The sequence below is a fragment of the Tyto alba genome, unplaced genomic scaffold (genome assembly GCF_018691265.1).
Source record: "Tyto alba isolate M040663 unplaced genomic scaffold, T.alba_DEE_v4.0 Super-Scaffold_7, whole genome shotgun sequence".
Taxonomy (NCBI): domain Eukaryota; kingdom Metazoa; phylum Chordata; class Aves; order Strigiformes; family Tytonidae; genus Tyto; species Tyto alba.
In genome coordinates, this window is record NW_024881328.1 from 20,806,365 (window position 1) to 20,933,304 (window position 126,940).

The following is a 126,940-nucleotide window of genomic DNA, read 5'->3' on the forward strand; positions in this document are numbered from 1 at the left end:
TGGGTAATATTAGCTTAGCAAATTAAATAAAGATACACTACCACAAATGATCATCACAAAAGTCAGGAGATTAGACAAGCTCATGATTTTGGACAAAAATTATTTTTGACTGATTTAGTCTGTCAATAAAGATTGTTTGAAAACCTGATGTGAGGTAGATCATCTTTTATTTGTATCCGTATGTTCCCCAATAATTAATGAAGAAAGTTTAGGAAGAAGAGTGTATATGAGTTTCTGGTTTGCTTTATTTTGCCAGAACCGGCATTGTCAAGCAGGAACTTGACTGTAACTTTTGTGGATGGCTAACTTCAAAACACACTTGCTTAGTCTGCTTTACAGTAGTCATTAACTTATTTCTCCAGCACTATAGTAACAAGGTAAAATTTTTAGTCACAACCACTCTAGTCATCTGTCAATATAAATGGCACATAGGTACTTCATTTACCAGGGTTGGTGCTGCGCAATAGGCCAATAATCAGGTAATCCTGTTTTTAGCTCTTGCCTACAATCTAGTCAGTCAAAATACACATACAAAGACATTAAAGTATCCATAATCTTTTGCATGCACTAATATACTCTGTACTCTCTTTTCTTGAAAATGCATTTGGCCTTATACACTTTGTCCACTGAAGCAGCAGCTCTACTTGAAAGCAGCAACAAAATCCATACCTACAATCTGCATTTTCTCTGATTATATTGGTACACCAGCTTCCAGCCATTAGCAATAACTGAGTTTAATAGTTTCTTTCTCTTCCTCTACTTTAGTTGGAAAAGAAAAAAAGGATTTTTCTCCTCCTCTAAAACCTATCTATTGATTCTAAAAGCATCTCCTCTTTACCATGTTTGTTCCAATAAACTGTTGTTTTCTTTACTCCACTATACACTCTACTCTCCTGTACAGCTATACTTTAAAGGAGCAGTTGCTGCCTTCTAAGTTTTATATGGACTTTTGTCTTCTACTTACGACAATGTTTTATACTTAATGAAGTGGTAGAATATACCATATTTTGCCTTATTTTCATATTTTCATTTTATAACTGCTCTTTTTCCTGAAAAGTGTCACCCTTCATAGCAATTTTTTAAACAAATGCATGAAATCCAGCAAAGTTCTAATTCATTAGCAAATGCAAGTGATAGATATATCACATTAACAGTTGTCTTATACCTGTATATCTGAAAAAAAAAAAATGTGTTCTGCTGTTAATAAAGAATCATTATTTAATGCTATCACACATAGGTGGAAAATTCTAAACAAACATTTTATTTAAGCATATTTAAGATGGCTGGACCTCTTTTAGCAACATAGCCATCTGTCTTCCATTGCACGTGTAGCTATGAAAAACAATCGCTCAGGACTTCAGTGGCCTTGCCCAGTGCACGAGTCAAACTGATTTTTGCTGAATCAGGGTCTTAGTTCTAAATGATACCAATTTTTCTTTTTACACTTCAGATTTCTTCTCTTTAAAAAAAAAAAAAAAACAAAAAAAAACAAAAAACAAACAAACAAAAAAAAAACACGGAGGGTTGGGGAAAGTAGGCAGGGAAGAAGTTTGTTTACCTGTTCAGAACTGGAAAGATAGAGCCTCTGCCAGTGAATTTTAAAAAAAAAAAATATATATATATATATAAGATCTACTTTTATCAGAAATTTCCAGTAGATTTATTCTGGTTAAAAGTCATTAGTCTTAAAAAATAAAATGGAAACACATCATTTCCATTATGAAGAATAATAAACCAACTATTAGATTAGCAGTATAGCTACTTCCATATGCTAGAAAATATTTACAGTATCATCCTGTACTGTTAGTTTTCACTGCTATGAAAATTATCTGTGGGCCACAATACAAAATAATTCATATTGGTTTTCACTTTGGAGAAAAGTACACACGAATAATACCATCAGACAAGTTAGAGTTTCTATAATGACAAATACAGTTTTGAAATATTCTGGACCACAGAAGCTGAGAATGGCAATTTTGAATGGTCTTTATTTTCTTATTAAATCCTAAATGACTCTTGGAGTTTGTATTTTTATCATGAAAAAAATAATATCTTGCTAAAGCAAATACTTGTAATGGTATTAGTCCATTTTAGAAACTTAACTTTACCCAATATGTTTTGTTACTAAAACAATATATTGACACAGAAGTAAATTGTTATTCTCTGAGTTCCTTTCAGGTGACACAACACTGTCATTAGAAATCTAGCTCACATGTTAATGTATCACTAGAGATACAGGTATCTCTTCATGCAAGTTTTATGTACAATTTTATCCATATATTTCCTTTAAACTATAACTAAAGATAAATACGTTTGTATTCTTGCCTTTTGTCCTTTTCATCCTCATTTTCCTCAGTAGTCCAAACAATCGAGAATTGTACATTTCATTTGTTGCCAATGCCTCAATAATTATGATGAAGCTATAAAGGAAATGATACACTGTGCGGATGATTAAATCAGCCTAAACATTCTACTCTCATGATTCATTGTGGCATGAATGAAGACACCATATTCTTAGCCTTATATCTGTCCTGCTAATTTTCCTTAGCTTCATTATTTTTTTTGCCTGGTATCTTTGACCCTTCTTTTGCTTCCCCCCATCATCTGTCTCTCCCTTTTTTCTTCTAATTAGGCCACTTCTTTTTTTCTGTCCTTCTTGCTCCAGGTATACTTCTGTCCCTGCTCTCACCTCTTTTCCACATTATCTCTTTCTAAGCACAATAACCAATGCCACATTTTTTTCCCCTTTCTGATTTGTGAGTCTTTCTTTCCTCTGTCCCTGCCCAGGCTTCCTACCCCCTGCCTAAGCTTTTCCTTTCTCCTCTATTATGAGGTATGGTCTCTCTTGTATTTCTAGTTCTAAAGTTCACTGAGCTTTTGGGAAGAGAAAACTACAGCTGTGGTGAAACAACATAGGTTTGTCCAAAACTATTGCTGCTAATTCAATTCAGTTATCAGCTTTGTTTGTTCTCAAGTAATAATATAATTACCCTAATTACCAAAAATTTGGAAATTAAATAAAATAAAAACACCAAGGGGGAAAAAAAAAAAAAAAAAACAACACAACACACACAAAGACAAATCTCTTGGGGAAATGCACTTGCAGAAATCCTTTTGCTGGGAGTTTCACAGACTGCCTACACTGTGTGGTTGCTATTTAGAGGTCTGTAACACAGAAAAGCTCAACAGAAATTGCTAGACTTAAGTGATGTAGATTGAAGCATCTTTAGCAACAGAACTGCACTAACATAATCCAGGTGTAGAGCTAGCTCTTAAAGTATATACTCGTATTGTTATAACCCTCATGTGCAATATACACCCTCCACACCTATTCACAGTTCAGCTTTTCTTATACCTAATATTTTAAATCAAGGAGAATTTTATTACATTATTTTGTTTGCAGTACTACGTGAAGTGTAAGTCAACTGAGGAAAGTGATGATCAATTGGCAGTCATTTGCAAAGACCTTAGATAAAAACACACCAATGAAGAAATGCCATAATAGTACATTCAGCCTCATGCTTTGTCTTGAATTATGTTGCACTGAGGCTGTTGTAACATTATCAGTGCTTAATTCTTTTGTAAACCAAAATTACACACCAGCACAATGCTCCTTACAAAACACCCTCTTTTTCAAGACAACTCTTGAAACTAAATTTAGGCACTTCTAGAATCTTTCCTGATTTGGGTTCTACATTTTAATTTCCTTGAAACCTTCTCATTTACATTTTATAAAGGTATTCCTATTTCTACTCCCATATTATCTTCTATCTATACATCTTTTAAGCAGGAAGACCCATTGCTACAATTATCCTCTACCACTATCTTGCTACAAAACAAAAAGACATAGAGATTTTTCTGGAAAATTAAGTAATCATAAATTACTATTAGATTAATGGATTATTTGAAATGTTACCTTTAGCTTTCTTTTTGTTTTGCTTAGGGAACAAGTCAGAAATAGGCCTTTCTGAAATAATCTGTAAAGTCAAAGTCAGAGTTTTGTTGGATTAATAGCTTCATAATTTACTGTATTTTCCTTCTTTTCTTGACCAAAAATATATTACTGGGCAATATTTCCAAAGCTTGGTATGCATATATCCAAACAGAAGTGGCCAGTTCTCAGATCTATTAAACACCTAAAGAAATCTTAATGATCACATGGAATACATAGAAAAGAGGCTCACCATTCCCAAGGCATAAAAGATTTATCTGGGCATCTAATAATAGGCATCCAATATTAGAAGTTTTGAGGTGTAGAAAATATGATAAACTTTACAAGGAAAACACACCTGTGCATAAATATATTAATGACTGCATAGAAATCATTACAGTCAATTTATGGTCTGCCACTCTTTACATTCAGTACAAACATACTTGAAAGCAATTCAAAACAGCTAAACTGCAAAATGTGAGAAAGAACAAAGAATGCAGCCTTTACTAAAAAATGCCGTATACCAGCATAGCATTAATGAAGAAAGATACATATTCTGGAAAGACTTTATTAAAGACTGAGAAGCAAACACATAGGATGTTTGACTGCTGCTGAATGCTATACAGTGGATGATGGTTTGCATTCACCCATAAATTAGAAGCAGAATTTGAAGTCATACATTGTAGTAGTCTAGTTGATGCAATTCTACATCCCACTTTAGGAAAACTGTAGCACAAGCTCTAAAAAAAATTATATTCCATTCACTGCCCCTGTATATTTTAGAGTCACTTTAAGATAAATAGTGCTGTGATAAGAGAAAAAAAAACATTAGCACTAGCATTTCAGCAAAACTATTTTTCTGAAGAGTTCTGCAGAAATTACACTATGCCAGTGATATTTAATTGTAACATAAAAATTAAACACCATTTACTTGATATAAAATTGGGATAGTATGTAAATTAAGTAAGTTTCAACTCATGTCGTCTTACTCACATCTGTTGGCAGTTTAAATAGTTTTAGTGTCATTAATTGTTATAAAAGTGCAAGATTTGCTGTATGCTTGCCACTTAGGACCAAAGGCACAAAAGTCTAATTGAACTAAGTAATTAGTAATTTGTCATTTCCTATTGTCAGCAATTACTTTCCATTAGAAATCCTCACTGAAAATTCTAATTTGAAGTGAGGTTTGCATTTTATTGCTGTCCATCCAAATTAGTTTAAAATTGACAGCTACATTTTCATTTAAAAATTTTAAGATATTAAATATGCTTGAAGACACTGAGGCATATTCTACCCCATGCGTAGCTGTGATAATGTATCTAGACTCAAAAGAATGAGAAGGAAAATCCAAAATACTTCTTTTCTCCAATTAAAAAGTATGTACCAGCATTACATAGTAGGACACATAACACTCTTGCTCATGTGAATAGTCCCCTTAATTGGCAATTTAAATGGGTAACACAAACAGAGTATGACACACAAAATTATATGAGGATTCAGTAGATTTCTTATTTACTTTTACACAGAGAACCAGAAATAGGTATTGAAATTTCAGGTGTAGCAGGAAAGTGTGTTTTCATGCCTTGTCCTAGAGGCTTTTCCTTGTGGTTTTACTGCAAGAACAATTTTTCTTTTGTTATTTTTCTGACTTGTTAAAGCAATCAGCACTGTCCAGTTGTGAATTCTCGGCGTGCAGCACGAGGAAGCACTTGGGAGGGCAGGAGTGCTACAGGTTCCTCAGAAATGCACAGGGCTGATTAGCCATGAGGAAGTAGAGATTTATAATTAAGCCATGTCAAACTGATATGTACCATCGTTTCAGGGCTCATAACATGGAACTGCCTAGCAAGCAGCAACTTGGTGCCTGGTAAAATGCTCATGCTGCGCAGTCCAACCCAGTCCTGAAACTAAGGGAGAAGTGAATATCCCAAGGGGCAAAGTGGTTCAACTTTATTCTGTTGGCAGAAAGGCAAAAATAATAAAGATATAAATTCACCACTGTCCCAGAGCTTTTTTGCAATCAAGTTACAAATCTGAAAGCAAAGAGCATGGGGTTTTTTTGTTTTTGTTTTTAAAGTAAAAAATGCTCAAATCCTGAAATAAGATCATGATTAGTGACAAGAGACAAAAGTTTCAACAGTAGAGCTAGAAGTTTAGCAGAAGTTCATAATAAATGTGTTCAAATGAATCAAGCTGGATATCAGTTGCTATCCACTTGCAAGTAAGCTTATCATAAAAACACATACAGAAGATAAAAATTTTATGGTAAGTTTCCACCATAAAATGGGAGGAGATAATTTGATGTATAAAGAGTTAGCCAAGTGTGTAGTGATATTTTAATGTATTAATTTACAGAATTAGAAAACTATTAAGACCAGAAGACAACATAATTTCACAACTGTATACCTAATAATGGAAGAGTTATTAGAAGTATTATCAAGCATATTTGCACTTCAACTGTAGTTCTATGGTATACTGCCATCTTTCTTTTTCTTAATTTATGTGATATGATAATTAACCTTTAAATCTAGCAGTCATGATGAATTTCCCTTAAATAGTTATTCTACATTCATATTTCCTAAAAGCACACATCTTTCACTGAAACTCTCTCTGATAACTAGATAATACACATCCAGATCACTAGCACTCTATATTAAGCACACATTAATTACTGTTAATTTAGAACATAATTAGTATGAAGAAATATATCCACATGCTTACAAAAAGCTTGTCATAATTAATGCTATGAAAAATAAAATTGAAGAATTCTAATTTTTCATTAGTAATAAATAACATGCACCGTCCATAGTACTTTCATAGCTGAAGTAGACTGTATCAGGAAATCTCTCAAAACAGACAGTATCACAGGCCTTTTTCCTTAAACTGATTATAGCACTATGTTCTCTAAGAAAAGATTTGTTACATCTTCAGGGGGGAAAATAATAATTAAAAAAAAAAAAAAAAAAAAGGTACAAAAGAAAACAGAAGGGGAAAAGGTCAACTGGACTCTTAAGACAAGTCCACTGCACTGGCAGAAACCTCACTCCAATACCCCTGCCACTTTCCACTGTAATCAGTTTTACTTCATGCTGTATTGGTAGGAGCTGATTATAATTAGATGTTTGATATGTATTAAAGAAAAAACTGATCTCCAAATGCATAGACTGTTTCCTAATTATGTGTTTCCTAATTCCATGGGGTGTTCAAAGCCAGGGTTTGGAGGTATTTTCAGAATAATAAAGATAACAGGTATATTGCAAACCATTATTCTGTCATTTCTGCAGCTGTGTTTAATTGCCAATAAGGCACTGAACAGAACAGAGAATTAAATTAAAAGTTCAATAAACACTGATCAATATTCTTGTAAATACCAAGTCTATAAAATGATCTTCTCTTTAAACATAGTTATACTACAGGTACCGTGTAGATGATCCACATTTGAATTTCATGTATTGTTTGAACATCTAGTTAAATTTCTTTCCAGTAAAAATATTTGGAATCTAGGAATGCTGTCAAAAAAGATTATAAACCTGCCTCAATTCTTAAACTGTTGCTGTCTTCTGATTTTGCATTAGCTCACGATCAGCTGAATAAAGAAGTCATCTTCTGTCTAACATGTAAATAAATCATCAGCTTCAGTTACTTTACCACTAGCTGTTTGTCATTCAGAAAAATAATGGTTAATCAATGACTAATCAATGAAGATGTGTAACGTATTAGTTTGCAGTCCTTCATCATCCTATTTTCCTCAATTGCCTGGGGGTTTGTGTTCAGTACTTACAGAATCGATTACAATTGTGAGTGATCATTCAGCTCATGTTGAGAGCTGTCAGCTGTGCTTTCTGCTAGGAGTTTTTACCCTCCTGTTTAATACAAGATGCTAATATTTAGCTGCATCTGACAAGCTAGATACTGTAGTAGACAATTTTATAAGAAGTGCTTAAGTAACTAATTGCAACACTACATGTCACTTGATGAAACTAAACTTTTCCTGACTTCACAATAATCATAAGCATTACTGGCTTGCTGTGGAAAATTAAAGGAAAATAGCTGTCTGCTTGAGTCTGATCATGCCTGCAGGGAAGGTCTAAGAAAGGCAACTGACAATGATGCCTTTGTGCGTAACTGCAGGGGGAAAACAGATAATTCTTCAATTTTCATATAAACTGACATTCTTCACCATATGACATTCATGTGTGCACTCAATTTCCTACCAGAGCCACTAGAAAAGTTGGACCCACAGACTTTTGATACACAACAACATAAATGAGTAACAAAGGTTTCTATAACAAAAGTAATGTTTCACTGCTTGACAAGACTGTTTGCTTTGAAGCAGATTTAAGCTTGTCACCAACATAAGGAGAAAAGATTGGCTGTTGTTCCCACACACACGCCAAGTATATTACTACCAATGTATAGGTTTATTCACTTTAATTATTGTTTTCATACTTCTTTTAGAGAATGCATGTCAGTGATAGTCATAGGGTGTGATGGTGGAAACTAATAATTGTTAATGTATTTCATTAAATATTTAGAACTGAGTATTGATTAAAACGGCAATGTGCAAGTGCACATTTCTAGTAGTTTTAGCTCCAACAGCTCCCTCTTGTGATTGAAATGTCAAGGCTCTCCTGCCTGAGCATCTACATTTGGATGTCATGCTAAGCTTAAATGCACTCTTTTCCATAACCAATATTAAGAAAAAGAGGAAGAGAGAAGATACCTTACCAGAATCATGCTCATATGTTTTTAACTTAAAAATGTGCAAGGTAATTCAGTAATCAAAAGTTAATATCCAAATTTAATCTAGAAAAAAAAGTAATTTATCCATTAATTTAAGGAATATAACTCACCTAAGAATTATTTTAATACTGTAGGGTTTTGTTCAGTTGCCTTATTTTTACCTGATGCAATAGACAGGGAAGATAGCAACAGATTTCAGGAAACAAGCACTTTCCTACCACAGACACTAAAAGCGGCACCAATACCCATGGTACTGAAAATAATCAGTGCCTGGTTTTTACATAGTGCATAGAAACAGTCCAAATACATCCCCTATTTTAAAACAATAAGTGACTCATTTAAAATAGCTACAAAGCAATATTATTATCTTGCTATAGAGAAGAGCATTCCCAGCATTAAATCTTATTTTATTTCTATGGTTTTGTCCCTCATCTGTATTGGAAATAAAATTACCTTTTACAAAAGAATAATTACTTAGAACTTTTTGGTTTTATACACAGACAGATTGATATAAACCTTGAATTTCCAATATGGTCAGAGAAAGTGCTAGTGTATTTAACATTACTACATACAGCAAAAATAAAACAAATTAGCTATTAGTTACAAGACTAGTACTAGGCAAATAAAAATATAAGGCCTACAAGTTGTAGCATGTGTAGCAATGATCTCCCTGCAGTCAAATAACAAGCAAATATTGTAAAGGAATAAATCTTCACGTAGCTATGTATTCACATTATCCACAACAGCTGTAAAAGCATGACAACATTCATTGTATTTAGCCTCCGTTTCGGAAGAAACTGTTGTTTTAATTTAAGATAATTTGGCTAAGCTGCCCTGAAGGATCCAAATAAAATTCCTACTGATAGTTTGGTTGTTTTCCTCCTAAAGCTTCCTATAGTACACAGAAGTATTTAGACATGGTCAATTCATCTTAACATCTTGAACACACATCCCAGTTCCCAGCCCTTCAGAATGACAACACAAATAATTGCTCTGAAATCACAAAGTAAAGAAAACAACACTTTTAAATCACAAATGGCATTTTTAATGCAAACTCCTATTGTTTCTCATTTCTTAAGTCCCTGCCAAAGACTCAAAGAACACAAACAGGCAAAAGAGATCCACTCCCCCTTAGTTATTCGGTTTCTACAGAATAGCCATATTTTGTTGGACCAGTTAAGAGGAGAACAAAGATACTTGCCTGCTTATATCATGTTCATACTCTGAATTACCTTGCTTTGTCACCTGACATTTTTTCTTTTGGTCTGGAAGGCCTCATCTCACGGTATTACTATTATCAATAACAGACAGAGTATGGTGACTATAATCTTCTCATCTATGACTTTGCAATCCAAACTGTGTTCTGACATTTCATGAAAATGCATTTCTAACATACTTTTCTTCAGTGAAATTGCTAAACTTTGTGTTTAAAATAAAACATTTCCACCAAAACATCTAAGAAAACATATTACATAAAAATTACAAAAGCGCTAATTTTATACAAATAATTGATAAGTCTTACGAACTATGATATGATTCTTGATGCACAGAACATTTTTCTTTTTTTTTTTTTTTTTTTTCTGTTTTTTAAAGATATAATCATCAAAACAATGACAAATGAAAGACTCAGAAAAGGTTATGACTTGACAAAGTAACATTTTTAAAACTTGGACACCAATCAAATTGATATAAGCATCAGTGATGCAACACTTTCTGACACTAAAGTCTTTACCACTGTCTAAAATATATAGAATACCCTATTGTGATTGCTTAATGTCAACTTTTGTTCATAAGCTCTTTCATAAAAGTGAAACAGGGAAAAATGATTTAAAGCAGTTCAATTTGTCTATTTACCTTAATCTTTAACTATTCCCATATGTCTTAGCTACATGATGTATGACTTGCCATAAACTAATTTTTCAAAGATATACAAGACAGAAAAAAGTCAGGCTCCTAACCTTTTATGCACTGAACTTTCATAGACAGCTGGCAAAACAAAACACTTCTAGGCTTCAGGAAAAGCTGAAAGGTTATTTTGCTTTCTTACTTTTACAAAACATTTATATCTGTTAAATAAGACAGTTTTCTATTTCATCATTACAAACAATCTCAGGGGAGAATGATCTTTTTAAAAATTTGAGTTAAAATGAAAAGTTGATGGCTGTTATTTTAATATAAAAATTAGACTTCTATTTGGGAAACAAACATCAGAGTTGTGCATTCTTTTCTGAAAACCAACCTGTGACACCATACGAATGTTGACATTAAAAACTGAAAGTGGTGCAATCTTACTTTATGGTCACATGTGTAACTCAAGTCTAATAACTGTCTTTCTAAGTATTTAGTAGTACCGCTCACTTTAATATGCATCAGTCTTGAAGCACAAGGCAATGCAATGCATACTTTTGCTTTCATTCAGCAAGACCTTCACTGGTAATTTAGAAAATAAGAAACACACTGCAGAATGAAAGTGTCTGACTTACCTAGAACAGTCGGTAGACTGGAGCAAGGTAGAGATGTGTTAATCAACAGGAAGTTTTTGTTCCATCCAAGAAGTCACAGCATAGGATCCATTTGGGCACTAGGTGTAAGCAGGGTACCAGATAGGATTACTCAGAAACTTATTACTCCAACTCTAAAAAAATAAAAACAAAAACCAAGAATAAAAATATGTATAGATGGAAACAGGTTTAGTATTCTTTTATACAATAAAAAACATTTTTAATTATGTATACTGTGGTAAACCAATTAAGAAATATAATCTTCAGTTTATATTTAAAAATGTGATTCATATTTTTGTTTCAGTTTGAAATATTTAAATAAACTTCTACATTAAAGGACAGAATTGTGAACTTCATAGCTCAAGACAGCTTCTCATATCAACAGGAGTTAAAGATTTTCCATAAGCCTAACAACATACATATTGTCTGTAATTTGGTATCACTATGCATTACAAGAACATTTGGTGTCAGACAGACCAGGTAGAGATATCTGACAACTGGGGGTGTGTGGGTGTGTGGGTGGGGGGTGTGTGTAAATTTTCTAAGACTGTATTTTCAGAAACCTCACTATCATAAAATCTGTTTCTGCTAAAACAAAACAACAAGAAGGTACAGATGTAGAAAGCGGAAATAAAAGCCCACCTCAAATTTACAACTTTAGAGAAAAAAAATAATTTTAATCCAGTTTATATATTTGTATATATATATACATATTTTGAATCCTAGAATTAAAATGGCTGGTTTTTAAACTTCAAGTAAGCTTGAGAAACTGACTGCAGATCATGTATACAATGTAGGGTCAATGCTGTATTGAATTTCTAGACCATTTTCAGACTACCTTCTGGCAATGGAAGCATTTTGACCACTGACACTCCCTATGGGTATATCTGACTATCCTGGTACAATGCACCATTCCCCATTATTGAATCTACAACAAACTGCTGTAGGTTATTCATTGATTGAGTGTTTAAGTGCATTCTTTGGGAGCAAATGGAGAATAAAATTTGTAAACAATCACGCACATAAAATCATCAGAATTCTTCATTCAGAGATGGTTTTCAGTTTCAACACTTAATTATCTGTATTCCTTGATAAAAACTCTGTCACTTTAAATAAAGATGTACAGGAATTTTGCTTTTAAGATACACCAAGCTACAACGTGGAACTGCACATTTTATCTCAAAGAAAAATTAAGCCATCATTGGCCAATATGACTACATAGGGACATAAGATTTTAAGCACATCTACCATACATCATGCCAACACCTTTATCTAGATCAATTACAGTATGCACTATCACAGTTAAATAACCAATATAGATGCAGACTGCAGCTCTATAATATTCCTAATGGAGGTTAGAACAGATATTAAGAGCTACATTTTCATAAGCTCAAGCAGTAATTGTGTGTGCTTGTACGTCTGTGCATATCTTCAATCAAGCTGCATTTTGAGATCACAAGAAAATGTTCCTTTTCCATCTTAACCAGTGCAAAAACCTCTTTCCTTCTCATATTTATATAGTTCATTTGTACAGTTTGCCACTATTTATAGCTATTGTCTGAATGAGTGGTTCATACAGTACTAGGGAGCTAAGGGAAAAAAAAAAAAAGACAGACATCTGAAGCTTACTTCATCATAATTTCCACCATTTAAGAAAGAATAAGAAAAGGGGTCATCATAAGAATGTATAAGTGATATGATTTCAGCTTGAGAAAACTGGATTTGTATGTCACTGCAGTACAAAAGCATAATAGAAAGTTTACATTTCTCATAGCTAAAATTTTAAGGTTAATTTTAACATAAATCTAAAATGCAGCTTGAGTATTCCCTCCCATTCTCACTGAAAAAGTGTAACTACAATATCATTACTTGCTATTTCAAAACAGAATCCAAATGCCAGGGAGACAGGAGTCTTCATCATGTTAAGTCCTTTCCATACACGTAGCAAAGATTTGACCGTGCTCTAAATAGCTCAAAGCTGAGTAGTTTGGAGCAAAACAAAAACAACATGCTGAAAATATTTTTTTTTGCTTTGTGAATGGAACTTCAAACTACAATAATATTCTCTTACACTGAAGTATTGAAGGAGGAGAACCTGCGTGCTCTATGCATGAAGACACTGCAATGTAAGTTGAGCACAGACGAGGTTAAAAAAAATAGGTGGTTTATAGATAGATCAGATGCTCTAGGTATGAATATTCACAGAAAAGAAAATACTAAGGTGCAGCACAGAAGGACTCCACAGGTTTAATTCAAACATTTTGGCTGCACATGCCCTGCAAGACAACACTCCTTTGTGCCTGCTAGCACCCAGATGCACATGTGGTTATGTTCAGTCTGCAGGTTGGAATAAAGTCTTCAGCAGTGTCGCCTTGGAAATGTCACCTCAGAGAGAACCTTAAATTCACAGTCAATCCAGAAGGATTCCGTTTAGGCAACCAGGGAATAAGACTGCAAGTTGCACCATGGAAAACATCTGTTCTGCAACTCAGACACTCCCAATAGGTGCTTTTGAGCAGACACTCAAATGTGTTATTAAATTGGGGTAAGGTATCAATTTCCTCTGCTGTCTGACAACGTTCAAATCCATACCTCCTACCTCCCCAGGGGGTCAGGTCAGCCATCTGCCCATAATCCCAGCCTATGCTTTCCCTTCCATTTTAATGGAATCATGCACACATACTCAATGAGCTATTGTGGAACTGGGCAGATTCATGTCTGGAAATCCAACAGTATCAGCCTCTAGATGCTTGCTTAATTCCATATATGTCCAAAGCTGTGCCCAGGAAAGGGATTCTGTTGCATCCCATTGCAAGTACTTTTGTAAAAATCCTCGAGTACTTTGTCTAGTCTCCAGCTGCCACTTCAGAAACATGCAGGTTTCCCATAGTACATCTTCTGGTCGTGTGCAGATATGTTGAGTGCTTCAAGACTGAAACAGAAAAATGTATCTGCATTTTGACACAACTACACTTAAGCCAGCAATAGCCCATAAGATTCCCAGGGCATCTCCAATACCAGAAGTTTAGCCATATTAGCTTTCTTGATATGTGACAATTAGTACAGCCAGGGTAACCACAGCTAATACAGTTTCATTTTTTTAGCCTGTAGTTGAGGTATCTCTTCACAACACTCATTGGACTATGGACACTTACTCTCTTGTTCTGCATCTAAATACGCCCAGAAGCATCTTATTCTTGAGCACTGAACAACCATGTATTCATACAGCCCACTGAGAAGCTGCTTTTATGAACAAGATTTCATGCACTTTGTATGAAACAGTTACTGAGTAAAACACAGTCACTGGAACAAGCAGCAGAGCACAGATTTCACATTCCTAGCAGAGTTCCCCAGACAGGAGTCCTGCTTGTTCCCTTCAGGCCAGCAAATCTTTTCTGCAAAGAAGGAGGGGAAGAGCAATCTACATATAAGACAGTGCAGCCTCTTTCTGAAAAAAGAGATATGGACTTGAACCTCATATAGGTTCAACTGTCCACCAGTCTGAGCAATGCTCCTTCTGCTGAAAACCTCACATCAGTGGACAGAAATTCTTTTCAGAAAAGGAATATCCTGTTTTGCTCTTTGTAAAGAAACAGCTCAAGGAAAAAACACCAAGAGATAACTTAAAGTTATCATATCATATAGAGGTAGATGTTTAAGCTCTGAAAAATTAATGCAGTGCTTTAATATTGCTTGTAATCATGATTTTTTTATTAACTAATTTAAACGGGCATCTTATAAGTGTGTTTGCATAAAAGAGTTCAGTAAATCTGGTGGTTTATGCTATCAGTAAATCTCTATCAGTCAGAGAAGCCAAAGTAGAGATTTCATGTCACAGATGAGGCCCCTAAATGTCAGGTATTGCTACATCCTGTGTCATAACAGCTGTACTGTGACCCTTCAAGGACATGTATACCTGCAATTCCAAACACACAACTAACTACGTAAGCTATTCAGAGGACTTGGAAGCACTTTAAACTCACCTTTAATTTCCTGTGGCTGACTAACTTCATGTTAATTATGTTATGTCATAGAGCTTCCTTTGGAAACAAGGGCTTATATAATCATAGGAATTTTCATACTTAAAAACAAGGAAATCACAAAAGCAGATATAGCAACAATTAAAAGTTGGGGGGGAGGGTTGTTTAGTTGAGTTTTTTTATAATCAGTAAAGTTCTATGGAACTGGTAACTACACTTTCCTTGTAAGCTCATCTTGTATTTTAATTGGTAAGTGAAGAAGAGAAAAAGCAATTTCTTCCTCTGCATACTAAATGCATACAACATAGCAAACTATCTTCATAAAAAAATTTTCTTTTGACACAGTCCTGTGTGCACACCTATCTTTATATTAATATGGAAAAACTAGGACATTCAGTGTCTTTCTGCACAAAAATCTATTATGTATTATTTCCCATCCTGAAGAAGACATGAAGACTGTATGTAATCACCTTGTCACTGATCCAACTTAAGTGTGGTCAGAACTTGTGTTGTAAACTCCCAAAAGTGGAGCTTAATCATTTGACAACAGACGTTTCACTCCCCAAGTCAAGTTTGTTGATTTGTTGAAAGAAATTGGCTCTGCTGCAATACTCATTTCGAAGTTGTTTTGTTTTAAACATAGGGATCACCTTATGTGTGATTACATCAAAAGACCATAGAAAAGAAGTCTGAGCCCATTTGGGTGAGCAAGTTGAAACCTGGCAGGAATGCAGCGCTTGCCATTAAGGTTGTGCCAAGAACAAGTCACAGTCAGGAAGTGACAAGGCTTGAAATTACACACACTATATTAGCTCTGCTCCCTGATGTGTATGTGTTATAACACAGTCTTGAATTATATGGTCACTTCCTTTTTTAGTCATAATGTGTACTTTCTATAGGTAAACACATGTAGCATCCTACGTTACGCATTCCAGACAGAGAAAGTCTTCTAGAACATCCACAATGTACATAATCAATAAGGAGTATCATTCTAGAATATAGCAAACCAAGTACAAACAATTGTTTTATGCTTTCATTCTGCCAAATGCCTAGTTGTCCACCTCCATCTTTTTTGTTGCACCTAAGGGAGTTCTCACTGATGGCTGAAAAGAAATTTGTACCATGGTTGCTACTTAAGTCCAGAAGGTTGCCACAGGGGAGAAAGACCTACACCTTTAGGGAGTACCACTGCTGGAAATATGATACTAGGACCATCCCAGGTTTTACCAAGCATGGGTTAGTAGCCACTGACTCAGGAACTATGAGGTAAAAGAAAAACATATTAAATTTGCTTTTCACAAATAGTCATAGTCAAGAGGAAAAATACCTCTTATTTTGCTTTCTTTTTGGGGGATGAGAAGAATGCATGATACACAGAAAACTCTCTGAAGATTATTTAGGCAGGGGTCCAGTTTGACTCCCTAGTACCTGGAATTTACCCACCACCTTCTCTTTCTCAAGGAAAGCTTCTTCAGTTCCCATTATCGTGACTCAGAATTTTATCTGTTCTGTAAAATTCTGTAGTAGAAAAGATTGGTGGAACAATTTTTTTTTTTTTTAATAATGTTTTATTACTGCTTCTACTATGAAACTTAAGGGCCAATGGCAGAAACAAGCAGGGAAACTTGCAAGAATCCTGATGAATCATAGACTCATTTAGGTTGGAAGAGACCCTTAAGATCATTGAGTCCAACTGTTAACACTGCCAAGTCCACCGCTGAAAATGTTGATACATGAATAGTCTGATTCTCTGCCTGGACAACAGTTAAAGTTTCACATTTGGGAGATAAGACCTGAGAAGTAAGTTAAAGTAAGAATAACCTCAAAAGTCCTACACCAGGAAATCTACAGAGCAAGCCACCTCAGAAACAGCCTTTTGAAATGGCTGAGCTCTGATCAACCCCAACCCCAATAAGAACAATTTCCTTCTTAGGAAATTATTTGAAGAGAAAAAAAAGTGACAGTTAGAAGATTTCTGTATTTTTGAAACTTTATTACTTGCAATTAGTAGATTTTCTGGGTAGAAGATAGTCTTTTAATAATCTAAGACACTTTTCTACATTAAAGGTTTGTTGGTCTTGCACCTTGACAGATTGAAAAGGCCCAAAGTAGAAGCAGTAGAAACATCTATCTTATGCCTTTAAGTATTCTATGATACCAAAGAATAAAAGTAATTTTAGAAACTAAACTATGATACTTGAATGCAATGAAGTGACTTCTGAAGGTGCTACACTTCATTTGTATAAATAAGGTGAGTGCCTTTTTTTTTTTTTTTAACATCACAGTTTAGAAAATAACTGTTGATCTAGAACAGCTGGAAAAAAAATAGTTATTGACACATCAGTTTAGAAAAGGCTTGGAGGGACAAGGAAAGGTTTGCATGTTTAACAGTTTAACATTAGCATAACAGAGTGACACTTATTGCAAATTTAATTACCTAATATACATATTTGAAAGTTGTCTGAAAATAGCCACTAATGACTTACTGTAGTTACTAAAAAATTAACAGCTCCAACTGCTAAGGATGTTAGAGGCTGGCAGAGGCAATGCTTGCTGCTGTCAGAACAAATGGAGAAGCTGGCAGGAATGTAGGCAGGTTTTGGTTAACTAAAGTATCTGGTACTAAATAGTTCTGATGGGGGATAACAGCTAGGAATAGTATTTGGTAGACCCTGAAGAACTCTGTCTTTTTCCTTCTAATAATTCTGCTACTTCCAAGTTAGAAAGAAAAAGCCAAGTATGTCTAACATGATGGGGAATCCAGAAGACAAATATAAGGTCACCTGACTGTTGCTTACAAAACTGACCTTTTACTAACCTATGAGAAAGTAGTCAAAATAAACAGACTTTGTCCATAGCCAATTGAATGCATGAGGCGAGCAGGGATACCTGTGACTGATGAAATGTACAACACCTGGAAGCCCAGGAGCAGAGACTAATTCATGAAATAAAAACCTGAAGAAGGAAAAAAAAAAATCCTCCTAGACCAGACTGCAAGCTCTACCCAAGGATGAGAACTGCATAAATTTTATCCTATGTTTTTTGATGAGAAAGGGCTCCAATGATGGCATATCTACATTGTTGTCACAGAAGAACCTGCCACATAAGCACTACCAGCCACCAAATTAGCTTGGTCAAGGCCAAAAGGCAATATAAAACTCAGCAAGAGCTATTTTAGTCTCCCCCCCAAAATACTTCTACATTGATGTCAGCTAAAAATCACTGGAAATTAAAGATAAATGTGAAATTATATACATGCTACTAAGAACACAAGTTTAATTATATTTGACCACTTGGTTCAAATATTGCTTCCAGACATCAGACAACACAATTCAGAAATCAAGAAGTTTAGACTGTGATTTTATTTACCCCATATAAAAAGCTACAAAGATTTCACCAGGACTATTTAAATAGAGGTGTAATTGCTGTTACAATAATTCATTCTTACCTATTGCTTTCACTACCTAAATAATCTCCAAATGCCAAGGCATAAGACAACACCCACAGTCATGTAACAGGGTTGTACTGCCCTCCTTTCCACTGACTAGAATATGCGTTTATCCATATTAGGATTACAGAAATGAACAAGGGTTGTGCCACACAATCTTACTTTGCCTTATTTTTTCAAATGTAGCATAAATAAGGACATTTCCCTTGTAACACAGAGACTGGGCATGGAGAACAGTACACTTAAGAGTTTTCTTTAATCCAGGAAATTAAATTTGGGCTCTTTCTCTCCAGCAAAAGGAAGCCCAGAAGGGAAGAATGATAAATTTTCAAATCAGATTAAAAGTTTGTTTGATTTCTTAGGGAGCTGAGCTAGACACTGTCACTTAGAAGGAAAAAAAAAAAAATGCTTACAAGTGATCTACTGCACAGCAGGACTTTGGTTGTGGTTACTTGCAACCTGCTACTCATCCATTCTATGTTCAGTGAGTCTCAGAGCAAAAAGAAACAGTCCTGAATGCTTGCTGTTAAACTGCTCTTAAAATGAGTGGACATCAACCATCCAGCCCTATTAAAATATACACAGGAGTCACTTGGCTTCTTTAAATGCTGTTTAAAGTACTGCTGATCAGAAATTCAGTGAAGATTGTTTTTCTTCATATAGGCACAACTGCAAAGGGAGTATTTATTTGAAATCGATCTCCCCAGTGCAAGTTTTAATGTGTTGTTAAACTTGGTTATTTAAACCAGAACCAGTAAAATAAAACTCTGATGACTCTTAAAGAATTTAAGATTAATGCAGGAAGAAATTACCTTGCCTAGTCATGCCTACTTTTATTAGTACCCTGCAGTTGTGTTTCATTTTAGATGTGGCAAAAGTATGATTTGAAAGTCAAGAAGGCAACTTCTTGCATTTTCTATTTAATTATTGAACACGGAACAATGCTAAAGCTGCATTTCCAAAGTTTACAGTGTTGTAACTTCGCAAGTTTTACTTAAGAAAACTGTAGTCCTGGCAGTAAGAAATTATGTCTTCCCATGATCATGCTGAGAAATGGTGTGTATTTTTGAATGCATATGTCCAGTAATCATTATACCAGCATTGCAGAATTTAACAATGTCTTCTGTTATTTTTAGACTGGATTTTTTTAAATACAGTGAAACAGATGCAGTCTTCAAACATTTCAGTAGGTCCCACTGATTACACACATAGAGTACAAACTTGGAGATTATTCCTGGTGTACTACTTCCAATTTGTATTGTAGTATGTGGTTTTAAGGATCTAGTTTCAGCTTATGGTAAAGTTGGTTTTATTTATAAGGCTACAGTGTACAGGGAATTCATTAGCAAAATGGCAAAACAAACTAGACCAACTGGGTTAGAGAAGTTCTAAAACATTTATCAAGTTCTTCAGATGAACTGTACTCTCCTTGGCACATCCTAGTACACCATGCAGACTTCTCCCCAACTCTCTGCTCATGAGAGCTACGTGGATATACCCTTGTGCAAATGTTTCAGTGCCTAATCATTAGGTACACAGCTCAAAAGATATTCAGTATATGAATTAATTTAATATTAAATTAATATAATCTGATATTTACTTAGGTCTCCCTTTAATTACAAAGCTGGACTGAATTAAGCAAATTTATCACCTCCCTTACACTCTTACCCTTTCCCTACACACAAAAGTAAGTCTCCAGAAAATGCCTTATCAAAATACACATATACTAAATAGCAACAGGCTGGTGGAAGTCAGTACACTGGTGAGAAACACCGAAGAACAAGCATTTTAGCATTGGTGAATAAAAGGACCATACAAGAATGACATTTGGTGGTTTGTGATTATGTTTTGATGGTGGTTCATGTGATCAAGAACTGGAGGAAACGGACCAGGTAGCAGTATTAGATTTCTAAATATTTCCTAAATATTCTTTTCTTCCTTTTCTGACCATAAGGAAAAAAAAAAAAAGGGGGGGGGGGTGGGGGTAGGGGGGAAGGAGAGAGAAGCTTTACAGAGAAGAGTAGCAAATATTCTTAAAAGTACTTTGAACTCTTCTAAAGAAACATGAGACAAATACTAAAAATCCTCTGAGGTATGAAATGCTTTCATCATGAAAGAAGCTATTACATGCTGAGATTCAAACTTCAACTATAAATTACTGAGAAATGCTTTTAGCTGTTTGCGTGCATGCAAGTGTTTAGCACAAGGTCGACAGCTCTACAGAGAGCTAAGCAAGTAGTGACTGTCTGAGTCTATGCTTAAACCCATCTGGTTCACACTGAAGGTCTTTATACCACTCAGCGTCACCAGGCAGTATTTTGGGGAAGAAAATGAAAAGTAGATTTTCCATTTGAAAGCAGCAAAGATATTTTTAGGAAAGCAAACATAATTACTGAAGCTGGAAATTGTCCAGGTCATTGGCTTTAAGCATCCTCCTGTTGCAAAAGGGTGTCATGAAGTCTTTCATGACTACAGGTGGTTGGGACCTTGAATCTGCAACTTGTCTGAAAGACCTGAAGTGTGTTATGCAAGTATGCATGGAAAAATAAATTCTTGAGCTGTCTAAAGCGTAATTCTTCTAGTTAAATTTAAATATCAAGAAAGACTTAAAAAAAAAAATCTAACACAATTTGATCTCTCAACTCGTAAATTCAGTGAGCAGTTTTCATTAAGTCACTAATAAAAGGAATAAACAAATTTTAAAAGTTTTTATTCTGTGTCCTAGAAATTTTACATACCTTCACCATAGATTGGACCTTCATCTGGATAAAGGAAACAAGAACACCAGCAATTTATTAAATCCAGAAAGAATGAAACAGAGAGCTAGAGGGAGAGAAAATACTGCAACATTTGAGCATATACCACGAGGACCAAAGAGGAAGGCAGTTGATCATACTGATAATAATTTATTTTTATATTCAGAGCAGAGCCATTCACCTGGAGGCATGGGGAGGGAAAAGCTGTGGGATTTTTCAGTTGCTTTATTCAACAAATCACAAGGTGTAACTGAGCATGACATCACTGCAATGCCCAGTCAACCTCTAAATGATAAACCAGTTGAACCTGTTGAGCAACAGACACTTGATTCAGGGTTAGAAGAGACTCAAACTCTTGAAAACAGATTTTGAAACAAGACCAAGACTGATCCTTAGCCTTTTTTTTTCCTGCCTCACCAGGAAGATGTATTCACCAATATTCATAATTTTCTAGTACAACAGAGGCCTGAACTGTGCTGGGTTTGTGTGAGTGGTGGGGCTTTTGGTAGCAGGGGAGGGGGATACAGAGGTGGATTTCTGATGAAATAGTGAGGGATGGATTCACATATCCTGGCAGGATGAAAGTAGAAAGAAGCCTGTTCACCCAACAACCACATCCATCTCAGCACCTCAGAACCAGCCCTTCTCCCTCTTTCCTCCTCAAAACCTGCCCCTACCATCACCAAAATTATATGAATTCTGCTTATACCACAAAGAAGTCTTATGTCAGCTGAACATCTAGTAGTATCAGTCTTCAACAGGACGTAAAAACTGTGTACAATTAAATATACATGTAACTTCAGATTTATTGTGGAACATTTTCAGAAACATTTGCTGCAATTCTCTATTTGCCAGATTTCAGTCTTTTGTTAATATTGAAGACTCCCCTTCCCTCTTGCTGTTTGCTCTTAAACCCTTGCCATGTCTAATATTTCATTTGCATAGCCAAACTATGTGTGACTACAATAGACTATTTTTTAACTCCTCTTTAAAAGTCAGTTCCTCCCACACACATATCCCCAACAAGATTTTTTTCTTTATCCAAACTCCTCTTGGTTTGTGTTACTGTAAGTGACTAGATTGGATGGCAAGAATGTCTAGATTTCATTACTAGTTTGGCCTAAGCGACTAGATAATTCATAGGTTCTTGAAGGTAACTTCTTTCCTTCTCTTTCTGAAGATTTCTGATCATATATTTTTCTTAGCAGCCATCAGGCTTATTACACAGAACACATTCCCATCTCTTTGAACACAGTAGGAAGAAATTACACAGGGGAAGTTTATTTCTGCAGAGTGGAAGACTTTTTAGTCACACCTAAACAAAAGAAATTATTCCTGTTTAGCTGATAGAAATTGGCTATGCTGTTGCGCATCTATTGGTTTGGGGTTTTTTTCCTCCTATATTTACACACTACTGCATATAGCAGCAATTAAACTGAATTTGGACTGCTTACCTATGGCATGAGAAAACCTCTCTACACCACAGTTCATCTGCAGCCCTGAACAGCAACTGATTTGCTTGGCCAGTAGTTATATCTCCATCCAGACATCATTAAACAAGCATTTAATCATTCCCTCCTGCAGCCTGTCAGAAAGCAGCTTGCACAACCAATAGCTCTGGGGAGATGTGATTGTACTGCCAAGGGTTGGGCAACACTCATTGATGTGAAACGCTAAACTTTGCAATGTTTCTGCTTATCTGTATGATATCTAAGTATTTCTAGGGTTCCTGCCATCACAACATGTAAGCCTACACTTAAAAGCTTCTCTCTGTACTCTGAAAAATTATGTTCACTCTACAAGCAGGAAACAGCCAAAAACACTGAAAGCACTGCAGGATAGGGTTGGGGACATCAAAGGAGCAACAGTTGTGTCACCAGTCAGGTTAGCAGAGACAGCAGGGAAGCTACACAGAGGATAGAGGACATTAGGTGTAATGAATTTCAAATTTTGAAAAGTGCTACATAAAAAACAAAATCAGACAGAAATAGTACCATTTGAGAAAAAGAAAGAAAAAAAAAAAAAAAACAAAAAACACACAAACCAGCCCCCCCTCCCCCAACCCTACAGAGTGGAGGGACAAGTATTTTAGAAGAAGAAAATAGGAAGAGTTAAACAGTGAAGGTTGTGGTGAACAAAAAACGACACACAACATTTCTCCAGGGATGCTAGTAGTATCACAGTATTACCAGTTACAGTCAGTATGTCCAGAATCAAAATTTCCCTGAGCTCATGCACAAGACTAAGCATCAGGAGAAGATCTGAGTCTCCAAATATACTTATGCACTGCTGTTCGCTAACAGTGGTTCTGTTGTACTCATGATGTTCTACATTTGTAAGTAAAAGAGATGACCCTTCCTCGGAAACTTAATTTTAATCAAACTACATAAAAATCATATTTTTAACAACAGTGAGAAGACAGACAAGTTTCCAGGCACATAAGTCCTTCTTCAGGTATTTTGACTTGTTTCTAAATTGAGACCTATCACTCCAAGTTTCATTTGATTAATTTGGAAGAGGAGATTATCTAATCTCTTTTAACAGTTTCCCTTCAATAACAGTTTCTGAAATAACAGCATCAAAAGCACAGTCTACTCAAGCTGCATAACATGTAAAAAAAACTGCAGACCTACTCCACAAAAGCTCCAGGCCTACAAACACATCAGAAAATGCCAGAAAGCAAAGACAGGCCATCAGACACTGCCTCGGTTGCTCTCAGAACATCTTGAGGCAATCCAAGGACACTTTGCTGATTATCCTTAACTCAGACTCTTGGGACTTTCCTAACACCTCTAGGAGGCATGTGGCTTCTTCGAAGATGTACTATATACATACTCAAGATAAAGAAGCACCCAGTACATCTATATCCTAGATTGTAATCTATCAGCCTTCCTTGAAGCCTCATTAAACCATTACAATTTATGCTAGGAGATCACACTTCAGAAGAAATTCATTCACAATGGAAGATTCTGCTTTCAGTTTTCAAACCCCATAAGTCTAAAGAAAAATCCATCACTGGAATCAAATACCCCACAAGTCATCCTTTACCTAATGGAAGCAAACAATCAGAGAGCAGTCAAGACAGACGATGGCCATTAATTGCCATAACTACACCATGCTAAAAAATTATTTATGCCTCTTAAAAAGCCATGCATGGTTTCAGCTAATTCCTAACAACCACTGTGAACCTGAATGTGAATAGAGAACTGATAAAAGGGTCAGAAATACTAATAATTACTGCAGAATATTTTTCACAAAAGAACCACTCCATATCTAACTTCTCAGCCCTTAAGTGAGGAAGAGCTGAAGAAACAAGTAAGAGACAAGACCAGAACTAACATTCATAGCTCTACAGTGACAACTGCAGTGACAAAACAAACCGACAATTTTTTTTGGAAGATTACAGTTTATTCACCAACCTTCTACCCCCAAATATTGCCTTAATGTTCCACAAATGATGATTATCTGTCTCTTTCTCTGTGCCAGAGAGGTTAGTGACCTTGTCACCCCTCTCCGTTTTAATACTTCCCCTTTGCTCCACAGGTCCAATCACCTTTTCTTTCAAATTGTCTAACTGATGAACATAATCAAGTTAAGCTCAGAGCAACTGTTCTCAACCTATACTTAATTTTGAAGGTTTTTTGCTTTTATTTCAGACACTAAGAATGGGTTTGTATTAAAAAGTTGTTTCTCCCTCCCCTCCAGCCCTGCAGCTATATCAATTGTTTTCAGTCTTCTCAAAGAGCTTGATACAGGGAATAAAATTTCTTCAAACTAACCAAAAAGCTGAAAACAATACTGTTATTACCTTACTTAAAACTTCAGATATGTGGAAACTTTACCTAAAGAGTCAATTTATATCTGCAACCTGAAGTTCTGAAAGAATAGGTAGGAGAGCACCACATAGTTTTCTGTAGTTACATTTCTAGATCAATAAAAAAAACAAGCTAAGAACAAGATGTACCTAATGCTATGATAATAACCCTAAGTCTGATGCAGAGTCCCATGTTAAGAAAATTCCCTCCCCCCTCAATCTCTAAAGCAAACTTATTACTGAAGCAGCAGGCTTTATGACAAACAAAACACTGAATTTTCCAAGTATCAGTGGCACACAGATATGGCGGGTTTTTTGTTGTTTTTTTTTTGTTTTGTTTTGTTTTTTTTTTTTGTTTTGTTTTGTTTTTAAAAAAAAAAAAAAAAAAGAAAAAAGAAAATCTTAAAACTTCTTCCACCTTATTTCCAACAAAACTTGGGCTCCTAAGGTATCTCAGCTGCTTTGCTTTGAAAATATTGATAAACTTTCTGTTGAAGTCATCAGACTCTGTTTTAAGTCAAACTGTCAGAGACACAAACCTTCCCTTCTGAGTACAGGGAACTGATGCCAACTAACATTAAAAGTCCCTCAACTGCTTATTTTTCCAATGTTGGGCCATCAGGCACATTGGGACAGGATTATTCAGTGATGGGGTCTAAAGAATCAAGATGAACTTTGCAAGTCCTAATACACATTACTTGTGCTGGAAGAATGAACGTGCTCTGTAATATCAGTGGCTCCTTGGTAGTAAAAACAACTGAAGACTTTAAGTACCATTTTGAATTGTATTAGCTTTTAATTTTGGAGCTTTACTTTTTCTTTCAGACTGGCACCAATATTTGAGATCTTTTCCCCATACAAATTGTCTCAAGTTATACATTTGTCTTACTTTACTATTATATACTTAAACAGCATACATTTTAGTAGTTACCCCAAAACTATCAACCACTCCAAATCACTTTTGCAGCTTTCAATTTTAAATGCCCTGGAAAGAAATATAATTATTTTGCAGCTGAGGCAACACTAATCTATTGCTTTCCTCCTCCCTCAATACTTTGGAGTTATTTTATTTCTGCTGGAAGCAACTATCGATTTATGTTTGCCAACTTGCTTGTCACTGAATAGGTATCTTCATGTAAGCACACCAAGCTATCTGAGAGCTGTAATATCCCTGCTTTTGAACTACCAACATGCTTGTAATTGAAGCTGCCAACAGTACTGAATTTTATAGTTTTAGGTGGCAGCTATATCAGCAACAAGAAAGAAACCACCAAACTCTGTTCAGCACCTGCAATATCAGTGAGATCCGAACTCAGGTCTCCTGAGGTGAAAGGAGAGTGTATCAAGCCCACCATACCACCTAGGCCTCAGCATATTAAGATATTAATTAGTCACTTTCCTTATTATTCGGTCAAAATATGCTGGATTGAAACAAATTAGATTTTTAGCACATATTTCATACATTGGATCAAGTCTTGCAAGGGTTTTCTTTTATTATTTATAAGATCATGTGCTGTCTTCCTGCTGAAAATGAGATGGTCTGCATGAAGAAAAAGGTAAAATAAAAGCAGAGAAATGAAAATCAGATATTCCCTAATGATATTTAAAAATAGAAATTTTGCTACTGTTACATACAGCATGTTCCATCTTTTGAGATTTAATGGCTCTCTTGTGGTTTAATGGAGAATTACTTTCAGTAATTGATTATTAAAATTTAAAATTGCTAACCATCTTCATTATTAGATGAGCGAACATGTTATCCTTGTAATTAAAAAAGCTTGAGATTCACTTTCATCCTGTTGACAGAATGAGCAGATAGGCTTAGCACTCCAGTGTGATGGTTTCAGGGTTCTTGTTTGACAAAAATAGCCAGCAAGTTATTTGATGATGAAAATACAGAACATCCACAAAGACTGAGAAAAAAATAATGAACAAAGATAAAATAATAATAAAAAGCCCTAAAAACTAATTAAAGTTTTTAGTTAAAACTAACATAGGCAAAATGCATAGAGTATTTTCCAATGACTTTCATTTGAGTTTGGGAGGGGGGAAAGAAAAACATATGCTTTTTTGTGTGTGTTACAAATACATATTGTGATATATTGGAATTTCTTTTCCTAGATGCAGGGCTATTTTCAACTTTTGGAATTCAGTGGTAGACTCTGAGATGAGTCTGAAGTATACCATCTTCCCCCTTAAGAAACCCTTAGAGCTCAATGAAGGGAAGCAGACCTGGCACCTTCAGTCATGCTAGTTCACAAAGAAGGAGAACCAATTTTAAGATAACTTCTTAAGTACAATACAAAGGACTGAGGGTTTGTGCAAGAAAACTAGTTCTTTGGCCTTTCTCTTGACACCACCACCACCGATATTTTAAGTCCTAATACCATAGGCAGAACATAAGAAAAATTGAAAAAATAAATATATTTAATACAAACTTTTCACGTTAAAAAGCATACCACCTTTCTGAAGCTATCCACATGATGCTGTCAGTTCCCACACTTTGCAAAAGGATAAAGGACTATCAAAAGTTCAAGACAGTTATACAGTAACAGAGCTTCAATCAGACTGAAAATTATCATTTCATCCCATATATTTAATAGTAGCTTCTTTGCCAAAGACCTTTCTTGCATGAGTCTGTTGGTATATTTTCTCCAATTTCTTCAGTGAGATGAGAAAATTACCACCTACATTGCTTATCCTGAAAAGTACAAAGAAGTTTCTAAAATATATTGCAAAGATGTTGAAGAACAATTTTCCCATCATAATTAGAGTAGGCAATATGTTCTTTTTACCGTTATATTGTGTGATCTTTCTAAACAAATGGTAATATCAATGTAAAATCTCTGTGAACCAAGTTAGGAACACAGTCCCTGCAGTATTTATAAACATATTCTCCTGGCTACTTCAGGTTCTGTTTTCTTCCACTCAGTTCTTTTCACCTCCTCCCAAAGCACAGGATTGCTACTTACCGCATGTATATGTCAGCATAGGTTGCATCACCTCAGCACAATGCAATAGCAGATCGAGAGTAATTAGCAGCAGGCATTGACACATCATTCACCAGAAACACCGTGGGATGTAATGTCAATAATACTTTCAAAATATGCCATGGAGGGAAATCCTAGAACCTTAGCAAAGTATGGTCCAATACTTAACGTATAAAGTAGTACCAGTTTTCCTCCATATAGCTACTAGCAAATGAAGAACAGCAAGTATATTAACTGTAAAATAGATGCTGTACTACTTTCCAGTGTTAAAAATATGTTCATGTTTGTTAGTGTATCTGGAGTGGCTTACCCAAAAGCAGACTTCCTAAGCACTATTGCTGCCTTTGCATTAGTGCTTAGAAGTGTACTATACCACATCCCTAGTCTAACGCTACAGGAATTATTCAAGAGGGGCATTAAACTATAACTTGAATGACAGAGTAGGACCAAATAAAACTAACTTCCATGCACCTACAGATCTCTATTAGCTAAAGTGTATTAGTAAAATACAAAAAAACAGAGCTGTCAGTATCTGGTAACAGACACCCCCTTTCTGATCCCATGTCTGTGGGACAAGAGAATTGTGCTTTAAGGATCCAGTCTTTTATTTACATTATTCCAGTGAGACAAAAGACTTTAAAGAATTTTCCTATTTGAAAGGAAAAATGTGTATGTTTTTCCTATCTAACAGGATGGAAGATGTATAGAGCCATTCAAAAAAACTATAGTTTCTTTTCAAACACAAACAAGTTGGAATTTAGTGTGATGGATTATGATTTCAGGTGGCTCCTGTTACATATATAGCTCTAAAAATTACCTACATTTTACATAGATCTGAGATTCTCTTCATCCTGCAAACAAAAATATTTCTCCAACAAAATATTTCCTCCAAGCAAAAATATTCCTATCAGAAATGACAGAATCACAGAACAAATTAGGGTGGATTACAACGAAGGAAGAGTTCACTATTTCACTTTCCTGCATTAATAATTTCACATTTTGACACATCCCTTATGTGAACACTAAACACCTTGAGACTCACTAGCAGATAACAAAATTCCAAAGTGAAATTATTTCTGAGAGTGAGCACTGTAGTGTTAGGATCAGGGAATTATAAATTGAGATTATGTGACGGTCCAGTGGAATTACAGCTAATGCCTCAAACATCTGATAGAGAACTTTGGTAAAGGAAACAGTCTCTATGGAAATGACGGGTCTGTCCTGTGTAATGATGGGAAGATGCAGTAAGAACAGGGGGTCCCATGGAGGTGGAACCACACTATTTTGAGACTGGACTTTCCTATCTTGAGCAACTCCATAAAGAGCCAATAAAGAAACTGCTTTCATGATCATGCCCCAAGAAGAAAGGTCAGACACTGCACATACCTGCAGGGAGGGGAAAGTAACTACCCAATGACCCGCAATCCCATCGGTCCATTTCCAGAAGATTCTGAAGTTACAAACTACGCATGCAGGAAAGCCAAGACAACTTTAGAAGCATACACTAATCATGATGCTTAATTAGCCTAATAAGTCCAAGTACCTGCCCAGAGGAGGGGCAAGGGATTATAAAAGGAAGCAAATCAAGGTCCCATGCAGGGGCACCCTCCAGAGGCTGGACCAACACTGGAACCAGGACTGGTAAAATCTTATCTTTTGGCCTCTCTCCCTTCCACTCTCACCCTCTTTTCCTCTTTCTCCTTCTTTTTCTCTCCCATTCTCTATCCCTGTATCCCTGCATATACAACAAGGCTTATCAGTGTATGTTTTACGGCTTGTCGGGACATGTTTATTTTTCAGTTTGTCAGTATATATTGCAATATTTGCGATTTATCGGTATAAATTGTGGGGTTTACTGCTTGTTGCAGAAGTTACAAGCCTTACTGACAAATTTTCATGCCAGTATCTGTTGTGAACAAATAAAAGTCGATAGTTTTGTATTGAAGAATCCCTGGTGTGGTTTCACCTTAATCCTGACCTGAAATCAGCAAATATGATTCATCATTCCAAGAAATTGGGACGTGACAGATGCCAATAGGATTATTTACAGGGATAGAATGAGAGGAACTGTATCTTTTATAGTAAAAATCAAGTTCTCCCTGTGGTTTCAAAAATTATGTGAAAGTTTTTTGCACATACCTGTGATATTCCACAACATTAACAACCCCGCTGTCCATTTTACTTCATTGTGTCTGCATTTCACACTAGGTATTTAATGCTTTAGCAGTTCAAGGATGAAGACCAGCTTTCCCTCTCTTTGGTCACAGGCAAATCCACATCACAGGGGTATATTAATGTTAAAGACACGGATAGAGTTAGGAACATTTGAAAGAAAATCTTGAATAGGTCTGTTTTCAGCTTCATCCTGTGAGGCACAGAGCAAGCAGAATATCGGTAAGCATCAGAAAGGTCTTCAGAGATACATCTATTTTGGCACACTCAAAACATCAGCAGATCATCTGTTAGTCTTAGATTACAGCTGAGATTAAAGTTAAACAGAAAGTTGTGAAAAATTAGAGTTGAGTCATTTGAGCAGGCTGTTATGGGTATCAGGAACTATTCTGGAGATATCCAATGGATTATGCTTCATTTTTATCCTGTACTGTTCAGTTATGAAGGCTTGGAGAGGCGGCTGTTGAATGGACTACATTGGGTAATCTCCAAATAGTCCCACAACTACAAGTACTTTGGGAGGGTAAAGGTCAGATGGAAGCAGGAAAGGGCCAGGTAGATCAAGTCTCAAAAGCTTTAGATAAATAGTAATCCCAATATGATCCACAGAGCCTAAAAGTCAAGTCAAAGAAGATGGGGGAAGAAAAGAAAATTTATATTTGCTTTAATCTGCCTTTTGTTTTACAGGCATTGAATTCCTGGTAAGGAAGATCTACCATAAGCAGTGCCGGCATGAAGCATCTTTTCAGACGTCTATATGTAAAAATCATAACTCAAAGGTTTGTTTTGGGAGAAGATTGGGGGGTGAAGGGTAGAGTGTCAACACTCCAAAAACGTAGAGATACATCTTGGCAAAAGAGCCTCAAGACTCAACTATCTAGGACATGCAGTCACATAAAGCTAGTGCAAATATTCATACAATCACACAACTATATACAGCACATGTGAAAATCAAAACTCTGTGCATGTTTGTGCTTTTCTTAAGTAACTCATCACATTCTCTTGTATGAAAACAATAAATCCCTTGAACTTCACCAAAGGATCTATTTCCATAATACACTTATTAAAATTACAGATTGCTGTAATTCAATATGTCATTAACTAATGTTGTTGTGGCTGGATTACAAACCCATTGTCACCCCTGCACGTGATGCTGGATGTTTGGCTCTGTGCCTGGTTACAGCACGGGAGACCCAAACCTTAAAATCTGGCCTTGTGTCCTTTTTCCCTCCTGAGAGGGTTTCTCCTTGTCCTTACATGGCTCTGCTATGCTCTTATTATAAGAACAGAATACCTAAAACCTAGTGCAAAGACAAATAAATCTCTACCAGCAAGGGCAGAGTAGAAATGAACTAATCGGGCAACATATTTTTTCCAGAAGTCTATTAAACTCACATATTCCTGCATTTACATTATGTAATGTATATGCATTGCTTACGAATGCAGGAAACCCTTTTTCCTCCCCTTGTTTTGGTAACTGCATGCTCAGTCTTGGGTCCAACATGCGTCACCCTGCCCAAGCTGATTTCCATTCCATTAATATCCTAAATGACTAGTTTATAGTAAGCAACTTCATAGATTTTATAGTTTTGCATACAATGAGACAGCAAATAAAACTAATTGTCTTCCTTTTCAAGTGAATCAACTGAAGTTATGTTTAATTTAACATGGATGTTTCATTAATCAAGATGCAGAGAAAAAAATTTGATTCTTAAACTTTCTTAGAAGCAGTATCAGAAGTTTACTTGTACTGACTACAAAACCCTGGTGTTATATTTTTAAAGAAACATTTTAAAAATACAGAAGCATTTACAATGGAAACTTCTACATCAAGTTTCATAGAGGGAAAAAAAAAATATATATGTAAAACCAGGGAATTTACTTTAAATTCTAATTAGAAACTGAGAGATCCAAGAGAATATTCAAAAATTCCCATTATAACAAACCCCCTATACATTATAATTTTTTGCTTCTGGATGCAGATAAAATCTAATCCTAGTGACACTTGTACTAATATTATAAACTTTAAACATCAGAATTATAATTTTTCATCCATATCTATATTAATTCATGTAATGAAAGAATCTATCACATGACAACTAATGCTTCATATACAAAAGGATGCACAAGTGCTTAGGTACTGAATTTGGAAGGGGCAGTTTCGGACATCAGTGTGTTTCTCAATACCTTAACTACCAAGACATTTCAAAGTACCAGTTTAAATATGTCTTAGTTTGGGCTGAAATAGAGTTAATATTCCTTTTCAGGGACTAGATGAGTGCTGTGTTTTGGATTTAGCTTTGGATTTGGTATGGGAAAAATGCTGATAGCACACTGATGTTTTCAGCTGCTACCGAGACTTCAAGGACTCTTTGACTCCCCATGTCCTGCCCGTGCGCAAGGGCACAGGGAGCAGGGAGGGAGCACGGCCACAGCACCTGACCCAAACTGGCCAGTGAAATATTCCATAGCATGGCACGTCATGCTCACTATATAGAGGAGGGGTGGTTGGGAAGGGGCTCTCTCTCTCTCACTTCGGGATTGCGATTGTGGGATCTTGGTATCTCGGGGTCGCTGGCCGGGAACGGGCTGGGGATTGGTTAGCGGGTGGTGAGCAGTTACGCTGTACATTGCCTGTTTATATATTTCTTTTTGTTTTCCCCTTATCATCGTTATTGTTTTGGTTTTATTGCCACTATTGAACTGTTCTTATCTCAGCCTGCGAGTCTCCCTTCACCCCTCTGATCCCCTTCCTCATTCCCAGGTGGGGAGGGGGAAGGGAGGGTGATTAGCTGCTGCATTGTGGTTGGCTACCAACCAGGCCTAAACCACAACAAAATATTGTCCCAAAAACATTAGGGGGAAAGATGGAGTACGCTGAACACTTTTTTTCAGACAGTGCCAATGACACAGACAGATATAATGCAATCTTATTGTACTGACATTTCAAATAAGCCTGGAAAATAGCACTCCAATTAAATTGATAATTTTGTTAAAAAATAACAACTTCATCTGATACTTATAACAAGCCACTACAGAACACTTTCTGTCCCTTTCCAGCTGTAGTCTGTAACACATTCTAGATTTAGAAATCTTTGTCACCACCTGGGCAAGCACAGCAATACAGAGTATCACCAATTGAAAATAAGACTTCAATAAGAAAGGCTTCCTTTAATTTTATAATAAACTATTAAGTGATCGAAATTTTACAGTTAACTTCACCCAGAAAGTTTCTGATAGGCTTTTTCTTTCTGTTGTTGTAACCATGAAAATTCCTAACTGTAATATGGCTATCCATTTAAAAATACCTTCATTAACATAAATGGTATCAACTTCAGTCGGTTTTGATCTTGCTGCAGGGAGTACAGCCTTTAAAAGATTCATAACTATCTCAGCTAACTAAATTTTCATACCATAGCAAACCAAACTATCAGTGTACTGATGCATTCAGCAACCAGGATTTATGAAATTCCCCCAGTCACATTTTTCTATTGCTTTAAATTTATACCTGCTCAACTTGCAAGATCTGCTTTAGCTTGCTGAACTCCAGCAAATCCAGTTCTATCACAGTGCCAGAGGGATTTTATGTGGTTTTGTTTTTATAAACTGCAGGCTGAAGACAAGCAGTATTTGACACCTTTGAGAAAGCAATGCAGCCTGGCACACCGATGACCATGAATCAGCAGTGGGTAGGTTTACTGACAGACACAGGGAGCCTTCTTGGGGTACATGGAGATACAGTCAGTCACCTGCCCCCCAACACGCCCAGGGAGCTCAAAGCTCCTCAACACCAGTCCCACAGCACTCACTTGCCCTGGGGCAGGGGACAAGTCAGGCATCTGAACCCATAAAGTGGCTCGAAAACCCAAAACTCTCGAAGTTTCTGACTTCCATCAGCTCCCTAACGTTCCACTACCACTGTGTAAGGAGCTCTGCACAACCCTACCAAGAACATCTATTAATAAATCAAATCCCTCTCCAAATAATTATTCAGCTGAAAATGGAGTCTTGTAGGTACTTTGATCAAAGACCAAAATGTTCCCATTCATCTGCTTTTGTTCTCCTTTCACAGCAGAAGAGAGTCAGTGGTCCTCAGCCTACATTCAGCTCCCATTTAACTAAGTTGTTCATGAACAAGAAACATAAACTACTAGCAAAACTTGGATTTTGTGAAGGTACCAAGCATCACTGCAGTAAGATGTCTCTAAATAGCCAATTTTAGTTTGGTTGTTTTAACAGAAGAAAGAAGAGGAAATAAGTAAGTAAATAACAAGAAATTAAATGCACACAAGTAAGTCCAGAAACAAAGAGTATCATGTACACTCATCTCAGTGCTTTGCTAATTAAGCAGTAAATCCACCACCTGTATAGTAATTAACTGTAACATCTAGCCCACAAGATTTAAACAAGTTTTTCCCCTTAAAATAAGCAGAAATCCTGATGTGCATACATTCACGATTAAAACATTGTTAGCTCTTTATAGAAACCATAAAATGTACTATCAGAAATTGTGCAAACTGAGCACCAAGTTGTAGTCTGATAGCATGTCCAAAGCATACCATTTGCCTCCATAGGAAGCAAGACAGTGGGTGTACACATGTGCAGAATCCGACCAACATCCTGTAGGTGTCAGATATCATTTTATGGGAGGCATGTGAAAGCAACAGTTTTTATTTGTTCTCTCTGCTGAAAGTACTTTTTCAACTCTGCAATATTTTATGAACCTTGTCACTATTCCTTTCTGCAGAGAACCAATGAATTAGTTGTTTGTGGTTTGGTTTTGTTTGTGGGGATTTAGGAAGGGGTTTTTGGTTAGTTGCTTTTGCTTTGGTTTGCAATTTGTTTTTGTTTAATTTTGAGTGGTCACATACACACATCCCCTGACTCAGCACCTTGGGAGCCACATACCCTTCATTATAAAATATTCTTGGGTCAACAGAACTGCATGTCAGCCCTCAAAGTAGTTAAATGATGGTAACTAAAAACACAGTGCATTGAAAATTGAATTATTTTCCCTTGCTTATATAGTTTATATTTTTTCCATTCCATATATTTGCACAAGTACTGTAGTTGCAACATCCAAACTGTTGCATACAGTTTAGCACTCAAAGCTTATAATTTAAGGAGGATGACAATTCATAAATATACACAGAATGCTAACCATCACTACAAAAATCAGTGCAATAATTGTAAAAGTGTGCTGACCTCTGAACCTGTGGCTATTGTTCAGTCATGGACTCTATGAGCATTTTCTTGTTGCTTTATAACATACCAAATAGTTTAGGTTGCAGATGTTTGGTTTCTCAGTCCCGCCTTTGCAAGAATAGTGCTGAAAGCCTGTAGCCAGTCTCAGACTGCAAACCAGAGTATGTTACAGTTCCCTGCTGTGCTCAATACACTGATACGAGAAGTGTAAGTGAACAAGGACAAAGCTTTGCCTCTCCAGCTCTAACAGTTCTGGAGTGCCCCATATAACAACCAAGACATCAGGGCTTTTATTTAGCTAGACCAACCTAGAACCTAGAGTACCAGCTGTGCAAAAGAAAACAAAAAAACAAAAAAAAAAAAAAAAAGAAAAACAAACCAAACACCCACACACCAACAAAACACACAACACCATCTCACATTAACTAAGAAAATTAATACAACTATCATGTTTTATGCAGAGTCAAAGCAGTGCAGAAAAACAATTCAGTGGCTGCCAGGAAGAAATAAGTGCTGCTTCCAAAACTGATTAGGTAAAAGATTACAATTTTAACAGTTGTCTTGTCTTTTGAGGTGCAGGGAGAGAAATAATGGACTGAGAGACATTTTAGCGTTGTATATGTGTGGGGCTTTATGCACACACTCTAAAATAAAGTGGTTCAAATGGAATGTTTTCCCTTTTCTAACAGATTTTGAAAGAGACACCATTTTGATTAAAACCTAGGGGAAAGTTGAAGTCACAAGAGCAGAGGGAACGACTCCTGCTTAGAACAGTGGAAAAACAAAGATCCTATTGTTCATAACTGCTGTGATCCCAGGTCATGTTAGCTTTTCACGGCATTAGGCAATGGCTGCTTAAAAACTGTCTTTCTGCAGTCCAGGGGACAAAAACACAGCAGTGTAGATCATTACTTTTCTGACAACGCTAAAAGACCTAGGGTACAGTTGAGCTGCTAATAAAGCTGGGAAGAGTCGTTTTTTCACACCCCACATACTCTTCTGGTGTGTCTTCAAGGCACAGTTATTCCTTTTTAATCATATATTACCTGTTAGCAGCTCTTCGTCAAAAGATTCCCAGCCTCTCTTCCTTTGCTCTGTAGGAGGTGGCTATCACCCAGTCTTTTAGCTTTCTCCCTCAATTCCTGCAGAAAAATCTCACCCTCCAATCCTCAAGTCACAAGTGTCCCTCTCTGCTCAGGGACCGTCACCACCTATCTTCTCTTCTTTGGTTGCCCAACATGTTTGATTCTCTCTCTCCCCAGAGGTATTGCTGAACAGAGTCTTCTACTCCTGCCTCCTTAGGGCTTGCAGACACACTGTGTAGTCGACCAGGAAGGTTTCTAGGCTTCTCTTCTGCTTGGTGGAAAGAAAGCTGCTCCGTAACACCTTCTTAAGTAAGTATTACTAAAGCTTATGATCCTTTTGGATCTTCACATCACTATTACAGATTTTCATCAGTAAACCAAGTACATATCTGTGACCTTCCTCCAGCCTCTCCTGTACAGGAATTTCAAGTGCAATAAATGACATATTTTGTTTCAATAGGTTTAAATTTAATAGCAGTAAAAATCCAAGTATGAGTTGCAAATTACTTCTAGCCTAGGGCAGACAACTTACTTCAGGGCTTAATACTTCATTTGACCCTAGTTTGACTTCATATCAGGATCTACAAGACTAATCAGATGGGTAGCTTCAAAGAAGCTTCAGGCATTAGTTTTTTAGGCCTTTTCTTTAGAAATTCTTCCTCTACGAACAATTACAACAAGAGTAGTAGTAGTGTAAAAACAACAGGGCAAATGTTTCCACAAGCTTTTCCTTCCAAATAGGAATTCAAGACTCAAGGACCTGCAAGTCCTCTATATATAGCAGTGACCTTATCTAAGAAATGTTACGCATAAGGCAGTAACACAGGTACTACAAGGTAGAATACCAATGCGTACAAGCAGCTTAATATGTGCAGTATTCAATTTATCCTCTTCAGGAATTCTGACCTCCTATAAACAGAGTCAAGAACAAACACAAACTGCACCTATAATAAATATGCCTATAATCAGCAATAGTCATATTTTGCATTTACAGTAAACTCTCTAATGGATGCAGATACACAGCACTTAAAAGGTCTGAGATCTTAGGATCTTCTTGTTCAGTTCATTGCTTAGCAGTTAGAAGGGCTATAAGGAAATCTTTTCTCTACAGATTTTTGACCCTTTTGCCAAAATTCATACACTTAGTATCTTATGTACTGTGATAGATGAAGCTGCTTTTTCACTTCTGTTTGCATGCCATCCCTAAAACTCATGACATTATTAACCTCTGTTTTTCAGCATCTAATAGATGCCACCAGAAAAAAACAGTTTTAATAAATGCATCCTGGAACATTCAGTTTGGAGCTAAGGTACCATATGTGAAAAGGAAAGAAATAATGATAAGTGATAAATGGGATAAAGATTTTAGGGAATTTTATTGTATTTAATTAATCTACCATTTTTACTAAGTTGCTTTCAAGTGAAATGGCTTTTTACCAACTCCTTTTGAAAAGGTTAGAAGGGTATTCCCTGAGCTACAATCATTAGCATATAGATGTCTCTAAGTGTTAATTTCTGTTTTCACTGAATGAATGTAATTTAAAATGAGGCCCTTTCAAATCAGTTAACTTTGGCCATTTGAGAAAGATAAGAAAAACAGACTCAAGCATGAACCCAGAAAAACGTGCTTCTTAAGGATAAATATGTGTCACCATTTAAGAATCTCCATTGCCACATGCTGCAAATGATAGATTTCCGGAAAATTATGGGAGAGAATGGGTGCTGGGATTAAACTCCTACCACTAGGTGATATAATCCATTAATAGGGTTAACAATAACAAAAAAAAAAAAAAAAGGGTTATTCTTATAGTTCATTTTTTAAGAGACAGTTGAAAACCAGTCTAGAAATTAGAGTTGTGGCAATTAGTTTTATACCTACAGCAAAACTCATTGCATTTCTTTTTCAGTTTTATGCAACAAAAGGAAGAATAATTTAGGAGCTGACTGATCTCCCAAATTAATTTAAGTTATATCAGCTATCATCTTCAGATGGATCAGGCTCAGGAGCATTCTGAAGTTTTCATTTTAAAATAACCTAATACAGGTTCAGTATGATGTACAATGAACCTCTGACAGAGCTGTCCATCCAGGCACACCACATTTCCCAGAAAAAGAGGGTTTCTCTTCAGCAGATCTCCAGCATATATACACTCTATAACATAATTAAGACATAGAATATTTGTAGTTAAGCATGTCTCATTCTCCATCACAAAATCATATCCTGTCAAGATCGTAACTTTCCCAAAATTACATTTTTCCCCACAGTGATAGTTTCTTGCTTGAATATCTTTTAACTCATGGGAATCAAAAAATAAAAGAAACAACCAAACAGCCAACTCAAGTCTTGAAGAACATGTTTTCTCATGAGAAATATGGAATTTGGGAAAGTGAGTTGCCCTAACCTACATGGGAATTCCACCTGTTCTGGCAAAGCTCCAGGGCTTCTGATTATATTTACTTTGCACGTGCTGAAATGATCATTGCCATATTTTGACAGTCAAAGTCCTCAGAAAGTGTGTTTGCTCTGAACATACCAGGATCTGGAGAAGTCAGACTCAAGCCAACTGTTTTCTTGGCAACAGGAAATCCCTAAGGTGTAGCAGGTACTAAAAAGGAAACCAGGAAGACCATTCTTTGTTTTTACCCATACAACATAACATTATATTAGGGAAGAGAACAGTGCAGTAATCAGAAAGTCAAAAATGAGAGTCAGTAAGAGGAAAGACTAATGCCTTGATGGCCCTCTTTCCATACAGAGAAAGCAACAGCAGCCAGAAGGCTAAGTCTGATAGAATAAAGTTGAAGGGACAGAAAGTCAGACCATGAATACATCACACATATAAAAGTATGAATCAAAAAAAAAAAAAAATCCCCAAAACCCAGGTTCTACATTCTTGTTCAACAGCAAAGATTAACAGTATTCTCCTTCTAAGTTACTTCTTTTGCCACTTCTACAAGTTGCTCCATTAAATCAAGTGACGATTTATACTGTAGGATATACTAGATGGACTGGCCAAGAGAAATCAATATTGTTCCTTACGTTTAAGTTTTTTCTTGTTCACTACTTTATAATCAAAACCAAGTAATTATACTGAAGTAGCATTTAGGTTGAGAAGTCAGCATTCAAGAGGGAGAAAACACTACATTGAACAAACACTGACAGTTACACATGTCCAACGTACTGTTTAGAGTTCAAATGAAGTTGTCTTCCTGAGAAACGTAATGTCAGCGCAAGCTTTCCCCTCTAAATACTCTAGCCAATGTGTCTCAAACCATGCTTGAGATCAGTTCTCTTGCCTCAGCCTTCCCTCTCCTTCACCAACAGCCAAAAGGCAGGACAGCTGATGTCAGCTGTAGTATGGATACAGGCCTACGTGGACTTGGATTAAGACCAGAAACATGGTATGTGAAATAAATTGAACAGATGGTAAGAATATTCAGCTTTAATTTTTTACCCCAGTCTCCTCTCTGCATCAAACTTGCTTGAAATATGCTGATTAGGCAAACCCTGAAAATTAGCTTTATACTCTTCAAATAAATATACATACATTATCCAATCTAATATTGTAACAGCAAATATATAAACAAACCAACCCCTAGCTGATACTACCATGAATCCTCGCTAATAAATCCAGCTTGTTTAAACAAGTCACGCAGTGGCACTGCAGGTACTCCAGTCTCGGCTCTTGGATATGAATTGGTCACAGAGGGAGGGATTTCCCACCCACAGAATTCTTCATAAGATTTCCCAAATTCATACTATGTATAAACATTATCTACACTCCAGTTTGGCTTCAACAGCCCTATTTTATGAATAAGAAACATTTACATGTAAAAGGCTGAGTGGAAGTTATGAAATCACCTTCTGCGCTTATAAGCATATCTATGCCATCCTTTGTCCAGTGCTTTAAACAAATGTTAACTTAAACTTTTGTTTTGGTTTCCACTGTAGAAGATATTCAGGAAAAGCACAACATACTTTTGGCTTTTATTTAAATCCCTGAGATTCTATTTTGCTTTTTAAGTTTTTCTATATATAGTTCCCATACAGCTTCAGAAAAGTTCTATAGCCAGATTTCTTCACATTATCTCTTCCACAACAAAATTTTAAGCATGTTTTTAGCAGATCTGTAAATAAAAAATGTCACCGTATTCTGTATTTTTTGCAAGGCCCTTCATGTAAGAATCCTTGTGCTCTGTTAGTGTGTATAAAATGTGCACAGTCTTTAGAAATGCAGATAATCAAAAAAAGAGCCACTAGGGAAACAAAGTAATAACATTAGCTAATGCCACACAGTAATGTTTATTTAACAAATCTGTGTTGCATGCCTGACATTTCCCCTGGCATCAATTTATTTTGTTTTGCTTTTCTCTGATAGCAGCACAAATGCATTTAAAATGTAAACTTATTTTACACCTACCAAAGTGTATACGCAATATAATAAAAACATATACACCTTTTTTAATATCTTAGGGGAATACATACTGGAGATGTGCAGAAAGCCCAACAGTCAAAGTAAATGATCTGGATTATGGAAAATGTTCATTTTTAGCTTTCCCAATAGCTACTAAAACTGCAATTGTCAGTGTGCTGTACATCACTGCATTATGTTATTTATAAAGTGCTACAATGTGACAAAATGATGCTATCCATCAGGATCCAATCTTAACTGAAAGTGGCAGAAGTGGAGTGGATGGAGAGATATCTTAGCAGTCCATTCAAACTGGCAGTTGAGAATAGTTACAAATGGCAATTTTCAGAAGTTTAATTTACTGGTCATTTGTAAAAGTGTACACAAATGATCCTATGAACCAAATTAGAAAAAAAAAGTTTCTACTTTCAAACTTCACTGTAGTCAAGATATCTCTTGTTCCAGTTTCCTTCCAGCCAAAGATCATCCTATTTCATTCATGCCACTCTTGCTTTCCTCGTTAGAGTCCTAGAATTGTCAGCCTTTCTTTACAGGATCAGTACCTTTCTTCACTTAAAAACCCAGCCCATCCAGCTGTCTCCAAGAAAACATCTTTAATTTCCCTTTTCTTTGTTGTCCAGCAGTCTCTTATCTTTGCTGCCTCACTGGACTTTTTCAGAACACTGAAATCCCAAATGCTGTGTCTTCTCTTCTGAAATATTCGAGTGATGTCAGATATCACCAAGGACAACACACCAAGCAGGATAACATCATCTCTCTCACATATACCCACATGCTATTTTCACAGTAACTAAAATTAAAAAAAACAAACAAACAAACAAACAAACAAAAAACTGAAATATGCACATGCAATGATTGGCCACAAGTTAGATATTACCACTCCAAAAACATCCGTTCAATACTCAGAAGAGGTCAGAAAAATAAACAGAGTATTAAAAACCACCAAGAAGAAAAAATGAGAACAAAAAAAAATTTATGACTTTGTAAATCCAAATACACCCAGATCTTTTACTCTAAGTGCAGCTCTGATAACCTCATTAAAGGAAAGCAGACAGTACAGAACAACACAAGAAGAATCATTGGGAATATATAAAAGGCCCAAAAGAGAGAGAGTTCAACTCTTCAACTAGTCTCTTTCCCAGGAAAGGCATTACATCCATGTCTATAAAGTAGCATACAGTGAGGTAAAGGTGATGACGAGTCACCTGCTCACTACTTGTCACTTATAAACATCTGGTAAATATATCAAGCAACACATCTGATATATACACAAAGAACGTCCTTCATGTAACAAGGAGTGAAACTATGCCTGAAAGCTGGTGGAAATCAAGTGTATAAATGGGACCAAAAAGAGCTGAAAATAGTTCGTGGTCCAGTAATGATTAGTTAAGAACAGAAAAGATGCAGCCTACGGTCAGGAAGTTCTCTAACAACAGACTGGTTGCAAAAGGAGGCACAACAAGGAGGGTTCCTCCATACAACTCCTGCTTCCCATTCCCTCTACCAGCATTTACAACTGACCACTGATAGGATGAGAATATTGAGTGCATTTACCTTAAATTAATTTTGAGACATTACCAAAAATCATAATGCTTATTTCCCCACCCTGCCAAGCATTTTGAGGATGAAAGGAAGAGAAATCCTTACTCTCAAAGTTCCTAGAGTTCCTAGAGGCAAAGGATACTCACCTTTACAGATTGTTTAATCTCATATCTGCAGTGCTTCCTGTTTTTTTTTTTCCATCTCTCATACAGAAACAGTCAATATGTGCTTCCACCTCTGGCAATCATTAGCAGTTTTCCAGGTGCAAGAATTTGGGGCAGGTTTCACAAGAGAGGATACATCAAAATTCTTCCTTGACCCAAAGCAAATTATAGCCTTCAACTAATCTGCATGGGCCCATACCCCCAGGTACAAGCCAAAGTATTCTGGAATTTAAGAATTAAAGTAATCTGACTGGAAAAGGAAGTTTAACAAGGAACTGTACACATCTAGGTAGTTTTGACTAGACTATGAAACTAATACTGCAAGGTTTATGTCTTGTAAAACTATTCTTAAGAAAAAGGCCTGAATATAGAAGCTATTTCATAACACAGGAGTCTTACTGCTATTGCTGCCACAGCAGAATATGGAAGGATATGCTAGGATATGCTGCCATATGGTCATATTTGCTCAGTTGCTCAGCTCCATCTATTTTCTTCTCTAATATAAGAGCAGCTTGTGTTGTGCAAAAAAAAAAAAAAAAAAAAACAAAACCATTATATGAAAAGGTATTCTTCTAGGTATAATTCATCATTTAAAAATCTGTTCACCCAGATATAAATATCACTGTATTTATCTGACTGATAACTCCTTTACCTGGCACAACAACAGAATGTGAATGCTTACACAAAGACATAATATGTTTTTCATTACAAAAAAAAAAAACTGTAAGTAATAATAGTCACAGCAGAGTGCCATTAAATGTACTAATAGCACATGGATATATTTGGTACACTGTTGTTATGTACACAGTACATAGCTTATACTTCAGAATATTTCCTGCTTGGTACCAGTAGTATAACACTTGAACAAGTTCTATACAATTATTTTGAAACTGCCACCTTAAAAACAGTTTAGCTAATGTTCGATAAAAAGCAAACAACCAAAACCACACCTCCTTATCTGACCCCAGGGCATCATACCAGCACCATTCTTTTACATCTATCACCAGAATCAACACTGACTATATATTGGCAGATATCCCAATTATGAAGTGGAGGACACCTTCAATATCATGCACCTAGTCCTTTGGTACTTTCTGCAACAGTTTCATGTACTCTTGATCTCTATTACCTCTGCAGAAAACACTTGTTCATTCAGCAGAGGAAAACCGAAAATCTTACACAAGTAAGAAGTTTAGTCACTGTATTCTGCATTCAGCTGCTTGATATAATAAGCCTTTATAATTCTTCTTTCTAAAGATGTTTTTTCCAGCACAAACACTGGGCATTATAGAAGTGTGTGCGTCAGACTAATGTGTTACTGGCTGTAGTCTATGCTGCTTGCTTTCTCTTCTTCAGTCCCAGTGTTGTTTATCCTCATATAGCATCACTCTGGCCCTTTCTCAGCCACAACTCTTTTTCCTAAACTGTTAGTTGCCCTTGTCTGGGTCTGTTACTGGCTCTATCACAAGTTGAAAAACCTTGGAAACTTACAGCCAAGATTTCCTATTAGAAGTCCACGGTGCAATCATTACATGATTCTGGAAGTCAGCTCTGGAGAATGTGCCAAAGCCACTACTTCTTGAAGCCGCACTTTTTCTTGGGTTTCTACTATGTAAAGCATGTCCTATGCATATAGGACTCCTTTGGTTTGGATGCATAAGGTGTTTTTTTTAATATTATTCATAACCTAAAAAAGGTTTTTATTTTTATACACTCATATTGGGGGTTGTTTCCATGTTCCTGCTTATGTCAAAGATACCAGAACTTATGTTACAAAATGTAAAACCAAGTCAGGAGTTTAATTCAATAAACGAGAAAGTAGCATTGCCCTGGGACTGACACAGAATTGCTGCTGACACACTTGATTTAGATAAGTTTACTCTTTCTCCTCTTCCCACTACCCACAAATATCATACACATATATTATCAGAGGGATGAAGATCTGTTTGTGACTGCTAATTAGAAATAAAGTAGTACTTTGCACAAACAGATTCTCCCTTACCAGATGGTTTCCACTAATATTCACTAATAAAAAACCTGTTTGAGGAGCTTATGTTCAGTTAGATTGGAAGAGGCCAGAAACAGCACAACTGTGTCAGCAATTAATTAGAAAGATTCTGCGTCAATTCTGCCCAGGACCTCTGTAGCTTTTACAGCTTCCTTTACTCTGTGCCGATTTCATTTTTGCTTTGCAACATACCTGACAACCTTTCTGTTGCAAAACTGCATTTTTTGGCTATTAAGACAAAGTCTTAGATGGAATCTTATCAATATTTGAACATGTATGTATTAATGTGAATCCTTGAGGATTCACCTCAGAGTTTTACCTCAATCTTCCATTTATTATCAAAGTAAATATACTAACTACCTGTCAAAAGTTTTGAACCACTATGCTATGACAGAGTTCAGTCAACATATCAAAATCTTTGTCATAAATACTGTTTCTATTTGCAAGGTACTGATTTATCTCAAGTGTCATCAAATTATTTTTGGCAAGAGTTTTTTGCCTCTCCTGTTCCTTATTACATCACCACTCAGACAGGAAATCAAAGGAATATATTTTCTACAAAAAATACTTTAAGTCAAGCAGGGAAAACAACACAGCAGTGGCCATTTTTCAGAAGATCTAAGGTAATATACACATTTAAGAATGAAATGCAATTGCTTCCCAAGCAAACATAAAGTATTGTCCTGTAAAACCTAGAATCTATTTGCTAAATATGACAAAATACAGGTAACCAGATTGTACACGTACATTTGGGATATAAACAGTAACCACAAAAAAGAAAAATAAAAAGGAACAAACCTCCCCACCAAAAAAAAAAAAAAAAAAAAAAAACAAAACAACCCATCACACTTTCTTAATGCCCAATAACCATTCTAACCAAAGGTTTTGTCCCTTGTTCAGCTCCTCTCAGCTACCTGATAATTTTTTGCCATCTTCTCGTGCTCTTTGTGGTGGGATTTCTCATTACTGATCATCATTTAAAATTATTCTAGCTTCTGAATACCATCTTATCTCCACCCACACAGAGCAGACCAAGTGAATCGTTCCTCTTCCTTCCTCCCACACCAACAAGAAAACAAACCTGGGGTCACGACTGGTTGTTTCTTGTTCCTCAGTCTGCATCCGCAGGCAGAATACTCATGTCTGTCTGTACCAATTACACTTCTCCAAACTAGGTTAATATTAAGTCCCCACTTTATTGAAATCAGCTTAAATATGTATATACCTTGAATGTACTCTGACACAAAGGTACCGAAAGAGATTGTTCGAGATCTTCTTGTGCTCACTGTGAAGACTTATGTGTCCAGATACAGTATGAATAGAACAAGAGAACCTCTTCACCAACACTAGTGTTAGAGCCAAGAAATTTAAACTCACATCGCTACTCCCAGGAAACAGAGGTTCTTTGCAAGAATACTGCACAGAAGTATAATCTACGCACATATTTTGTTTCTTTTCCTTTCTAAAGAATGGTATTATTGAGCTTATTTGACACTTTGAATCATTATGTAATGTGTGCCTTTTTAAAAATAATCATCTGCATTATGAAGTTTGTGACATCATGAAAGATTCTTTAAAGTACTTTTTAAACTGTCCCAGTTATGTATGTGAAAAGAAACTATAAAAATCAGAATGAAAGAACAATTCTTAAATTAGTACAAGGGCAGAGCAACAGCTTTTTTCAAAAATGGCTTTTATGCTGAACATGTTTGCAGTTTTCAAATTTATGGGTGTAGCTGTCAACATGTATATTCACTTTTAGAATATCGTCCTGGCTTAATGAGGTCTCCTGGAATGATTTCGTTTAATAAAAAGTTAACATGCTTACATATGTGGTTTCCACCTTTCTTCTTTTTTTTAAAAAAAAAAAAAAAAAAATCTGCAGTACTCTTCAGCAGAGAGATCACAGCAAAGTTTACTTTAAAACTTTACAGGGCATTCAACTACTTCAATAATTCCAAGTCAGACAGCTTCCAAGTAACAATTGCTATAGTTTACCCTTAACAAGTATAGAGCAGTATCTTCAACATAAGAAGCCTAAACTGCAAAAAGTCACAAGGCAGTTGCATTTTAGTTACAACTATATGCCATCAGCAAATGGTGCCACATTACTAAGCAGAAATAAGACTTCTTACTAGTCTCTCCCTCTTTGGTCAAGACTCATGATTGTGGCACATACCATGCATCTACCTCACTTTTTGTCTATCTCTCCACCTGTCTCCCGTTTACAATATTTCTGTTAGGCAGAGCATCAGATTAGATGCAGAAAACAAGCACACACACCCCTCATAACAAAACTTCCCTGTAACATCAGGCTGCTGAGTGATGAGTTCATAGTTACTCGGTAAATATACTGGTGTTTCACTAGCTTAGATTTTCTCCATGAGACTCCATGGGTGACTGACAGAGCTGGTGACAATTTTCAAATTCATACACATCCCTGCAAGAATGCCTCATAATCATGAGTCAAAGAGATTAAGAATCCTCCCCTGCCCCAAGCAGCTGAAGTAATTGTTCTTCTCTAACTTGCCTTCTGTATCATCTTCTCATTCACTCTTCCACTTTTCGGTGTTTTCCAGAATTGAAATTGTCACAGCCTACTTGGCTAAACCGCCGTTGTTCTCTAGTTTTTATTTGAAGCTCCTACCTCTTCATCATCATGATTCTCTTCAGGAGCTCTCCATTTGTTTAATTTTTCTTCTCTCAAGCTACCCACCACCAGTCTATATTAGAAAGGCAAACCACTCCACTATAAAGATGTCCCATTGCCTCAAACCTGATTTTTTTTTTTTATCTGTACAACCTATAGCAGAATTTCTCCACCACCACATCTTTGTGAGGAATCTGCATAACATCAAATACATTCTTCTTCTATTGTTATGAAATTGAAAGCGTCCTGAACAGTACACATGCATTAATCCATTCAATATAATGCTTTCAGCAGTAGATTTAGCAACTGTAGATACAGAACCAATGCTGCTTTCAGATTGAATCACAAACTTGTTAAAAGATCTGGTAACCAACAATTCTCTTCATATAACAAAGAGGGTATTTTCTTCTTTTATAGAGAATAAATATCTAGGAAGATAAACAGCTGACCAAAAAAAATATTTCAAAGGGAAAGAGATTAAGTTCTGCAAGCAATAAAAATATAATCTAGAAAGAATTATATACAGTGGGAAAGAAACGTTGAAAGCCTAGAAGAATGTTAATAGTTAACGTTCTTGCAGCTCCTTGGATCAACATGATGGCAAAAGCATATTCATTCTTCCCCGTGTTTCTAAATTCATGCTGAGTGATATGGCCTTATTTCAAGTGGAAGTAGGAGCAGAAGTGGAACACACATTCCTGTAAACAAAGGAGCATTTCACTTTTTCACAGAACAACCTAGAATTCATTTGCTGCAAATCCCCATTATCTTAAGCAAAGGGGCAATACAATTTCAACTGTACTTCTTTGCCTTGTGGAGGCCCTTTTAAGGGCCACCTGTACTGCTGATACTCTTTGAATTAGTTTACTAGCTTTATTTCTAGCAAAGAAATAGAAACAATTAGATCATTCCCATAATGCTTTTTAGTTCCTAACTCTACAGTGTTGAGGAATGAGGAATTTTTTCTTCAAAAATATCATACATCTTACACTTTCACAAGGCCAAGGCCACTTCAAATATAGATTTCTACTGCAAATCCTTTCTTGTAAAGGAGGCTTTGGGGTATTTTTGATTAGGTTTTCTGTGTTTTTTTCTTAAACACACAATACAGGATAATAAGTGCAAATAGCATTATCAATGTGCAAGTACTAAACAGGAAAAACATTCTTAATTTTTAGTTCATATACTTTTCTTCATTTACCTCAAAAACAGAGATGGATACTGTTCACTCACAGTGAACCCAGTGACCACAGTCCATCATTAAATATAATATCAGCTACAATTTCCACTTCAGCACCAATTGAAGTATCACCTTATTACACTTTGTGAATTTCCACCAGCCCTCCAAGTTATTTTTGACATCTTTGACTCTGATCCTGCCAACACTTACATACATTATCTTAAGCATAGTGAAATCCATAGCAATATGCACAGCAAACAAGCACATGCATCATCTCAGAAATTAGGACTTCATTAATCATTCAGTACCGAAGCAAACCCCTTCACATGTTATGTGTTCAGGTTAGGAAAAAAATCACTCTAATAGCATACCTATTGTTGTTCCAAGTGTTAGTATCTCTTTTAAAATTCCTTCCTTACCCTTCCACCCTCCTACACATATCACCTCCTTTACATTCTCCTTAAATGCCTAAAAATAACTAACTATGCATATGGTCTGAGCACCACAGCCCTATACCATGTAACTGGGGAGAAAGTATTTTAGTTTGAATAGCTGACCTCACATCCATCATCAGAAGAGATTTTTCCATGAGTTATTTCCCAGAACTTACAACATTTAGCCTAGGCTGTAGATTTGGCAATTGCAGAGTTCTGCACAATTTAACAGAATAAGTTTTTTTGGTTAAAAAATACCACAACAAAACACCCTAACCGGTGAAAACTTCATGTGTTTTTTCTCCCACCTGCATCTTCTTACATTGTAAAAAATTTTAAATTAGATATCTAATTCCTTCACAAAATAAGGATCTTTATTCACATTAGAAAGTTTTTGCTGACATTAAAAACCAATCTAAATTTATGATCCCACTCAGGAGCACATCAGCTTACCCCATACTCAGGAATGCAAGACTGAGGACTCATTCTTTTGTTCAGCTTCAGCCACAAGGAGGGAAGCAGGAAGCACCTTATTCAGAGTCCTCTCAATGTTTTCTACCAACTTGTTTACCCTGGTTAATGCTCTTTCCTTTGCTCCTTCTCTTTCCCCAAGTAGGTAGCTAGCCTAATAGAAAGGGAATTTGAAATACATTTGTGAAAAGTGATGTTTCAACTTAGCTCAGAGCAAGAAGAAAGCAAGAAAGTAAAGTTGTACGTCTGAGTCAGTGCATCTCTGAAAGAACTAGAGAAATGCTTCCAGGACTGTGCTCTAAGGAAGTTCCCAGGCCGCGGTCTAACTTCACACCAAAGAGGTGCACCTGTTATTTTGGATAAAAAAATAACCATTTCTTATTTAGACTTACCCTCCACAGCAAGATCCTAGGCATGCAAGTCCAATGGTGATGGCAATACAAACACCATCCTTGGATCTCACTCCGGGAAAAGCTGTGCTGTAGTTCTACTGCCTACTACGGCCAGGGCTAGAAATGCACCATGCTTCACACAACTGAAGCTCTCCATAGAGCTTAGCATTTGAGAATAAAGGCACTCTTATTTATAAGCAGAACAGGAAAAAAACAAGCAACACAACAGGTACACCACAACCTCCCTTCTCACTTTTCCCACCCCACCCCAAGCCCCCAGTCTTAAAAAATAAACAATTTCACTCACTATTCATGCTGACCTCCATTTGATGCATAGCATGCCTTCTCTGAGCACACACCTACTAATCAAACCCCCCAGCACACATATTTTTTAAGGGCAACTCATTGACTCTGATGATCTTCAGCTGGTGGGGCTCATCAGCTTCACCTGAGGGGGAACTCCTCCCCTTCCAGGAGGCAAAAGGCACAGTAGCAGCTCTGGGTGCAGGGCCCCCAGGAGGAGCTGGAGTAGGGCCTCACCTTCCTTCAAGCCTTATCCACAGCAACTGGCTCCCAAGGGGTGCCTCGGGCCATCAGCCATGGTCTTCTGTGGTGCTGTGCCAAGCAGGTTGGAGGCAGAGCTGGAAGGAGAGGGAGAGAGAAGGGAGCTTCAGCTCTCCCACTGCAGAGTGCAGCACCTGAGGGCTGCTCCCTACCACCTCCCCTGCTGGGCACCAGTGCAGAGGGGCAGCAACATACAGCTTGCCCCTAAACCTCCCCCGACCTGTTCCAGCTCCCACTCTGCATACTCAGGTCTTGTTGCCTCCTGTACCCTCTCACAGAGGCATTACAAAACATCTCACACGTTCGCAGGGGCCCAGATAGGAGCAGATGCCAAAAGTTAGCGCCAGCTATGACACCACCTCTGCTTTCCAGGCTGTTCCCAGGAGGGTTCGCTTCTCTCAGGGAGGTAGAAAGCAATAAGCCAGGCCCTGGGGCTGCTCCTCTGCTCCAGCTACACCCTTAACAGGAAATTTATTTATTTTCTTTCCCCCATGGGAGGGGAGGACAGGCCTGTCTCTTCCAGAGCCAGTCCCAGAGAGTCCCAATTGCACCTACTCGCACCCCCAGCCAACTGCTGCCCTGGACAGAGCTGTGAGGACACGGGCTCTTCTCACCCCCCACTTCTCACACACACCCACCGCCTCAAAAAGCTGGTGTGAGAGACACCCGCTGCTTTGGAAACTCTGCCTGGCATTTGCCTCACTGCCCAGCAATTCCCCGGTGGAATTAATGTAACTGAGCGGCTCCCATGGAAACCCTGGGGTTACTCACACAACTAAAATCCAGCATATGCTTAAATGTTGTTGAAACCACAACTTGATGTGGTTTAGTTCTTAACTGTAAAGTTTAAGGGAATCGTCTGTATTATCAGCGTTAATCACATAAAGTTCTGTTTTGAAAATATGACTCACTAGTGGATAGAGTTTTCCCAAATTGCTTAAAAGATTAATAAAATAATCAACTTAGCAGAGGGGAAAAAAAAAAAAAAACACAAACTATTCCTGTAAGGAAATCACTTTATTGCCTATACATGTGAATGAGCTGGTTTAATACTCAGGTTCACTGCCTCCTCTGCATTTAATCTCTTCCCTTTTATGTCCTACTCTGATTTTTTTTTAAAAGACTTTCAGGCTTTTTTAAAATTAATTATACAAATCATTAGTATTAAAAAGGTAATATAATGGTTTCAAGAACAAGCTTCACAGACTATCTGCATATTTAATCATCTGTGCTAATAAATTTTTAATCACTCATTGAGTTCAGGTTCTTGTCTTGAAGCTTAACTTGATAACAAACCTAGCAACTGGTAGAACTAATTGGTACAGAGTAAGTGAATAATTTATAAGAGGAAAAAGCACTGGGTGTTCTGGAGGTGTGCAGAGACCACAAGTCACAGATATTTCTGTGAGGAAGCAGGAAAACATTGGCTGATTACAGGAATTTCGTGATACACTGCTGACATCCAGAGGCCAACAGTCAATACTGTTCACATATGTGAGCAAGGCTGTAAAGCGTGCTGTAAAGCCAGATTCATTAGTTTTAAATATTCATGCATTTCATTAAAGTTAACATTAATTGCACTACCATACACATTGATTATGCATAGACCATAAGTGTTTAACCTCTGAAAGCTTGCAAGTATATTCAAGTAATGGGGTATGTCCCATCTTCGATGATTTCAGCGAAAGCTTCAGCTACCAAGTTGAAATTAGAAATGGATTGCATTACAGTGCTAATGAATAGTAGTTTGAAATATCAGAACAGTAATAAAAACAATTATTTTACTAACAAAACAGAAATTCTGACATAAGCTGTAAATTGCTTTGTATTTATCCAAATTAATAAATGTAACCAAAATTATGTATAAGATTTCTTACTGACAAATGCTAGACTGATTTACAAGCTACATATATTAAATATGTTTATACATTTAAAACTAACTGGTGGCTTCTATTTAGATGAAGATGAGTAGCTTTTAAACAACATAACAACAACAAAATAAAAAGCTGTTCTCTTGAAATAAGCTGATACCTGTCTTAAAATGAGACACCTTGAACTCACACTACAGAATTATTCTACCCCCAGGGAAGAACAAAATGCTACAATTCTTAAACCAGGATGTAACAGACAACATTTGACAGAAATTCAATTATCCTTGAAAGATCCCACTTGTAGTTAGTTACGTACATAATCCTCTTATTTAATGGGTTAAAGCTCTCTTTCAAAACATTTAGTTTGATGAACTGAAGACTCGCTACATTTCAAAAAATTCATTAAGTGACTTAATAAGATTGTTAAGTAAAAACACTCAAAGTTTAAAAATGTCATTTAATGCTGCCCATGCAACCTTAATTCTGGCCGTGTATGTATATGCATTATGAAACACCAGTGAATTAACTTTTAATCTCCTTTGAGCTAAGAAGATTTTAAGATTGGAAACTAAGGCACAAAGGGCATGCCAACAAATACAATGCTGAGCTTTAGAGCAATCTCTGAACTAGCTCACATCTTGCAGAGCATACCCCTGCAGGGCTAATTACCCCAGATAGAAAGCTGGGCTTGTAGAGTTGTACTGCTTCTGGTACCTCTGCATGGCAAGTTTAGTACTCTCTTCCTGGAACTGCACTGCACTACACATACGCTCACAGAAGTATAAAATTTTAAAACTGAAGAAAGTATGAAGTGTTTTTTACATATGCTTCGAACATGGGTGCTTTGACACTGATTTTCCATCAAGAAGTTTAAGACTGTAGATTCTTACCTTCCCAAAGTAAAGGTAAAAACGTACCACTCGTATTAAAAAAATCCCTCTGCACACAATACCAATTTCAATTGTAATTTAAAAAAAAAGATAAATAAAAATCGGTCCTTAAATGCTCTATTAGGTAGATATAAAATCGTCCAAGTTTTGTAGAGAAGCAAACCATTGGAGGCAGATAGACTAGCTTGCCCAAAATAGTACAGATTTCTCTCTGAGTTGTTAACAACTCCTGATTAGCCAATTTTCTTTGTGAAGGTGGGAACTAAAGTGCCGTATTCCTAATTAGAAGCCACCGTTAACAGACTGAAATTCTGTTTAAACAGCATTGCCTACACCCTCAAAGAACTTTATGGTCAGATATATCCTGGGCAATATCATAAAAAAACCTTTCCATTTTTCTGATAAGAAAATATTGGTTGCTACCAAGGATCTTGCAAATCATATATCAACCAAATGTACCATTTATCGTGTTTTAAAATAATCTGAACTTTTTTAGGTTTGTGGGGTTTTTTGTTGTTGTTTTTACACATTAAGACTACCTTCTTTATGCTTCTTCCTTCAGTAATATTTAAACAAGGAAGCAGCCTGTTAAGTCATTTAAATACCAAACTAGATTTTATTAGTTTTACTGGTTTGGTTTTTATGCCAAAAAAACCCCATACAGTTCAGGAAAAACCATACAGTTCAGGAAAGGTATGCTCATTTGTTAAATATTTTGTATTCTCTGCAACATTTCAGTTTAGATTTTCATTTAAGAGAGCTGTCAAAATGCAGAAGGCAACACTTTACAGACTAAGAATGCTTTGAATACTTACCAGTTAAAAACTTTCAGATGTCCAAAACCATGCTCATTAAGCAATACTTCATTTTACTTGGGGTTTTCTGATGTTTTGTTTTGTTTTTTAATTTTATTTTCAATTTCACTTGTGGGAAAAGAAAAAGAAACAAACTGAAAAATCAGGGAAAGATTCGTGATGGTATGTCTCTCTAACACATGACACAATCCCCACTTTCATTTTTCTTTTCTGATAGGACCAAAGGTGACAGGTACTCACTTAGCAAGCAGTTAGCTTCTCTACCAAGCATGCTGGCAAATACATACACACAAAGAAAAATTATGCCAAAGCTTTCACATGCCCAAGTAGAAACAGACTACAGTAGATAATTCATTTCATTTGTCAGAAGATGATCAGATAAACAGGGGTACAGAGGAGAATGTTTCTCCTTATTCTATACGAAACTCTGAAATAATACTAGGCCTGAGAAGTAATTACATTAATAAACTAAATCTGAAGAGGTTTTAATTAAAACTATATTTTTGTAATTACAATTTTAAATTATATTTGAGGTTTAAGAGTTAAATTTATTAGATTGTGAAGAGTTTTACAAGGCATTCCTGATGTAATGAGCTTAGGCACCACATATGTTGCATCTTTGGTACATGTTATGAAGAGTTGCTGTTTTAATGAGCTTTAAAAACTGTATTTGCATACCAGAATAAAAGGTCAGTGATGTGTGGATCAAGTCCGTAAATTAAGTATCACAGTATTATGTTATCATTATTGCCTTCCACAGATACACAATAACAAAACCATAGGCCATTACGATACTATTTCAACGCTTCCATCTACATGACCTTGTTGGCTTACGCACACTGACGCTGCTGTGCCTCAGTTCCATCTTACTCCATCCCTTGCTCAAGCCTTCTTCACCTTCCTTCCCCACCAACTCCTACAGCAGAAGAGCTGGTATGTCTGGAAGTCAGAGAATCAAGCACAGGAAGGAGGGGCCGTATTCAGTGTGGTGGCCCATCTCCAAGCACTACTTTGCACTCCAGCCTTCACCCCAAGTAAAGATGCCCCGGGCCAGGTCCTGAACCCTCGTAACAAGATCAAACCTATGGGACAGCAAAGCATGAGGACAGGGATGCCTTTTTCAACCCAAGCCCTATTCCACTTGAGTCTGATCAAGAATGCAGCAGTATCATCTCTCTTTTAAAGCACAGATACTGAAGCTACTTCTAATGCTATGTCCAAAATTTGACTCAGTCTACCATAACAGTTCTTTTTAGCTGGAATATTAGATGTTTGGTAATCTCTAAAGACTAGTTGACTAGTAGCTGCATTTAAATTTTCATTCTGTGATGAATAATAAAATAAGCTAAGAATGGACTGCAAATACATTCTCACCAGGTTTTCAGCAAAGAGTAAAGTTCACTGGATTTATGTTTATTTGTCAGCATTGTAAATTTGTAAATATTATAACACTACCTCTATTTTCTAAGAGCAACTGAAGTTGATTCCCTCCCCAACTCTGCAACAATCCACAGTACTTAACAGGTCTCTCTCCCTCTCTCCGTGTTAGAGACTGTAGGTAAACACTAAACCAATTGATACACATGATACTTTATGCACGTTTATAAATATCACAGCCAAAGATGTAGACTTAGGCATTGGAGCAAAAAAAAAATCCTTTAAAATATTACAACAGTAATAGCACAACTCAATACAACTGATCAGTTATAAGTAGTTTTAATGATTTTTCACTTTTTGTATATGATAATCCTCAAAGTAGCATTCAAAAATATAGTGCAAAATATTTATTCATTTTATTTATAAATAAAATGTGCAGCTCAACTTCATTTCCTCACCACACTAAATGTTATCTTTCTATGTGATGAATAAAAGTTGAGAAACATTTGAAGAAACAAAAAGTTAATTTTAAACCTAAGAACAAAGATCTCCCCTTCAGTTATATTTTTGCAGAAGTTACACAATTATTTTTTTTAAATTGTTTTCAGTTGAAAAAAAAAACAACAAAATAAAAAAAAATAAAAAACACTAACAAAACAAAAAAAAAAAGTCCAAGACAATGCTAAAGGATTACATAGGAAAGAATAGGTTTTTAAAATCCATAAAGTTAATTTTGCTGTGACAAACACAAAGCAAAGTTCTTATTGTTACAGAATATAAATTTTTTTTGCAGCTTAAACATAGACTCTTTACAATGTAATACTTTTTCCCCTTCTTACTATACAAATTCCCTTTAGGGGAAGAAGTATTCTAGTATTTTCCTTCACTCTGATGAAACAACAGATGCTTTGGTTAAAGAGCAATTCGTGCACAATAGTGTTTTAACTTGCAAGGCAGTACTCCTTTATTGAGTTGATAGAATTCCACTAGCTGGATGAGATCAGTAAATCTGGTATGACCATCATCAAGGGTATAGAATAGCTTCCCATCATCTTCCAACTGTAAAAATGGAAAAACAAGATAGAATAAAATCCTCTTTTCCTATGGTATTTCTTCCTAATTGAAATACTTGTTTGAGAAGTCTTGTAGACCAAGTTATTCATAGTCATATGACTACTGAGAGAATGAAAAATACAGTCAACATTCATAGCAAGATCAAAAATAACATAAAAATAATGCATTCTTTAACTTCACCTTTAAGTTAGGTGCATGCCTAAAAGGAAAAAAAACAGTTAAATAAGTATAGGAATAGTCTTTCTGCACTAGCAATGCTACTTTATGCCTTTGCTTTGGAATGATAGCTGGAGTTAGTATGAGCACTGAGTCTTTGGAGTGTCTAGAAACAACCAAGTTTAAATTTACTCAGATTTCAACCTTTGCTGCATTCATATTCTGTGTAACTGCTACATTTTTTATCAGTTATTTTGTAAGGTGCACTGAGGTTACACGTTAGTGCATTGGTGTACTGGATGATATTTGCTACACAAGAAACTTCCCATCACAAAAGTAACATGCTTGATGTAGTAATATGTTCTTTGTTGTAGGAAAAAACTGCAAAGCATACCTTGAAAGATAACTTTTGTCTTTTAAATGCTTAAAAATTCACAGTCAGTATTTTCCTATTCTAGGTTGCTGAACACTAACTCTTGTCCAATTTGTATTGTGCTGCAGACTATAAACTTTCTTGATTTTTTTCCTCTACTGTTGGTATGTCTAATATCAAGAAGTTTCAATGCAAGAGTGACTAACTAGTATTAATGTAAATAGAGAGGGAAAAAACCCTTCTTAAACTATTTTTAAAAAGAAAAGGAAAATAGATAGAAAATAGATACTTTACAAGATTGAGAGAGTACTGAACAGAAGATCCTGAAGTAGGGCTAGCATGGAGTAGCAGATGATGTGCTAGGGAAAGATGCGACTATCTTGAGTACGGAGGAAGAGAGAAGATATAATTAGCTCTCTTACCTGCAATTAAGATTTCTCATCTGAAGCAGCTGTTGAACTGCTTATGACTCCTGGTTATTCTACCCCTTCCTATCGTGTCTGGAAGTAGTCTGTAATTTCTTTATTCTCAGACTTTGGTCAATCCAGGTCAAACACTGCTAGTTAAGGAATTACCAATGTGTGCATGTGTAAATTCCTGTGCTCCAGCCAAGAACCTGAAAATGGATTATCATCCATCGGACTTTCCTTATGCATGCAATTTTCCTGCCAACACACTGAAGACAAGGAAGAGTTGACAATTAAGATGTATGTTGACTGGGATTTCATTTTTAGCTTCTTTTTCCCCCTCCAAATTAATCCCAAACCTTGAAGTTAATATCAGACAGATTGCTAATTCTAAAGCAATCAATATTTTGCAAAGTAAAAACTCATATCAAAGTTATGTTTCCCAGGAACCTAACATCTTCTGCAAGCTAAATTGGCTGTTATGAGAGAATGTTTTGGAAAAAGATAGTCCCGGAAATGTATATCAATGCTTTTACAGGGACTACAGAACAGCTAATTTCAGGGTAGACTACACTGACTACAACTTGTATCAGCTCAGAGTAATAAGGCTGAAAAATGCATTTAAGCTATCAGGTTCTCAAATTTTCACAGTATGGTATCTCAGTTGTATCCCAAAGGTTTTCTTTTAAACTGTTTACAATCAATTCCCTGCCACCCCCCTGCAATACCTGTTGCACATGTTACCAATATTGACATGATGCATCTGTTAACGTGGGGGAAACTTGAATTGGTAGGCTGCATGCCTTATCTGAAAGATGTTTTTAAATACAGTATAACCAGAAGCAATCTTAATTGAAAGAGAGAAATAATTCATTTAGAGAACAAATGATTTTTAACTTGTAAAAATACCTTCTTAATGCCATTTATTTATTTGTATTTAGTAGGGAAGTTTATCTTCTCTTCCCAATGATGGGAAAAAGGCAAGAATTTGGAAGAAGAGTAGGATTTGAAGTTCAAAAAGGTAACCACGATCTCCAAATGATAAGATACCAACTTATTGCAGTAACACAAAATGCCTTGTTTCTTAGAAAATTATAATTTCATTTAGATAATCATCAGCAACTAGAAGCAAAACCTTTCTCCCCTCAAAAAATACTTTTCTGAACTCCTTAAAAAGTATCGTTCTAGTGAAAACAGAGCATGCAGTAAGTCAGGGTACTGAGAATGGTATGAGGGTACTGAATGCAACTGGAAATTAAATGACACAAAAGAATTTAAATATGCATATGTTTGGGGAACTAACAGTTTCCATATTCACATTCTCTCTCTGAGTGAAGTTGTGTTCATTACAGATTTATTTTTCCTGGGAACTAGCATAGGACAAATTGCTTTACTTTAAAGACAATTTAAAAAATTTCCTTCAAGTAAGACAGGTTTTGCACTCAAGTGGTGCAAGTATTCTATACCATCAGCATTGAAAAACTGACCCAAGCCTGTAAACAATCTATGTCAAAACAAAGAATTCCTAGTTTCTCCAAAGATCCTACACCAGGAGAGCAAGAGTTTAGCATGTGTGTATATGATTAATTCTTCAAATGCACTGCTTACATCTGCAGAACAATAGAACAGACTGGATAATTTTTTTGAAGAGGAGAAACGTGCATCTCAGAGGAATCAGGAGATAACTGCAGCTTCCTGCCACATCTGCTCTTAGAGGAGAGAGGGTCTGTTCCCTGACAGGGAAAAAGTGGTCTCTAATTTGAGAGTTAAATGACATCCCAATGAAGTAGAATCGGACAGTATTTGGAATTCAGAATGTTTTCTAAACCATACAACAGTTATCCCAAAGTAAATATTAGAAACAACCATAGTCAGTAGAATCACAGAGATCTTACACCTGTGATTCTGATCACAGAGCATATGCTGGTTCTCACATGGGATCCAGAACATAGCTATCACTTTTAGATGAACAACTCCTCCCTTGTTTGTACCTAAAACCAACAAAACTGGACAATTCTTTTAACTGACCCTGATTCATTCCTTTCCTCCTCCCAAATAATGCTTCAATCTTATTCTACAGGAACTTTTTTAGGGGAAGATATCAACTACAAGCCCTAGCTAAGTCATTCAGAAATTTGTGACTCATCATAGGGGATCACCAGATGAGAAACAATAAAAAACTGTCACTAGACTCATTTCTACTGAGAAATAGCAGAATCTTCGAGAAACTTCAGTGGGAAGAAATATGGAGGCTAGAGAATTATGTGGTCTGGAAGAAAGGTTCTTGTGAAGAGAGAAGAAAAAAACTATAGATCTGCTCAGTTATGTCAAGCATCTGTGGCTAAAACACACAATGCTAAAATGTTTCTCACCTCAACAGAAGCAGCCTGTAAAGAAAACAGCATAAACCACCTCTGGAGAGAGTGGAAGCAATGGGGAAAGCTGGCCATTCTGGCAGGAGAACTGTATGATATCTTCAATGAAAACCGACAGAAATATGATTTTAATTTAGGAAATTTCAGATTGCCTATAAGTAGCTGGCCTAAATAAGCATATAATTTTTTTTTTTTTGCTAAAATCATCCCCCTGAAGAAGACTTGGACATGAATATACCACAATAACATGAATCAAGAAGAGTGGTCAGCAAAAAGTGTTTGACTCCAGATATTGAGAGAAACTATACCGAACAGATGAGTCAGTGAGATATATACACACACACATTGTAAGCAGTCTGCCTAAACAGATGACTAAAAAGAAATTGTGCACATGTTGAAAAATGAAGAGGCAATTTGACCTTTATTAATACATTATTTTCTTGCCATCAGGGTTGCTTCTATTCCAGTTCAAATAGATCTGTCTATTTCTTCAAGACACTTTAGGATTTCATAATACTAGGCAAGCTTTATAACAAAACAAACAGCAAAGCTCAAAAATGTTCAAATCTACTCTAGAATACTAATTATTTTTAGTGCTACAGGTACCATGTTTACATCTTCCATATAACAGGAAAAGAAAAAAATTCCAGTGATATCCTATCACAGTTACTCAGTTGTTCTGTTTTACAACTGTATATATAAACTGAAAGATTTACTTACTGGTACAATTTGAAAATGCTTAATTTTTAATCCATGACTCAATGACAGTACAAATGTTTTGGGGTTACTTTGGCTATCACGTACCAGGAATACCCTAAAAGAGATTGAAAATTGTCACAGTAAGATCACTCTGGAAAGCCTTTTGTAAACATCCAGTTAAAACCGTTGTTAATTCACTACAGTAAGTATTAGTGAAAAAGACTGATAATATGTAAGCTATGCTTCTAATCAGTATTTCTTTACAAATGTGTCACTGGAAATACTTTTTCTTAAATTCTTCTTCACCTTGTCTATTATGTGAACAATATGCATTCTCAGAATGAATGACACTGTAGGCATTAGTTTTTACACTGCATAGAATTGCAATGCATCTCCAGACAGAAATGCACAAAGTTTGTGCTTTGAACAAAATTTTTCTTCGGACTTTGAGAGTTACCTATATCACGAGCATTATAGGGAAAATTCAAAAGTTAGTTCAACAGGAAGTTTATAGAAAAGGTAATGCAAAACATACCAGAATGATTTTCTCACCTAGCCAGCATTCATAAATGCACACTCATTGCTGCACATTGGCAAAATTCCCACTGAGACAGAGCTCACTTTATGGCATCATTATTTAAATCACAGCACTCTCACTGGCTGCCACTCTCACATTGCCATTGCCACTAGTTCACTGATAACTTATTCCAGCCAGGTTATGGATAGGCATAATTTTGCCATAATCCTGGTAGGATAATCTGGTACAGGCAAAGGATGATTACCAATAAGAGACATCTTTCGTTGAATCACTGAGGCTAGAGAACAGTTTGGTGGATAGAGGGAAGTACCTGGTTCACAGCTTTATAGTAAAGGGAGTCTGAACTGTGCAGGTTCACAGCTTTATAGTAAAGGGAGTCTGAACTGTTTGCACTGTGCAGGTCTGGAGCAGATATGGCTAACCAATGTACCAAAGAAGGGAAATGGAAGGACAGGCATTGTCAAGCATGCTCCTCTTTCAGGACACAAAAGAAATGGGCAAGATGAACTCGCAGGTATCAAGCAAGTGAGCACTAGTGGCCACCTACATTTGCCCAACCACATGGCAGGAATGAGAGCACAACTATATGAAAATAAAGCATTTCAGGAGAAGAAACCAGACAGTGGCTTACAGTGGATTTTCACTGATTAACGGCATGGATCCAAACTACTAATTTCATCCTGAGAGTTTTTATTTTTACAAAGTAAGAAAATACCTGGAATTAAGAAATTTGGAGTCCATAACCATTAACATGTCTGTCAAAATCCCCATGCAGTCTAATTCAGAGCTCTGATATTCAGTTATTAAAGAGGGATAATTGCCAACTCAGCATACGGCTTGTAAGAGCACACAGCAAGTATAAGGACAAATAAGACTTCTCAATAGACCCAGGCTCTCCTAACAAGCTCTCTCTCACCACCTAGTGGTCTTTCACCCTCTCCAGGACATGAATGAAAGTTTTCATAGCACCGATAGATCCTTTGCATAAACTTAAATCTTTTATATGTTTGTCATTAAGGACTCACATTTTATTTTATTTAGAAAAATGACACTAAGAATGCGTCACTTTTCAGATAACCAAAATGAGCTCTCTACACCCAAATACTGGGATCCACATTAAACAATACACAAAGTAATCACACTGGTTAGGAAACAAAATACAGGCTAAATAGGATTTATGTTCCCATTCACCAGTTCTTTTAAAGTCCATTTTCTTACTTTTTTCCTTGTTTTAACAGCAAAAAGAAGCAACACTTTTTCTCCTTCACATAAAAAATCTTTACTCTTTTCTAACCTTATCACAACAGACCCACTTTGCTTGTCAAAGAACCTTTAAAAATGTTTTTATGACAAAAGGGTTGTAGTTCACAGAATCTTAGAAATGTTGGTTGGAAGGGAATTTTATAGACATGCTGGATGGCTCCAAACAACTGCTCCTTCATAAACTTAAGTAATTCTCTGAATGACCATTTGCATTTTGTCAAGGGCTTTTTGGTAATGCTGTTATGCATCAATCAGATGCCAGTCAGTTTGCAATCCTGTCAGCCATTTATTACTGAAAAGTCTTCAAATGTCCTTTAGGGGGTAATGTATGAAATCAACAATATTGATACATAAACTTCATTAAGAAAGTTGGTTTTACACCAGAACAGTAGATCCAAAAACTTTATTCCTTCATAGCACACCTTAAGATTGTTGCTGTCCCTAATTCTGTTATTGGGTTATCCAAATACTAAGACTATTGTAGATCCTTTATATAATAGTCCCTTTATCTTCTTTAAGCCATGATGAACAGTGTATTTGTTGGTACATATGATGTTACAGAGGTCCTACGACCTCTGTCACAGATGCAGCAGATCTCCCTGCATGGGATCACCTTAAAAAGCTCAACAGAGATTATTTTCTCTGCTCCCAGCCCCAGAAAATAGAATCTCCCTATTCTCATGAAAAACTTCTGTATTTTTTCAGCCCATCAAAAAACACAGCATTTGTCACATACTATAAGGTATTCATGACTTCATTGTAACTCCTGAATATGAGAGCTCATACTACCATGTTCTAATCAATTCTAGACAGTCCATGCAAGAGTATCATCCTCACCAAAATCACAATGCATGTCTGTGAATAGATCCAAGAATATAACATAAACAAAAATGTACTAAACTAATGTTAGCAAGGTATTGACTTTCTCATCTCAAACACCATTGTTCTTTATTTGCCAAATCTACTGAGCTTCATTTAACAGTATGTGTGTGTACCCACTGAAATACACTGGAAGATTCATCAGCCCTAGAATGACACACTGCTCAGAAATACATGTTGGATTCACCCCCATGTCCCATCCCTCTCATGTAACAAATGCAAAAATGAATGCAGAATACAGAAGCAGTTCCAGGTTGATTATTAGCCAGCTCTAAAAACCGGACCCCTGAAATTTAAAAACAAACAAACAAACAAACAAAACCCAAGAAAAACAAAAACAAAACCAAAAGTATTACAACATACTTAATCAAAAACTGAAGGAAACTAACCAGCAATCTGATGTAACAGGTACCTAACCGGAAACAGTCAAGAAACTTTGAGTTTTATGGAATTACTCATTGAATGAAGGAGGCTCAAGTTTACATTTAATATATGAGTAAGAATAAAAATATGGAAATGAAAAACTGGAGTATTTGAACATAAAATATGTACTTTCTTATTTATTTTTCTTAATTAATATTTAAATCAGAGAAAAGTAAGTCTTATCCTAATGTTCAATGTTTACCCTTAAGGGATAATACCATTTTTAGTCGTGTCATGAGGAAAAGCATTGAAAAAAACATTTTTTTCAATGGCTGCCTCTGCACAGTTCATCTTAGAATAATGTTTTCAGGCTTTCTTTCATTCTTTCATCACTAATAAGAGATACAAAAGACACTGGTGCCAAAGTTGACAGTTCCCAGAGAGTATTGTGCAAATATAGAGCTCGAGTGGCTGGCTCTGAGCGGACATAAGTAATCTGTCAGTGACAGAATCGAAGTGTTAGATCACCACTTTATTGCTTCCAAAAGATATAAAATGGAAACTAACTGATCCCCAGATAGCCCTATATAAAATAATTTTTTTTCTATTAGGTAACTGCAAAATCTTCCTTCCTCGATTTCCCTCCAAATAAGAAGTACATGAAAATAGCAGTTGCTGACTAGAAATGTGTCTCAGAAGAGTTATGTAAAGAATTAACTTACCCATCTACAAGTCCATGCTGCAAAATAAGTCTCTGAGCCTCTTCTCTAGAGATTTTATGATGAAACCATGACTGAGATCTGTGTATAGCTGTAGAAATAAAGATCTTTTAAAAACATTTTGCCTTTATTGAAAGAACTAGTTATTGCATTTCTCTGGCAATGAATTAACACACACATACCCATGCTAGACATGGCAATAGGACTACCATGTGAGTTGAGTCGTAGACACCCTCTTCTCTGTATGAGAGAGAAGTAAAACATGATTTCAAATTCTTTTTGTGTAAAAAAAAAAAAAAAAAATCAGAAAATACTATTCAGAAAGAGCAAAGGTGTTTATACCCGCCATGCTAATCCTTCTTCAACTGCAACTGAAAGGGCTTCTGTTGGATTTTCTATAATTCTGCTTCTGTGTCCTGAGAAATCCATTGCTACTAAAGAATTTTCTGAAATGCTTCTCTGCAACAAAGAAAAATAAATTTAGTTTGTTCATTTTTTAAAAGATCCATCATTTAAAAGTGAGCTTCTGAGAAAATATTATATTTTGTAAGTGGTGTTTCAAGTATCTGCAGTGTTTCCCATTAGAGCCAAACTCATTTTACCCTGGGGAGCATCTGTAATTCCAGCATGCTGCTTCAAAGCTCAATTTTACAGTCTGCCAAGACAGATCATCTTTTGACATTACTACACTGGACGATAAAGACATTACTTTATCATAAATTCTACTTATATTTTTAACTATAACCAGCCCTTTTCATATCAAAACAAGCCAGGAAACTGTTATTAAGTTGTCCAAATAACAGAAAAAAAAGATAAAATACAAAATTCTTATACATAACCATCAAATTAACAAAGATTTTAAATATTTTGTTATAAATATGTCATATATTTATGTATTAACTATATAAACTTTCACTCAAAGTTTACTGGATTTAAGCATTGAAAACAGCAATTTCTATGGGGTTTAACTTCTATTTTAACACATCTCTTCTAACTCTTATCCCAGGCTCAAAGCTTGTAGGATCTGTTAATAAAAAATGCTTGTGTTTTTTTTCTCCCAGTGAAGATCAAGTTTGTAATAGAATAAAAAGCAATGAAGTTTGACTAAACAGTCTTAAAACTCACCAAAATACTCACAAATCAAGGTTCACAAAATCAACTTTAATACATATTATAATGGCTCAAATGTTGGCAGGCACTGGAATATCAAATAATTAAAAGAACATTCTAACATTCTGTAAGTTAAAAGTAACATCTGGAACCCAAGGGGCCCAGATTTCTGTAGTGTTAGCAAAGCTTCCTAGTCCAGAACCAACGCAGCTCTGTTTCGTTCCTGTTTGGTTACAAGCATGAATATAACTAGAAATGGAAGACAGCAATTCTGTAGTTAAGTGTAATTCTTGACACTGTAGTCTAAGGTCTGTCTGAGTAACTGTAATCTGCAAAGAGCTTTGCAAAAGTTAAAAACAAACAAACAAACAAACAAAAAACAAAAACAAAAAACAAGAGCAAAGTAAGAGAAAATATTTGCCTTTGCCTTTAGGAGAGTGGAGGGAACCCCTTGTAGCTGACGTGGTTGTGTTATTGAGAAGTGTGAAACATGGAAGTGGTTCCCCTATGAAGTATATTCATCAGCTTGTGAACTTAATTCCCAAGTTTATCCAATTTGCTGTTAAATCATGAATTATACACAAGTAGAAGAACAATGCTGTGCTTAATACTGGTTATAAATTCTGCCTGTGTTAGTAGCTACATGAGCTAAAACAACACAAGTTTGAGAGGAGAATCAGTAATGGCTCCTGGATCCATTATAAAAGCAGCAGCTGGTTATTTTAACAGCTTCACATAACAGAAAATAAAGACATGGTCAGTGTATTAAGCACAGTTTTGAAGCCATGATTATTAGCATTATCACTAAAAACTATTTTTGTAAATATCTATAACAGAAAATGCATATTTTAGGCATTTTAATAACAAGAACTATAATAAAAGCTCAAAAAGTCCACCACAAAATCACCGTCACAAGTCCCAGCATCAAGCGATTTTTACCCAGTTTAGTCAACAAAAACCAAAATCGATAAATCACGCATTAAAAAAATCTGAAATCAAATGACTCATAAAGAACTGGGATACCATAAGATATTAAAGAAAAGGACAGCCTGATCCAATGTTAACTATCTGACTGAGAAGATTTACACAGCATCTAGTATAGGCTGTTTCTTGAAAACCTAGTTTTGCCAAATTATGGTGTTCCTCTAAAGTCCAGTCAGTATTACACCAGCTGAAATTAATCTCAAGTACTTAATATCCTATATTTCTTAAAAAATAATAAAATCAAGTATTTCTGTATACTGACAAGGATTGCGATAGCTTTCTTATTCATCATTTGCAGCATGTGTAACCTGAAACACTTTGCTTCTTTTTTAATGCATTTGTAGCTCTGCTGCTCTGTTTTCAAAATCCTCTTTCCATTCTTTTTGACAGTGATAATAAGCGAATGAACACCCAAAATACTGGAGATTAGACAAAGTGGAAAAGCCTGTTAACTGGTCTGAACTAGCTAATTTGTATTAAGTAAGTAAATTAAAAAATTAGCTCTCTAGTCAACCCTGACAGCCCTAAAGATTTCAGCAAGCATTCTCACATGCAAAGATTTGCAGGATCAGGTCAGTAGTATAATCGACACAAGTTACTTAAAAATAGCATGATGGCAGAAACAATGGATTTATTCATGGAGCTACTGTGGGACATACCATAGGTGTTATATTCAAAGGGCTGCAGCCACTTCTACCTTGATACGGTTGCATGTAATTCTGATACAGCTGCATCCCATACTAAAACCAGAAAATAAGATGGTTAGCATTTCAGATTATAAACCTAAGCCAAGTAAATTTTTTCCAGATGTAAAAGATAATACATGCCTTTCTTTACCATTAAAAACCAGGGACAAATGTTGTTAGGATAAGGAAATGCACATCATCATCATTGTTGCTGCTGCCTTTATAAATGCACACCCTGCATTAAATACTACCCACTTAATACACCAACTGACCTATTCCTATTTTGTACAGACACATTTTAACAATATAAGTTCCCTTCTTGTATATTCTTGTCTCTTTGTTCAAAACTGTGCAAGAATCTCACTGAATTCAATATGTTTACATAAAAGCATACACTTAATGTTATATATGTGTAGGACTGAGGCTTCAAGACATCATCCCATCCCCTGCAAAGATTCCAGTAACTTGGTCTCTCTCTGCTTGTTGGGATGAAGAACAATAAGTTTTCAGAGTACAAAATTGATACTGCTATTGCATGGGAACCTAGAATTACATCGCATGTCTACCATACAGTATCAAAATTTCACATAGCAAACATAAGGAAGAAGTTAACTCCACACAGAAAAATTACCTTAAGCAACCTAACTGCTGTCATCCAGCAGGTCCTACTTTGTTCATCATCTGCACAGAGCTGTTTCAGGTCTCTGGTTCCTCCTGATTTGTTAGGCTAGAAGGCCACAGCACATTTTTTTAGCATTAATGCATATCTTGAAGATAATACCTGTTGAAATAAAAGCCACTAATTCTCCTATTTTATAATAGACAGCTGAATATTGTTTTCAAAAACCTTAAAGAAACTTAAGCTTACCTAAAAACTGTGGCTTGCTTTAATATATATCAGAATAAGCTTGTACCTTAAAGCAGAATCCATAGTTTGTTGGTGCTCCAGAAATCTTTTTGCCTGCCAAAGACATGTACATATCACTATTGCTGAATTCACAGAAAAACTGCAGATGCCTTGGCTCCTAAAAAGAAGAGCAATGTAATAAGGTTAGACTATTTGTAGCAAGCCTCTCCAGATAAGAAACTCAGAAGAGTACAGTAGTCTTCCTGTTCCAAAATACAGTCTTACATACTGCAGTGTTAACTGTGACATCATGAAATCTAGAGACAACTCAACATTAATTTTATAATGCAGAGAAAAAAACACCTCAAGCTAGTTAGAGTCCATTCTTCCAGAGAGGGAGAAAAACAAAGTACAAGTGATATCATTTCTGGGAAAACATCCACTAAATTTAAGCCACAATAATATTAGAGTAGGAGTCAAGTTTTGAGAGCAGTATGAATTTCAAGCATCAAAATAAAATACACTTGCATAATCTGAAAAACAATGTGTTGTAAGTTCTGCCCAGTATTATTTCTAACCATCATCTCCATCCTCTAAGGTTAAGTCAAGGAAGCAATCAAAAGAAATTTACTGAGGAATACAAAAACAGCTCAATGAACACTCTGGCAGTTAACACAGAAAATTCAGAACAAGAAAAAACATTGTTTTAAGTGGTTTATCTAAAATGTGTCTCAACTCCAATGTATCCTGTTTAATATAATCAGGTTTAAAGTACTAAATGAAAAACTGTGCAGTGACAAAATTTGAGAATTCTCAAAATCTTCCTCTAAAATCCTTTTATACATAGGTTTTGGGGGCTTTTTAGATAATGAACTATTATGTTCACTGTGCTAGTTTTATGTGAGCAGTGGAGTATTTGGTAGCAGGGGAGGGGGCTACAGCAGTGGCCACTGCAGGCTCCCCCAGCTCCAAGTCAGTCCCATATCTGGCTAGGGCTGAGCTAACTAGCAATGGTGGCTGCGCCCGAAGGACAGGACTCTGAGGGAAGAAGCAGCCCCCACCATTGTAGTTTGATGCTGGGAGGACTGCAACACACAGGGGTGACCCACGCTGGAGCAGCACAGTAAATACTGTAACCTGTGGGAAGGACTCACGTTGGAGAAAGTTCATGGAGGGCTGTCTCCTGTTAGACAGGAACCACACTGAAGCAGAAGAATGCAAGAAGTTGTTCCCCCTATCCCCGAGGAGAAGAAGCAGCAGGACTGATGGCACCCTCCATTCCCGGCCCCCCCTTCACTGCTGGAGGGGAGGAGGTAGAGAAATTGGGAACAAAGCTGAGCCTGGGGAGAAGGGATAGGGGAGGGGAAGGTGCTTTTAAGATGTGGTAATGCTCTCACTGTCCTACTCTGTTAAGTGTTGTTGTAGTTAGTGTCTGAATTAAACTTATGTTCTTTTTTTTCCCCTAAGGAGTTTGTCTTTTGTCTGTGACTATAATGGGTGAGCCATCTCTCCCTGTCCTTATCTCAATTCCTGAGCCTTTTACTTTATTTTCTTCTTCCCAGCACTTCAGGGGAAGAGGTGAGTGAGCAGCTGTGTGGTGCTTGGCTGACCTGAGCTCAAACCAGGACAACCACTTTTCAGAGCATGTACTTATACGTCAGAATTTTAACTACTATTTGAAAATTCATTTTTAAAGGGTACTCTGTTAACTGATTGGAAAAATATTAACCAGCATGAAGCAAAATTATCAGAAAAAAAAGAAAGAGTTTCTAAGACAATATTTTCTCATATTTATCTCTCAATATCTCTTAAGATTTTATTTGTTATAGATTTTTTCTTTTTTACTACTATAAATTGAAATTAAAATTTTTATTATTATTAGAACAAATGATAAATACATACACATTTTCTGTAACTTCATAGTTCTCTCTCTCTTTTTTTTTTTCTTCCCTTACCTTAGATGTACCTTTAGTGGAAAAATAAAGGCCAGATCTTCTCAAAAGAAAGTACAATTTTTTCCACGATTTTTTTCCCTGCTCCTTTGCATGCAAATAACCATGAATCTCCGGATATGTGCTGGAGCTTAGGAACATCTGAAAGAAAATATCAGACATGTGCTTTTCTTTACATCTGAAACCAGCTTTCTGTTTCATTAACATACTCAGGACTAAGGGGAATAAACCCCTGAATCCACTATCACACCACAATAATTCAGTTATGATTACATCTAATCCCATTAAGAGTACCTCTGATTTAAGGTATGCTAAGCAAGTTACATATTTTTTATGGAACATATGGTTTGAAATGAGAGCATTAGTTATGCAATATGTTGACTTCAGCAAACAAAACCAGTGTAAGAAGTTCTGATCCCATGGCTCAGACCCTATTTATATAAAACTGCAAATTAGTACTACCAATAGAAGAAAAAAAAAAAAAATAATCCATCCCTCCCCCAGTTACAAACCAGATAAGAGAACTGGTCTGAGTAAAAATTAATTCATCAAACAAATCACAAAATCTGAATCACAAAACCATGCAGGTCATCAGATATTACCATTTCAAAAGGCAAGAACAAAGGTCTCAGGACCGGACGTGGTGCTTTAGTAGGAGCTTTAGTTGAGCCAAAAACAGGAGAGGTTGGGCCAGTCACTAAAACAGCTCAATCTATTCAACTGTCAGAGTGCAACACAGCTGTTATCTTGCTAGGACCAGGTACACAGTTTTACTTAACCTGCAAATGTACCCACTAAAAGCTGGCAACTGTGTTAGATTTATTCTAATTCCATGTAATGCATTAATTGTTATTACTCTTCTTCCAGTAAAACTACTCAGAACTATGACTCACAGCTAAACATACTAACCTAGAATTCTTCAATTTCCATATATGCAAAAGAATTTATGTTATTACTAAGCTCATCAAGGAACTTCGTTCCAGGCTGGCCTGTAGTATCATAAATACTATCTAGCTTTATATAGAAGTAGGGAACAAAGGATTTTCTGGTTGATATCTGCATCTTTCATTACTGCATTTTCCTCCTGTCCACTGCCACTTCCAGAAAATCTGATTTGAGGACATGAAGCAACAGATTACCAGGCAAGAGACAGATTGGCCAATACCGAACTGCGGCAAAATGATGAAATGAATGTGATTTTGGAAGTACACCAAGTTTTTTGGCCACTAAATAACGCAGTCCAACCAAGATACATAAGGTTTCTTTTACTTTTATTGTTTTCCTGCCTTGCTGTCAGATGCATGACCACCTGTAGACTAACCTGAGCTAATTAAATTCATCTGGTGTGAATGCAGTAACGTGAGCGGGCTTCATTTGACAGGGGAGTGCCCTAGCCCACAACTAGGAATGCATTATGAATAGCTTCATCACTATTCATCTGAATAGTTAAATTACAATAAGACTGGGTACATCTATCTACATGTGCTGCTGGCACACAGCTGTGTACAAATGCAGTTTAAGCTATTTCAGCAACACTGAAGCACATGAGTAGGTCCTGGTAGGTGTTCCAGCCTGTTAATCTTCTCGTTTGCCACGTATTAACAGGTTCACTGATGGCGACTCTAAAGGCTGAATTGAAAAAGTATTTTAACTCCATAAATAAAATCAAATGGAAGCTTTAGGAAAATCTAAAAGAATCAATGTATGTAAAAACAAAAGAGCATCTTTTTAGGCTTTAGCATCTCTGCTGAAGATGAAAGGAGTGGTAGGCTCCCAGCCTGCACAAGTGTTTTCCCCAGGATTTCTGCCATAAGAGCTTCAAACTAGAAGCACTGTCATGAAAAACACTTTTCTTACTCAGCAGATTGAATTGGAGGGGCAATACAAAACTAAGCTTTAACAGACGCTGCTGTACCCATGCTATCAATTAAAGTAGCAATAATGCTAGGAAAAAGGCAATCTTAGATCCACCTCTTTCTTTCTAAGACAGCTGAAGAATGCATGAGAAAATATAAAATGAACAAGCTGTAGTCAAAACCATTAACTGTCAGAAGGAATGAGCAGTAAAAATATTTCAGAGTGAGAATTGAATGTCTGTAATAAACACCTAAAACTAAAGATAGTAGAAAAGCTAACTTACTCGGGGTTTTTTGTTGTGGGTTCGTTTTGGTTAGGTTTTGTTGTTGTTGTTTTGGTTTGTTGTGGTTTTTTTTTGTTTGGTTTTTTTTTTTTTTGTTTTTGTTTTTTTTTTAATGGAGGTACATGCAAGTTTATTATTGGGGAAAAATGATCCCTGCTTATGTAGATAAGAGGTAATCAAAAAATAAGGAAAATAAGAAAAGTCTTTAATACAGGAAGAAGTGGGCAGAGTTGCATGATGGTTTGCTGCAGACAGGGATTATTGGTCACACAATATGCAGAAGTAAGCTTGTGCCCTCTCCCCCCATGCAGTGAAATATATAACATTGTATGTAGGGTGGTGTCAAATGTCACCACGTCTTTCAGATACTATTATATTACAGCACCAAGGACTGAGTTACGATTTGATTAGCTGTAAAACCAACCAATTTATAACCAATGTGAACAAAAAAGAAAGGAAATAAATGTCTTTTTTTGGGGGGGAAAAAAAAAAAAAATCGAATCAATCAACAAGTGAAAAAACAACAGAACAGGAAAAACATCGCACTATCTCAGATGAATATAATAATAAAAACCACAGAAATACTAGGCATCACTGAATGCAATAACGATTGAGAGCTGCACTCCTAACTGTACAACTTGTTTGTCTATACCTTCAACATTTTTAATGAAAGAATGGTTGCATAGTAGAGACAACAATGTTTGCTAAGGTGGATGCTTCTCAAGCACTGCGACTATTTTGGAGAGTTAAAGAAGGCATCATTTTCCTAAGGCTCTGTGAATCAGGTTTTAATTTGATGACTGATTTCTTCAAAGGTATGATGGCAGCCAGCCATGATCCAGCCCAATGCTACTGGGAATGAGCAGGATTTTCCCCTGACCTTGCTGATAAATTTTGGGGGCACCAAGTCCTTCCAGAGAAGAACTGATACTGATTCTCAGTACTGTCTCCTATAGACTTCAGTCAACCTGAGGAGTTTAGACCTGGAGAAAGGCCAGTAAAACCTCAAGTGGAAGATGGGGAAAGGCAATGGGCAGACCAGAACATGTCTAGGAGATTGACAAGAGACTGAAACTCAGGATGTGACTAGTTGCGCCTGAAGACTGGAACGGAGTTGGATGAGAGGTCAGATGAGAGGTCAGAGAACTAGGGACTTGCTATGCCAGAGAGATTAAAGAATTGAAGGCTTGAATCTTGAATCTGTGAAGGCAGACAGTGGGAACAATTAAGAACTTGGGGCAAGAGATGACAATTGCGAAAGGGCAAAAGGAAAAGACACTATCAGTAAGTCTACCTTTCACAAAATTCTGAGTGCTTGTGCTGGTAATCCTGTTTTGTCTTTAACTTATTTTTTGCATATATAACATTTATTTTTTAATGTTTATTTACGAAAGACATATGCCTCCTTCTTTAATATATTCTACATCAGGTGCAAGTTGTTTTCATTGCTCTGGAAGACGGCTTCAACATGTGCTATCTACAATAGCTTTTTTAAATGTATTCACAGTATATGTAAAAAGCTATTAGAAGGAAGCAGCCAAAGTAGTCAATAGAACACTTGAGCCCTGAACCTCAAGTCTACCTATAGAACCTGAATATCAATTACATTTATTAAACAATGAGGAAGGAGTAGGGGGGATAGATCTATTCTTAAATCAAAACCAGAAAAAAAATGTAATTACCCAAGTAATTTCAACATTCTATTTTGAAGATGTCACTGTTAAATTGAAAATACTGTTCACGTACCGTATAGTGAAAAAAAATCTGCTACAAATACAATTAAAAATTAAAAAAACAGAAATACAAAATTGGAGAAATGTTATTCACATACAAAAAAGTCAACAAAAAAAAAAAGGATAAAATATTGACCCTTCAAAATAATTAAAAAAAAAAAAAAAAAACAACAAACAAAAACTTCAAGGAGACTATGATTTCACCTACTAATTCAGAAGGACTCAATTCTGTCAACACTATCTGTGCCATGCAATCTATTCATTGGAACTGCTGTCATGAATAAGAATACAAAAGGATCTAGTACACACATTAATCTAAAATAAGAGTTGCTCCAATAAGCAGATGATGTTTTAAACAAGCCACAAGCCCCATTCAAAATTACATTGAACAACAGTTTCATATCTAATTAGACCAGGTGAATTAATTTGTTGCCTACCTATGAAGGTTGCTAATTCTCAAAAAGCAACCAACCAACTAACCCACCCCAAATTCTGAAAATAACAGAATATTTCACTGCTATGGGGAAAGGCCTCAGATTAAAATCTTCATACTACTTTCGTTTTTGACATGTTTTAAAACATACAATTTTAAAAATAACCTAAAGCAAGTTCCATATGATTCATACTGCTTACCACAGTCTCAGAGCAGCCATACTCTAATCAAAATAGCAACACACTTCTTTTCTGGTGGTAGTTGTTTTTTTGGGTTTTTTTTAAGACTAAAGATCTCAATGCCAGAGATTAAACCTCTCTCTTGGTATACATAGACTTTCAGTGTATGTCAGATGTAGTAATTTTACTTGGCACATGCTAAATGGATAGGAGACAGGTAAACTTTTTTTTGTTTTTGAAGCTATTTAGATGATATGATTTCAAGTCATCAGCCAAAATACTCACTCTTTCAATTTCAATGAATGTCAAGAAAATATAGTTGAAAAATATTTTACTTGCTTACAGCTCAATCCACAAAAAGCTATAAAAGTATCAGAAGTGATTTTTTAATCACTTGTAAGCACTGAGTTGTTAAAACTAATGTCTCTCTTGATACTTGACCAAGCACATCACAAATAATAACACGAGCCCATTAACTTGTCTTAATGAAAGTTTCCAAGGAAATAGCGTCTCACTGTAAACAATTTACCAAACTGCTTCTGCTGAAACGTGCAGAATGGCTGCACAATCCACAAAGGTATTCTCTACTTTGTGCCTAGTAAGTTTTATTTGATGAAATACAATTAAACAGACAGTACAACATAAAATAGCAACAGAGGAGAGTTCACAACAAATTTTTCAAGCTATCAAAATGAGACATAACTGTATATATTTAGAATTATTCTTAATCTTAACCACAAGTTCTACACACATTCTACATAACACAACACAGGATTAAGGAAGTTCTGTGCAAGAGTATAAGGCAAAGATTTCCATTATAAAACTCCCTATTATTTTTTTTCAAACTGCCAAATTACATTTGTGAGCAAAAAATATTAAGTTCTATTAACACAGGGGACAAGCTTTTCTAAATTAAATGCTTATATTAGGCTGCAAAATCTATTTGTTATTTAGGTAGCAAAAGTGAACCAATTTTCATTAGATATGCAGCATCTTTTGAAATGATAAAGTTTTAATTAGGCTTGTAAAAATGATTTACAAAATCTAGCATGTGTGAAATTTAATTTGAAACATTTTTTACTATATTTGGGGTAATTTTAACTTCCTAGGTAACATCCGCTTCTACAAGGATTATAACTATTTAATACAGAAGAATGCTTTGAGAATTAGTTCTTTAATATTATTCAGTTACTAGTGGATGCTAAGGTAGAATTTATAATATAGATGCAAAAATTTTTGTAATCTATATTTCTTTTAGTTCTACCTTAATTATCTTGTGTTATTATGTTGCTTTTCCAATCACTCTTTATCCCAAACACTCATACGAAGTGTTGTTGCCTTAAGACCAGTGAAAGTTCTTTTATTAATTAATTTTTCTAGTGACAAGCAAACAAGAGTGATGTGTATGTTTCCACCTTTATTACTCATTTTTCCCCTCTTTGAGAAGACGATGATCCCTCCTGATATGGTCACTCTGTGAAATTATTCCCACTGTAAATTAAAATCTTGTGTCCTCTTAAAAGATGACTAACACTGAGTGACCTACGATTTTTTTTTTTGAAGGCTACAGTAGCCTTCAAGCTAACAAATCATACTAGTCAGTCTAAATTTTCTACTTATTAAATTTAACCATTTAATTCTTTTTTATACCCAACTGTATCACATTACCAGTTCCTCTGTATTCTACCAAGGCCTGCTGTTAAGTATGTGCTGAGTACTGCAGCACTCAATTTTTTTAAGGAAATGGGGTCTTTCCCCCGAATTAACCATTTTTAATGCATTTTGTCTGTTTTGGCACTCCTGAATTCTGAAAGAACGTGCAAGTTTCCAGCCATGGTCATATAACAACTGTCTGGAAGGATACATCATTTCATATCCCATAGGAAAAAAAGTTAACCATGTTTTGAGTTATTCAAAACCTAGCAACAGATCCAACAGTGACAAAGAATTATGCTCACACAACACAGAAAAGGGGAAATTCTGAGCTATGCTGGCTAATCTTCATTCAAAGATTACATACCTGTAATATCCCAGAATGACTTACAGCTGCATTGGTCTCACTTGGAAAAGATATCATATGATCTGGAAAAAAGCTCTGTAACAAAAGTAGTTTGTATCAAAGTTTCTTAAAAATAAATATAAAACTTCCTATCTCTTTTGGATGTAAAATTAAAGTTGTCAGTGCAGTGCAAGATACCACAGATTCTCTTATCTAATAATTTCAGCTTACCTTAATATCATTCCTAAATTTGTGATAACCTATATATTATTTGCTGAAAAATTTAGAATTTTGAGAAAACATCAGTGGTCTCTGGAAACAAGAAAGTTTCATATACCAGTGCAAGCCATATTGCAGTACTTGGCCTTTAGCGTTGTTTTTATAGTAGTAATTTCTATTTCTGTGGACATATAAGACTCTCCTGGGGATTCAATATGCTACAAATGCTACAATATATTTTTCAGCATGCTACACCAACATGTTGAATTTTTTTTTTCTTGTTTTCATTACACTATAAACCCAGTAAAATATTTTGGGATAACTTCCATTAATAGAGAACAAGTCCTCCCTGTTTTTTTTTTTTTAACTTTCCATTTTGTCCGATATGATTTAACATCAAAATCTGACTACATCAACAGTGTGGTTAAAAAGTCCCCATTTAATGTGCCAATTCCATTATCAGTGAAAGATCAAGAGGTAATTTATGGGACAGACCTGCAGCTGGGGAGTTCAATATAGTCATGCAGATACAAACCAGACAAGAGTTTGACCATTACTAATAAAGTTCTCTAAGGCTTGGACAAGTTTGAAGCTAATATTCCCTTGAACATCCAGTGTCCACTGACTCATTTTTAACAAAACTGAACTACTGGTAGAGTTAATTCATATCAACTCATTTCTGATAAAGGATTCTTGCTACACCTGAGACCATAGTACCCAGAAGAACCACTCACCAGGAACAGTAAGGACTCTGATTAGCCACAGCTGCTGATGCTAGTCACATAACTGCATGTCTGCCATACTCCACAGCTGGTTCCACTCACTGGTTATCCAATACACAAACATACTTACTCTTTGAAAGTTTCTCTACTAACTGTAGACCATCTCAAGACTAGAATTTTTCACTAGTGCAGTGATATCTCCATGTCAGGGGAGTACAAGAAACACAGGTGGAGCAAATAAAAAAACACCTTAGACCTCTTATATCTTTTGGTATCTTAATATTTACTAATCTTTTTCATAGGTAGATAATTTGAGTTCCCTTCCACTTTTCACCTTTCAAGTCCTCATACATTTCTATTTCTCCCTTTGACATCTGAAACAAGCTGTCTTTATAAAAGACAGCATTAGGAGTAATCTAAATACACCATGAATTTGAGCAACCAGATGGTGAGTTTCTCCTGCTGAGCCAGGATTTCTTCCACAGCCTTTGCCATCAGCCAAGGTCTGAATCAGCAGCATTAACCTTTGGCAACGTACCCCAGTTACGAGTTGTCTCTGCTCTCTTTCCATTCCTTACATACACTAACTGGCTTCACTTTCACTTACTCCTAACAGGTTATGGCTGTTTTGTGTCACTTGTCCTTTAGGTGCAGCTGTGAGAAGCTGCCATTGGGCAGCACTGGACCATAACATTCAATTTTCACTTTAACAATAAAATCATCTTTGCTACAGATTCCCCTCCTCGCACTGCTTCATTTTATATTTTGTTGTCACTTGATGGAAGCTTCTCTCAATTTCAAAAATTTTATTTTGTCAGAGGTCCGTTTGCAAACTTCAATAAAGTTAAACTCATGTCTGGTCCCCTCACCCCAAAAAAAAAAAAAAAAAAAAGATATGAACATGGAGGTTTTACAGTTGCAACAAAGGGACTGGCCAACAGTTACAGGCACTACAATATACTCCATTTGAGTCCTTTTGACTCAAGTTATACTAACAGCTTTACACTCTGCCTGTGTGTAACAGGAAAGACTATTTTGTATCAAGAGCAATTGCACCATTTCACAGATACAATGTTGGGACTTACCAGTGGATTTTTAAAAAACTCGTACTTGGCATAATTTTTTCTAAAATACAGTTTGTTTTCCTCTTCCATTACCCAATTTGACTGGACTTCCATCACTAATTCATGGTCCTCTATAGCTCTTCCTGTAAAAAGAACCCAAACAAATTAAAAAAAAAAAAAAAAAAACAAAAAAAAAAAACAATACATAACCTGCACCTAAGAGCAGAACATGAAAACACAAAGGTCAGATAATAAAAACATTATTAAATTAATTTAAATGCATGAATACAAAACATGAAACAAGCAATCTGAACACAGTCCATTAATCAGGTCTATGTACACCAAGTTACTGTTCCACCCCAGTAGGGCCCAACTTCTGAGGTCTGTCACACGTAGGGGGTTTTTTGTGTTTTGTTGTTTTCTTCTACAGGGGCAACTGAGGGCTTTATTCCATGTCACAGCCAAATCTGTGTTCTCTGTGCAGAAGCCAAGTAGCTCCTGCTGTGTGACACATGGGGCAGAAGGCAGCAGAGTGCTTCAACCATTTGCTCAGACTGTTTAGGGTGTCAGGAATGTCTAACACTCCGTTCTCTTGCATCATTCATAAAGTGAAAGTTATCTGCAATATAGAAAAGCATTAATTTGCCACCTTCTCCCCAGGACCCTACTATGTCCTGAAGCATTTCCAAAACTGCAAATGAGTTTAGGGCATTTTAGTGTTTTAATGTTTTTGCACAAACCAGGGATACTGAGCCTCAGAACTAGCATATGCAAAAGGAACGGTAAGAGCAAGCCATGTAATAAACTAAAAAGGAAAAGGAAACAAAATAATAATCTACAAAGCAAGTCCTAATGTGTAGTTTGGCTTTGCAGAGGGGAGAGGGGAAGAAAAGACAAAGAATTCAGTTATTTGTATCACAGCACTGGTGTTCAGAATCAGTTTTCTCACTGCTTTAGACTGTTTCTGCCACTCAGATTCTTGAGTGAATTTTTCAGTTTTACAGCAATATGAAATGCACTTATAGGAAAGATACAAATCCAAGAACTTTCCTGTAGATGTGTTGTGCACATTTATGTGTTGCGTAGTCTGAGTAACACAATGGGACTACTCACAGTGCGGGAAGTTAAGCATAAATCCTGAAAGACTATGGATAATTTCTGTACAATACTATTTATATGGCTTTTTTTCTTTTTATTTAATAAATTTCAGCAGCTTATGAAATCATGCTACAAAAAAAAGGTTGAACAAGTTTTCAAATGAGTATATAGTTTCTGTGGCCACTTGTATTTTGTTGTGGACTCAAGCTAATGAGAACAAGATGAAATTGAACAAAGTTGTAGGTTTTATTTAAATGATCATTGGCACCTCCAAATTTAAATTACACTCCAACAATGAGTTACAGGTTAAGAACAGACTTGAGATCTGAACTTATGTCTCCCTGACAATTATGAGGTTTTAACATCCAATTCTGACCATGGTTTCAAAGGGAAAAGGCAATTAAAAATATATTATAAAACCCATGTAACTCACAATTTTGTGATCACATTTTCTCCACTTCATTGCATTATCATAAAGGATCTTATGATATGCTTTAAATGAATGTTAATGCTCTCATATAACTGCCTGTTGTTAGAAAATTTTTTAAAAATCATAACAGATAAAAGAATTATACATATTTTTTTAAAAACCTAATTAGTTATTAAATTAATATTAATGCTAGTTTTTTGCAAGTGGTCCTGGCTAAACAAAGAGCCCAACTTTCAAAAAGTGTAGCATGCACGACATTCTAAGAGATAAAGATCAAACATCAAATTTTAAATCATTAAAGCCTCTTTAGAACTACAGCATCTTTTTATTGATCTTCTCTTGCCATCTCTTTCACCAGTCACTGCTTCATGCTTCCAGTGTCCAGTCTGGTGGGTAACAGCATTACTGTAGCCTTCAAATCTGTAAGCTGCTTCAGGAAGTTTCCAGCTAGCAAATTTAGAGACAATACACTCATACAGCTAAATTTCACCTCAGGAGGAAAATATCAAGTTCACAACTCTTAGGAGACAAAGCACTCATGATCTACAGATCAAGTAGGGAAAAGTTAAACTTCCATGGAATTTAACTCATTCATCATTGAATTTAACTCATTCTTGAGCCCATAAAGAGAGAGATTAAGGATGCTACATGAAACTCACATTTTGTAACCAGATCAAATGAAGCAAATAAAAACATAAAGCTATTCAGAAAATAAAAAATACTCCAAATATACTGAAAGAAAAGCGAGCATTTTAAAATCTTGTACAGGTTGCTCTACTCCAAAACACATTCTTCAGATGCAGGGGTAAAGAGGCACTAAAGAACTGAAAATCTTACTCAAAACCAACTTTTTTTTTCCCTTTCACTTTTATAGAGAGAAAGTGCTCCTCTGGGATGACATTTAAAACTCTTAAATGCTTGGCATTGTGACATTTAAGAAAATACCATTTCCTCAGGACTTACTTCTTGGTACAAAAAAGAAGACATTCTGCATCACCCCAATGGATGGGTAAGGATGCTGGTAGTACTTTATTTTTAAGATGTCACATCACCAAATATTTTAGAATTGATTCCACGTACTTTCTTGAAGGAACTGAAAGACTGAGTTAGTGCCCTCCAAAACACAGCCCTGTAATCAAATCCCTACACGTTGACATGAAAAAGCTGCACTTTGGTTTAGTTAGATCATTTTTTTCTCTTCCAGCTAGACCAGAGAGTTTCTACCTTCCTCTCTACCACCTCTTTATTACTACTATCTCTAACATAAAGAGTACCTGCTACAGTCCAAAACTGAGTCTCCTTAACTGTGGAAAGTAACTAAAGCACATGAAAGAAGATTTAATGTTGAAAGTGCATGGCAGAATACATTTCAAGGAGCCTCCTCTCTAGCCACCTGGTGGAAGGGGGGGGGGGAAGGAGGAGCAGAAATAAACTAGCTAAAAAACATAAAAACCATTACCCACTGGCATTGCACAGATAGTGTTTTGTGAGCCTTCCCACAGGCTACCTTAAAGAATGCAGATAGTGAAATCAAAATGAGAGACTGAAACACAATGATGATGTGCCTGTCTGAGGCACTATCGCCTACTCAAATAGGAACCCTAGAACACAAGTCCCGTGAGCTGCAGAAGGAAATGAAAAACTGTTTACAGTCAACACAAAAATTTCTCACTACAAAGGAAAAATTTCAGGATGAAGACAGTACTTTCCTTGAAAAAGAGAACAGGTATGGAAAACTGTTCTTTTTTTGTAGGCTGCCTTGTACAGGGGAATTGCAATGGAAGTATGGGACAACACCACCAAGGTACCTGGGGGTAAGGATGACAACATCATCCTAATCTAAGCATACCTGAGCTGACTTCAATAGTCTTAGACAAGGTGAAAACATCCAAGAATGTCTTTGAATTCAATAGCTTGGGACAAAAAGGACACATATCAGAAGCACACAGTTCTTAAATACGTTGTGATTTATAGTGCTGTAATAATCATCATACTTCAGGTATTTGAAATAGAGCCCAGGCTACTGCAAAACTCCAAAGATGGGTAGGAAGGCTGAGATCTGGCTCTTGGGTGATGAGGCAGCGGCAGCAGCCTGTGTGCAGTGTGGGTGCCCCAGGGCAGGCAGATGGGGTGCATTGGCCAGCGCCCTGGCGTAGCGGCGCAGGTGGAGAAACCATCTCCCCTGCCCACTCACCCGAGTCAGCACAACCTGGTCAGCACTTGCCATTCAATGCAGTGAAGACATGACCATGCTTAATGTTCAACAATATAGCTCCACACTAAAGAGTATATAGGTCTGTGAAAACAGGAATATACAGACTGTGGTTTTAAGTTTTGATTTCGGTGGGATTTTTAATTTTTTTTTTTTTTTTTTTTTTTTTACCCTTCACCTTCAGATACCTCCACACAGCAATGAAGGCACACTCTGGTGATGTAATTAATGTCTGTCTTGATTAAAAGAAGAATGCCGTGCTCAGCTCACTAAGATTCATGCAATTATATCTACTTCAGAAGTATTCAGACATCTGTTAGATATCAAGGAAAATGTTCGCTAATTGATGAATGAATTATTAATCCCCATCACACTGGAATTTACACAGACACACACTCACAGTACTTCTTTCTATAGCCATTCATTTAACTTGGTAGCAGAAAAAAACCTGTCCAAATTTCCATGGGTAAAACATACAACAGAATAATAAATCATAAACAGTCCAAAACTAAATTTGGATTTGAAAAATATTTGTTCATGTTACTCATCCAGTGCTTAAGAATATACTTCGATATGTAAAACCTTTCAAACAAAAACAAATCTAACAGTATCATAAAAATAAATCAATTATTATTCAGTATTATAAAAATAAATAAATAAATAAAAGATATCTTGAATTGTTCGTTTCCTTGGCCAATAATGTTAAATTGACTTCCTCATCATCTAGGAAATAGTTTATTTTAAAAATGAACAAATCATCTTTTTTCTAAAATTAAGCCCAAAGCAGCTCGAGCAATCACAAGACTGTATGGTGAATGAAGGTCTTCAGACCTGCACAACAGCAAATTTGAGAATTTCAGAATCTTAAGAAAAGCAGCTTCACTAATGATTTGATATTGAAATCTTCCAAGAAATCCTTCAGATTGAAGAAAACACACAAAAAGTATATTGTGCAAATAAATCTGTAGAAACAGAGACACTGTTGTTCTGGCATGGTTTGTCAAAAGTGTCTTCTTCAATAGTTACCTAATCACCAGCGACACTATAATATACAGAAAATACTTCTACTGTTTGTATAGTACTGTTGTCTAAAGCTATTTTTATACTTCCTCTTCTGTAGAAGTCAGTCATTTACAGCCTCAACCCAGATTTAACTCTGACCTTACTCTGAGCTGGAAGCATCTTACAACTCATACATTCAGTGCAAAAGGTTATGAATATCTTTGAAATGTTACAAAGCAAGAAAAAAATAATGAAAAACATTTGTGGCTGCCTTCTTAGGATAAAAGAGCAGAAAACAGTTTTAGCTTTTGTAGTTCGTCTTTAAAATACAGCTGCTAAACATAATACAGTTGGAGACGCACAGTCAAGTTTATTTTATACGAGTCCAGATTCCCTAGATACAAACACAGAAAGGGAACTTAACAATAGCTTTTAGCCATATATAAATATCCACTGTGTGTGTGTAGCGGGGGAGGATTGTTTGTTTTTTTTTTTGTTGGTGGTGTGTAGGGTTTTTCTTAAACTGACAGTAATGGAGTTACCAGGTACCAGTGCAGTCTCTTCTGAGAATTAAGAACTTCAAGGAGTCTTCTATGTATTTTAGAATGCAAGAAGGCCCACAAAACATCCTCCTTCTCAAGACACACTTTGTACTAGCAGCTGGAACTGCTCCTGAGGTTTCAGAAGTACTACCTTTGGTAACTTTAGTACAGTGCCACAGTTTAAGGATAATATAGAAACTTTGAGTGACATGAAATCAAAACCAGATTTTTTATGACATTTGCCTTCTAGTACATTTTTTCTGACATAATACCCCATCAAAACCAAACACAACACAGTACTGCAACATAGTTCTGCAAAAGGAAATAAGACTGTCTGACCAGAGTATCAGTTCAATACTGCATCCTAGCAGTGGGTTTCTAAACTCATCTTTTGCTGAGTGAAGTCTCTTTTGGGTTCTGCAATTTTTACATCTCTGCAAGCATTCACTTTCTCCCTACATTTAATTTGTCTTAACGTGTTTTCATACCGCAAAATTACATCTATACACTACAAAAAGGAACAGAGACCAGAAGTTAAAATTGAAACCACAGTTACATCTTTTAAACTGTGTAATAGAAATAGAGGCTTTTTACTATACTAGAGGAACGCTGATGATGTGGAAAGAGTTCAGAGGGTTTTCTTTCCAGTAACTTAAAATACTAAGCATAAAGTCACTTCAACACAATTCATTGGTCCATAACTGGAAGTTTAGCAGAATGGTTTTGTTTTGCTTTTTAAGTATTCCTGTTCCAGAGTTCACAATAAATCTAGCCGAACTGGCCATATTGAAGAAAAATGCTAAGACCCTACTCTGATGTTGTTTCTGCAGACTGAGTCCTATTGTCCAGAGAGAACAGCACTGTGTAACACCTTTCTGTGTTGAGGTAAGAGATTTCACTCAGGTGTGTTGGGAACAACAAAGATTTTATTTGCAATGAAAATAACCCAAGCCTTGTTAGAGATAAGCAGGAAATACCAACAAGAGAGGAAGAACGACCAAAGAAAATCAAGGAAGAGTGAGGAAGAATTTGTAGTGAAAATCTTAATGGTCAGTGTCTTACAAATCACTCTTAGAGATTCCGATCAGGCAGTATGAGACAAATGTACTGCAACAAAATGCCCTTTATAGCTATGCTTTAAAAAAAAAGAGAAACAGAAGCAACAAACTCTCAAAAGAACAAATTCACACAAGCCCTCCCATGCCTTTCTATTACAATTGTACTTTTATGCGAAAATGAAAACCCAACACCTTATTTACTGCCATACCATTATATAGTATTAGTCTTACCTAAACCTGTGTGGGTAAGTTGTTCAAACAGAGTCCAGCTGTGGTCATCAATGTAGTGGTTCCTCAATATCAACAGCTGACATACATCCCTGGCTGTTATATCACTTGGTACATCCAAAGCTTTGCTAGTATCATCTTCACTATACACTTTAATTACCTGCAATAAATAAAAAAGCTAAAATAGCCATAAGTTTAATCTTTCATTCAGTTAGTCCAAATACGTTCATCTCATCTTCATGACTGAGACAAGAACCTATACACATAAGATGCAATACTAAAGACAGCCATTTCTTTCTAGTGCAATGGCATCGTTGAGAACAAAACAGCTGAGCAAAGCACATCCCACTTCTGAATCTGGCTACTGGACATCCCTTGCCACAGGACACTGGACAGATTGGTGCATTCACTTTAAAAAAAAAAAAAAAAATGTAACGGAGAGGTAAATAGACCCTGTGAAACTCTATATTCTTATATAAACTAAGGAAAAAACCATGGAGGATAAACAATGAAACTCAAGAACTCTGTGACTGCAGAACTATAGAAAGATTTTATAAAATTAGAGTTAGTTCAGAGAACAGCAATCATATTCCACATGCTCACAATTCTATAGAACATAAAACCAGGAGGTGCTATAGAGCTGCCTCAAATATTGATAAGCAAGAACTGGAACTATAAGTACAAAAAAGCATATGGGTATATATATATCAAAAGCATCATACATGGAACAGAATTACCATCTTATGAGGACCAGGAAAGTAAATAAAAAGTTCTAGAAGATTACATGCAAAAAACTTATCACAGAGTAGACAATTTTTATCATGCTTTATCTCAGCAGTTTTTCCAAGTTTCTTTATTCTATTAAGTAATTATGGAGGAGGAGGGAGGCGGCAATACAAATTCTCATGACTTATCCTTGCCATTTGCACTTTTACATTTCAGTAAAAATTTTTTTTTTCAAGATTGGTACACATTTTAGAGTCCTGAAGAATGTGTGTCCACTAAGTTCTTGACGAAGTGAAGCTAAACCTGTTTAACCTTAGTTTCAAATGAAGAGACTGAGAAAGTCTTATTGCATATTGACTGACTGAAAGAAGGCATGACCATTTGGGTATTTTTCTTCTGTATTTTCTTTCTCTGAAGGAGAATGAATGAAATTAATCAGATGAATCAGTGAATTGGATGGAATTGGTGCAAAACACTAGTTCTCTCTCTTCATAAATTCTGCAGAGTGATTAATCCCATTAAAGTCAACACAGGTTTTTTTGTATAGGAGTAGAAAATAATTTCATATTCCTCACAGCAGTCAAGAAACCTAATACTCTGTTAGATTTCCCCTATTTCTCATTTTTAAAAAGTAAACAAAACACAGAGCGAAAAATATTGAGTCTCCTGATAGAAGGATCAACTCTTATCGGTGGTACTGTATGTTGGAATAGTAAGATAGTTCCTAAAATAAAACAAATGTCTGAGATTTTATTATAAACACAAACAAGCAGGTAAACAAAACTTTGGCCCTGCATATTAAATCAGCATGAAGTCCATGGTGATTTGCTTTAATATTTCAGCTAATAAATGATGACAGCTCAAGAATTCCACACAAGGTTCAGCCACCCTTGACACAGCACTGATCTCCAGGATAAGGCAAACATTAAAATCACACTTCTAGAGTGGATAAAAATCTATCTCTACTCATGGATCAACCACCTTAAAGCAGACTCTTCCAGGGAAAACAGGCAGAGCTTGGAGAAAGTTGATTCAAAGTTGCCGCAGGCCTAAATTACTCACATTTAATACAAAAGGAAAAAAGACCACATTGATAGTGAATTCAGTGATCAATACTGCCAAAGCAGCTGTGGGGAATGGCTGCAGTTGGTCTTATAAGATATCTATGCTTTCGCAGTGTTCCCACCGCCAAGCAAGTGAGACCAGTAGCAGTGCAGCCTGCTTGCAGTAGGGTCTTGTTCCACACACACAGCTTAAACTCCTACTCTAGTCACACAGAAATTATGTTCTGCAGTTCAGGATAAATCAGCATGAATTATTTAAATTCCTGCAGTATTTACAAGGATTGAAAGATGAAATTAAAAGAGGTGTCTGGCAGGGTGCGCTGTGAATGTGATGGAGGGCTGTACAGGTGAGTAGACAAAACAGCATCCCATCACCTTAAAACATGTCCTACTCTGGGCAGAACTGGAGACCAGGGATAGTTTCATTAGCCTCTCCACTAAGTCTGTGTCAGGCTGAATCTAAAAGATTTTACAGGCTGAAGTGCCAGAAAGGAGAGAGGCAGTACCAAAAGGGAAAGGAAAGGAGGGACTTAAAGTAAGTGTCCTAGTATTGGACTAGATGGTCATTGTAGGTCCCTTCCAACTGAAATATGCTACTCTATTTCTCAATATTCTTGCAACAAAGCCAGGGTGAAAATCCACACCAGTTCCCTGGCTAGGGACCCTGCTAGCACATACTAGCAACTACAATTTTCTCCAGGTGCTCATCAAGTTAGATGGTATGCTTGTTTTACAGCAAGAGCACGTACAGCCCATGCTGAGGCCCTTGACAGATGATTTTTGCAGAAATTCTTTTTAAAAGGGTTAAGAGTCACAGTGCAGATGACTACACTCTTATTGCTGAAGAAATAGAAAAAGACTTTTTAAGATGCTGAAGACAGCAACACAAGTCATGATAATGAGCTGCCTGCAGCCATTCAGCTTGGGGAGTGGGAAGCCTTGGAGGTGGCCTTGGACTACAGGAGCACAGCTAAACCAAACCAAAATAACACAACAAAAAAAAACAATGGAAAAAACCCCAGAGTTTATATTCTCTGTGAGTATTTCCACTTTGCTTTCTCGGTGTAGGGAAATAAATCCTGTGCAAGTCTAGAACAATGCTCACAGCTATGACGTGTTACCTTATAAAACACAAATGCTGTGCCCTTTTCCTCTTCCTTGCAAGATATTCAAATACAGCAGGAGACAACAGACAGACAGCCACCTAATAGACCCTTATGAACTTCTGTTACAGTTTTAGTTTAATGAATTGAATGTGATGGTGTAAATCTCATCAGTTAGAGTGACCTTTGAGGGGTTTTTTAATTAGAAAAACTTGCTCAGTCTGCGCTTTCTGCTGTGTTTGAAGCAAAGTCTTTTGTAGGATTTGCTGGGAATGTATTTGTTCCAAGAGGAGTGGATCAGATGAAAAAGGATAAATTCAAAAGCCTATTTTTCTTTGATAATATGTTGCAATAAATACTTCTCTTCCCAGAAGTAGAGGATGCTCCAGGAACTAAAGGGTGGCAGATTATGCTAAAGATGCAGTTATGCTGACCTCCTGTAGAGATGAGGAAACTTGAGTGACCACTACTTTATTTTTATTAGCAGTTATCACCATGCATTAGGCTGGCCCATCACCCCCCTCTCTTTAATTTTTTCTCCTGAAAATTTGCTTGAGAAATAGAACATAAGAAAAGAGCTGCTAATTGAGAACAAGCTGTCATTACAGTTTTCATTACTGTGCACTCTAAAGCTTTGTTCTAAAGCAAGCTATTTAGCTTCCCTTGACTATATCTATTAGTAGACAGTTAGAAAAAGTTGCCTCAGTAGTGCTCAAATCTTCTTCTTTCCTGTCTAGTTTATAAATACAAGAAGATTTTGGTTCTTTCCAAGGTCAGAAAAAGAAACATCTCAATAGCTTCCAGTTAAACCACTGGAAGTAAGAAATCAGTAGCTCCGAGATCTTCTTATAAGAAGAAAGTCCCAAGCTAAGCATGATAAGCATTAATCAATTTCATTGCCTATCGGAGCAGGTACAGCTTTCCTACACATCCTTTTTTCGTTTTTCAATATCTTAAAAATCAGCCAAGATCCCAGAAGTCTGTGCAATGCATCTTTTTCCTCCAAAAAAAAATGTGATAAGAAATGTTGCTTCAAAATAAAATATTACTGTTTGTATATCACTAATCATCTGAACTCAGAATGTAAAATCAATATTGACAAATATAACCTAGTATTTAACACAGAAAAGTAGAAAGGAAACCCTAGCTTTTATACTAAAAAATAATCAGGAGCAAAAAATAATCAGAAACTGTTTAAAAGAATAAGCAAAAGAGCACATAAGGTAATCAGTGTGGGAGGAGGGAAGAGCAAGAGAAGGCTGGACTCTACTCCTCCGAGTCTTCTTCCACACTCAACTGTCATCTCCTCTACAATAATTAAATAATGTGTTTCATAGACTTTTAAGAGAGGGTGTCCAATTCTGATTCTTCAGAATCTTCAAGCCATCTGTTTTGGAAGTTCCAATCTGCAGAAACAGTACAAACATATGGAAAGACCATACCCTGCACTGAGGAATTTAAAATTTCAAACTAAGTCCTAATGTGTGAAAAAAGCCAGGTAGATCCAACAGAATAACCACCACTCGGCACATGCCTACATCAAAATGACCTGACATTTATATGATTCTTAATGCTCCTGTATAGTCATTAAGACAGTGGATGGTCAGTACCTTAAAAAAAAAAAAAAAAAAAAAAAAAATCAGGCCACTTCTATTTATATGATACAAGCACCTAACTTTAACTTATATTTCCTACAACTATTTTCCCCCCATGAATAAAACATTGCACATTTTGTACTTGCATTACAATTTCAGTCACATTTATGTTAAATGCACAGCTACTGTATACAAAACCAGGCCTTAAAGTCTTACACTCCAGGGTGCCATGCTTCCCCTGAGATCCTGCCTGATGCTATGCTAACCTCTGTCTTTAGTGTTAACTAACAGGCTATTTGCCTGAAGCATTTGTTCTCCAACTTCCAACCTTGCCCCCGCTAGACAAAGTTTTTTGCTTATTCATATTGGTATTGGGTAGGGGAATTTGGTGTGTATTTGAACTATAATGGAAGCGCTTGGAAATTTCTATCATTTTGAATTATTTTATGACTTCTAGCAATAGCCTGTCTTGGTTTTAGAAAGGATCATAAAAATATTTAAGAGCAGGTTAACTCACAACTAGTTTTAAAAAAATAAAGAGTGTTAGTAAAGTTTACTGTCTTCATTATCAGATCTGAATTCAGGACTTTCCCTTTAAACATCCCATTCTACAGTTAAAAAGCCAGCTTCCAGTATTTACTCCAGAGAGAAGTTTTCCATGCCAGAAGGATTCTCACTATTTGCAAAAATTGACATCTGTCATTAAAAATAAAAAAAAAAAAAAAAAAGGTGCACAGAATTATAAACTGTAGCTGCTTATTGTAAAGCAACTAAGCAACTATTTTCTCAATCACCACAATTGGAGATTTCCAAAATTTGTCCTGCACATGTCTCTGTGAGGAATGAACACAGGCAACTAAATCATAGACACAAAACAGAGGAACACAGTATAGCTTCAAGAGGCAGAAGGAACACTCTTCCCATGCAGAAAAATATATAGGATATATATACAGTAGTTTAGGTGACATGAGCATTCGACTTAAAAATCTCTGTCCTGCACAAACTCCCTGTATTCCTATCAACTTCAGGAAGGGAAATTTTAAGATCCTGTTGCCAGCAACATTTTCTATTCTATAGCTTCAACTTTCTAGAGTACTTTGCTTTCTTCTCAAGGTACAAACCAAAAAACTTATAAAAACCAGACAAAATAGGAAGATTGGACCCTTTAGAAGTGATATGAAATAAAATTAAATGGTCATCATCTTCAATCAGACCATCAAGACTATTAAGGAAAAACTGAGTACCTTGTACAGCCTGTGAAGCCATATATTGAAGACTTGAGGGATCAATATAAAGAAACGGAAAATAAGACGTCACTGATTACAAGTACAGCAAACATCAAAGAATTAAGTAGTTTCCTGAAGGAGGAGGAGCTGTTCTTCCACATGACAAAAAGTGAACTTTGTATACACTTATTTGTATACACATTGATAGATTGAGTTATGGTCCCACAAGCAATAAAATATATAAAACCACTAATCATCAATTATGTCTGTCTTGCAATGAAACCAAAGTGGCAAGAAAAGAGCAAAGTCTAGGAAAATTTCTTACACCTTTCCTACCACAACATCATATTGTTTGTACAAATCTAGCCATTTTTAAACTGACATTTCAAAGAACAAAAACAATGTTAATTTCCAGCCTTTATTCAAATATAAGACCGCTGATAAGCTTGATTTCTCAAGCAATTCATGAATTTGTTGCCTCAAAACACAATGATTTTTTTAGACCTATATATTCTGTTAGAAGGTATTCAAAAAAGTGTTTAATTTCATGGTAACATTATGCACACATTATCAACTAAAATACTATCTATTTATTTTCTGAAGTAGTCTTCTGATAGTTTACTATGGCAACTGTCTGTATTATATAGCCCAAACAGTCAGTTCCCTCCTTGATACTCTTAGTACAGTCTGTGTCCTAACTAATCCAGCATAAGATTGACCATCCCATGAATGAAAAAACCACACCAAAAAAAGGAATTAAATAGCAATGTGAAGAAGTAACAAAAAATATCTGAGATTACATATAGGCAAAAAAGGTCCAATTCTTAGTTTTAAAATATGCATTTGCTATCTGACTTTGGGCAAATCAGTATTAGTCCCTCAGTCTCCTTTTTGTAAAATGGGGTAGGGGAACTGAAATCTGTTTCTGTACAACACGGAAACAGATTGAACTCATTAAGATTTGTAAAGCACTTAAACTTCCTCATATGACTACTGCTTTAGATGTGTAAATATGTTGTATTATAAAAAGGGAGGTTAAATTATGCAGATCTTCAAATTATAATAAGCTATGTGCAAAAGTATACCAGCAAAGTTCTTTCAAACCAAGGTTATAACAATCACATTATGATATTAGAAAAAATGGCAGAATGAGGACAATGCTGACAAGCAGTCATCTCAAAGACAACGTCAGTAAAACTGAAGTGAAACAAAGTTTGAAAAACAACAGAAAAGTTAAAATATAAATAACATTATTTAATCCTGAATTTGATACATTCACTTTTTTAGTATTGGTCAACAGAAGCAAAATATAGTTATGAATATTAATATAAGAGTTGTAGAAATTTCATTTCTCTGTATAAAACTGAACAAAATACAAGGTCTATAGAAAGCAACTTCACTGCTTTGGACAAATATCTCACAGTACACTTTCAAAGCAGAAAGTGATATTGTTAACTATTCGATAACTATAATTTTATGATACTTTGCTCAGAAACGTACAATAACTGGAGAATTAGATAACAGCTACATTGTGAAGTTCAACATACTGTAAGTAAAATTTGCAGTAATAAATAACATGTAGATTAAACATAGAAAATGAAAGATTTATCACCATCAACAGCCATTACAACAACAAAGGACCAAATCAGGAGTAAGAAATGCAAAGGGATCTGTAGAAGTAAAAACTACAATAAAATCATTAAGAAGAATACACATTATTTATAAGGAAAGGCAGGGGTGGATGGGACAATTTATTTAAATAGAGAGTCTTAAATTATTCTGCTTTACCAGAGATTTTTTTTCAGACTATGGAGATTCCAAACAGAAGCAGCTAAAAAGGCATTTCAAGTACAACTGGTAAGATGTGTATGAACAACTAGAAAGCTGTGAGGAAACTTAAATATCATTAGCAAAAAATTTAAAAAATACAATTCCATGGAATAGCAGAAATGAAAGAAAATTAGCAGGTATGCCAAATGATTAATTACTCAAAGGATCACTTATAAAAGACAAACACACTGCAGAGCAGCTAAATGATTTATATAGCATTAATTATTCACAACAGATATGGAAGAACATGTTCCCAGATCTACTCTTTACAGGTGAAATAAAATTGCCAGTTTAAATAGAGGGGACACTGGAAATGAAAAGGCAAAAACCAAACAGTTAACAGAAAGTTATACAATCTAAATTTAAAGAAATTTCAGTGGCAAACCTCAGTCTACTCTAACATCAACAGAAACAGGGGTTTAGGCTCCATCTATTACTTCATCTGACGTGAACTTCTGTTCAGTCCCGCAAAAGAGGAAAAGCCCAAGGACTACTGCAGCAAATTAATTCTGGGGTGTTGTAATATGAATTTGTGAGCCACTGTTGCCAAGCAGATAGGAAAGAATCTACTAACATTATCTGAATATGTCTCTTCCTAGAAGAAAATCCACTCTTAAACTTATGAAAACATTTCCCCATCTTGTTCATAGCAGTTACTAGAATGGTTTACAAATCATCATACTTCTGAAAAATTTCAGTAGGGTAATGCAGCTCACATTGATTGGTATCAATGGATTTTCCCCAAGTCCTTCAAAAGAAGAGCTATTGTGAAGATTAAACAGTTACAGAGTAAGAGACTGCAAAATAAAGATAAACATGGAAGGAATGGTTCATTTTTAGAACAGCTGACTATAGTTAAGTAATTCCAGACTCTTACTCATACTCACCTTTAAATCAGAGTGGAGAACCCACATCTTACAAACAATGATGAAAATAAGTCTTAGTTATTTTTCATTACATTATTGAGTAATGCTAAATGTGTACATCAACATCTGACACAAAGATATTTGATAAACCTCTTGGCCCTGGGAAAGGTAAAAGGTTCCCTATTCCTGTCTTCTATGGGCCACTTACTTACAGACAGTAATCTATTAATCAAATGTAAACCTACTAATCAAATGTAGGTCACTTCTCAACCTCAGTTCACAGTACACATGGCTCCCTGGTTAATCTAAACCTAGTGAATAGGCATGTAGATCTCAATTAGGAAGACAAGAGTTTTACATCTTCTTAGCTACTAAAAATAAATAAATGATGATAGCAATCCAGTGAAAGTTGGGTAAAATTCTTTAACCAAGGGAATTGTAAAACTCAGTGGAGAACATAACATAATCCAGCTTCTGAACAGGTATGTAAGCTATTCTCCCTTCTAGCCATATAACTTCTTAGTGTCAGAATCACCATGTTTTTTCATATCGTTCAGTATGTCCAACCAATACAGCTCACAGTACAAAGCTTATTTAGGCTAAATGTACATGCTTTGTGACCTATTATCTTCACTTGGAGTTACCTTAATATTGATCACAAAATCCATGGGAAATTGCTAAAATAACTACCAAGTTACAAAACTCATCTTGGTAGTGGCTAAGAATTTTATATTTCGCCCCCAGACCAAGTCCTTTATGATAAAAGGTCAAAAGCCTTTTTGTACAATTTAAAGAGATCAATATTCAGACTGGACTTGATTATTGCATTAAGGTTAGTAAGTGTGGATTTCATGTGAACCTTTCTTCATGAAAAGTTAATTTAGGGGAAGTGAACAACTTATTAGCCATATTAATAAACTTATGGCATTTAATATCTTCAGTCCTTTGTTTCCACACTGCCTGCTAATTCTTAACTTTACATAGCTTTTATATATTTAAAAGTAACACACAGCTTTACATTTTCTTATAGACAATAGCAGCATTTAAAATGCATTTAACATACACTGACAGAAAAATATCCATCTAGACTAGCCAGACTTAAAAAGAAGGAGAGGATGGAAAATCATACTAGAGAATTCAAAGAATCTCACTTGAAGGAGGAACTTCAGTATTTCATTAAAAAAAAAACAAACAAAAAAAAACAAAAAAAACCCACTTGTGAAATAGAAAATAAACAAAAAATTTAAACAGTTCCCAGTACACCAGTGTTCTTTATCCCCCAAAACTAGAAATACGGTTTAAATTATCCACATGCTACTATACCTTCCAAAAAGTCATGTACGAAGGTTGAGGGAGAAAGAAATTTAAAGCCACCAAAATACACTTCTGGTTTTTGTTTTCTGTGTACAACAAAGTTAAGGGCAGAATGTTATCAGCCTCATGTTTGAATAGCTTGTCCCTATTTATGTCAAAGCGCTAACATTATTTAAATGAGGCTTTCTGTATTTAATAGTGCAGTTTGTCCAACATATCCTTCGCTTGTCAGAGATAAACAGAATGCTGTGTTCCAGCACAAGAGAAAGCAAATCTGTTACTGCCACGTTCTGGCTGCACTTAATGTTTCTGAAGAGATACCAGCTATAAAAAGAAGTACCTATTGTTTTTACTAGGTTTTTCACACTATGTTGCTGGTTTCTCAGTAGAGCAAATCTCTTGCTGAAGCTGAGAAAGACCAAGTCTCTGAATAACACCATTAAGAGACCAAATAGTTTCCATTTCCTTTGCAGCAGTCCTAAACCATATTTTTTTTGAGATGAAAAAAAAAATTCTTAAAATTTTCATTCACATTCACTTTTACAATTTTATACGGAAGTTCTGGCTTGAATTACAACACAGCTTCAAAGCAAAGAATGATTTTGTCATCACCTTTATCACCTATGTATTCCCACAGAGGTCACTAGAGAAGAGAATGTAGACTCTCTAAGACTAAGAAAAGTTTAGATTTTTAGCTAAAGAAGATACAGTTTGGAAATTTTCTTGGAATTTCTGGAGTGGTACAAGGAATGTCCAGAGCAAATATAGCAAAGGCTATGTGGGTTAACCCACTATAATAAATAGTTGGTTTAGAATACTGAAACACTTTGCTATTTGGTATAAGACCAAAAAACCTGCTTTGCTGGGTCAGACTACTACATCCTTCCAGCACAATACTGTCCCTGAGTATCTGTTTCTACTCACTAGTGGTACATAACAGCAAGATTTAACTGTAGTAGAATAGTTATTCTGACAGACTGTTTTATCCCTCAGCACTTTTCAACTTGTCTTTCATTTTATTCACATAGCATTGTTCCTTCTGGACAAAGCATAAAATCCAAATAAGGACTAAAACCTGCAATAAAGCTAGTAATGTCTACTCAAACTATGTAAAACCTCCAACTATACACTGTTGTGTTATATCAGATTTGTCAGCAAATTTTCCTGACAAATTCAAACCACTGCAGAAACAGAAAAAAGACGAGCAGCACCTGGGCATGGAAATCAGGTCCTGCAATTGTTGGCAAAAATGTAATAGTCATCTAATACAGGAGACACTCACTAAAACAAGTGAACAAAGTGGGACACAAAGATAATGTTAAATGGATGATGTAGTAATAAAGAGAGTCTAATAATTGTCAAAATACCTGAATTTCTGAAATCTTATTTGTTCTAAAACAAAAATGAGGTACATAGACTGAACAGTCTTTAGTCGTATGGGAAAACTGAGAAATCAGTAGCACATTTCTCACCTTTACACATGCTGTCATACCCTCCATTCAAAGGTCTTTGGGTTTTCTGGCTGCTGCTTTTCTTCCTCACACACAAGCCACGTTTATATCATCATAAATGTACGTATTTTATTTGTGTATTGATCACCCTAAAAGTCTTGTCAAACGGGATACCCAAAACAATGGTGATGAACGCCAATCCAACAAGTTACAATCAATAGGACCAAAGTTAAAATGACAACGCTGAGGGTTTGCATACACAGCTGGTGGATAATTTGATGAGCTAGTTAAGTCTGGCTGTCAACCTAATACAAGACAAGCAGAGGGCTCCAGTTGCTATTCAGTCTAGATATCATTTAATTGCTAACCTCTTGGAGAAGGGAATTAACTCATTCAGAAAAGCAGTTTAAGTGGTTTAAGAAAAAAGCACAATATTATGTTAGGGAAAAAGTTGGAGGTAGAAATGATACACTATGCAACACAAGTGATGAAAAAGACCATGAAGAAATCAGAGGAAGAGTGAAAAAAATAGGATTCTAGTAGGAAATAAAGGAAAAGCATTAAGGGTGTCAACTGAACACTTCCTCCCAGGTCTCAGTCCTTCATAAGAATTTTAGTGGTGTTAAACAGAAAAGGTACCAGCAAAGACAGAAATGGCAGGAAGTCGTAACCACAGGGCTGGCAAAGAAAGGAACTAATGATGACTCTCCAAGTTAACATTTTTGATGCCCAAGCTTGTGTATTAGTAGAGATATAGGTCAGCCGTTAGGATCTGCCAGAGAGGAGATCAAATATGTTACAAGAAATATGATGAAATATGAGAAATATGATGAGAGCCTATCAACTCTGGCTCAGGAAGCTGATATGTATTATTGGAAATTGTGACTTGGGAAGTTTGACTCACCTTGCTTTGTACTGTCCCCTAGTCACCTATTATTCACTGCACTGTGCCAGAATACATGTGTTCTCATAGGACTACTTTAAACCATAAAACAGGTTGCCTTGAAATAATGTAAAGATAAACAACGAGTTGAAAGCAACTGAATAAGAACAACTTCAAAACAGAAACTTTAGGAAGTCACTACCAAGTGTAAGAGACTAAGATGGACTTTTACCAGGGTAAAAATTCCAGTGTTACAATAGCATTATATGGGTTCAGAAGTTTTGATCTGTGGTGGGTTGACCCTGGCTGGATGCCAGGTGCCCAGCAAAGCCTCTCTATCACTTCTCTCCTCAGATGGACAGGGGAGAGAAAATGTAACGAAAAGCTCATGGGTCAAGATAAGGACTGGGAGATCACTCAGCAATTATCATCACAGGCAAATCAGACTCAACTCAGGGAAAATAGTTTATTACCAATCAAAATCAAAGTAAGACAATGAAAAATAAAACCAAATCTTAAAACACCTTCCCTCCACCCATCCCTTCTTCCTGGTCTTAGCTTTACTCACGAGTACTCTACCTCCTCCCCCCACCAGCAGGACAGGCAAGGAGGGTTGTGGTCAGTCCATCACACATTGTGTCTGCTGTTCCTTCCTCCTGAAGGGGAGGACTCTTCACACTAGGTTATTTCTCTCACATATTCTCACTCTTCTCTTCGGCTGCAGTTGCACAGAAACTTTTTCCCCTTCTTAAATACATTATCCCAGAGGCACTACCACTGGCGCTGATGGGCTCAGCCTTGGCCAGCTGTGGGTCTGTCTTGGAGCTGGCTGCATTGGCTCTATTGGACATAGGGGAATATTCCAGCACCTTCTCACAGAAGCCAACCCTGTACACCCTTCCACCCCTCACCCCACTACCAAAACCTGGCCACACAAACCCAATATATGATCATACAGTCATAACTTCCTTTTTAGGTTTAAGGAAGCTGACATTTTGTTGGGTTGGTCCTGCGTCTGTTCCCAACCCACAGACTGAAAAACAAGGAGTGAGGGAGCATGGGGCATGGCCAGTACCATAGCAACAGCTTGAAAATGAGGAATAAAGTGAGCTTAAATATAAATAATTCCTTGGTGCAAGGTGATGAATTTTCTTTGTATTCATTAGTATATCTTCAATTTATCAAAGCAAAATAAAATCCTCTGCTTTTTCCAGGTACTTGCCTATGCATTGTAACATGTTGAAAGTAGCACACAGAAGACAGATATGTAAGGGAAATCAGATTTTTCACATAGGACTGACGCCAACACCTTGTGTGCAGTTTGTTGAGTTTCTGCCTTCATATACAGCAATGCAGCATAATCTGTATGGGGTTTACTACCAGTAGAAAGAACTATTCAGCAATAGCTCTTGATATACTTCAAGGATAGACAACACAGTCTGAAGGTCAAGTTCTGACTTCTTGAAGCCTAATTTATTCAAGAGGAGACTAAAGTACTAGAGCTAGAAAATGGCCAAGCACTTTCTTCAATTGATGAAAAAGCTGTTTTTTTTCCAAAGGATTTCTGCCAACAGAAGAGGATTATGAGCAGAGTAGGGCACTAAACACTGCCAATTTCCTTGGTTACTGTATGAAGAATGTTAGATGTTCAAAGAAGGCAAGAAGAAACTGAAAAACATATCAAAGATTTGTTCAAGGACTGAAGACAGAGAGGAGACAGAGTGCAACGTTAATTGTGCCACTAAACCTTGTCAAACTATACAAGGGACAAGTAATGACCAAGTGTATTAAACTACTGAGATTTTAAAAGACTTTTTAAAAAGCTCCGTGCACTTACTAGTCACCCTCTCATACACACACACACACACACACACACACACACACACACACATCCCTACCTTTCATGGCAGCTATGCAGCATAGTGCTATACATTTTCAATTCCAAGATTGTTGACAATTTTGTATATAAAATATTCTGCAGAATTTGATTGCTTGTAGGAACTGGAATGTCACAGGAGAGAAAAAACCTCCCTCTCCACCCAAGTAGCTGAACCACAGGGACTACTAAAGTTAGTCCCATTTTAATTTCATTTATCCACGTGGAAACATTTTTATATACAATAAAAATGGTAGGAAGTTTTACTGGTTTCATGTTATTCAAAGCAGGAAATATGACTGTCCAACCAGCATATAACTGCTATAGCAGACATCATTTTTAGGTGCCTGCTTGAGTACTAAGAGTACATATTCAGTGCAAAAATTCATCCTAGAACCCGTTTCGAGTATAGTATCAGATATAGATTTATTTTGCCAGCATCATCAGGGAGGAGAAAAGTCCTGCAGTACCTTTCCCTGAGGAGGCCCTGCCAGTACCTCTCTCCTAAACAGTCTCTGGACCTAACCAGACCTCTTCCAAAGTGACAGAATATGCTAATCTGCCACCCTCCCTATCATCCACAAACTGAATCTCTAGCATTACATCAGCCTCTGTCATGACTAGGTAACTTAATGTCTGCAAGTACGGTATGACAGATGACTGAATTCCAGGCAGTTCATGAACTGTTTCATAGCTAACATGAAAGCTGTATGCTTCCTTAAACAAGTATCTGAGGTAGATACTTGTAAAACTAGTTTCACAAAGATTTTATGTATTAACAAGAGGAAGCAAGAATTCCAGATCTCCCCCAACAAAATGTAGCTATCTTATCACATGTTAGATACACAAAGGTAGCAAGACCTTTCCTTAAGCCTACATACTAGCTTGGACTTCTAGCAACTTTAAAAATAAACTTCTTTTAAAAAACACACTACCTATCTCCTGAATTCAGCTTGGGTCTCTGCCCATTCCCATATATATTCCTCCTCCTCAACTTTCCTCAACTCTTGTTCTGGCTCAAGGTCTTTACTATTTGTATTAAACTCTGCAGAACCAGTAGCAGCATATCCTGATGCTTTATCCTAGTAATTTATCTCCAAGACCTAATTCTGGACTGAATTTCCAGTCAGGTTCATCTTACTGCTTTACCTGTGGTTATCCCCATTATCTTCTCTCAGATCCCCAAATAAGTCATGAAACAAAACATTCCATTAAGGATAAGAACTAACAATGATTCAAATATTTCACCTCAACCACCACAGGTTTTCTGACCATTGTTCCTAAATTCTTTAAAGCACACTCAAGTCCATTTCCCATTTAAACCTCTTATCTGTCTTCAAATTTTTGCAGGATGTTACCCTTTCTTTTCTTTCTGTCTTTAATTTCTTATTACTGTACAAAATACAAAAAGGACACGGGTGTTGTTTATGCTTTAAATGATTATTTTTCAAATTGTCCTTACTAAGAGATGTTTCACACATGAATGCTTTGTCTGCCTCCAGTTATTTTATAAAAGGTATCCATTTAATGACACCATTATCATGTCACTTAAAGTGCCTTATGTAAAATTCCTGGATTAGCATATTGGCCTTTCATCTCAGGGAACCCAAATGCAAAACCAAAAAATTACTTTCATGCTCTTAGCCTTGCAGACAGACATTACTAATTCTCTGTACAATTTGGCTTAAGTGACCATTATTTCTTGGGGGAGGGGTGAGTGTTGATTAAAGCAGCATATGATTTCAGGCCAGAAAAATAGATGGAATAAAGATGCAAGAGAATCTTGAAATTTGCATGCTTATATCAGTCGTAGGTTTGAGCAATCTAAATCGCATCCCCATTTTCTAATCAATATTTCCTCCATTTAAAAAACACTACGCGATATCTTCAAGAATCACTGGAAATTACTCAGCTGTAATACATACCACCTATGTACACAAAGCTTTGTAATATCATGTGACCTAGTATACTACGAAGTTCCCAGCTGCTGTAGAAAAAACTACAACTCTTACTGTTTATACACCTTGCATCCAACTTCAGGTGCATAAGTGCTCTTCTACTTATCACATAACAAGTCTAATAGGCTTGTGGGTGTTTATCTTGAATAAGTGATTGATCTTTAACTGACTGTAAAACAGTGTTTTGAATGCATTATGACCTTTTGAATCTAATTTCTTAAAAGCATTTTTAGAGGAATACAAAGTTATTCATACAAAAGATAAAGAAGACATTAACTGTGTTGGATTAATTATATGTCTAGTCTATATACACACTATAAATCTGGTTGTAATAGTACTCAATATGCATAATTCCCCATGCTTATTAAGCAAGCCATTTTTCTGCCTGTGCTAAAAGACCTCTTGGAATCTAAACAAGTCCCTGTAGCTTTAGTTAAAAATACATTGCTTGAGAATAAAACACGTCAACTGTGATAAGTAATTCATATCAGATTTTAAAACAGAAAGAAGTATGAAATAACTTTGGACTAGGCATATCAGATATTTGGAATGAAAATGAGAAAAACCCATGTATTCAAGAAACTGGAAAAAGCCAGATTATCACACTGATAATACAAAATTTTACCTTTTGTGAGGGAGGAAAAAAAAAAATAAAATTTAAAAACTTGCATATTTTGCAACATCATAATTAAACTAGACTTCTTACACAATTACTCATTCCATAAATTTAAGAAATAATTATTGGGGATGATTGATAACATAAAATAATACTTTATGAGCTAATGCTTAAGTTTCTCTTGACTATGCAGTGCTAATATAACATTTTTACATTTCCAGGTCCTTCTTGCATTACAAAAAATAGAATTTGCAGTACTAAGTCAAAGGTGATGGCTAAGGTTCAAATGTTTATGAGAAACAAAAACAAATTTACACATGCATACACAAATGTTACCCCTTACAAGCAAGGCTCTTTACTGCATTCCCTCCCTGCAGTGTTCCAGTTCCAGAAATTAGGGTATCGCTACAGAAATAACAAAAGCACCTTCTGAATAGAGAGAAAAAATACTTTCAGGAGGAATTCTACATGCATAGATACAAACATCACAATCATAAACAGGACTATTAAATGTGACATACAGTGAGCCCTCAGTGATGACATATGCCTCTGAGAATTTTTGCAACTGTGTGTAACCCAATACCTACCTACCTCAGGCAATATCCTGTGCTGCTTCCTCCTCCTACTTCCACTATTTTTATTTTGGGCTTACAAAGTACACAGATAAAGACAAGTAAAGCCAATAACTGTTAACAGCTAATTTGATAATAGTGTGAAAATACTTGTGTTTTAAAATAGGAGAGAATGCACAGAAAACAATCTTACCATGCACTTGTCAAAAGAGAAAAATCCTTACGTTTCCTCAGAGAATGATGCTCACCTCTCAAAATCAAAAAAAGCAATACATTAAAATATACAGTACAGTTAAAACTGAGTTTCCTAGCCTTCTGAATGCTAGATTGAGCAAAGTTACACATCTTTACCCTCCCACATAGCACCAAGTACTGCTGAATACCAGAGGAGTCCAACACAACTACATGCTGCAAGAACAAAGATCTTCATCTCCTAACATGCAAATAACCAAAGAACAGCCACAAATAAAATAACTACAACAACTGAAGATTTGAGACCAGGTAGGGTGTTGGGGGGAGGAAGAGAGGAAGAGGAGGGAATTACAGGATTGATAGGATGAGAGCTGAGAAGTTAAGCTTAAAACACCATTTTTAAGAGAGTATTTTTGGGAAGTGCAACAGAAATATACCAAATTATTAGGATAAAACTGTGTAAGAGCACATCTTGCACACATCTAAATCTAAGAGGGAAATTATACCAGAAAAGTAGTATATGATCAAGTTATTAAAACAGTAGTATAATCTAAAATATGCTGATCAATCACACTAAAATTGTATATTCCCAAGCTTCCCCTCCAACTTAAACAATTAAGTAGTCTAAAAGACTACCATACCTCCCAAATCAATAAGAGCTATGTATTCATGTACTATTTCAGACCCATTGGACTTATGCCATAAGAATTATATGCTGTGTTCTGTGTAAATTGCTCATGAAAACCATTTAATACTGTAGCAATATTTCAGTGAAATTTAATTTTTCACACTGCTGATGTATTAAAAGCCTCTGAGTAACAGAAGAGTCTATTAACAGTGATTCAGATACATTATGAAGCAGTGAATTTTTGAAAAATATCTACACATTTACAAAAGAAATCAAAATAATGAGTTACAGTTTGTTTGAACTTACTTCTTAGAAGTTAATATATCTGGTTTAGAAGAGAATGATATTTCCATACTTCACTTCCACATGTATTTTTAAACTCATAGATACCCCCCAATCCATAGAGCTGCACTAGGCAATCCTAGTGTACATAAGCATAACGATTTTGCATTGCTTCCACTTTTTAGTGAGATAACAAAAAAGGGCAAGCTACAGCGGCTATGGAGAAACTCTGTATAGTGTTACCCTGAGTCCCAAAATACATGATGGAACATCCACTATTAAGGTGTTAGCCAGAGAGGTTGAGGAAAAAAGAATGCTGTGTTTAAGGCTGATCCAAAGACTGTGGAAGTGGACTCCAATAATCCTTCATCAGGAACAGTATCATAGCCTTCTACAGAGGCATACTTTAATATTCTGAAATGCAATTATGACACTTTATATTCAAAAACTACATTAATCTGTAAGTAAAATCAATTTCTTGCACAAAGTATGGTATTACAGTAACAGAATAAAAAGCACAGTAACAAATATTCAATTATATACACATATATATGTATGTTATATAAACATATATTTCACAATGAAATTAAAAAAATCTACATTTATCAGAAAAGAAGAATTCTTACTATAGGAATTAGAAAAAAAAAAAAGTGAAAAATTAAATATAACCCTGTTTATTTTAAACATTGTTTATTTACCCTAAGCAAATGTATTATCAAACAATACTAAAGTCAGAATTACAAGACTAATTGAAGTATCATACCCATTTCTGCAGAGTTACTGGCATAACTGCAGGCAATGTTACTCTTTTTGAAGACAAACTCATGTCTGCTTTTCAGAGAACTCTCCAACCTTCATCCAGGTGATAACATGAAGCAGAACAAAGTAGTTAGCAATGTTCCTTGAAGCCTAACTTCTCATAACCCAAATATTGGAGAGTCAGTGCAAAGAAAAGACTAAGGATTTAGTAAATGTCACTCTGTTTATGTGAATCCAGTCCTACTCAAAGCCAATTACAGAAGACACTGCAGTAGGACTAACTAGAAATCAACCAACCAAAAAGCTTGAAAACTCATCTTCTGTCCTTGGAAAGGCCCCCACTGATATCTCTGGCTATAAAAATAAGCAGAACAACATGCATTTCCATCGCTCAGAATCTTGTCTTCACTGTCAAAACAAAAACCAAATCATTAAAGACTATTTAACACTTTACAGAGTAGTTACATTGTTGGGTTTATTTTCCCTGCTTTTTCCAGCAAAAAAAAATAGTCTCTGTGCTTCTGAACTTAGGTTTTCAGGAAAGTAACTGAACGTAGGAATAGATGCACTGAGTCCATGGAGTTCAATTCTATGATTCTTATCTATCTTTATTCAAAACAGCAGCAAAACTCCGCTTTTACTTAAAGTAATGTAATTTCTACTTTCGCAATACAACAAAGGCCTGAAAACATGGCATGTAAAATGTTACCAGTGAGTGAAATTTAAGACTGTTTCACAAACTCAACTTGCTGACCACCCCCACTCACATATTGACATTATGTATCAAATATCTGCATAACAAGTCTGTTTGCATTAAATTGTTGCTACTAAGGAAGTAATGGATTTTTCTTTCCTTCTTTGTCAAAAAGGGTAAAATTTTACATTGCTTATATGATAAGGCAAGCTATAATCCTTTCTTTAAAGATCTCATAACATGCTTAATAGCAGAATAAGTTTTTTGGTTTTATGCAGCATGACTAAGCAATAATCCTGTTGTAAACCAAATTATTAAACAGATGTTAGAACTGGGATATTGGATATTTCTTCTACAATTCTTGAACAAGCAGCTTGCCTCAGAAACATTGCTTACCATAGATGAAGACTGCAGACATCCTGCAAAATTGTTTCTATTAAGCATTCATAACGCCTGAATAATGTATCAGGTATGCACACTGTTGTTTCATAGGAAGTTACTGCAAGTATATTACTTAGCACGTGTCTAATGTATATGTCCTAGAAGCATTCAGAACTGACTTGGCAAATATTACAATAATCCATGCTAAAATTCACCAGATGATACTGATAGTGTTTTTCTGTCAGTAATTGGAGATAAGCATACTCTGTAGTAATTCCAAAATTTCTAGGAAAAAAAAAAAAAAAGAAAACCAAACCAAACCAAACCAAAACAACTCTGCTCCAAGACGTAAGAAACTATATTCTGGGAAGTTAAACAATGTGATTTCGTGTAATTTTCCATTGAGAGTTTTGTAAGTGGCAAATACCACATAACATTTCACTGTCACCAGTAAGATACTTCAGAATCCATGGATTCAAAGCATCTGTATTCATGCTAAATCACTTTCCTCAAATCCTAAAATCAGTAGAGCTGTGATAAATTCTGTTAATGAACAAGAAGAACAAACACTGTAAATACAAGAAGAATACAGCTCCCTCACAAAAACTAAAACCTGCAACACACCGGCATTTTACCTGCAGCTCTCAAATAGTAATAAAATACTGCCAAGGAATAGGAAGTAAAGGCAAATATTTTCCTAAACTTTCAAAACCTGTTGTCCTTGATTGAGACATTCAGGATGGAAAAAAACTGATAAGAAACTGATGCCAAGTCACAAAGAGAATTTGTTTGGAGACAGACATTTAATCCTTTGTCAGTTAGCTCAAAAATAAAAAAAAAAAAAAAAAAAAAAAAGAAAAAAAAGAGAGAGATTTTAAGAAAGCCCTAAAACCAGTTAAAATACAGCAGATATTACCCACTTCCTTGGCTCAATAATAAAGGTTCAGTTTTAACTTTGACTCATTTTACATTGAGTCTATAGCAGCAATAGATCCATAGCAACTAATCTTTTAGGTTTAAGGTATTATACTTATTTATTTATTTTTCTCTGTTAAGCTCCAGTCCAAAATCCTTATGACTGTTTTGAGAAATTGGAAGAATAAAAAACTATTTTAGAGATCAAGTTTAAAGTGTTAATTCTGTAACATTTGGAATGAACATCCTTTTTTGCTAGAGATAGCTGTGATAAATGTCAAGTGTTTGCAATTAGGTTTTACCTTTCAGGCACACAATTTTATTTCCCACAGGAGCATGTTCTCAAAATCCTATAATATAGCTTCTAAATTTTGCTGTAAGAATCAGAAAACAACTTGTGGTACCACAGCCTGATCCTGTAGACATTTCACTCACAGGAATATTAGGCATGTGTATGTTTGCAGCACCAGAACAACAACAACAAAAAAAATCCCTCTACAATCATTTTTCCTTGGGACTTATAGAAAAAAATGTTTGGAAAACAGTAACTGTAAAACTTGGTGCATTGCATTAGTGGCTTTATTGGGAAAGAAACAAAAATAACCTAAGCCATTTTTCCTTACTCCTGGGTACTGAAGGTCCTTGGCTATTGAAAAGCACGTGTATCTTTTCATTCTATGAATAATACTGACCTATTTGTCTGCAAGATGAAGCAAAGGATTATTTTTGTCAGTGAGATTATCTGTATTTTAACTCCTCTGGTCAGATATACAGACCAGACCTATTTAGGAAGTGAGCAAAAACCTAAGTGTTGTGTTAGACTTTGTAATAACAATTCCATACTCAGCTATGACTTGATTTTAAACAAAAATACTACAGTAATTTATGTATACTAATGAAAGTACACATCGGTTGCACTCAAGAGAACTAAAAACAGCATTGAGGAATACTTTAAGCTCTTAAATTTCACAAACACCATTTTAATTAAAATAAAATTAAATGAAGGACATCTCAACTAAGTGCAAGCCTTTCACCATGTGAAAGTCAAGAAAAGTTCTGTTGATGTGAGGCACACAAAGGCTTTGAAAGCCAATTATGCTTTCAGAGAAATATATATAACCACTGTTTTTTCTACAGGTAAAATATTTTACTTGTCCATGGCAGGTTTGCAAAGAATTTTGCTGATGCTGGTAGACAGGAAAGAAATCAGATCCAGCTCACTTGCTTGAGAGCTCTGTAAAATGACTATGTTCATGCAGCTTTTCACTCCTATTTTTGTCACTAAGCTACCAGATACAGTTCTGAAAACACTGTGCTGATACTTTTTAGATACTTCAAAATATAAACCGCTTCTAGTTTTTGCCACTAAAGAAAGTGTGACTGAATTGAGTGGGCAAGACTTAAAAAGCTCTTAGTAAGAGTTAGTAGCTTCAAGTAAGGGTTTTATGACAACATATGGAATAGAGATATCCTGCTAGTAGAGGAAGGTCAGTGATGTACTTAAGGCACTGGATATGGAGTCACAACAGCTGATCTATTCCTGGCTCTGCCAGACATAACGCAGGAATGTGGGCATTCATAGGTAACAAGAGCAAATCAGACTCAGCTTTTGCTTCTGTAGATGAACAAAAATTCTAGAGAATATAAATTCATTAAGGTTTATAAAAAACTTTGATGATATTTTTTATACTTGTTTTTTCTTTAAGCTAAAGCAGAAGATTATTACACAAGACCAACATAAAGTCAGGTAAGTTATTTGTGGTACTATCTGCACTTCCTTGAGAGACACAGCTGCTTTGTCTCTTTACTAGAAGAAAAGTCAGTTAATACCATCAATGTGACTGTGGAAACACATACAGAGTATTTTTTGCATAGATACATTTGCATGTTTGGCAAATAACTATTTTCTTTAAAACCACTCCACAAAAGAAAGGTTTCAAAATGATTGAATTGTTGTCTTTATACTCCTATAGTCCCTTATACAAATAAATGTAACAAGGTCTTATTCCTCAAATAGGAAACACAGTACACCCTCCCAGAGAGCTGATAATGATTGGTTCCTAAGAAGAAGCAGTTTCACTAAAACAGACTGTTACCTGTAAAACAACATACATATTATAGCGTACCTAGAAACTTCACAGTGAAGTTTGAGCCATCGTGATCTCTCTTGTCTCTCTTCATACAATTATCCACCTATTAAATGCTTCTATTTTAAGAGAATAATGCATCACCAAAAAAAAAAAAAAAAGAATAAAAATAGATCCAGCTCTTCATCTTCTAGCTTTTCCATGGATGATCCGGGCATTACAAACAAAACCCTGAACTGAAAAGCCATCTCCAAATATGTAATTTTATAGTTCTCAGCAGATCGCTGTCTTTTTGTTGGCCAAGAACATGTACCACATGAACTCTGAACTCAATTTTACAGCTATCCTTCAGTTACTAACCCATCTGTTAGCTTCTTCCTTCCCCCTGGTTATAGCTATGATACAACTGGGTCAAACTGACCCCTAGATATACTTAAAACAAGATTCTTGGATAAAAATTCTCAGCAACTGTACTTCTGACAGTCAAGGTTACAGGCTAGTTGTATTACAAAACAATTTTTTTATCAAGTGTCAGTTTTCCACAGGAAAATGTGTTTAATAATGCACATAGAATCAAAGCAAAGAGAAACACATGTTGCAGGAAGAAGGTGAGCAGACAAAAACACATAAGGCAGCTTCTTGGTGCCACAGCTGAATTACTGGCTTCAGTTTTACTCTCTCCATACATTAGTCTTCTGAAGGAGGTAGCTTCATTTGAGAAAGAGAAGCCTTTCTCACAGTAGTATTTCTTTTACACAGATATCAACTAACTTCAGCATTCAGTCAAGCAAGTATGAGGGCTCCACAAATCATGTATTTTCCTCATTGTACATTGAGACTGCTTAGATAGAATCAGTAATGTGTTTTATTTCAGAGTCACAACAGTATATATGCTCTTAGATCTTATTTAGAAGAATCTACAAGAATAATTTCCTAGGTCATGATTCTTGTACTTAGGTAAGTACAATTCCTACTTCAAAACTGTAATGCTGCTGGAATAGTTCAGGAAGAGATTTAAAAAGATTCATATAAGGTTTGTATCAATATATAAGCCCCAAGTACACAGATTGGGAGTATGTTCTCATCACTTCTCCACAATACCTCTATAAAAAAAGTCTAGACCTACTCAGTCCTTTCTCCTCTACTAAATTACACACTGCTTCTTTGTAATTATCCTACAAATGCCTTTTTTTTTTTTTTTAGAATTATTGGTTATAAAAACACTGAGGAGAACCAGCTTTGCTCAATTTAGAGCAATGACTTGGTATCCAGATCACTTCAAACTGAGGAAAGGATTTAAACATTCTTCAGCATCACAAGCAGGACCCTTAATTTTCAATTCCATAAATTACTTATTTTTCCCTATTTGAGAAGTCTATATTACCTTGTTCTCTTCCAGGTCTATCCTAGCTAAGCAATTCATATTTTACCCAGAAAATTAACGTCTTAACACAACACTACAAAAGCAAAAGAGTTTTCCAGGACAATCTGAAATTAGACAGCTGTTGCCTCCTGAACAAGTCACACAAACACAAATACCCCATACTTTGAGAAATTTTGAAAGAAGAAAATAACATTAAAATATAACTTAATGAGAACAATCAGATATAAATATTAAGTGTAACTAGTCAAAAATTTCAGATATGGAACTAAGTTAAAGAAAGAAAATCAAGATATGGACACATTTCCTTTAGCCCTAATGTCTACTAGACAGACACTAAGCAGATTCTGTCTGCTTACCAAAATGGAAGAGACTATTCCTGCCTCTACAGGAATTATTAGCTACTAATAATGTACTAATCAGAGAAGGGCTGATCTTAGAGAAAAGCCTAATAATGAAAATCACACAAGCCTGGAAAAAAATCTTCTCTCACCAGATTATTCATCTTCCCTTGAATGATTATGGAAGGGTTCACATTGCAAGAACATGGCAAAAAGCTGAACATTGCTCTTCAATGCAGCTCTAAATTTCGCAGTATCGAAGAGCATAATGCAGTTTTCCATCCTCACCAATTCTCCTCACAAACTTGTGGGATCTTAAAGCCTTGTTATGCACACTCCCTGCAAAGCTTTTCAGCTGCCTATCTTTGCAATCAATAGGTCCAAATCTGATTGAAAAGCACACTGACAACGAAGTTCTTTCAATTGAGTTATAAGAAAAACCCTCATATTGCATGGACTTTCCTCTCACTACAGAGCAGTATATACTAGTGATTATGAGAATAAATTCTTGCAAACTTCCAGCCTGTTTCTCAATAGTTGGTACCATTTTTGTTCCATTATCAAGTGCTTGCAGCTGTTTATAAACTCCAAGTCTTAATGTAATCAGTAACAGGAGTTATCATAACATAACTAATATAAAAAAGCTATTTATAGCCTAAGAATGCAGTCATTGAAAAATCCAATTCCAATTCCAAGGCAATCTACTGTATCTTGTTTTCCTGTGGATATAATATCAAGTTAAGAAGCAAAGAGCTAGACATACCAGTAATGCAGCACATGCATACATACCAGAAATAGGCAGGAACAATCCATCAGTATCCTAATTAGAAGCACAGGCACACCTCTAAGATAACTGATATACATTTCTCTCTCGAGACTTAAGTATTAAATATCATGTACACTATGGGGCTAAGATATGAGCTGTTTAGCTGCAAATGAATGTTCTTGACTCAAACAGGAAAAAAGAAAGTTCACGCTGTTACTAAAGCAGAGAGGTCTAATTTCTTCTCCCTCTTAATTCCTCCTCCTGCAACTGCCCTTCTTGAAAAATTTTCTTTGGCCTGATTAGCTTTTTTTTTTTAACCTTCCCATTTGAGGCGACTCCCATCAGGACTCTAACATGAGACACACCTAAGTATGTCGTCTCGAAGGTTTCCCTTCTATCTTCATTCCCAAATTAAAGGCAGTCATAAAGGTGTGAATTCCCTCAGTAGTAACTGCTTTAAACATGTGGAAGACAAACAAGGAGAATATGGCCAGTGGTCAACTGTCGTATTCCACTTACGATTGCAGGATTTCACCACTTGCTAGAGATATATCCCATCTTGATAATAGTAGTAATCAGCTGCTACAAAAGTCTGGAATCCTGTAACCCTGAAATCCCCAACTGAAAGCTGTATCAGTTCTTGCCTCTGCATGCATACACAAACACGAGACCAACATCAATTTTCAGTAACAGGATTCCAATGCCCTGCCACTGCCTGGCCATTGTGGTTCCTGATATACAAGTACCAAGCAGAAGACTACTCTTATCCTAAAGATACTCATCTAAATAATCTGCAGATGTCAAGACACAAATATCAGTTGTCCACTATTACACTGTATGAAATGGGGTGGTGAGAAGGGTGAGAGATCTCAGGTTTATTGTCAGTTTCTACACTTTTTCTTACACAGAGGAGACTTGGTCCTGAAAGCAAAGGCAAGTAAAGCATGGAAGAGATGTAAAGAGGCAACTTAAAAAATGAGAAGTGCTTTTTCTATCCTAATAGTCCCATATCTAATTGGTTCAATTTCCATTACAATTATAGCTAGATCTCTTAAATACATTGGCACAGCATAAAGATTACCACTGCAAAGAATTAAAAAGATGATGAGGCAAAAATTTGGGAAAAAAAAAAAAAAAGGCAAACAAAAAACCAAACCAAACCAAAAAACAATACTGTATTAGTGGCTCTGAAATTATCATGTGGAAAGAACAAACAAATCCTCAGCTGTCTATTGTAAATAACTTCCAAGAAGATACACATGTATAACAAATATAAAATTGTTTTAGCCATCACAAATATTTAAAAATATTTTATATGCATGATCAAGTTAATTCCACCTGGTGAAAATTTACCAGTTTTAATGCTGATACTTCTGCAGAGGTATGTTTTATTTATGTAAAACCTAAATTAATAGTAGTAGTAGTAGTAGTAGTATTGTGGCAACATTTACGCACAGAAGTAGGATGGGGATAGTCCTCTGCTTGTTTCCATAGTTCTCAGGTTCTTATTTGAATGGATAATAACTCTCAGAACATCAGAAATGTAGCAATCCAAGGGTATGCTAAAAACTGCACCAAAACTCCTAACAGAAACTGTCCTGAGTTTGAGCTCCATTCTTCAGTTAATGCCTCAACACTAGGACAAAGTTTTACTATGATAAAATCATAAAATTTCTAATCATTTTATGTTAGTTTAAGTACTGTAACACATATGGTAAGCTACTTGGTATTTTCTCCATCTCTTGCACAGCTTTTAATTCAAAGGAGCTCAAAGTTGTAAATCTTCAATAAGAAACATCTAAGTTGCCAGGTTTACCAAACCCTTGGCATTTCAGGTAATTTAAGTATTCATTATTGACTACTCTTATCTTATTCAATACTACACAACTATTAAATTGTTTGTTATAAAAATAGCAGAACAGGAAATAAAGCAGGTGTTTATAGTACTGGTCAACGAGATGACAACAGTAGACCAGAACAGAACCACAGAGGTTTTATAAGACCAGAAAAGAAAGTTGAAGAAAAACAAAATGGAGAAAATACGCAAGAAAATACATAGGGCTCAGTCTTATTTTTATCTGGCTGAAAATGAAAACTGTTGTGGCAACAAAAAAAAAAAATATATATATGGAGCTCTCACACACATGCAGATATGAACTTTATTTCTAAATGTACATGCATAAAACCACGGAAATTTAAGTTTTTTAAGATTGTAAAGACCAGTCCTTTGGGCAATAGAGTACTGCTTCAAAAAGCAACAGAATTCAGCTCTTATAGTTTAATAATGCCTTTAAACAACAATCCACATAATTTCTTCAATATGAATCTTAATGTTAATCTAGAATAAATGATACAAATTACGAATGTTACTAAACACTATTCTGATTAACCTAGACTGTGTGTCTCTGAAAATAAGATGGGAATGTTTATCTGTTCTGATCAAAAGACAGTTCAGACAGTGGTCCATAAAGGGAAGATGTCAATAGCATTCTGTTGTTACCTAACTGACATCTTTAATCCTCCACTTACCACAGTATCACTTACTGACAATGCCACCAATGAGAAGGCACCTGGAAAAAGTTCTGTCAATAAAATATTTATTTAATTACGAATCTGTTTATGACAGGTATGGAGCTGTTACAAAATGACCTGAACTTCTCAGTTCTCCAGTCTAACCCTAAACACACAACCCCATCCCTGGGAACAATTATGAATAAAAACAGTGTTAGTACCTATCACATCTCATTCCCCTCTGAAAATTACAAGGATTCAAGCTCCATTCATCAGAGTTTAATCTTTTAAAGCCAAACTCAATAAAACTGAGTTATCAAAAGTGACTCAGCAACATTAGAGCAGATGTTCCCTGCAGATTGCTGGCTTTAACTGTCAAGTCTCTTGTATATTCAAAGAAATTAAGACTGTTTTTATCATTGGCTGCTCTAGCCACCTTGTAATTACATAGTACTGTAGATGTGTCACAGGATTAAAATACCAGGTAGTCACTCAGAATTCTATAAATTAATATTAAATAATCACTTTTTGGAAAATAAAGGTTTCCAAATTTGCAGAGATTTTCTACACAAAGAATTAGATCTACTGCAAGGTACCAGAGGTTTCTTGTTCCAAATATAACTTCCCAAATGACACAGAAGATATAATTTCTTGTATTGAGAAAACAGTCCTAACAGAAAACATAAGAAATTTCAGTTTTGACTTTCAGGCTGATGACACCCAAAACAATAAAAATCAAAAGGAAGACTAAAATCATTCCACTTTGACAAACACTGGCAAAACATCTACCAGAATCTTTGACTATACTGATTATTTTTTTATTTTATATAGCTACAATGATTAAAAACTTAAGCCTAACATTTTCCTGATGTAAGTGAATTAAGTGAGCTCGCAGAGGCAATATCTTAGTAACCAGAAAAGTTAAAGTGACCTTGTTTTCTTGCACATTAGGAAAAAAAAAAAAAAAAAAAAAAACTATACTATTTTTGTGAAATTAGAATGTTTAGAGTCTTTGCTTGGGTTGTTTTTGGACAGTAACAAAGTACAAGGTTAATATGTAATAACATTGAGGGTAGATGTGAAGTTTGACAGAAAACAATTTATTTTCTCTGTAAGAAAAATGCACTAATGAATAATCCAATGTAAAGGAAATAAAGTAGAATACAGAAAGAAAAAAACACAAATAGGTGATAATTCTGAAGTTTCCTTAGGTTGCTGTATCAGACAGCTTGTGCTAGGTTACATCAATATAAACAAAGTGATATTCCTTATTGTTAAAAAGAGAAATTGTTCAACTCTGCCTCCTGATTTTTGCCTATATACTCCTGTGACTTTCTGCCATAGTGTTAAGGTGACTGGTCAATGCACAAAGGTACATGCATTAAAATAGCAAGCTTTAATAGGGCTCTAAATAATTTTAATCTAATGTAATAGCAATAAATCTTTCCTTGGTGGGAGGGTACAGCCATTTAAATGAAGAACAGCAGACAAAGTGGAGCAAGACCACCAGATGAGACACCACATAAAGGAGTCCAACTGAGCTTGGACTTGAGCTCTTTAAATTGGTTCTGTATAGGATACTTTTTCTGTTAATCTGTAAACTGGTTGGAAAGACTTTTTCCCTTCCCTGCTGACTTTCAAACTCTAATTCTTTTTTATGTAATTTAAGGGGAAGACCTTGGAAAAACAGATATATGTTTAGGAGCTGGAAGAAAAAAAAAAAAAAATGTGAACTGATAAAGGATATGTGCAACGCTCTCCAACCTGGAAAGAAAACTGTCAAGAAACAGACAGACTAGAATTACAGAGTAAATTTAAATAATGCATCTTTTGGTGGGAAAAGATATTTCAACCCATGAAAATTGCTTGAAAATTAATTAATTATTACATTAAAAAAAAAAAAAATCTTTTCATTTTTGCATTGTTTACAGGTCAGGAGAAAACAGATATTTCAGAAAAAAAATCTGTCATGAAAAAGTCTAAGTACCAGATACTTAGCCATTCATGTCTGCTAATAGAATTATACACAAAAGAATGAAGAATGAGGTTCCAAGTGGGTACACTAGGAGACCCTGAACTATATCTGTGAAAAAAAAAAATAAATGGTACTCCAATTGCAACAGTCAATGTTCAATATTATTCATAAACTTAGAATAGCACACATTTAAAGAAACATCTGCTCTTTGTCACGAAGTTCATCTCAGTTCTTTGCCGAAGTGCTTTACATGAAAATCTTTGTTAATGCAAAAAGAGAAGTGATGTTCCACTGCAATCAAATGTGGATTTGAGGTTTCTTTATACAAGTGATTTCCTGGAAAGAACATCATGAGAATATATTTGGATTCTAAATGATAAAAGTATCTACTTGTTTAGAACATCAAGAAAGACAAAAGAGGCAAGATAAAATTCCAAAGATTTGAGTGTTCTTCACCTTGAGATTTACTTGAGCTTTATTTTTGCACTTTTAATTTAAAGAAACAAGGCACTAATTACCTTGAACTACTTTTGTGATGAAACACTTTTGGGCTTATCCTTGAGCAGGGCAAGAAGTGTCACTCCAGTGCAAATGATTCAGGTTTTGTTTTCCAAAAGACTTAAAAGCTAAGCTTTCATAAAACTATAGTAACCTCTTTTTAGTTCATTTGACCAAAGAAAATCAAAAGTATACTGAAGAACAGAACATGTTTTCTTACAGTTCACATTTTTCCCTATTAATATCCGTTTTGATTATAATTAGAGACAAAAGTACAAAGTGTTTTATATTTTCCATTCCTTATAACTTCTTAGAGAACACAGACTGAGACACAATTAGATTTTCTACACAAGTTCACAACTTCACCTAATAACAGCAAATGATCAATTCCTCGCAGAAAGGCAACATTTCCTACCATGCACCTAGTTGAGGACGTATGTAAAGGAAAAGCTCGGTTTTTTGGCCTTTTCAGATAAAAGTCTTCCATGCTGAAGCATAACATTCAGTTTATCTGAACATATATAATATTATTCATGCCAAAAGCACATAACTCCCTCTGATATTTCTTCCCAGGATACCACACCTGGTGATTTTTTACAGAATGAATTACACAATCCACAAAATGGTCTTGCTATCCGTACACTCAGCTGTTGATTTCATCTCCACATTATTCCTTTGAGGATGAGGATGTTACATACATAATCCCACTCCCACTTGTGAAACACTTCAAAGTTCCATCTTCCCAAACACGGGTGTGATACTATAACATCAGTTCCACAGGGTCACATCCATGAAATGCTTCAGTGAGAACGGGTCATCTGAGGCACAAGCCTGCATGTTCTCAGCAGCTCAATGCAGGCCTGTTCTTTCCATTCTCCCAGGTCCTAGTCCCTCCTCTAGGATAATAAAATTTGCCACTATACTGACTACACCTTTACTCCCTATTTTGATCCCCATCATTCCCCCTCCTTTCATTTTTTAAATTAAAGGTGAAAAAAAATAGTCAAGGTTGCCTCTTAAAGAAAGTTTATTCCAATTACTTTAACGTGTCACAAATATGAGTCTGTGAGGATATAAGAAAAAGCTCTTCCTAACTGCAGTGGGGGAAAGGAGATGGACAGCTGTGTTGATGAGGCAGACTGAATAACGTTCAGACACACAGATGTCCTACTTCCCAAGCACAGTGGCAACTCACTATTCTGCTATGTGGCTTTTGCCAATTTGCTTTTATAAACTTATTTCCAGTAATTCAGCCCCACAAACAGACATGCTGTTCAAGCATCATGTTCAATGTTTTGAGAGGCTTAAGATAAAAGATCATCAGAAAACAGTAAGAACTTCAGCTTAGAAAAACAAGAATTCAAAATAATGTTAATAATCTGTTCAGAAGAGGAAAGACTTCAGATGTCACAGGTGCTATGAATAGATATTTGTGACAACTTCTTTTTTTTTCCCCTGGAAGTAGAAAAACTTTTCTGGAGAGAAAAGCAAGACAGAAGAGGTATAACTTCTTTTTTTTTTTTTTTTTTTTTTTTTTCTTTTTTCTTTTAGAAACACCTATTTTTGTAATAGTTACCCACTAGACATAAGTAAAAATTCACTCTGCAGTTTTTCTTTATTATGCTTGAAATTAAAAATACAGCAGAAAAAAAAACTGATCTAGAGGAAGAATCACTGAAAGCATATGTAGATCATCAGAGAGGCAACAGGAAAAATTCTAGCAGCTGTCAACACCATACAAAAAAAAAAAAAAAAAAAAAAGGTTACGTGTAGCTGGTTTCTCTTTAAGAGTTAGGAAACTATCAAACTGCAATAGTAATATTCATGCCCTTGGGGGCTATAGTCAATGAAATCTTTGTACAAGGATTAGGTATTTGCAGACAAAGCTGCTACAAAGTTGCCAAAATAAGAACACAGGGTTGAAACAGGACATTTCCAAGCATGGCCTCCACAGCCAGCTGTGGGGGAAGTCAAAGTCACAACCAGTTCACTTCTCTTTGCACACCTGCTTAGCATTCCCTCCCTCTCCTTTTTAAACTTAAGTAATTTTAGAAACATATTAGAAGACTTCAACCTGAATTTCAAAGATAAAAGTTTAACTCAACAGTTGACATCTGGCCTTAACCTTTAATAACTTTAGATTAAGAACTTAACAACAGTAATGCTGAGTCTGACAAAAGGTCTCCTTAGCCCAGTACCATTTCTCCTGCAGTGGCCATCAACATACCTAGGTGAAAGGCCTTTTGACAGGAACCACGGTCTTAAAATGCCTCCAGAAAATAACAAGAAGACTCCTCTCAATTTTTATCGTAACTAGAAAATGGATCACACCCTCCATAGACACTATTATTATTTTAGCTTACTTCTGTCAGTAAACCAGTTGTTCTTGACCCTGCTTTTACCAGAGAGAGCACTACATTCTTAAATGGAAAACTGGGAGAAACAGAAGGACTGGGAGCAGAATTTGTCACAAAAAGTATGACAAGAGCCTCCATGAAGAAACAGAAGTGAAAGACTGAAACTAACACTTAGCTGGCTTAACTGATCAAGCCAGTCAGTAATTTCAAACATGACAGATCACAAAAACAGATAGTTGACCTCTGTGTGTTAAATCATGCCTGGGAAACCTACTTTCCAGTTGCAAGCACAGATTACCACAATGAGTGCAATTTAAGCCAGCAACATGAGTAATTTAAACTATTTTTTTTTTTTAAATATGACTAGTCCTTATGTTCTGAAAGATAACATTACTAACTCAGTATTTTTCCTGCCTCTGCAGAGATAGACAATGCTTCCACCTTGCCCAAACACCAAAGTAGCACAATTTTACCCCACTTCATTGGCAACATTTAGATACAGACTGACCAGAAATGCTTCAGATGATTAGCATTGCTGTTGTAGGAAAGAACTAAAAGCAATAAAAGTAGTCAAAAAAGACACCATAGCTTTTTTTAGAGAAAGTGCAAAATACGACAAGATAGAATCAGTGCAATTTCCCAGACACATACAGGTTTCTCAGTGGAGAAGGGGTAGAAGTTTCCTCCTTAAGGTGCTAGCCAAGGCTTTGCTAGTAAAGCTCTCTGGCAGGTGCACAGAAACAGCCATGGCCAGTCAGCTTCAGGAAAGCTAACACAACTACAAGAAACTTCAACTACCAGACAATTTCTTCCTGCAAACCCAGAAACTGAATACGCAGCAGCAGTGTAAGTTCCTATGCCTCCATGTCACCCCTAAAACTCTTAAAACTGGGATCTTGCAGATCACCAAAAAAGAGAACGGGAAGGAGGTAGTACCCTTAATCCCACAGGTGTTTCTTGTCAGACCTCTTTCCAGTCTCAAATAAAGAAGCGAAATGAGACAGGTAAGCTTTCAAAGAGTGAAACAGATCTTCAGTACCAGTAATCTCCATTAATTGGAAACTCTTCCTCCATAACCCCTGCTCATGATAACAAATACACTGCCTGTAAACAGTACTAAGACAGAGCACTGCCAGGTCTGTCTGCTCACTCAGAACTTCCCTTGGCTTACAGCTTAAGGTATTTATGGAAATACAATAACATCAGCCATACACAGATAAATACACATGCATATAAAATATAGCCATATACACTGCATTTGCTCCTTCCCCATCAATTTCAGTTTTATTCAATTATCCTAGCAAAATTAGACCTTCAGACAAAAGAAGGTGATCTATGACTGTTAAAACACTCCACACTATAGCACTGATGACAGTAATTGGAAGGTGGGGAGGAAGAAATTAATTTCTTGTTTAAGGACATAAAGCACTGCCTGCCTGCCCATGGTTCTGCTTTACCCGAAAAAATTGCACAGTCACATGTAGACTCTGTGAAAGAACAGTCACGTCTTAAGTCACAGATTCTGAAACCTCATTTACTACAATCATCAGTGACCTACAGAGAAAATTTCACCAAATTACAGAAATATGGAACACCTTTATTAGAAAAATAACTTAATAAGTAACTGAGCTTTTCCTCAAGCTTTCATGAAACCAATTTAGAATTTGTCAAATAATAATTTATAAATCTTACCTGCTTTCTTCTTGAAGTTGCCTTGGGCAACAGACTGGCTGACAAAACTGATGCAAACGGAGAGCAACACAGCTCAGGAAAAGGATTTGGAATTGATGGGATCTCCAAAATATCGTCATCTTTCTTTTTTCTCCTATTTCAACAAAATACATGGTAGCAAGTGATAATTGTAACAACTGCTGTTAAAATTGCAATATCCAACTACAGTGCATGAAATCCTAAGGCACTAACACCATGATACTTCCTGGTTGCAGCTATTAGCTTTTTTGTGCTGTTATTTTTTTTAATCAGTAGGCTGAATCTATTAACATACAGTGCTTAACACTACTTGAAAGCAATCCAAGTATTCAGCTCTGAATATAAAGTTGTTTGAATATGTGTAAGTCTGCAGAGTAAGAGCACAGATATATTTATATTGGCTCCTAAGGACATAAGTAAATATTTTGTTGTCCCTGTGTTCATGACATTCCCTATGTACACATATTACAACAGTGGATGCATGTAACTTCTCAGTAGTATTTCCTGAGTACATCACAACTGTATTTTAAACAAGTGAAAATGTTTTTTTCACCAGAATCGGTAGTCAAAGTAACTGACAAGATAAAACAGTGCAAAGCAATACACTCATTTCGGTTTTCAATCACTTTTGTATTTGAATCTTCATAGCTCCACTATAAAATAAATATCTCAGTAGTTGCTAGCTACTTAAATTTGATTGTGTCAGAAGTATCACCAAGCAGCATTTGCAAGAGTAGTGAAAATAATAACTACTGTACTTGCTGAAGAGCTCTGTTATGCACCGGTTTAAAGTATCACATTAATAATGTGGTTGTTTAAACTACTGTGTACATTACAGTGCATGGTTTTCTCACATAAAATATTGAGCAGCACTTTATCTACTTGATTGCATTTGGAGAGCAGCACCCGAAGCACCTCAAGTATTTGGGTCTGCCAGCATATAGTCAGTTTTTTCTACAGGCATGAGTTGATGGCTCCAAGCTTAAGATTTAACTTTGTTTCCTTCATTATTATCATTCCAGATTTCATATACCAGTTGGTACAAAGTGGGGAAAAACATCAAAGTAAGGTAACGGTGCAGAATGAAGATGCTTTACTTTCTGGAAATCCTCACTGAATATTCATTTAAAGTGATATTTAGCATTAAGAAGGAGTGAAAAATCCTGTATGCAGCATTTTAAGATTTTGTAAACTTCAGTCTACCAAAACTGATCAGATGCTTCATGAAAAACCTAGCTCGCAGTTTCCTTTACTAAGAATAGAGACCAATGCCTTAAAGAGCTGCCTGAGATGTAAGAAACAGGGTGCACATCCCTGACAGCAATTACAGTGGCACCGCTAACGGTGAAGAGGTTTATCTCCCGAGCGTATAAGAAAGCTACTGCAATGAGAAAGTAGTGGCTCGGTTCAGTTTGACAAGGCAGGTTCGGCAACATCGCCTCTTTTCACCTCAAACTGGGAAATCTCTTGCAAAAAAAAAAAAAAAGGGGGGGGGGGGGGGCGGGGGAGGCGGGGAGGGAGAAAGACAGACGCACCCGCAGCGCAGGGAAGTGCCTGCAGGGCCGGGAAACAACTTTTGAGTTCCAGGGAGGAGCGGGCCGGGCCGGGCCGGGCCGGGCCGCCCCCTGCGGCGCTTCGCCCCCTCCCCAAACCGCCGCTCCCCCGCCTCGGGGCACTCGCGCCCTCCGGCCCCGCGCTCCCGCCCGCAGGACGCCTGCCCGCCCCTAGACGGCAGCGGGCGGGCCCTCGAGGGAGCGGGCAGGGCGGGCGGCGCCCGCCCGGGCTCCGGCCTTACCTGTCGGGGGGCGAGGGCGGCGGGTCCCCCCCGGGGGGCCGGGGAAGCGGGCAGGGGGACCCGGCGGCGCCGCGGGGGCCGCCGCCCGCGGGCTCCGCCGCCCGCCCTGCGCCGCTCGGCACACCGGGCGGCGGGGCGGCCATCAGCGGCGGCGACGTCCTGGCCGGGCGGCCGCCCGAGCGGGAGGCACGTCGACGAGCGGCCCCGGCGCTGCCGGGCGTGTCGGGCGGCGGCTGCTCTCCGCTCCCGCTGCGGAGGAGTCGGGGAGCGCGGAGGGGGGGGGGGTGGGGGGAAGCGGCGAGCGGCACCGAACGCCTTCCCCGGCACACGTGCGGCGGCGGGGGCGGGCGGCCGCCGGCTCCGCGCTGCGACGGGGAGGCAGCGTGGGGTGGGCGGGGGCCGAGCCTTGCCCTCTCGGCTGCCTCCGCCACGGCGGGGCGGGGGGGGGAGCCTTGCGCTCCGCTCGCCGGCGGCGGTGTGGGGCGGGCCCCGGCAGGTGCGCGGCGGCGGGAGCCGAGGCCGCGGTGTCACCTCGGGGCGGCTGAGGGGAGGGGGCGCCGCCGCGTGTCGCCTCAGGACGCGGCGGGCGGGCGGCCGCCCCGCCGAGCGGGCCCCGGGCGCGGCCCGCCGGCTGCCTCGGCCGCTTCGCCTCAGCGGAGGGGTAACCCCCTGCCCCGGGCAGGCCCAGCCCAACCGCGCAGCGCCCCGCGGGCCTGGCGCTTCTCTGAGCACCTGGGGAATCATTAACGAAGGTGCCGCATCCCTCTGTGAGGTCGGGAATTGGTGGTTACGCCTTGGGGAAGTGAGGGATGAACAAGGCCGGCGGACAGACCCGTTACCGTTGTGGCAGACAAGCAGCTGGTGGGGAGGCTGGGCTCGCGTTCAGCCACAGCTCTGGCCAGAGCAGAAAGTGGAAAGGTTTTTCCTCATGCCTTGGGCTCCTCCACAGCAGCCTGGGCCGCCGAGGAAGCCAGCTCCTGCCCTGCTTTGTGTACACAAAATCCTGTGTGGCAATTCCACGGCCATCCTTATCAGCGTTCACCCTATTGCAAAATAAAAATAGCCCCTCACAGCATGAAGAACAGTTTGACAGCACCAAGCAGAGTGGGTGAAGTTGTGTTGGTCAATTCAAGAGAAAGTCAAATAATTAAAGCCCATCCCCTGGTAAAAACAGCTGTATGTAAAAACCTTCTGACTGTACTTGGCGTGCTCAGGGGCAGTAACTGAGATGTCAGACTGGTGAAAATACAGAATGTTTTGGGATGTATGTGCTTTGTTCTTTTCCTGAACCTGCCGAAGGAACCATTGCACACAAGCCAAAATTGCAACTCTGGAGAAAGATTTTTCTGACGTTGAAGCAATACTCACAGTTTTCATTTTGGCTGAGTCACAGATGATTTTGCAGGACATTTATTTTCAATGAAACGAAGGATTCCTTGTCCTCTGAACAGGTCATTCTCTGTTATGCTGACAGCAGAAGTTCAAGTCTGAGTTAACAGTTCTTACATACAGAGACTAGCAAACATATCTGGAATTTACAGTGTCAGCTGCACTGACCAGATGACTGTTTTTTGCCTAATTGATTCATTGGCATATATGTGGCATGTTAAACCTCACTGTCTTCAAAAGAATAGAAGGAAGGACAGCCAGTGTATGTGCTCTATGTAGAAAACTAAGGTCAGGCAAAGATAAAAACCTTCGGGTGGCAATTGTATGCTGATACAATTAGCATTTTAAAAGTTCAGCCAGGAAAAAAAATTATGTTTTGACTTTTCACCCAGTCTGTGCAACTTGTTACATAGTTGCAACCTGACATACATGGCAGTTTTTGTGTCTTTGGCTTAGTCATGTAATTGTTTTAAAATGGCAAGCAAATAGAAAACACAATTAGAAGGAATATTAGCAAGTAAATTAAATACTTCTGTGTTTCAAAATAACTTTGCTATGATTCTGAGTCATGACAGCAAAAATTCCACTTGTAGGAAAGATCAATAAAAAATGTAATGCTATTACTATTTCACTTGAATTTAAGAAACAAATGGACTTAAAAAATTATCTTTTTTCTATTTCTCATAGTCTGTCCTGATGTTCCCTGCTTTCAGTGCTTTCTGTGGGAATAGCATTGTATGAGAAAAATACAGTCATTGGAAAACTGAGGCATTGAAAGACCTACATCATTGTTCTAGTGTGGCATTGGAAACATTTCATGGGTGAGAATTTGAAGTTCCTCCTGACTGTCTCTCCTTGCAAACACCTGTAAGGATAAAAAAGATTGCCTGAGCTTGGTTAAAGATATCTGAGAGTGTTTGACCTAGTCTCTATTCAAGAGTAACCTTTCTTAACTCTCTTTGAGCCAGTGCAAACCCAGTAATCTCTGGACAATTAATAGTGTTAATATTAAAAGACTATCATATTTCTCCTAAATGCTGACACCAAAATATTTGTTGAGCTGTGTGACTTGGCTTCCTTTTCATCATAAATACACCTAAGCTGCCTAGTCTGGTTTTGTGATACTTGCTATGCTTCTGCAGCACAGTGGTCCTTGTTCTAAGACAACATCTCCCTAAAACTAAATTTCTGGGCATTCTTCAGTCCTCAAGTCAGTAGTGTTGTTTTATCTTTTAATTTAATCTTTGTTAGCCCTAGTCAGGTCCAGGTGTTTATCAAGTAAAATTAAAAATCCATATTGAGAAAAACCCCAATGGATTCAAGCTATTCAGTATGCACCCCACTTCCACAAAATCAAGCTCTCTAGTTCTCAAAAGTCTGTGTGCTATTTAGAACCATGACACTTGATTAATGTGACAAAATTATGTTTTTAATTAGAGTAAACTTTCACAGTTATTACTGACAAAGTGAAGGTTTAAAAAATCCAAACTATCTGTGATTATCTCTGAAAACTGCAAATTATTTTGCATTTTTTTACTTCACCCTTCCACACTTTCCCCCTTTGCTTTTATCAAGATATTTTCAGTGTGATTTTATGTGTATAATGGCTTCACCATAAAAAGCTCCCCTATAATTTCTTAGGGATGGTGACACTAGGAAAACTAATATCATACCTTTGCACCATCTTCTGTCATAGCCATAGAAGCAGAAAAATTAATTATCTCTACTGAACTACTAGATTGAAACCACAGAAGTAGCTAGTTTTTCCACTGCAGGGCTATAACCAGGCCTAAATCTGGTCTCCCAATACAATGTGTTCTCTACAAGCATCCCAAAATAAATTACACCAAATGTAATGATACAGAGGATCACCTTAAGGAAAAAAAAATATATATATATATATTTGTCCAGTGAAAAAAAGCATGCCTCGAGATACAAGCCTGAATTTATAATTTATGTACATTTGTTATCGCAATGTATTTACAATATGTTGAACACATACTATGGTCCTGATCCAATGAGCTGTGCATCCTTGCTCCTTGAGCATTTCAAAAGCCCATTTTTAACTTTGAAAATTGGCCCATCTGTTTGGGCAATACTTTATGAGAGCCAAATTTATACAATGAGCCCAAGTAGAGATATCACTAGCTAACTTCTTGGCAGTAGTGCAAACTCTTTGAAAATTATCTGTGGTTGAATGTTTTGCGAGGAGTCTTGCTTATTATTATAGTTTGCATTGAATGTTAAGTTTAGAATTACTGTTAAAATGTGTATCTTCTATTGCAGATAAGGAAATTATTCCAAGGGATTAAATCAGCACTGCCAGTCTGTCATTTCCAGAAGCTGCTTTTCGACTTAATCTGAAAGTCCCTCTGTGCACACTTACACAAACCACAGCACGGTAATACTCTGGTGTTTCCTCGACTTAATTTTCCTTTTCTACACTTATTATCAAGAAGCAGATTTGAAGCAATGGTGCAACTGCGTTTTTTGTTGCTGTTTGGGTTTGGGATTTTTCACCTGTTGAAAAGCATGAATACTTTAGCATACTTTCCTAAGAAACTCGAGTCGAGGGATGGATTTTACTTCTAGCTTTGACAAAAGTGTTTGCTATTTCAATAGCAAGTTCTGCGATTGCCTGTGACAGCTTTGTCCTCAGCCCAGAACATACCCTTGCTGGAATTTTGCCTTGAACTGTAACATAAGAACAGAATTAAATTCTGTGCAGGATTTTGAGAATAAGAATTATATCCTTCAAATCAATCAAATCAAATCAAATCAAGATCTTATGATTTCTGAGAGGTTGTTGTAGCTAAAAACAAATAATTTTGTTCAGCATAGGGTTGACTAGGTGGCATGTAGGGCTTGTGAGATGCAGGTCAGACAGTGTGACACACTGGCTTCTGCTCCCTCACACTAGGACTGCATGAAATCAGTCATTCAGCAGCATCTATAATAAACTGTGTATTAGGTGATGCAATCTACACTGGCCAACCTTGAACTTCTACAATGCATAAAGTTCCTTCCTAGAGAGAACTATAATAGTCCAGGGTGAATATTACATATGTATGGATTACAGTGGCTAGGTCTTCATCTAATGGGTCTAAATTTACAGGACTAGATGTAATCTTCTGGGTAGATATGGATGAATGAACTGCATAATATACTGCTGCAGTTTTTTGTGGAAGTGAATTGACAAGTCTCAGGGAACTGATTTAGCAGTGTCAAACATTTGTAATGATAGTACTGTAATGGAAGAAACATTTTTCTTTTAATACATTTCTCTGTTCTTAATAATCCCTTGTAAGTATGTGATAATTAATGTTTTATTAATTACTCTGAAATAACTACTGTAAAGAGTGGCGAACTTTAAAGATCACATAAGTAATAGAATATTTAGATAAATTAAACGTGATTTTTCGCAACAGCAGAATACTGCTGATACTGTTTACAGCCCTTTTTCTGGAACTCTGCCTTAGGCAAAGAACATAGTTTCTGACCTTACGTACCTTCAGAATGCTGCACACAACCATGTAATTATTATGGAGGGAAGGGTGCAAGTGACTATGCTATCTGGTACCCCTTGTGTTTATCCAGCACATAGGAGTTCAGTTTCCATAATGTGAGTTGTTGGGAAATCAGAATCAAGATCCTTTAACACTAGTCATTTTGTAGAGTGGGAAATGAAAAACAGGCATTGAAAAAAACCAAACCAAACAACAAAAAAAAACAAAACCAAAACAAACAAACAAACAAAAAAACAACACAAGAAATGTAGAGCTAAAATGCCTTTTCACAAACAGCCATATCATAAGTCTCAGCCATTTCTGAGCTGCTGCCAAGGACACAGAAGCAATAGTACCAGACAAAGCATAGTAAGAATCTCCAGATATATGCAAAGAGGAAGAGAGATGTAGAGTTATTTGGGGCAAAAAGAAACAACATACCTAGTCAGACTCAAGGCAGAGAGCATTCCACTTTTGATATCAGAGTACAAGATTGATACACAAAATTTAAAGAAAAAATTACTTCTGTAGTTTGAAAAATTCATGTATAGAGACTTGTTTGCCTAAATGCAGGCATCTAATACCAATTTAGACACTTATTCTATCAAGCCCTAAGAAGGCATGGATTTCCTGTTCATCCTATGTCACATGTGACAGCCCAGTGTGGATGTTTCTGATACATTAAATATGGCACCAGACACTTGTATTTACGTGCCTGAATTTCACTCACACCATTTCTCTCCTGCTTCTGTAATGTGCAGCTCACAGTAGACTATCCATAACTTTAGGAAAC

The 126,940-nt window shown here is 36.4% G+C and overlaps 1 protein-coding gene across 1 annotated transcript; it reads right to left on the bottom strand.

Annotated features, from left to right (window-relative positions):
* Window positions 1-56,013: 56,013 nt before the first annotated feature.
* GRB14 (growth factor receptor bound protein 14) lies at window positions 56,014-121,395 on the bottom strand. Its single transcript, XM_042784414.1, has 14 exons — window positions 121,253-121,395; window positions 119,440-119,572; window positions 84,904-85,060; window positions 78,352-78,473; window positions 76,347-76,421; window positions 69,845-69,982; window positions 67,957-68,067; window positions 67,674-67,769; window positions 67,016-67,096; window positions 64,605-64,721; window positions 64,445-64,502; window positions 64,266-64,353; window positions 60,522-60,615; window positions 56,014-56,475 (listed from the first exon to the last, which is right to left on the bottom strand). The coding sequence occupies exons 1-14, from the start codon at window positions 121,393-121,395 to the stop codon at window positions 56,329-56,331; spliced, it is 1,560 nt and encodes a 519-aa protein (XP_042640348.1). The 3' UTR covers window positions 56,014-56,328.
* Between the last annotated feature and the right edge of the window lie 5,545 nt (window positions 121,396-126,940).

Excerpts from the sequence above, each read along its gene's own strand:
- GRB14 (XM_042784414.1), bottom strand. The coding sequence starts at position 121,395 with ATGGCCGCCCCGCCGCCCGGTGTGCCGAGCGGCGCAGGGCGGGCGGCG. Across the intron at positions 64,722-67,015 it reads CTTTGAATATAACACCTATG|AGAAGCATTTCAGAAAATTC; the intron begins GTATGTCCCACA and ends TCTTTGTTGCAG. Across the intron at positions 60,616-64,265 it reads CAGCATGGACTTGTAGATGG|GGTATTCCTGGTACGTGATA; the intron begins GTAAGTTAATTC and ends AATCTCTTTTAG.